General features: G+C 38.9%; 1 protein-coding gene and 1 pseudogene across 1 annotated transcript; one reads left to right on the top strand and one right to left on the bottom strand.

Annotated features, from left to right (window-relative positions):
- Window positions 1-419: 419 nt before the first annotated feature.
- Window positions 420-69214, bottom strand: LOC100619432 (DNA (cytosine-5)-methyltransferase 1-like). Its single transcript, XM_056821001.1, is given in 28 exon segments — window positions 420-608; window positions 920-1036; window positions 2385-2548; window positions 4004-4199; window positions 4509-4686; window positions 6962-7128; window positions 19131-19272; window positions 22184-22466; window positions 23289-23494; window positions 39903-40109; window positions 40745-40754; window positions 41857-42023; window positions 42878-42911; window positions 42914-43003; window positions 43115-43329; window positions 46451-46563; window positions 47794-47944; window positions 48932-49028; window positions 51291-51435; window positions 54597-54811; window positions 57775-57807; window positions 57810-57866; window positions 59295-59413; window positions 61515-61624; window positions 61716-61799; window positions 63914-63953; window positions 65441-65506; window positions 69141-69214. Coding segments are annotated over 28 exon segments (3594 nt in total). The 3' UTR covers window positions 420-494.
- A 3250-nt stretch (window positions 69215-72464) lies between these two features.
- On the top strand, window positions 72465-75223 carry LOC130458071 (DNA (cytosine-5)-methyltransferase 1-like; annotated as a pseudogene).
- Window positions 75224-121896: the final 46673 nt, after the last annotated feature.

Below are 121896 nucleotides of genomic sequence, written 5' to 3'. Positions count from 1 at the left end.
AAAGGTCTGCATTAAACTCAAGATTTAATTATCTGAGAAAATGGCCTTTAACAGACATGTGCAAAAAAAGGACAGCCCAGGTCAAACTTGAGTCACCATTGGCACATGTGAGAAGAAGGAAGTGAGGTGGAGAACAGCCTCTGGAGTTCTCATGACTTCCTGTGGAGAGGGCTAGAGTTCAGTTCGATCCTGGAGCTTGAGCTTGGAGGAACCCCTCAGACAGCTTTCCTTCAGACCGGTCATGTGAGTGATAAGGACTGACCCCTTTCTCTGCCTTGATTTTCCAAGACCTTAATGCCCACTGTGGCTCAGTCTGAGCCAGAGTGGTTCCTAGTTAAACTCCTTTCCTTCTCTCCCTCTCTCTCTCTCTCCCCCGCTAATATTTTCTTCCTCCTGTTGTAATTAAATCACCATAAAAATTTGGCAGCTGACTTGGGTATTTTATTATTTGAGATTTCCCTTGGCGACCATTTAAATTTAGATTTTTTTCAGTCTTAACCATAATATTCACCCTTTACAGCCAACACACAGAGCTTGATCTCCAGGCCTATGGCTTTGGCGAGGGGTGGAGACACTGCATTCCCACCTGCACAGAAGGAAGAAGAGACCTTGGTTTTGTGCAATAGGGTCCTGTGAACACCTGGACTTTCCAGCACACTCTCAGAGGACTTGAATCAGGGTCCTATTCTACCCGAAAGGAGAATTTTCATTCTATTCCCTAGGCTGCTTCTGAATGGATCTTAGAGACTTCACAGCAGCTCAGGCTCTTCTAGTGGGAAAGCCAAATGCAATTTATATCAGGTATTCATTTGGCAAGAGGATACTTTGTTGGTCAAGGGTCAACTGCACTAAATAATGATTGATAGTTCCTGATGCAGAGCCTTCGGGCAGCCTCAGAAGAATGGAGGTTTACTCTGACCTGTCTGTGTTTATCTAGGATGTTGCCAAACAATCTGTAGAAATCTGGGAATCCTTGGGACCGGGCACACTCCCGTACGCTTACTACTCGGTGCTGTTCTGGGTGAAGTACTCGACCCTGTGGACAGAAGAACCCATGCTATTGTAAACCTCAAAATTCCTTAGACTTATAAATGTTGGAAATTTCACCATTGGGATATTTCATACTTGGAAAATTTCTTACTGATAGTCTATTGGAATGGGAACCCCATTGGCATGGGAGGTTCCTCCTCTTCCCTTCTTAAGATTACTTTAGGACAGAAACCCTTTGCTGAACAATGGAAAGGACTTTGACCTATGCTTAAGCATAGAACAGGAATTTCTTTGAGTCTTGATTGATTTTAGAATTGATACAATGGAGATACTTGGAATAAATCTCCACCCTATTCAGTCCTAATAGGATTGAGTAAGGGCTGCAGCCTAGATCAAAATTTAATTATTCCAATCTCTACCCTACTCAAGTTAACAGGATTTAGAAAGGGCTGTAGCAAAGGAGTAAAGATTTAATCATTTGAAAATATGACCTTCAACAGACATGTGCAAAAGCCAGAAACCTCTGGGCGGTCCTGGGTTAAGCTAGAGCCTCCATTGGCACAGGGAAATTGATGAAGAGTGATTGGTAGATGGGAGAACTGAGGGGAGGAACTTGGAGGGTTTTCCTTAAAGATAGGGGGTCTGAAGACGCCAGGGAAGGTAGTGGAGAGTTGGTCGGTGTGGTTCCTGTGTCTCTGAGAAGGCTTGCTCTGAAGGAAGCTGAAGGTGGGGGCCTCTGAGACTGTTTCTCCATTTTGGTCATGTGAGTAATAGGGACTGATCTCTTTTCTTTGCCCCAGCTATCTAAGGGCTTGGGCCTTTTGGCCCAGCCTAAACAGAAGGGGTATTTAAGCCCTATTCCCATCTCTCCCTTTTTCTCTCTCTCTATCTCTAATTCCCTTCTTACTCCTATTGTAATTAAACTCCAAAAAAGGCTGACGGCTGACTTGAGTTTTTCATTTAGGAATTACATAGCTGATTCCTTGGCGACCTTAAATTAATATATATCAGTCTTTTAAAGTGATTCCCTTGTCACACTATCAGCCCCCAAGTTTTCCTTTCAACAGAAAGGATATTGGGGGAAATGAAACCACTGACAATTCTCATTCCTGTAACACAATGGCCAAAAAGCAGGATCACTGCTTCACTGAAATAAAGCTTTGGGAGAAGTAACAGAGATGCCCCACTGGAAGATGGATTATTGGAGCGTGTATGAATATAAGTAGCGATGAAAACAATACTCTGAACTGAATGGCCACCCAGGTAATGACAGCTGGGCCTCAAAATGTAACTTGTGTAGAGCAGCTCTGCAAGAAATTGTGACTACCAACATTGTTAAGTTCCACGAGTGGGAAAATTAGTGAATTCCACTTTCTCCCACCATATGTTCTCACCTGCGTGCCCATAGGTTCTGGATCTGTCACTGTGGTGCTGAAGAAGCCATCCCATTCCAACCTTCCATAGAGTCCTGCCCAGTGGTTGTGCCTGTTCCCAGTGTGGGGCAGGCACCATGGAATCAAGGTGTTGAACTGTCTATCTGCAGGATCACAAGGTTTACCTGAGTGGAAGAAGAACCAAGCAGAGGTAAATGCCTATTTGGTATTGTTTATTATGAAAAAGGGAATGTTGGGCTTGGAACAGCACCTTTTTGCCAAAGACCAAATTAAAGCTTCAAATGACTATGCAATCTAAATGGAAAAGGTCACATCATAAGGATAATTAGAAGGAAGGACATACTTTTCACAAGCATATCAAGGTAGAGAAAATTTGATTTTTAAAAATAATTTAAGATTTTTTTGTTTTAGCAAAACCTACCTTTTTCAACGTATCCCTCTCTACCTCTCTGAGGCAGAGAATTCTTAATCAAAAATGGATAGATGCAACCATAAAATAGAAATTAGACAATTATAAAAACTGAAAAACTTTTTAACCAAAAAAAAATGCAGCTAGAATAAGATAAAAGTATTTGAATAAGAAAAAAAAACTTTACCTAAAATATTTTTAATAGAAAGCTTGTTATCCAAGACATATATGTGTGTATGTGTTTATATATATATGTATGTCTATGGAATTTACTAGAGAAAAATCACTAAGCTGCTCATACCTTTTGGTCCAGTGATCCCCCTGCAGAACACATAGGAGGAGAAGGTCAATGATAGAAAGAAAAGGTCAGAGGATCATAAGACCATAAACTCAGAGTTTGAAGGGACTTGAATTATTTATCTCATCCAACATCCTCACTTTATAGATGAGGAAACTGAGGCCCCAGGAACAGAAGCAGCCCAGGGTCCCAGACCTTGGGAGTGTCTAAGGCAGAATTAGAACAAAGTATTCACAGCATCATGGCAGCAAAAACAGGAAACAAAATGAATGCCTACAAATTGGGGAAAATGTGCCCAAAAATGTGCCCTAAAAAGTGACAGATGAGGAATCTGGAGCATTGGCTCAAGATATGAAGAGTGACAAAAGTGGAACCAAGAAAACAAAACAAAAAAATATATATATAAATATATATATGATGATCGTGACAATGGAAATAACACTTAAGGGCTGCTGAATTCTGAAGGCAAGTTGTAATGAATAATCTTGATCTTGAAGAACCAAAGAAGCTTTCCTCTCAGTTAGGGACTACAGACTACATATGATACATATTGTCTTTGTCGGTTTGACTTAAATGTTTCTGTTACAAGGAAGGGCTTAGTAAGAGGATCGTATGGACCAAGGGGAAATATGATGGAATATCAAAAGCAACAAAAAATTTTAAAATGAAAACATGTGGTAGGGAACAAGGTCTGAAAAAGCCAGTTAAACTTGCTTATTATCTTTCAAGTATTGAAATAGGAAGCCTCCCCAAATAATTTCTAGGAAATATTTCACTGCCCTCTTCTATCACCTAGTGATCCATGTGTAAATAGGTAATATGAAGACCATTTAGAATTAATGAAAGACAAGACATGAACTTAACTCTCATTCCTTTTGAGAGAGCAGGTCCAGGAGAAGGAAAGGCCCCTACCTTCTGCACAGGAGCAGACACCTCTGAGTGCTCCAGTGTTACTGCGTCCATTCTTTTTCTCATGATGTGTGTATCTCAATTTTCTGGTTGTAGTGCCATCTGAGAGACGGACCTCAATGTTAGGCAGGTCACGCCAGTCTGATCCTGGGGCCAAGGGGATGTGTCTCATTCGGCCAGCTACCAACGCACTCATATCCTGCAACCAAAATCACCATTTCCTTTCCATGTTGCATCCAAACCCTCTTCCCACCCAGGGCTATGAGACATGAATAGATCAGATTCTAAAAAGTATTTTAGAACTTAAAATAGCAATAACTTGAGAACATTTATCTCATGAAAGTGAGGTGGTAAAGTAATTTTCCTTAAGAGAATACCATTATTCATGGAGAAGAACAAAATATCTAAAGGATGTAAGTATCTAAAACCAGCTACCAAAATAGATGAATGGGGGAAAAAGTGAAACTTGCTAAGAAGAGACAGTGGCTTTCCTTACAATAAGTCTTACCTTGCAGATATGATCCCTGAGGATGGGCTGATACTGTGAGCCCCTCATTTGCCTTTGGAACCAGGACTGAGGTTCTCCATTGTAGGAGATATCCAGGGCAGAAGCACCATTCCTAATCTCAGGGAGGTCTGACATTGTGTCACGTACAGTGATGGTCCGGAATGGAGCAGAATTCATTCTGAAATACAGTGCAACCACCAGTAGAAACTTAGATTCTGAAAGCTCTTTTTATCATATATCATCAATCACAATGCAGAAGAAGGGAAATGCTGCTTTGGTAGTCATTCTATTACAGAATCTCTTCTTTTCCCCTCCAAACTTCTCCTGGTTCTCCTCCTATTTGACCATTTCTTCTCAATCTCCTTGGCTGGACCATCATCATTCATGCCCCACACCCTCGACAAGGGTGTACCCCCAGGCCTTTGTGCTGGGTTCTCTTCTCTTTCTACACTGTCTCTTGGGGAATCTCATTACTTTCCACAGGTTCAACTAACATCTCTAAGTAGAAGACTTCCAAATATATATACATATATAAAACCAGCTTCTACTTCTTTTCTAAGCTCCAAGCCCAAATCACCTACAGCTTGATGTACATTTTCCCCTACTGTAAAGTTAAAATTATGGTTGAGACTGAAAACCTAAATTTAAGTGGTCGCCAGGGGAAATCCCAAATAATGAAATACCCAAGTCAGCTGGAATATTTTATGGTGATTTAACTGATAGTGGAAGAAAGTAAGGAGAAGGAAGAAGGAAAAGGAGTAGGTTTTCTCCACCCTGCCTGGCTATCATGGAGATCAGGAGATAAGGAAGTAAAGTTTTGGATTATGAAGGAGGAAGGAGTCAGCCTGAACTCCAGAGAAAGAAGGGCTAAATGCAGATGCCTGAACCTGAATCAGCTCAAGGCAAATTCACCACCACCACTCCAAGATGTCAGAAAGCCTAGCACACTGCCAGCTAGAGTCATCTCTCCAGGGGGAAAAAAGGAAGAGAGAGGAAGTGACATGCCTTATATAGATGGTTTTATGTCACTTTCCTGCATCTCATCTGTACCAATGATCACTTCGCTTGACTTAGGACAGCCCAAGGGTCTGTATGCTTTTTTCTGCACATGTCTGTTGCTTTTTTTTCTCAGATACTTAATCCGTGAGATTGGCGCAGATCTTCCTAATCTTGTTAAATTAAGGAGGATGGAGAAAATATGGACTTTCCAAGACCTGATTCTGTTATTCTAAGTATCTCTATTGTTATTGATCAGGAAATAGCTAAATCAAATCTTCTAAAGTACAATCTGATTAGGGTGGAGTAATTTTAAAATTTGCACTACTCAGGTGTCCCATAAACATTACAAATTTTAACATGTCAATTTCCCTCCCCAAACTCCACCCTATTTTTAAAACTTTCTTATTTCAATGCTGGGCACCACCTAGAAACCTCAGAGTCCTCTTCCATTCTTCATCCTCCCTAACCTCCATATTTCATCAGTTGCTACGGCCTGTTTATTCTACCTCCAAAAACTTTCTTGAATCTGACCTCTTCTCTCTTTTCATACAACCACCATCTTGGTTCAGGCCTCTATGACTGCTCAACTAAACTTATATATTAACCTGCAAATTGGTCTCCCTATTTCCTCTCTCTCCCCATTCTACTCCTCACACAACTGTCAAATGTGTGCTTTATTCCTAAAGCACAGGTCTAACTCGTGATGTCACTTCTCTACTTAAGAAGTCTCATGGTTTCCTCCATTGTCTCTAGGAAATAATTCTTTTGGCACTTAGAGCCAACTTCCTAATCTGGCCCCAGGCTATCTGTGCAAATTTATTCCACATTTCTCCCCCCACATACTTCATGTTCTGGCCAAAATGGCCTCTTCCTTTGCCCCCTGACATTCTAATTCATGTCTCCATGCCCTCATCGGGCTGTCTTGCTCTCTACATCGCAGGATCTCTGCTTCCCTTGGGTCTCATCTGAAGAGGCCTCTCCTGATCTCCTTTTCTCTGGGTTCTCTCCTGACCCTGAAATCACTTTGTTTCTATTGTATATCTATTTATCTGTGAATGTGTTGCTTCTCCCTCAAAAAAAAAATAAGCTCCTTGAAGACAAGAGCTGTTTCCTTTTTCTTTTTCTATCCCTCAGGGCCTAGCACAATGCCTGGAACACAAGAAGCACTTAAGTCAGAGCTGAATACTTTACAAATGAGTGTATAAAACAAACACTACCAAGTCAGACAACACTAAGCACAGAGAGGCTACCAAGCAAGGAGGAGCATTCCACTACTCTGTACTGTACACACCTCCTCTCTCCTTCTTTCTTTTATTCCTACCTAGGACCTAAGGCCAGCAATGACACCTGGAGACAATTAGCTCTGAGGATTTTATAGAAGGTTAAAGAGCTTGCTGACACCTGCAATAGGGATTATTTCCTAGGATAAATGGAATACTTCTGCATTCCTTTACCTTGTTATATTACTAACAAATTTTTTGTCATCTACCACTACACTGAGCTGGCAGGCTCGGGGTGCGAATACATGCAGGGGCTCCGGAAACATGGGGAGTTTCTCGCCTGGGGCTGCAGCCAGGATGATGGCCCTTCTTCGAGTTTGAGCCACACCATACTGACCAGCCTGGACACAGAAGACAAAGCATAAATTCTACAAAGTTAGCCCAACACACTAGACATTATTTAAAAGTAAAGGTTATCTATTTCTGGATTCTAGATCTACCTGTTAAATGAAAAACTGCAGATATGCATACCAAGGGAGATTTTGGCTTAGGAACAAAAATTATATCTATTGAATTTTTATTACTTAAATCAACCACACAGCTTTAAAGTTGATGCTGAAGTCATGCTAATTTATCTAACCATATTAAAGTCCCTCACCATAGTAGATCATTCTAGATCATCTCTTTATGGCACTACCCAGAAGCTCTCTTTTTTAAGATTCAGTTTTGTCAATGTCTTTTGTTTTTGTTATTTCTGTATAAACCTTACCCGACCCCCTCAAGAATTGAACCCTCCCTTGTAGCAAAGAAAATAAATTAACCCAAAACACTGATAGAGACCTCAGTTGTCAATCAGTGTATGCATCATTCTGCCCTAGAAGTACCCCATCTCTCTGCCAAGGGAAGGATAGTAACGTTCATTTTCTATTCTTGGGGACTATTATTGATTTTCCATTAATTAATCATACCACCAACCATCATCTCTTAAAGTGCCTGATATTCAAAACAGAATAACTCATCAATTGCAAACTGAATATCTGGTCTTTAATTAATTTCATCATTAACTACCTAACCCTCTAACATGAGGCAAAAGCCTGACTTCTATGTCATCAGTAATATTCATACCCCATGGAAATTAAACAAGATCTTATATGACACACCACAATAAGCTCAAAAAAAGATAAGTGACATCAATATTAAAGTCATAACCAAAAAAAAAAATTAGAAGAAAGCCCCTTCAAGGACCTTTCAGAGCCAAAGCTAGGGGTGATTCTTAATGAAACAAGGAGATTAACAACTAACACAAATAATTTCAATTACATCAAACTGAAGAGCTTTGGTGTAAGCAAAATTAACACAATTAGGATAAGTGAAAGCAACCAATTGGGGAAAAGATTTTTTAATAAATACCTCTGATATGGATCTAATATCTATGATATTAGTGAGGCAATGAACAAAAATATTTAGGATCAAAAGCTATTCCCCAGAAGGCAAATAGAGGATATGAACAAATAGTTCTCAGAAAAGAATTGCAAATTATTAACAAGCATAAAAAACACTGCTCCAAATTACTCATTTTAAAAATGCCAACAAAACAATGCTGTCGTTTTCTCTTATACGTGGCAAATTGGCAAGGATGAGAAAAGATGTGAATAGACAAAATTAGAGAGATTTTGCCAAGTGTGATAGAGACATGAAGAGAGAGGTTTTGCAAGACTTGTGGACCAAGATGCTACATCCCTGTGTAGTGGCATCTCCCAGCATCAATTTTGTTCTACCTCTATTAACAATGAGCAGGTTAAGGTTCTCTCAGCAGTTCTCTCTAGTCACAGCCAGCCAGAGAACAGCAGCCATTGCTGAAGTAACAGGTTCCCCTCAGTTTACCCTCACTACTTCAATCAGTAAGAGTTTCCACTCAGTTTACTTCTTTATTACAATTGGCACCCCAGTAGTTTGACCATACCCAACAATCCCACAGGCAGGAAAGACAGTAAAGATGTTCAAACAGGTAGTTTTTGGTGTGGTGGTTTTGGCAGCCATTGCATGCTTTTGGGTTTATCATATTCTTTACAGCAAACTGACTCAAATGATAGTAGAGACTGTGGATTATGTAGGAAACTTGACAATGACTGCGTTACAATTACCTTTCCAAAATGAATTAATTCTATGGCAAGTCCTGGCACAAGTATATATACTATTCATGGCTATGTTGCAGACCATAACCCAAGTGAGGAAAGTGTTTAGATTCATGATTCCTCTGAAGGCAGAGAACGTTATGGCCATTGACAATGACTTAAACAAAATGATTAAGGCAGTGTTTGAACAACTCATTAAGGAAAAGAGTTTAGATCTAGTTATGGGCAAGGACAATGGGCAATCAGAGGATGCACTTCAGGAAAATGAGGGTAGCAATGAAAATGAGAACCAGGCTGCTAGTGCCTCTGAGAAAATCTGTCCATTTAAGGAAGTCACCAAGCTAACAACTAATGCTGGTACTATTCACACTAAGGCCCATAGACAGTTCACTCCACAGGAACTTGAGTCCGTTAAACATTGATTTCCAAAATTTGTGGACAATCCTTTTAAAGCCCATAAGGAGCTTAAACAGGCATTCATGATCTTTGATCCTGATTTTGAAGATATTGATTTCCTCTTAACAGAATTATTCAGTTCCCATGAAAAAAGGAAGTTTGTGGAGACGACTAGATCTGAGACAAATTTAACAAGCTGCTCTACTCCAGATCAAAGAATTGATTTAGATTTCGCCAATCCGACCTATATGTCTTACCTTAAATGATGCAGGGAGGATTTGCTCCAAGCAATTAAGCAATGCTGTTCTAAACCTGGTGCATGGTCCAAATTTGATAAGATCAGGCAGGAAAAAGGGGAACATCCTGCCACATACATAGACTGTCTGTCAGAAATGGCAGAGGCAATCTTAGGTTTAGAAACAGACAATGAAGAGACAGCTGGCCATGTACGTAGACAGTTTCTGAGGGGTTGCACACCAAATTTGAGGACATTCTTTAAAAACTATTTCCCAAAGTATAATTCAGTTTCCCTAATTGAATTAAGAGAGGCTGCAGGTTACCTATTTGAAAATAGTTGAGATACAAGGAAGTTCAAGACCTTAAGGAAAAGTTAGAGAGGACTGAAAAGGATTTGAAGCAAAAGGAAATAGAAGAAATTAAAAATCTAAACACAGTAAATACTTCCACAAAACCTGTTTCACAGAAACCTAGTTACCAGGCAAAATCAACGCAAAAGGAAACTAGGGAGTGTTTCTTTTGTCACCAGAAAGGGCACTTGATTAGAGACTGTTTCTTGAAGAAGAAACAGGATAGTAATAACAGAGACAAACATAATTAAGTAACTAGGTACAAGAAATCCACTTGCTACTCACACTGCAAGTTGAAGTCATCACAAGCAGCTACTGCTTTGAGGGAAATGCAAAAGGCAATAGAAACAGGAGCTAAGCCAAAGTAATCAGAGATGGTTATAAGGGAATTATGAAGCCAGGCACTTGGAGATAGAAGAAGAAATTGTGAGCAAGAGGCTACAGTAAAAATAATAGTAAAACGTTGGGAAATAGTGCAAAAATGATGCAAGAAAGTGTTTCTGTGAATGAAATAACATCTCAAATTGCAAATGAGATGAAAGAATTTGATAAGACTTATATAGTAACTACACAGGAAAAGTCTGTAAATAAAATAATTTCTTGAAAACTTTTTCCAGTGTAGAGTGGATAATGGGATTGAATTATGCAAAAGGAAGAGTAAGAAAGAGTCACAAGAACTCAAGAAAAAATTAGTGACAGATTCAAAGACACTTAATTTCAATTCCCTAAAGGTTACTGTTTGTGAATTTTAAAAGTCTCCATCTTGGTCTAGCACCCAAAAATTGTGCACACCCACACTACAGGGGCATGTGCTAGTCAATGACAAATCAGAAATAACTAACTGCCCACCTGGGCTGTCCTAAGCCAAGCTAGAGCCAACCATTGGCATTTGTGAGACACAGGAAGTGAGGTAGGGAACAGCCTCTGGAATTCGCTCACTTTCTGTGGAGAGAGCGAGACGGGAGTTGGTGTTAGGAGCTTGGACAGGAAGGACGCCCGCAGACAGCTTTCCTTCAGAGCGGTCACGTGAGTTAAGGACTGATTCTTTCCACCTTGGCCCTTTGGGCCTAAAACTCTCTCTGCCTTGGTCAGAGGTTGAGTAGCCTCTTTCCCTTTTCTCTTCTCTCCTTCTCTCCCTCTCCTTTCCCTACTCCCAGTGTGATTAAACCTCCATAAACTTCATTCTGACTTGAGTGTTTCATTTTAGGAATTTCATAAGTAAATTCCTTGGCGGCCATTGTTCAATATTACATAAATCCTGTAGCCACATTTGTAACCATTACAATATTATAACCTCTCCCAGAACCCTAAAATTTCTACCATTACATGTTGATAAAGATAACAAGGCTCTAGAAACATTCACAGAAGTCCCACCTAATGCAGTTAATTCTGTCAATAACTTTATGGCAGAGGTACCCTTTGTAAATGCATCTAGTTTGAATCTAGAAGCTAGTACCTCCCATCCAGCAATGAGTGATTTAGATAAGGGAAAACTAACTGAAAATGGAGCTGACATTACTTTTGAACACAAAGATTATCATATTCAAAGTAGTGGAGGTGACATATCAGTTAAATTTGAATCTGGAATGGCCAACTTAGTAACAACCAAGGATTCAGTTAGTGCCAACGTTCTATGGGGCATGGGGGTATCTAGCCAGAGCAACTGCCATGGTTTTAGTTTCATGTTCCATTGAAGATTTCATTGGGAATGAATTAAATCAAGAAGAATTAACTGGGTTACATAAGCACCTAGAAGAGGGTAGCAAAGGCATAGACAACCAATCATTAATTATGAACACCTTGGCTACTAAACCAGAAACAGATACATGTTGTTCTGGGGGGCAACATGAAGACACACATCCTATTACTGATGGTGCAGGGGGAAATGCAGAAGTACAATCTTTATTCCCAGAACAAATTACTGAAATAGAGGGAAAGATTCCTATCTCTACACAGTTAAGAGGGAAAGAAGATAAACATAAACCCCAGACTAGTGTTAGAGTAGGATCTGTGATTATTCACAGTGAAGTAGATCTGCATAACCTCATATCATCTAGTTTACCAATTCAAAATGATATTCAAAAGCTTAGCAGTGAGAAACAAAAAGAAATTGATTTGAGTAACACAGAAGCTGGTGACAAAGTAGATCAATACACAAAGCCAGAGTTACCAACATCTGACAAGAGTTCACATGGCATTGAGCAAGATCCAAATACCATAGCAATTGGATTTAGTGATTCAGATTTAGACACTGAATCTGAAGATATACCAGAAGGTGTAATTATAATGAATGAAGATGATGTAGAACAAATGCCATATCAGTTTTATAAGCTTTATGAAGAGGTAGACGAAGAAGGGGATGTGTGGGATGCAAGTGAAAAGACAGAATACCTAGAACCAGTACAAACAAACTCATACCAATACAATGACGAAGAATTATTCTTTGGGCACAGAACAAACTGCATACTATTGGAAAAGATTTATGCAAGCTTAAAGGTTGATAATGAAGAAGATTTTATAGAGAAGTTGAATTACGTGGCTTATATTGATACAGATTCTGAATGGGAAGGTGAATATTAAGAAACATGTTGAGAAATGGAGGAGGGGACATAGATACAAAATTTCATTTCTAGTCTCTAACTTCAAACACATGACAAGTACTATTCGTGCTTTAATAGTGAAACCAAGATTAGTTGGAGTTCCATAGGGTAACATTCTACACTAAACCTTATGTAAATGAAGACTAGTCTTGGGGTAGCAAAGGAAATAAGTTATTCCAGCAAAAGAAGAACAAGTAATTCAACAGCTTGAACACTCCTAAACTTGTAGCAATATTCCAACTTCATAACTAGGACAGACACAAACATCTAGAATGCTGGAGAAGCATGGATTCACATTGGTTGAATCTGTTGTAACATGACTTTAACAGCAAGATATAGTTAAGAACTGAAAAGAAAAAAAGGGTTAACCATATCTCTCAACCTTCTTCCTAAAACAGTCTTTACCGGGGGAAGGAAGGGAGAGAGGATATACCAGGAAGATATAATTTCAGAGTTTCAGATATCTCACATGTGATCAGCTCATTAGTGACGATACATATACTGATGACATCTGAGAAAAAACAAGTCCTAGTCATGAACTGCAACACGAAAAGCCCAAGAGGAAAGCAATATCAAGCCTGGTGAATGTAAGCCTACTGAGAACAAAGGAAAGCACTGGAGAATACTACCACTAGAATTCAGTACAGAGAGCCCTGCACAAATTGGACTGTTTAAAGTATAGCAAAGCACCTTTAAAGCTGAAGTATATAGTAGAGTCTCTGAAGATACAGTCATTAACACAGAATACAAAAAGAAAACCTTGCATTTGAAAGAGTAGCAGCCATAATTATCTGCCTGAAATAGTAACAAATCAAAAACAACTATCTCCAAGTAATTCAAACAATAACCATTCAAAAACCACATATAGTAACCATATGATAGACCTCCTTGATGATGAAAAAAGAAAAAATTGAAAAATATACTCTTAGACATAACGAATACACACATGCAAGAAGAGAAACACAAGTTAACCTAACCTGCAAGCATGAAGAGGTACAAATGCATAATGCTTACCCACATGCATGAAGAAGATTGATAAATTCTGGCATGCACGAAGATTTCATCACACTTCCATGCAAAAGTAACTTTTCACACATACTTGCACACACACGTAAAAAACCTAACTTACACACATGTTCGTGGTTTGTTCGTGTGTTCCTGGGTTCCTGATTGTTGCAGCGGATCCTGATTTGAAGGACACGAGTCTTCAATCAAGTCTGGACGATGGCGAATGGCATGCAGATGAGACGAAGGATCAGAGTGTAAAGGAAGAGAATTTCTACAGGCAACATGACTGGACATGGAAGGACTTTGGAACTTTGAAATTTGGAACTTTTGGCCATGAAGGTTATGTAAGGTAGTGTCGTACATGTGAACATCACATATATTTGCATGCACATCCTACATAGCAAAGTAACATAATTCCATGGATTGGGTAAGTATACAACATGCACAACAACAAATGAACACACTGACAAAACTTTCTGTGGGAAATTCAAATGGAAAAAGATTTTCTTTTCTATATGAGTTTGCACAGAAATCAACAAGGATGTACATATGTAAAGTTGTACTAAGTTACTAATTGACTAACGAGCTAACTTTTAGAGTAAGTTCACTAATAGTCTAACTGCTAACAGTAATAATAGCCTAGTGAATTGTAAGTAAGTAAGGCTTGGGAAATAGAAACATAGAAGTTCTATAGTAGAGAAGTTAGATTGTATTATGATTGTAGGTTAGCATTTGTTATTTAGGAAATTTTCTTAGTAAATTTATAGACATTAGGATAAGTCATTTGCATGTTCACGATGTTATTGAAATTGTAATGATTTGAAAAATTGTTACTTGTTTAGTTATGGAAACTATATTCATGTAATTCCCCTAACTAAACCATTTTCCTATGACCCATTCTTAGCTTACCATTTAGATAGATAGAACAGCTAAGATGAGTTTAGGAATTTGTTATTGGGGAGGAGGGTAAGAGTATATTTCAAATAGCAAAGAGTTAAGAGAATTGGTATTGAGGTATCATAGAAAAGAAAATGCAAGTTGCGTTTGTTTTTGCCTAATAAAGGGGGGGGGGAGGGAATTGTGATAGAGACATGAAGAGAGAGGTTTTGCAGGACTTGTGGACCAAGATGCAAAAGCCAGGATTCCAATGGAATGTCGGGGGGGTGGGGGGGGGAGGGAGACAGTTGGAGGTTGGCTGGCAACACTCTGAGAAGAGAAACTTGGTTTTTTGAACTTTGTCTCTGACTGGGACACACACATCTCTCTCTCTGGAGGTTTGAAGTTGGCTGAGAGATTTTTATGAGGCTGACTTGGCTTTTGGACTTTGTCTCTGGCTCTGAGCAGTGGACTCTGAACAGGGCAGAAGCTTTTGAGTTGGTGGTCTATATGAGAGTTGAGAAGACCAGGAGAAAAGGAGAGACTTTGAACTTTGTTTCTTTCTCAGTTTAAGCTGAGAAATCTGGCTGATTTGTGAAGATTTTGAACTGCTTTTGTCCTCCATCTTTCTAACTGTCTAAGAGTCACATTTGTGACTCCTCAAACCCTCAATTTTATCTCATTTAGATTAGGGAAATTCCTCATCCCTCTTACCTCATGTGAATTTTAAAAGTCTCCATCTTGGTATAGCACCCAAAAATTGTGCACACCCACACTACACAGGCATGTGCTAGTCAATGACAAATCAGAAATAACTAACTGCCCACCTGGGCTGTCCTAAGCCAAGCTAGAGCCAACCATTGGCACTTGTGAGACACAGGAAGTGCGGTAGGGAACAGCCTCTGGAATTCGCTCACTTCCTGTGGAGAGAGCTAGACGCCAGTTGGTGTTAGGAGCTTGGACAAGGAGGACGCCCGCAGACAGCTTTCCTTCAGAGCGGTCACGTGAGTTAAGGACTGATTCTTTCCACCTTGGCCCTTTGGGCCTAAAACTCCCTCTGCCTTGGTCAGAGGTTGAGTAGCTCCTTTCCCTTTTCTCTTCTCTCCTTCTCCTTTTCCCTACTCCCATTGTGATTAAACCTCCATAAACTCCATTCTGACTTGAGTGTTTCATTTAGGAATTTCATAAGTAAATTCCTTGGCGGCCATTGTTCAATATTACATCAATCTTAAAAGGTGAAATTTCCACCATTACAGTTGGCGTAACCACTTTGGGAAAAAGAACTACATCAATCTTCTGATCTTCCTTTCTGATCTCCATACTAATCACCTGGGAGAGGTCCCACCCCGGCTACCCCCTCTGGCTCTTGGCCCTGCTTTAGTGCTTCGAAGATTTCTAGAACCTCAATAAATTTCCTGAATTTTCTTGCCCTTTCACCCCACTTATTACTCACTCCGTCAGTCCTTTTACCAAATACCTTGGCTTAAAGACACAGCTGCCAGAACAGGTGAGTATAAAATACCTTTTCTCTCTTCCCTTTTCTCCTTAAGTTAAATTGGGGTCAACAGGATTTTTTTTCCTTCTCCCTTTTGTCTCTCATTTCTGTCTCCTTTTGCTTTAAGGAGGTGGCTCAGTGGATTGAGAGGCAGGCCAGGCTTACCTAATCAACTGATTAGCAATGAGGAACCTCAGGAGAAGGAGCTCTTAGGAGCTCCTAGCCCGCAAAAAAAAAAAAAACCAACAACAAAAAACACAGCTGAATACAGCTAGGAGCACAGAGATAACCTGGATAATGACAAAAGAACTCACAGGTCTAAAAATGAAAGACCAATCCAGGTAGGATTAATGCATTTCTAAGCCAATACTAAGGACTTGAACCTAGTGTGAGACTCGGGGTTGCGACACTTGGACAGACGTTAAGATGTAGGCCTTCCTTGTATCCACACTCTTCGTGAAAATACCTACAGACAAGTACCAAAGGTTGGCTACCATCCTGGCTCCCTCCATCCCTGAGAACGAAGGTAAAATCAGACGAGGGAATAACACTTCCCTAGATATAAAATAAAAATCTGGTCCTCTTTTTTCTCTCCTATAGTATGGCAACTTCCTGTAGCCTTGGCTGCAAATGGGGAAGTAAAATATGCTGCAATCTGTCCTACAGACTTGTGGGATTAGAAATTACTACTACCATCAGCAATCAGGAGGGATCAGTAGTAAAAATTTTTTTTCTTGCTTTCTCAAATTTTGTATACATAGATTTTTTTTGATTTTTTGATACTGATTTTGAATTCTTCTTTAATATAAATTTATGCATATATAAAGGGTCTATATTTTTCCCTTAATTTTTTCCCTTTTTCTTCTTTTGATTTTTTATTTTATTTTCATTTTGTTTTGTTTTCCTTTTGGATTAACTCACACACCCCCTCAACTAAAACTTGAATCCTCAGCTGGACTCAGTGTTTTTTCAACACTTTCTTCAGGGGGGATTGTATTTCATCAAATCTAAGATTTAAATTTTGTTCGAGATAAATCTTCAGAGAAGAAGCTTGCTAACTAACTGAATCCAGAGAATGAACTGTTTGCAGAAAGATATCTAAACCTTTTCACTACAGGAAAATCCAGAATGAACCTTGGGGTGTGGTTGATTGAACATTTTTTGAATGTACACTCTTATGCCAAAGGGGACTGCCCCCTAATTGGCTTTTGTCAATGCGCCCAGCAAAACATTGGTTTGCTGTCTTTCTCTCTCCTCTATTTCCCCATATTTACAACTATTATAATTTTCCTCTTAGTGGGTAAAAATTTTTGTATACACTTACAGTTAGAAATTTTTGGGGTACAGTATGCTTATGTTTAGTGATCAATTGGGGAGACTAGTCTCCCAATCATCATCAGGGGGGATTGTGAATTTTAAAAGTCTCCATCTTGGTATAGCACCCAAAAATTGTGCACACCCACACTACACGGGCATGTGCTAGTCAATGACAAATCAGAAATAACTAACTGCCCACCTGGGCTGTCCTAAGCCAAGCTAGAGCCAACCATTGGCACTTGTGAGGTAGGGGAACAGCCTCTGGAATTCGCTCACTTCCTGTGGAGAGCTAGACTCCAGTTGGTGTTAGGAGCTTGGACAGGGAGGATGCCCGCAGACAGCTTTCCTTCAGATCACTCACGTGAGTTAAGGACTGATTCTTTCCACCTTGGCCCTTTGGGCCTAAAACTCCCTCTACCTTGGTCAGAGGTTGAGTAGCCCCTTTTTCTTCTCTCCTTTTCCCTACTCCCATTGTGATTAAACCTCCATAAACTCCATTCTGACTTGAGTGTTTCATTTAGGAATTTCATAAGTAAATTCCTTGGCGGCCATTGTTCAATATTACATCAATCTTAAAAGGTGAAATTTCCACCATTACACTCAGTTTCTCATCCTGTTATCCTAATAAACCCCTTGACTGAGAAAGCAACTAAAGTATCATTGTAGTTCAACTGAGGAGGGAGGGAAGGAGCCAAAGGCTTCAAGGAAGACTGGGGAGGTTAGGGAGGAAGGAGGTTAGGAAGTAGATTGATCCATCAGTAATCAGGAGGGATCAGTAGACAAACCCCAGAGTAAACCCCAGGGCAGTCCCTTATAAGTAGTGTCCCCTGTGTACCAGCATCCCTCAGCATCAATTTTGTTCCACCTCCATTAACAATAAGCAGGTTAAGCTTCCCTCAGCAGTTCTCTCTAGACACAGTCAAGCCAGAGAACAACAGTCATTCTTGCAGTAATAGTTTCTTTCAGTTTATTCTTTATTACACAAGTCAGGTGTGTAAATGCATCACTGATGAAGCAGTGAATCTGAACAAAGCAATGCAAAAGCTGGCTAATGTCCACGAATGCTCCAAGGAGGCAAAGGATTTAAAAAAAAAAAGCCCCATATATTCCAAAATATTTACAATAGCATTTTTGGTAATGGATTCTCACAAACTGAGGAACAAGTTGGAGTACCTGACTGTGATAGGCTATTACTCGGTACAATAAGAAAAGATGTTTATGATGGACATAGAAGTAGGAGAAAACATTTGAACTGATAGAACATGAAGTAAGCAGACCTAAGAAAGCAACAAACATGCCTACAAAAGTGTAAATGGAAAGAACAACAAAACAATCATATTGTTCAAATATTGATTTATTTATAATGATCATGCTTGAACCCAAAAAAGATATGAGAATGCATGTTCTTTGTGAAGGTGGGAGGACTATGGATGAGACACTGTATACGATGCCATTCTTTTTTGACGTGTGTTAGTTTTGTTAACTTTTTTTGGGTGATCTTTCTTATAAGAGACAACTCTATGGCACAGTGTCCTTGTAAATATAAGTGACATAAAAACAAACGATATCCATATGAACTTTCTTTTTTAAGGAAGACTCATGTACGGGTTAGAGGCACAGCTAACCAGTTGGACAAACATGGAACATCTTTCATCTAAAAGAGAATAGGTATTAGAACTTATTAAAAGTATCACTGAATAAACTTCATTTCTTCTTTTAAAAACCCAATTAGCTGAAGAAAACAGGATGTGAGAAAGGATACTGGTTGAGAAAAAATAAAGCTACAATTTTATTTCACTTTAGGAGACAAATGATTTGAAATGCTAACAATAACTAGAGTCCATTCTAACACACACTGATAGAAACCATGAAAAGCAGATACAGTAGTAACAAGTATAACACACTCAAGACCAAAGACACAGAGGTGCCAATTCCATCAGCATCAAATTCCTCAGTTACCTTTCTCTCTCCTGTAAAATCTGAGCCTACCTGTAATACTCCAAACGTGCAATGATATCCCATTCGAACTAGACATCGCAGAGTCAGCTTCAGGACCATGGAACGTTTGAATGACACAAAGTTTCTTACATTCTCTAGTAGGAAAAACCGGGGTCTGTAGTAATCACAGTAGCTGCAGGAGAACGGAGAGGAGTCAAATAAGAATCTTTGCAGAAAGGAAGAATGACACCAACAATCTATTGATAACTTTATTGCTGGGTAAGAGTTGATTGAGCTCGTTAGAAGAGATATTCAAAGTGGCTCAGTGAACACAGAACCAAGCCTAGAGACAAGAAGTCCTGGGTTCAGATTTGGCCTCAGACACTTCCTAGCTGTGTGACCCTGGACAATTCACTTAACCCTCACTGCCTAGCCCTTTTCACTCTTCTACCTTAGAAATGATACTCAGAACCAATTCTAAGGCAGAAGGAATGGACTAAAAAGAGACACTCAATCATCTATCAGAACCGCATGGTATAAGTGAACCTCCCCTTCAATAGCACTTCTAGATCTTGAAATAGAAAATATATTGTAAAGGAGCAATCATCAAAACCATCTCATATTGGTTTAAAAATAGAGAGACAGGTCGATGGAACAGAACAGATAAATAGAGAAATAGAAACGATGAAACTCAATAAAGCAGAAAGCAGAAATTACTGAGGAAAGAAGTCCCTAAAAACTGCTGGGAAAGCTAGAAAGTAGAATGGCAGAAATCAGACTTAGACCAACATGTTATACCATATTCCACAATACATTCTAAATGGATAGATGACCTTAATATTCAAGATCATACTATAAAAAGTTAGAATAGAAACAGACCATATACCTTTCACATCAATAAGTGGATGATATATTTTTAAATAACAAGGAAAAGAAGCAATTACAAATGTTACAAAGTAGCTGATTTTGATTACAAGAAATTGAAATGCTACACAGTACAGCAATATTGTATAATGATCAACTGTGAAAATTTGGCTACTCTTAAGCGATGCAATAGATCTGGGACAATTCTAAAGGACTTATGCCAGGGTATGCTATCCTCCTCCAGAGAAAGAGTTGAAATGCAAATTATAGCATCCTCTCTTTCACATCAGTTTATTTACAGTTTAATTTTGAGGTTTTAGTTTTGTATGAGTGTTTTCTTTCAACAATGGCCAATATGGAAGTGTGTTTCGCATGATAATGTATGCATAGGTCAGAACAAATTGTTTACCATCTCCAGGTGTAGGATGGGAAGGGAAGGAGACAATTTGAATCTTATAATTGTGGAAGACACATGTTGAAAATTATTAGTGCATGTAATTAAGAAAACAGAATGTCTTTGAGTGAAAAAAAAAAGGAAATGAAAAGCTTCTGTAGACAAAATTAAAGTATCTAGGACACAGGGAAGAATGAAGGAAATAATTTAGTGAAGAGTGAAGGAACATTTATATAGAGAGCCTACTATGTTCCAGACACTATTCTAAGCATTTCACAATTTCATTTGATTCTCACAACAATCCTGAATAGATGCTGTTATTATCCCCATTTTGAAACTGAGGCAAACAGAGGTTAAGTGACTTGCTATAGGAACACATAGCCAATAAGTGTCTGAGTGAGGCCAGATAGGAGCTCAAGTCTCCCTGGCCCCCAAGCCCAGAACTTTATCCACATCACCAATTGCCCCTAGCTGCCTCTAATCAAGAAGGTATAACAGTTAAAATTAATTTCTCTGATAAAAGTATTATATTCTATGAGGTTTATTAAGGATTAAGAACTTAAGAAAATACAAGTAAGAAAAGCATGTGTCTAGGCCCAGAGAGCCCATTCACAACCACTTACATTTTGCCTGCGGAAAGGGGGTTGGGGGGTGGGGGGCTGGAGACTCTTTATATAATTTGTTCTTGGCCCAGGTGAGAATTCAGTGAGGTTACAAAGCATCCTGGGAAGTGGAGCAAGGACTTCTGGGGATTGGAGTCCTAGGTTCAAATCTCCATTTTTACAAAGGAAAATGGTTAAACAGGAAAAAAATCTTTGTATCAAATTTCTAATAATGACTTGGTATCTTAAGACAAATAATTAACAAATATAAGAACAAAAGTCATTCCCCAAAGGATAGGAATAAACAGTTCTTGAAAGAAATCACAAACTATAAATGACATGGAAGAAATGACAGACTAAGAATAAAAGAAATGCAAATTGAAATAATTCCAAGATTTGATTTCCTACCCTGCAAACAAATAGGAGAAAAAAAACAACAGTAATTGTCAGTACTGGATGAGTTGGGGAAAGATAGGCACACTGATGAACTGTAGATCTGTGAATTAGCACAACCATTCTGGAAGGCAATTTGGAATTATTAAGCAAACAAAGAAACTAAAACCAATGTCCTCTCACCTAGAGATTTCATCATGGGGCTCTTACCCTAAAAGGAAATCTGATATGAAAGTCCCCATATATTTAAAAATATCTATAGCAACACTTTTTGTGAAAGCAAACAACTGGAAACAAAGTAGATGCCCATCAGACAAGGAATGGCTAACCAATTTGTGCCACAAAAACACAATGCAATATTACTGTGCTATTAGAAATGAGTGTGATGAATATGGAGAAGCACGAAAAGAGCTATGTCAACAGATACACAGAGTGAAATAGAGCCATGAAAATGATATACGTAATGGGTACAATATAAATGAAAAAGAAAAGTACAAAAAAATGGAATATCCTATGATCTTTTTGTCTTTATCAAATACTTATGTGGGGTAGCTCTCTGAAAGGGGATAGGAAAAGGCTACTGAGGGAAACTATGATGATATGTAAAACAAGAGACATCAATAAAAACTTATTTAAAAAAAATCAAGTTTGTCTTTTTGCAAGCAAGTCGCTCTGTAGCAAATTTGCACACAGGAGAACGGAAAGGCTAAGCCCTTGCACTCCTCGAGGCTGAAGTAGTGACTCTACTCTACGGCAAGGCCATCCTCACTAGGAATGTGAGGACTGCCTAGACTTGTCACCTCCACAAGCTCCACAAGATAAGGGGATGGTTATCCCCCAGCACCATTCACCTGGGGAAGGAGACTACTAGGGAATTCTTGAACTTGGAATAAGCGCGTGAGTTGAAGTGGTTCATGCCGCTAAATCTTTGATAGGGTGGGCCACCACACAGCATTTCTACATCTCCTTTCTGAGGCAGCTTCTGGCCCAGGGAGTTGGTCTTCTCCCCAGACATAACCAGCTTCAGGAGAACCTTACATTCTTCTGTAAACACAGTGGTCTCCGGATTATTCAGACGAAATGCCTGGGCCGCAGGCTCCCACATTTCAATGGCCCACAATGTTTCAGATATTTCTAGAAGGAAAAAAAATGAGAAGAAAAAGGAAAAAAAAGGTTTCAGGCATCGTTTAAGGAAGATGTGATACTACACTATCCTATGGGATTCCCCCTTTAACTATTCCATCACTTTAAAATGTGGTGTCCAGAATTGAAGACAATACATATGCAATGGGAACTGGGCAAATTACAACAGAACAATCATCTCACTCATTTAAGGTACAGATTTTATCAACATAGCTGAAGATTAAATTGGTTTGTGTTGTTTTTTTTTTTTTTTGTTAAGCTGCTAAGTCTTCATTAAGATATAAATGCTCTAAAATGCACAAGTCTTTTTCATGAACTATTGGCTATCTATGCTAAACTTGGGGTAAAAAAACAATTCAAGTTCTACACTCTAACAATTTCTCCTTTAATTCGGTCTCATTATTTCAGTTTGCTGAGATCTTTTAACGTGTTGATTCTTTCATCCAATGTATTAGCTCCCTCCTAATTTTGTGACCTCTGTAAACCTGATATGCCTTCCTAACACACAAATCAATTCAGAAGGATGTTGACTGGACCAGAACCAAGGATACATACTGGGGACACTATACTAGCCTCCCCACCCTACCCCCCCCCAAAAAACCTCTTACATTCTATCTTAGGACCAATACTAGATAACAGGTTCCAAGGCAGAAGAACTGCAAGAGCTAGGCACCTAGGGCTGTAACTTGCCTAGGATCTAATCCAGTCAAGACATGTCTGGAGCCACACTTGAACCAAGGTTCTCCCATCTCCAGGCCTGGCTCTTGACTCAATGATCTACCTAGCTTCTCCTACTTCTAAGAAAACACCAACTTATAGTCATCACCTCAAGGAAATAGAAGCGATCTGAGCTGCCAGCAGAATAATCCTGAATACATTCTGTTAAGTCTTCCCCATACTCTATGACACAGTGGCCTTGCACAGCCTTGAAATCCACAATCGCTTCCTCATCACTCCAGTAGAGCAGATTAATATCTGCATGATGACTTGCTTTCATTGATTTGTGGGTATTTTCTGATCTATAAGAGAAGAAATTGGTTGTAAAATACAATTCTAGAAAGGGTTTATTTAGAGGGATATCACAAAACCCAATTTACTCCCCAAACCTCCACTACTGGCCAAGCATGTAGCCTTCATCCCCTATCATCCATCAAGTGTCATGGGAAAGGAATTCATCAAAGGTACCCCAGTTTAAACAGACATAACCTGGAGGAGATAATGTTCTTAAGCCATTAGCCAAGAAAGTGGTGTTGTGTGAGCTGATTGGTGCCCAATAGTGATTAGAACCCTAAAGGAATAGTATGCTGGACAGAGAAGTTGGGGTAAAATAAGGCTATGACAAAAAAAGGTTAGTGGCTGTAAAAGGCCACAAAGCATAGGACTGAGTGGTACAAAGGCAGTGCTAAGCAGTTGTAAAAAAAAGATTCAAGATACTACAAACTGCTCTAAACAATCACTCTAGGGCAAATATGAATAGTATGGAAATAGGTCTTGATCAATGACACATGTAAAACCTAGTGGAATTGCTCGTTGGCTAAGGGAAGGGGAGGGGAAGAGGGAAGGGAAAGAACATGATTCATGTATTCAGGAAAAAATTATTCTAAATCAATTAATTAAATGAAAATTTTCAAATCTAGGCCGTAGATGCCTTCTGAATTTCAATTGTAAAGGTACAAGCAATCTATAAAAATTAACAAGAAAACAGAAGGATTGGGGAAGAGTCCATTTACTGGGTTAATCAGTGTATCCTACTAGGAATTGGGAGGGTCTGCCATCTTACTGGGTGGCAGCCCAGTAGGATAATCAAATCTACACTTTCATGGTTACTAAAAACAGTGTCAATTAACTTCCCCACTGCTTCAAACACTAACCTTGTAACTTCTTAGAACAAAATACATCTATATAAAGGCACATATGTTACCACTGTCCTATATGTGTGGTCTCCCCCATGAGACGAGGAGCACCTTAAGAATAAGACCTATATATCCCTGTTGAACTTTTATCTTCAGTGCTTGGTCCATTCGGTAAAAGCTTTCTCATTCACTAAGACAAAAAGTCTGTCTAACTCACATAAGGAAAAGTTGGGAAGGAATAAGGAGAACAGCAGAGCCCACCTTGAATTTCTTGCCGTCGTCTTCTACCTTATATTCGGTGATGGTTTTGATGTGATGGTTTTGATGTTCCCGTTGATGACTTCCTTGGGGGCAGGGAGAGGAGCTAAGGAAGAAACAGCCAAGGAAAAAGACGGATGGAGACCCAGAACAACAAAACACGCTCTCCCTCCTGGGACACAAATACAGCTGGGACACTCACCACCGGGCAGTAGCTCTGGCTCATTGTTGGGCTCTCCTGTGGCCAATGGAATCCCCTTGAGGAGCTCACTGGTGACACACTTGTCTGCGGGGAAGGGACAGAGGTCAGGCTAGACTCGGAAAGGAGGCTGGAGAGGAGGAAGAGAAAGGCCAGACCAGAAGGGGCATGGGGGGGGGGGGAATAGGAGGGGGTTAGTTTTGGGGGTTTGCGAGCGCCGAACCAGACTCACCATCATCTCCTTCTTCCTCCACCTGGTCCGCCCAACTGGGCTTCGAGCTGCGGGAGAAAAGAGTCTTTCAGGGACGACCAGAAACTGAAGCCCCGGGATCCTCTACCCTGCTCTGCCTGCTCCCGGTTTCTGTCCAGGCCTTGGCTCCGGCCCAGGAGGCTAGGGCACCGCCAGCTCCCCGCTCCTGTTCCCAGCCCCCGTCTAGGGGTCCCCTCCGCCCTGTCGCCCCTAACCTAGGCACCCAGGACCCCAGCCCCACGAACCCAGCCCAGCTTTCTCACTCAAAGTCTCCGGTCGGCATCGTCCGGGATCTTCCACGCAGCCTGAGCCCGGGCCAAAGACAGGAAACGGAAATGGATTCTGAAATCCACTTCCGCCGTCTTGGCTGAGGCATCGCTCGGCTCTTCCGTTGTCACGGCGTCCCCTGCTGGAGGAGGCTGCCTGGTGCAAGCGAGAATTCGGCTCTGAGCTGTCGGAGAGCAACAAGTATCACTTCTCTCTTCTCTCATCCCCTTTTTGCTCCATCCCAACCCTGTACTCCCTTCCCCCCAAACCCTTCCCCGAAATTCCTCCTCTGGCCCCAGCACTCTCCAGCCCTCTTCCCCTCATTCCCATCTCTGCCTCAGCCTTCCCTACCCTATTCTGTGCCCCAACCCTCCACGTTTGCTTTCTCCCAAGCCCCACATATTTCCCCTCTCAACCCCCAGCATCTCCCTTTCTGCTCCAGCCCCCCATTCTTCCGTCCCCCCTTCCCCTAAACTCCCAGTCTCTGTCCCCAGCCTTCCCTGCTCCCCTTCCTTTCCCCCATCCTACTTTTTGCTCCCTTACAAAAAGGAACAGATTTGGTCCAAAGTATTGTGGAGCTTTATGGTAAACCCGAAAGACAAAAGGAGGAGCCCTTCACTCTCTCGATTTTCAGTAGTGTCCGACTTTTCATGACCTCATTTGGGGATTTATAGGCAAGTATGACTGGTTTGCCATTTTCTTCTCCAGCTTATTTTACAGATGAACAGACCAGATTTGAATTGAGGAAGACATATCAGAAAGACTCCAAGGTCCAGCTGCGGTTCTATTGTACTGTACTACTTATATGCTTCCTACACTGGTGAAACTTGGCTACCAATCTCCCCTGCAGAGCAATCCCACAGCCATACTCCCGATTTCCTCTAGATAAAATAAGGATATTTTAGGGGACCATTTCTGCAGTAGGAAAGACATAAATAACTAGGGGTCAGATAATGGGAAGAAAAGTAGTATATTTACTAAAATTTGAACGATGAAATAGGAATATAACTGATTCAGAAGCTATGACCTTAAAGGAAAGAAAGAAGCATTTATTAAGTGCCTACTATGTGCCAGACACTGGAATAAGTGATGTGCAAATATTTGATCATCATAACCATGGGAAGTAGGTGCTTAGTAGCATAACTTTAGTTTGTTTTTTAAAACCCTCACTTATTTTACTATCAATTCAAAGACTGAAGAGCAGCAAGGGCTACCAGTGATGGTGAACCTTTTAGAGACTAAGTGCCCAAACTGTACCTTCACAGTACATGTGAGCCTCTCCCTTACCCCAGACAGGGAAGGGAGGAAATGTTGGGAAGGGCAGGTGTTGTGAAAAATGTCCTCAGGCTCAGTGGTGAGAGGGAAAGGAACAGCCCCTTCCAGCACTTATGCCATAGGTTCCCTAACATGGGGCTAAGCAATTAGAGTTAAGTAACTTGCCCAGAATCAAATAGATAGGAAATATCTGAGAGCAGATTTGATCCCAAGTGCTCCCATATCCAGACCTGATACTATCTATCTACCTTCCCTCATTTTACAGTTGAAGAAACTGAGTCAAACAGGACAAGCAAGCAGTTTACTCCAGGTCAAAACATATCAGAGACCAGATTTGAACATAAGTCTTCCTGACTCCATGTCTAGACTCCTATTTATTACATCACCTAGCTGCCTTTATAAACCTATTTAATCTGAGAGATATAGTGAAAATAGTATGTATTAACGTGAAAAAGATCTGAAGTTTGGATCCCAGATCTGCCCCTTACATTCAGAGGTCAAGTAACTTGCCTAAACTCATCCTCTTACTAGTTCTCTGTCATTCATAAAATGAGTGTTTTGGAGTAGATGATTAAGTTTCCTTATAGATTGTGATCTTAAGCAAGAAAAAGACCTTATGAGCACAATGACAGTCCCTGAACACATAGGAGAGGATCTGTGCTTAGCCATGTTAACATTTCTGTCAGACTTGGATAATGGCATTGATGGCACGCTCAACCAATTTTTTGGTGATCCAAAGCTGTAACAATACACCAAAACACTCAATGACAGTGTCAACATGGAAATCTAGAGATCCCCAGTTTATTTAGTTTGAGTATAGAAACCCTAGGTTTTGACCTTGTCACAGGAGAGGTTTCCCCCTGAGGGAAGGTCTCTTTTCACCAGATAGTGAACTTCCTGGTAGTCTGGGTGGGAACAGCTAATCCCATCCAATATTGAACATCTCTTTTGTCCCAATGGTTTCTTCCCCCTAGGCTATGGTCCATGACCAAGGTGACCCAGCCCTAGGCTGAGTCTTTCCCTTTTGTGTCCTTTGTGGGGCATCAGCCCCTCACTATTATTCCTGTCTGGAACTCTTCATTTTCCTTTCTTACCATTGTAAAGTCAATCCACTGTTCCTCTAATCCTAACCCCCCAGGTCATCTAGAGTGGTATATAGGTTCCCCAAATTCTTTTGTTCCTCCATCCTGATTAAAGAGTGATTTTTGACTATTTAATAGTTCTGTGTTTTTTCTAGTTGACAACAGCCAAAATTCAAAATAAGCTTTAATTGGCTTTATTTTGGCTAAATTTAATATTTAATTCAGTGGATAAATGTAAAGTCTTACATTAGGGTTTAAGAAGTCAACTTCACAAGTGCAGAATTGGGAATCAGGGTTAGATGCAATTTATCCAGATGTGGGGCTTCAGTGGACTATAAGCTTTCTGTGAGTCGGCAAGTGAGGCAGCAGCCCAAAAGAGCTTGTGATGGTGAAGGGACTCGAGTTCATGACATGACACGGAATTGGAAGGTGGGGAGTTCCTCATCATTGAGTTATCACTATCTTTTTGCTAGGCATGGATGCACCATAACAATATTGGTACACCATACGCCTGGCACCTAGTAGACATGGGACAAATGTCTCTTGGATTGAGTATTCTTTATTGCGGCAGGAAGAATCCCTTTACAGTAGTACTATAGCCAATGACTATGTATGCAATGCATATTTTCATATGCTGCATGGTTAGATGCTGTCAACTAGAAAAAACGCAGAACGAGTCAAAAATCACTCTTTAATCAAGGGAAAAGGGGTTAGCGCTACTAATAGGACAACAGAGCTGCTTCCCAAGACTGCACAGAGTCAAGATGCCCTGGTCACTAGCCCCTGGGAGTGCCACCAACTCAGGATGGACTCTGGGGAACAAAAGAACTTGGGGAACTTCTATATACCCTTTGGAAATCCAGGGGCAGGGAAAGATGATTGACATCACTATGGCTACAAGGAAAATGGGAGTGTTCAAACTATACTGACAAGATACAATCAAGCTAGAAGCTAGGGTGCAAGAGAAGGGGCTGCTTACAAAGTTACTAAAGGATGGTTCCTGCCCAGGTGTGGATCTTCCTAGGAAAGATTCTAATACAATAGGGGATGCAACCTAAAACAAAGAATGTCCTTAGCATATGCTTATCTCACCCAACCAGAATTATCATTTCCCTTCAGGGTAGATTCCATGGGAACAGGGAACAAGGACAAGCTTTTGGGGTCTCCAATCTACAAGCTAAATCAAAAATTGGGGTTCATCAGATCTCACTAGGTAACAAGTTTGGGATTCCTAAATTCCATGTTGACAATGCATTGCTGGAGATCACTTCCAATTGGATTTAGATGTTAATGCATGAAAAAAATAATTATGATAGTGTTGTGTCCTTCAAAACTCATTATCATCAACATCAGCACTCCTGTACTTTCTGTCCAGATTCATGATATCTGAGGCCAGGTTTGACCCCAGGACCTCCGGTCTCTAAGCCTGACTCTCCACTGAGCAACCTAGTGGCCCCTCTCCCTGTCTACCATAAAGGTTATCTTCCCCCCACTCACCCCCCCCCCCACTAGAATGGATTCCCTCCTCACTTATACCTCTGAGAATCTTTAGCTGCCTTCAGGATTATTGGGTGCTGTTGATGGAAGTGTTCCTGATCTCTAGTCATTCACTCTCCCTCTTTTAGGCAGCTAGCACTTTTTTGAAAACAACACATTTACACCCTGCTCCCTTGGCCCACTACTCTCCCTCCCTTCCCTGCCCATGCCTTTGGGGAAGGTCTAGTTTCACTTTGTCTTAAATTAATTGCACCTTGACAGCCTGGCACTTACAAAGAATAGGCACTTAACAAATGCTTGTGGCTTGGTGGATAGAGCCAGGCTAGTTTCAAGTCTAAAATAGGTGGTAAAGGTAAAAAATAATAAAAAGAAATTAAAGGTAAAAATACAACCAAAAAAGACCACTTATAGGTAATTAAACTTGACATTAGGCACATCTTCCCAAACCTTCAGGCAACTTTCCTCATCTACAAGAGTTTTCAGAGGGTTCATGTTCTATAAGCCTTCAAGTATTAACTAAAACCCCTTCCCATCCCTATCAGAGATCTCTTAGCAGAAGCTGGAAAATGGCCCATGAATGCCACAGGCTAGATTTGTGCTGTGAAGGGTAAGAGGAAATGAAGTCCATCCTTTCTCACTCTGCAAATCGGACTGGAAGAATGTTCTTGGGAGTTCTGAGTGGTTCATGTGAATTATCATTGGAGTTTGTTTTCAATTACAACCTGGCCTGTTTATATATTTCATAAAATGGGAAACCAAAGCAAATTTGATTCTAAAAATGGACTGTCATTCGATGGCACTAAAGTTATTCAGACAGGGACTTAAACTTGTCAAGGATAATGATGAGAGGATCATTCATCAGTCAGGGTTAACCTACAATTTTCAAGGACCTTTCTAAATCTGTGATTCTAAATGACTTGCCTAAGATATGTGACAAGGAAATCACTTTAAAAGACTGATATATATTAATTTAAGGTCGCCAAGGAATTCAGCTATGTAATTCCTAAATGAAAACTCAAGTCAGCAGTCAACCTTTTATGGAGTTTTTAATTACAAACAAGAGGAAGAAAGGTATGAGAGAGAGAGAGAGAGAAAGACTGAGAGAGAGAGAGAGAGAGAGAGAGAGAGAGAGAGAGAGAGAGAGAGAGAGAGAAAGGGGAGAGAAGGGAATAGGGCTTAAATACCCCCTCTGTTTAGGCTGGGCCAAAGAAAAGAGATCAGTCTCTATCACTCACGTGACCAAAATGGAAAAACAGTCTCAGGGGCCTCCACCTCCAGCCTCCTTCAGAGCAAGCTTCTCAGAGCACAACCTCTCAGAGCAAAACCTCTCCAAAAACTTCCCTAGTCCTCAGACCCCACTAGCTTTAAGGAAACCATCCAAGTTCCCTCCCCTCAGTTCTCACATCTACCAATCACTGTCCATGTCTTCCCTGTGCCAATGGTGGCTCTAGCTTAACCCAGGACCGCCCAGAGGTCTGTGGCTTTGCACATGTCTGTTGAAGGTCATATTCTCAAATAATTAAATCTTGATCCTTTGCTGCAGCCCTTCCTAAATCCTGTTACCCTGAGTAGGGTAGAGATTGGAATAATTAAATTTTGATCTATGCTGCAGCCCTTCCTAAATCCTGTTAGGACTGAGTAGGGTGGAGATTGTAATTTCCAAGACCTGGTTCTGTCATTCCAAGTATCTCTATTGTATCAATTCTAAAATCAATCATAACTCAAAGAACTTCCTGTTCTATGCTTAAGCATAGGTCAAAGCCCTTTCCATTATTCAGCAAAAGGTTTCTGTCCTAAAGAAATCTTAAGTAGGGAGCAGAATGACCCTCCCATGCCAAGGGGGTTCACATTCCAATAGACTATCAGTAGGAAATTTTTCAAGTATGAAATTTCCCAATGGTGAAATTTCCAACATTTATAAGTCTAAGAAAGTTTAAGGTTTACAGATATTGATAATAATTAGCAGATAAAGATCTAGTCAGGGGGCAATTGAAGGAGACCAAGATATCAAATGCAGGAATGAGAGGAAAATACCCCAAAACTATGCTTCCTCACAATCATTTCATAGCAGCTAGAGAAAAAAAAATCATTTCCTTTGAGGATCAAAAGTCAATCAAATGAGCAAAGCTAGAAATAACTTTTAGTACCACAGGAAACAGGAATGATACAGGATAATTTATAGGAGAGATTTATTTGAAGAAATATGACATTAAAAACTACATAAAGTATTGATTTCCACTTGCATAAGTGGTAGATTATTTAATACAATGCATAATAAAAACATTTAAAAATCCAGAATGCACAAAGGGCACTGCACAGTTTGATCAACTAATAATCATTTACTGATCTGAACATCACAAAACAGCTCAATGTCAGCCAAGGAGATAAACACTGTTCACAAGGACAGCTGAACAAAAACAGATTTCAGCATGTTCAAAAAAACAAGTCAGTGCATGTTGGAGATCCTGGTACCAGAAAGGAAGATGATGGGAGATGCAAAGGCTAATCCGTGGACTCAAAATTTTCTTGTTTGATTTTTTCTGAAGAGAAACAAGTTGAAGACATATTTGAATAGAAATGGACAGCACAGTATTGTAACTGCCAAATGTGACAACTGAGTTGAACTGTCTGGAATTAGTAACAATCCTTTAAATCTGTGGAAATTCTAATAGAGAGAGCAAATAAGTTGGTAATGATCTCTCCCTCTCCCTCCCTCTCTTTCTCTCAAATAGAGCCAAGAGCCCTCTATTGTAGCTGCTCTTAGACACAGCAGAGTGTTGGAATCCTCAATCTTTACTTAGCACCTGACACCCAATTAAGGAAGCCCACCCAGAAGAGGGACTCTCCCAAGTGATTTCCCACCAATCACCTACAGTCTGAGTTTAGGCTCATTGAGAAATAGGGAGAGAAAAAGACAACTGAGCCACCACACACTATCCTAAAACATAACAGCACATAACCATCTCACACACCAGAAAGCCTTCTTGCCATACTGAGACCTACCTGTGGCATTCTCTTTCAGTTTGGCCAACACACAGAGCTTGATCTCCAGGCCTATGGCTTTGGGGAGGGGTGGAGGCACTGCATTACTCACCTGCACAGAAGGAAGAAGAGACCTTGGTTTTGTGCAATAGGGTCCTGTGAACACCTGGACTTTCAGCACACTCTCAGAGGACTTGAATCAGGGTGCTATTCCACCCCAAAGGAGAATTTTCATTCCATTCCCTAGGTTGCTTTTGAATGGATCTTAAGAGACTTCACAGCAGCTCAGGCTCTTCTAGTGGGAAAGGCAAATGCAATTTATATCAGGTATTCATTTGGCAAGAGAGCATTTTATGTTGGTCAAGGGTCAACTGCACTAAGTAATAACATAGTTCCTAATGAAAAGCTGTCTGATAATTTCAGAAATATGTTCTCCATCCAATAAAAAAGCCATAGGAAGCTAATACTGACCTGTTTATGTTTATCGGAAATATAACCACACAATCTGTAGGAATCTGGGAATCCTTGGGACTGGGCACACTCCCGTATGCTCACTGTTTAGTGCTGTTCTGGGTGAAATACTCAACCCTGTGGACAGAGGTACCCATGCTATCAGCCCCCCAAGTTTTTCTTTCATTAGAAAGCATGAAAGGACAATCGGGAAAAATAAGACTCCCAATAACTCTTCCTATAACACAATGACCAAAAAGCAGAATCAGCATTTAACTACTACAAAGCTTTTGGAGAAGATACTCTGTGACAGGGATTTCCATTGGGACAAAGATCATAATATTCTATAAAGACAAAAGGATGAAATTTTGGCCAGTGTCAGTGTGGAACTTCCTTTACTAAAGGCCATCAAAACTAGTCTGACTTCGCTTGCCAGGGAAGCTGCCTGAGATAGGTGCTATGGCTAGGATTATGACCAATAAGCTTCAGAATGAGGGAAATTTGACCCTGGATCTTCAAGACCTCCAAGTTGTTCTGTTTTTGTAGGTGAAGGAAAGCTGAGATCAGCTCAGACTGGTGATAGTGAACACAGGTGCCCAAGATGGTATGCAGAGCACTCTCTGTGGGTACACCACCACCACCCACATCAGATTTCATTACTAGAAAGACAGAGGGACTCCCCTCTCCCCCTCCTCAGCATGTCTGATTTTTTCACACATATATCCCCACCCAGCAGCCCAATGGGAGCACACTGGGGATAAGGTGGGTGGCTCACATGCCACATTGCAAGGAGTGGGGGCAGAGAGCTTGGGCCACTCCCTTCCCCCTCTCTACACTTGCTGGGAACATTCCTCACTTCTCTGGTACAGCAGCCTAATGGGAACACTTCCTCCCTCCCCTGTGTGGGGTAAGGGGAGGCCAGGGTATGCCCAGTACTTGGTGGGAGGGAGGGGCATGGTACTCTGTGGGGGGGCTGGAGGGGGGCGGGATATGGGGAGGAACAGGGCCCAGCATTCCATCTGAACCCAAATTGGCACTCTATCCCAGGGGGCTAATGTAAAAAATATTATTGTAAATTGCAAAGTTTAAATTCTTTTTGAGAAGAATTTTAGGTAAAGAAGATGCTACCTCTCTGAATCCAGAACTGAACTGTTGGAGAAGCCACCATGAAGAAGCCTCCAGACCACAAGCTGCACAAGATCAAATTGAACTTTGGGTGTGGTTGATTGAACATTTATTTGTATGTATACTTTCATGCCAAAGGGGACTGCCCCCTAAAGGGCTTTTTGTCAATGCGTTCAGCAATTATTGTTTTTATTCTTTTTTTTCTCTTATCCTCACATTATTGTAATCTTTTAAGTTGATTATGTATTTATGATCCTTTTGGGGAAAAATTAATTTTTTCCAAAATGATTACATGGAGAAATGTAAAAAATAGACTCGAATACAGGACTACAATCCCCACAATTCCTTGCTCTACTTCCCCAGAATGCCTTGTAATCTCACCTGGGCTGAGATCGAGAAGGTATTTAAGCTGATTCAAAGGCTTTTGAGGGCTCTTGGCTCTTGGACTTCCATTTTGGGGCAGGCGTAGTTTTTTTTTTTTTCATAATGGAGGGGAGGTTGTGTCTAGGCCACTCTATGGCCTGGACACGTGTTTCTTATCCTGTATTTTCTTTAATCCTTAACCTTTAATAAACCTCTAAAAAATATAATACTCCTTGCAGAGAGAAACTAATTTCTATCTGCCTCAGATGCCTCAGTCTCCCCTAAATTTTAATCTTTACACTACCTGGCTGTTCCCACAGAAGGATGTTTTTAAACGCATAGAATAAAATACATAGGATTAAAGGAAATACATTCAATGGAAATAAAGATGTCATTTTACCCCCATCCAGGTCCATGGATCCCCAGGTGAAGAATCCCTGCTCCAGGGGTTATTTTTTCAAGTATGACTTAGGTTGGAGGATTGGTGAGATCTTCTCCAAATTTGACTCTGAATCTAACTAGATGGCCAAAGAAGCCAGTCAATATATTGGAAGATCATAAAGGACATGTTGAAGTCTAGCCACTGACCTGGATTGTGAGGCCACATGAAAGAGTCCCATGAGATCACATGACCTTACACACGTGGTCCCCGACGATAAACTGATCTTTGGGGCCCCTTATCTGTCTCTGGAACCAACACTTGGGCTCCCCCTCCTAAGCCATCTCTTCTTCTGAGGCATCATTCTTGATATCTGGAAGGTCTGACATTGCGTCATACACAGTAAGTTTGAAATGGAGCAGAACATTGCCTGAAAGAAAGGGAACCACTTCAGGGCTGGTTCGGCCTTTAGGTCGTAAGATCCTTGAAGAGACTCTCCCCTCCTTTTGGTATCCCTCACACTTCATCGAGTGCCCATCACCTAGTAGACACTTAATCAATTATTATTCATTTGATACGTGTGCCAAGAAGTATCAGAGCCAAAATAACAGTTAAAATGTGCTCAGCGCAGTGTTAAACACTTTACAAAGATGAGATCTGAACAGTCCTGAGAGGTAAACACAATCATCCCCATTTCACAGATGAGGAAACTGAAGAAAAGGTTAAACGACTTGCCCAGGGTCACACTTCAGGTGGAACAATCCACTACCATACCTAGTTACTCTCCATTGTTACAGTGTGGCCCTTATAAACATTCTAGATTTTTTCCTTCGCTTTCCAAGGCTTCAACTAAGAATTGAAGACAAATGCTACCAAATCAGACTGGTTCCAGCTAACTTTAGAGCAAAGGACTTCTACTTTTGTAGCGTGCATAGCAGTGTTTAGTGTCTTTCTACCATTCTAGATCATGTCTAACTCTCCTCTCTCCATCCCCAAACCCTTGGCTACTTTTTTGCTAGGACTTCCAATCTACCCCCCCTGACAACTGTCCACCCGGCAAGGCTCAAACTTGAAGAACTTTTCACCCTTAGTTTGGGAAATTCATTCCTAGAGGGAAGAGGCATTAGTTCTGATTGCCTTTACCTTGTGATATTGCTAACGAATCTCTTCTTATTCACCAATACAGTGAGCGGGCAGGCTCGGGTGCAAATCTATGCAGGGGCTCCGGAAACTTGGGGAGTTTCTTGCCTGGGGCTGCAGCCAGTATGATGGCTCTCCTTGTCCGAGCAATGCCACACTGGCCGGTCTGGGCACAGAAGACAAAGAAATGCACCATTTCTACCAAATTGACCAAATAAGAGAGAGTAACAAGTCAAGATCAATAAGGACACCAAAAATTAATGCCAGCCTGGGAGTTAAGGAGATCTAGGTATGGGGGCAGCTGGGTGGCTCAGTGGATTGAGAGTCAGGCCCAGAGATGGGAGGTCCTGGGCTCAAATCTGGCCTCAGACACTTCCCAGCTGTGTGACCCTGGGCAAGTCACTTGACCCCCATTTCTTAGCCCTTATCACTCTCGTCTTGGAACCAATACACAGTATTGATTCCAAGATGGAAGGTCAGGGTTTAAAAAAAAAAAAAGATCTAGGTATGAGCTTTGCTCTTACCTCAATTCCTGATGAGTTGTAGCTCTGTATTGGTACAGCAAACTTCTATTTAGGAAATTCACCATTCCTATGAATTCTCAAGCCTAGATTCTACCCCCTCATAAAAATCAGTTTCTTGTATTTTTAGACCTTACATTTATTGGAGTAGGAAAATTGAAGATCTATGTCTAGAGAAATGTTTGGTCAGTAACCAAAAAGTGGTTCCTGACAAAAGGATCTTCTTTACATGAAACGAGGGTATGTGTCTTAAGAAAGAATACCTATCAGATCTCAAACTGTACTATAGAGCAGCAATCATCAGAGCAATCTGATACTGGCTAAGGAATAGAATGGTAGATTGATGGAGGAGATGAGATATACCACGTGCAGGGGTCAATGACCTTAGCAACCTAGACTTTGATATTCCTAAATCTGGGGTCTTTGGATTTAAGAACTCACCCTAACAAGAACTACTGGGAAAACTGGAAAACAGTATGATAGAAGCTGGGTTTGGACAACTATCTCACACCCTATACCAAGATAGGGTCAGAATGGATATATGACTTAGATATGAAGAATATAACCATAACTAGGTTAAGGAACACAGACTACTTTACTTGGCAGATCTTCAGAGAAGGAAAGAATTTTTGACCAAACAAAAAGATAGAGAGATGAGATGAGAGATAGATGAGATGCAAAGTGAATAATTTTGATTATATTAAAAAGGCTTTTGTACAAACAAAACTAATGCAAGCAGGATTAGTGAAAAAATTGTTTTATAACAAATGTCACTGATAAAGGTCTAATTTCTCAAATTTATAGAGAACTAAGTCAAATTTATAAGAATACAAGCTATTCCCCAATTGACAAATGGTCAAAGGATATGAACAAGCAATTTTCAGATGAATAAATCAAAGCTATTAATAATCATATAAAAATATTCTGTCACTCTTAGAGAAATGCAAATTTAAAAAGTGCTGAGGTACTACCTCTCACCTATTAGACTGGCCAATATGGCACTAAAGTGGTAAATGTTGGTGGGAATATGGCAAAATAGGGACACTGATGCATTGTTGGTGGAGTTGTGAACTAATCCAGTGATTCTAGAAGGAATTTTGGAACTATGCCCAAGAGATAAAACAATTCATACCCTTTGATCCAGCAGTACCACAATTGGGTCTGTATACCAAAGAGATCATAAAAAAGGGGAAGGGATCTATTTGTGCAAAAATATTTATAGCAGTTCTTTTTGTGGTAACAAAGAAATTGGAAATGATGGGGATGTCAATTAAGGAATGGCTGAACAAATTAGGATATAAGTTGGTAATGGAATAATATTGTGCTATAAGAAATGATAAGCAGGATGATTTCAGAAAAAGTTGTAAAGATCTGCATGAACTGATGTAGAGCAAAATAAGCAGAACCAGAACATTTGTACACAATAACTGCAATATTGTACAATGATCAACTGTGAAGGACTTCACTATTCTCAGTAATACAATGATCTGAGACAATTTGAGAAAGTTGCTATCTGCTTCCAGAGAGAGAACTGTTAAGAGTCAGGTGCAGATCAAAGCATGCTATCTCCACATTAGTTTATTTATGGTTTTATTCTGGGGTTTTGGTTCTATGAGTATTCTCTTACAAAACCAATATGGAAGAATATCTTACATGGCAATCTATGTATAACCCAGACCAAATTGCTTACCATCTCTGAGATGCTGGGAGGAAAGGAGACAATTTGGATCTGATAATTTTGGAAAACTATGTTGACAATTATATGTAATTGGGAAAATAAAATATCTTTGAATTTAAAAAAGAAGAATGCCTATTATGTTGCCCTGGTGGCCACCCCAAACTGAGTTTCCTTCTGAGGAGAGTTTATTCTCTTCTGTGAATATTTGGAATTTATCCTATCTGTCTATGACTTCCTTAAGTCTTGTGCCTTCTATATTTTCTGTGAGGTGACAAGGTTTGTCTTTATTATGCATTTGTTTCCCTGAGACCTCATATAGGAACTGAGAACCCTGCTCATGTCACAGGAAAACAGGACATAAGCTATGAAAGGAATACAAATTGAAGCTGACCATTTTTCACTTTGAGTTTTTTTCTAATATAAATGATATGCCTTTCACAACATGATGAACATAGAAATACATACTGCATGGTAGCACATTGTATAATCTATATTATATTGCCTGCCTTCTCAGGGAGTGGGGAGAGGAAGCATGGGGAGAGAGAACACGGATAGCAAAATGTCAAAACAATTAAAAATTGTATCTACATATAATCTGGGAAAAGATAATATTATGAAGGATGAGGTTCAGAGCCTAGCCTCTGATAAATACCATGTGACCCAGGGCAAGTCTGCCTTGGTGCAGCTGTGCAGCCCGCCATCTTGTCCAGAGATAAATCTGAGAAGGTGCAGGACTTGCTGCTGTTAGACATCATTCCTTTTTTGCTTGGAACTGAAACTTCTGGTGGAGTTAGGACAGTTGTGCTCACATGCAATTACCACCATCTCCACCAAGAAGACAGACCTTTGCCCACATGCTCATGCAGATTTATGAAGGTGAGAATGCAATAAAAGTAAAGCAACTTTCTTGTCAAGTTTAATCTCCCAGATTGAAGTAGCATTTGACATTGATCCAAATGGCACCCTCAATGTTTCTGCTCCGGATAAAAGCACAGGTAAGGAGAGTAAATCCACCATCACCATGTCTGAGCAAAGACCACATTGAGTGAAGTTCAAGAGGCTGAAAAATTAAAAGCCTGAAGATGAGGAGTAGAGAGACAAAGTGTCTTCTGAGAATTCCCTTGAATCTTAAACATTCACCATGTAAATTTTAAAATTAATATCTGAAATACTCCAAGTATTAAATATAATAAGATTTATTAATAATACCTTGAATCAAAAAGGAAAATAAAAGGCTAGAGAAAGAGCTCACCCAACCTTGTCCATGGGAAAAAGAGAGGGAGGAGCTACACAATTATATACACATGTAACAAACGCAAACGTGAATGAAGGGAAAAGGAATTTTGGGACAAGGAAAGAATTCTGGGAGACGGAGTCCAAATTTTTCTAATTATACAACTATGAAAGGTCCTAGGGCAGCCAGATCACTCAAGGTATAGAGAAGCCAGGTCTGGAGGCAGGTTTTGGGTTCAAAATCTGGCTCCAGACACTTCCTAGCTGTGTAACCCTGGACAAGTCATTTAACCCCAATTGCCTAACCCATACCATTCTTCTGCCTTGGAACCAATATTTGGTAATGATTCTAAGACAGATAGGGTTTAGTTAAAAAAAACCAACATGAATGCTACTGTACTGGATGAGAAACTTCAAGGCAAAATTGAGGAAAAAGACAAACAGAATGTCCTTGACAAATATAATAAAATAATCAACTGGCAGGATCAACTAGACTGCTTAGAAGGAAGAATTTGTACATCAGAATTAGAGGGTTTCAACCCATGGTGACAAAGCTGTACCAGAGTCCATCTGGAGGTGCTTCTTCTGGACCTACCATTGGAAGAGATCAACTAAACAATACAAAGAAAGTATATTCCACACAGATTTCCAGAAATTGAAGGATTCAAATTTGTGGCCAAGACAGTAGCAGTTTAAAAGTAACATTTAAATCTGGCCATTCAAAATACTTTAATGTGTGCAAAGGGAGAAAAATGAGCAATATCATACTTTATCAATACTGGAGAAGAATAGATATTTTACTGTTGGAGAATAAAATTCTGGAAAATAAAATCTATTTAGAATTGGAGAAGGAAAGATTGATAGCTACTGCCTACTGGTAGAATTTGTTAATTCTGAGTTTGATGTCTTCTCCATTGCTTTTTTTGTCACAGAATATTTCTTTGATGCTGCCAATGCAATATGGCTTGGGAGCATTCTGGTTGCTGCCTTTAGCGTATTCTGACTATTTCTGATCGAACTCTGGATATTGTTCCTCATTCACCGTCTCTTTCAATCTCTTGGCTAGAGGTGGAGGTTTGAAGCTGCAGAGAATAAGAAAGTTTTATCTAGCATGATTAAAATAAAATACTGTCCTTTTCTAAAACCTTTACCTTCTGTCTTAGACAGAATACTAAACTTTAATTCCAAGGCAGAGGCAATTGGGATTAAGTGACTGATCTGCCCAAGGTCTCACAGCTGGGCTATTTTATTAGACAGACTTAATTATTTATACTCCATGCACTGACGTCATTGTCTAGTTTCAAGGCAATGGTCAGAATAGCTTATTAGTGCTTTCCCAGGGTAGAGGCCTAGCAGTGACTGTTTGCCCCTCTTCAGAGACTTGGCCTTGATTGTACTGACTTGGCCAAGGTCCATCAGCCAAGCCAGGCCATTTTCTGAATTTTGGAGGTAATCCTCATAGAGGGAACTTTGCTGATCTCTCCACTCAGACTGGACTCAGTGGCACAAATGTCAACTTAACTCAGAATTTTTAAAATTCCTAAGTAGTCTCCCTACTTGAGGAACTCGTTAAGACTTCACACAACCTGTTTAGCTGGTCAGTCAATGAGCATTTTATTAAGCAGTGCTAAGGATGTAAAATACAAAGAGGCAGATAAAAGACAAACTGCCCTCAAAGAACTGATGATGTATTGATAGAATAAACCTTTCATCTTACTTAAAAGAAACTCATTTCCTTTAGGTTTCAAAGACAATCTATCTCAGCAAGAATTTACTGGGTCTCAAGACAGCTGGGTGGCTCCGTGGATTAAGAGCCCAGCCTAGAGAGGGAAGGTCCTGGGTTCAAATATGGCCTCAGACACTTCCCAGCTGTGTGACCCTGAGCAAGTCACTTGACCCCCATTGCCTAGCCCTTACCACTCTTCTGCATTGGAACCAACAGGCAGTATTGATTCTAAGATGGAAGGTAAGGCAGACACGTCCTTCCAGATAACCAAGAATGATTTAATTCATGTGTGTGAAAAACTGTTGCATGATAGCTAGTAGCTAATATATATATATGTAATATATTATATATATGTATATATATATATACACACACATCACTATGTGCTCAACACTGTGCTAATCACTTTACATTATCTCATTTGAGCTTCACAATCCTGGATAATAGATTATATTACTATATAATCAATAGAAAGGATTGAGATTTTCATCCTGCTGCTTAATTTTAAGGGGGTGGGGACCCCTAAGTCAGGCCCCAAATGGCATCGGCAGATTTATGGGGACTGGGCCCTGGTCATCAAGACATCCCTCCAATGAACAGCCATCAGGAGAAATTCCATTTGTTCCCACCTTCCCAGGGGTACCTATCCATCTCCTTAAGCCCATCCTAAGGGAGGGAGCAGAGGGACCTTGATTTCTTCTCTATAAAATGCTCCCCACCACTACTGGATCTCCACTTCTGCCCATGCCTCCCTGCTCACCCCGATAAAAGCTTTGCCCGAGATGAACAGATCTTGAGTGACATTTTTCTGAAGTAAGCCCAAGCTCTGAATACAACAATTTCACCATTGGTTTTTTGTACAAACTCTAATCAGAGCCACGTAGGATTGTCTAGTTCTTAAGAGCACCATAACTGCTCAAGTTTATCTTTGACTACATGTTGTAGCTAAAACTATTTGATAAGAGCTGCCCAAGATACGGAAAGATGAGCTATGCTACGTCCCAAAATGATCCCCAATAGGAGATAAGTACTACGACCCACTGTTCTCCCATCATCTGTCACAGAGGCACCCAATCAGATCAACTGAATAAGTGAATACCTACAGAAATCCTTAGGAAATAAGAAAACTCCATCTCCTGTCCTGTACTGCACCCCACTTTTTATTGCCAGGCCATAGACTATCCTATCTTCTAGCTCTTCCAAAAGCTCCATCACTCTGGGGATTTCCCTTTCTTCCATTTCAGACAGATGGACACAGCTTGCACAGAGCCTGGAAGAGAGGAGAAAGACATTCTGACAGGTTAAGCAAAGGATTCTGACTAAGGATCCAAATATCTTTTGGGAAGAATTGCTTCTCATATCTTCCAACTCCAATGAAGGTCACTAACAGAAATGCCCATACTTTTTTTGTTTGTTTTTAACCTTTACCTTCTGTCTTAGAATCAAAATAGAGTATTGATTCTAAGGCAGAAGAGTAGTAAGGGCGAAGCAATGGGAGTTAAGTGACTTGTCCAGGGACATACAACTGGCAAGTATTTGAGGCCATATTTGAACCCAGGACCTCCTGTCTCCTTTTTCTACTGAGCCACCTAGCTGCCTCTATCCTTTTATGAGGGGAGAATGCCTCTAATTGCTGAATTAAAAGTATAAACAATTCTTAGATACTTCTATTGAAATGACCGAAAGGAATGACTAGAAATGACTAGAAAGGAATTATATGTAAATAGGTATGACACGGAGAAGCATCTTGTGGTTGTGTGAAGAGAAATTAATCTCTCCTTATGGGGCTTGGATAAGACAGCACGTAGATTGGAGTCAGAAATTCCAACAGAAAGCCAACCTATTTGTTGGACAAGCCTCTGAGTGGGAATTGCTCGGTGGGGTTACTTATGGAAGAGTATGCTAGATTTTAGGGAATTTTTTTTTTAGTTTTTAAAACATTATTTTGTTTGGTCATTTTCATACATTATTCATTGGAAATATCATTTTCTTTTCCTCCCCCCCCCCCCGCCACCCCTTCCCTAGCCGCCGCGTGATTCATCTGGGTATCACATCTGTTTTAGGGAATTTTTGAAAATAAAAATTGCTCTGATTAGACATCAACATGAATGTCCATCCACTCACTTGTATTTTTCACGCTTTGCAGGTTCGACCTTCAGGGCGTCATAAATCTTGCAAACTCTGGATCATACCACATCTGGTAGAAATAGGTTTTGCCATTGTCTTCGATCATTTTGAGCTCCATATCTGATCCCCCCGTTTTGGAGATTAAGGAAGAAAAAGTTGAGGGTGTTTTTCCATGCATTGAGTTAGACTTTTTTAAATGTCATACTTGGATAGAGAGCCTAAGCTAAGTCACAAGGTTCGTGCCTACCTCCATGGACCAGTTTTCTGAGGGAGCTTTATAAATCACATTCACTTTGCCATGGATGTAAGAGAGCTGCATATCTTCACACTCATCTACCAGGAAGAGCTCCAGAGGATCTGATGTTGCCCCAAGGACAGTATCTATCCCAGCACAGAACCAGTGAGCATGAAACATCTGTCCACTGCTATCTTCCCACAATGCAGTGATTCTAGAATCAGAAAAAGAGTCCAACCTGTAATTATCATACCATGTTATACCAAAGTAAGGGCTCTTCCTTTCCCACTTAACTAATAGTTCTTGAATGTAAGTGATAGCTATGAGAAATAGACCAAAGGCATAAATATAGGCAAAGAAGAGAAAATCATCCCTAATTGCTCATGTGATTTACTTAGGTACCATTCCAAATCAGCTAAGAGACTAAAAATAGCAGCTTTAACAGCAACTACCAATGCCCACATACAGTATTTCAACATAGCAATCACAGAATCCAGGAGAAAGTGATAGAAAAGAATTGGAAAAAAAGAAGCCTGTCAGCTGGGGAATGGCTAAAAAAAATATGGTACATGAATGCAATAAGAAATGATGTTGGGGCAGCTGGGTTGCTCAGTGGATTGAGAGCCAGGCCTAGAGACGGGAGGTCCTAGGTTCAAATCTGGCCTCAGACACTTCCCAGCTGTGTGACCCTGGGCAAGTCACTTGACCCCCATTGCCTAGCCCTTACCACTCTTCTGCCTTGGAGCCAATACACAGTATTGACTCCACGACGGAAGGTAAGGTTTAAAAAAAAAAAGAAATGATGTTGGGGCAGCTGGGTTGCTCAGTGGATAGAGCCAGAGCTGGAGATGGGAGGTCCTGGGTTAAAATCTGGTTTCAGATATTTCCTACCTGTCCCTGAGCGAGCCACTTTAATCCCCCATTGCCTAGTCCTTACCACTCCTTCTGCCTTGAAACCTATATGTAGTATTAATTCTAAGGAAGGTGTTATTAAAAAGAAATGATATATGATGAATACAGAGAAACATAGAATGATTTACATGAACTGATACAGAGTGAAGTAAGGAGAGACAAGCAAACACAATAATTAGAACAATATAAATAGAACAACCCCCCCCCCAAAGAATCAAAAGTTAATGTAAAAAATTATAAAGATTTGAATGACTTAAGTATGAGAGAACATCCTCAACTCATCCCTTCATAGAAGTCCACAGGTGTTCATTGAACATGTTTTGAGGATTTTTCAATATATTGATCAATTGTGCCAATTTTTTTCCTCTTTTTTGTTTTTAATTGTTATTTCAGATAGCTAGGAAGAGATTCTGGGAATAACTATAATGTAAAAAAAAAGTCAATAAAACATTTTTTAAAAATAAGTAAAAGACATGACTCAGAGGCATAATCATTGCTCATAGTTGGATGGTGTCAATTGTGACAAGGAAATCACTTTAAAAGACTGATATATATTAATTTAAGGTCGCCAAGGAATTCAGCTATGTAATTCCTAAATGAAAACTCAAGTCAGCAGTCAACCTTTTATGGAGTTTAATTACAAACAGGAGGAAGAAAGGTATTAGAGATAGAGAGAGGGAGAAAGAAAGGGGAGAGAAGGGAATAGGGCTTAAATACCCCTTCTGTTTAGGCTGGGCCAAAAGGCCCAAGCCCTTAGATAGCTGAGGCAAAGAAAAGAGATCAGTCCCTATCACTCACGTGACCAAAATGGAGAAACAGTCTCAGGGCCTCCACCTCCAGCTTCCTTCAGAGCAAACTTCTCAAAGCACCACCTCTCAGAGCAAAAAACTCTCCAACCAACCACCCCTCAGTCCTCAGACCCCCCCCCCCCTATCTTTAAGGAAACCATCCAAGTTCCTTCCCCTCAGTTCTCACATCTACCAATCACTGTCCATGTCTTCCCTGTGCCAATGGTGGCTCTAGCTTAACCCAGGACTGCCCAGAGGTCTGTGGCTTTGCACATGTCTGTTGAAGGTCATATTCTCAAATAATTAAATCTTGATCCTTTGCTGCAGCCCTTCCTAAATCCTGTTAGGACTGAGTGGGGTGAAAATTGTATTTTCCAAGACCTGGTTCTGTCATTCCAAGTATCTCTATTGTATCAATTCTAAAATCAATCATGACTCAAAGAACTTCCTGTTCTATGCTTACGTATAGGTCAAAGCCCTTTCCATTGTTCAGCAAAATGTTTCTGTCCTAAAGTAATCTTAAGAAGGGAAGAGGAGGAACCTCCCATGCCAATGGGGTTCACATTCCAATAGTCAAGACCCACTATCAATAGGGAATTTTTCAAGTATGAAATTTCCCAATGGTGAAATTTCCAACATTTATAAGTCTAAGAAATTTTAAGGTTTACACAATGTACTACAAATGATCATACTACACAGGTTTACAGATTAAGTCATATGCTCAACTACCACCATTCTTCTGTTAGAAAAAAAATCATTACTCTAATATCCAGAAAAATAATAGGGGCTGTAGGAAGTTGGAAGCAGTAAACTTTTTGGCATCAGTTTTAAAAACTCAAAAATAGTTTGGACAAAAAACCTAAACAAGGAAGAATCAATCCAACTCAATCTAGTCTTCAACAAGCCCAGGAACATCATTTGGGGAAGAACTTCTTAATTAAAAGTATTGTCAAAACTAAAAAGCAATGTGACAAAAGTTATGCTTAAGTAACACCTTATATCACAATTAAAAAATACAGTATATGAACATTGAAAAGTTGTAACATGAAATGGTTAAGATAGCAAGAACAGGATCCTTTCCTAGTTATGCCTGTGGGAAGGGTTCTTAACTAGACAACTATTAAGGTAGAGATATTTGAGATATGAAATTGAAAAAACTTCTGTACCAATAAAGACAAAACAACTAGGAGGAGAGAGGAATAAGTAATATCTTTTTAATCATGTGTTTGATATCCAAGAAATGTAGGGATGCAAAAAAAATATAAAACCCAAGAGCCATTCCACAAAGAATGATAGGTCAAAATATGATAATTTTTTAAAAAGTGGGCTGATCAAGTGGATTGAAAGCCAGGTATAGAGATGGGGAGGTCCTAGGTTCAAATTTGGCCTCAGACACTTCCTAGCTGTGTGACCCTGGGCAAGTCACTTGACCCCCATTGCCTAGTCCTTACCACTCTTCTGCCTTGGAGCCAATACACAGTATTGACTCCAAGACGGAAGGTAAGGGTTTTATTAAAAAAAAAAGTGGGCTGATCAAGTGCTTTCTTGCCCCTGAGAAATGTCTAAACACATTGGTATGGACAGTACCCAGAAGGGGGAGAAAAACATCATTAGAGATGAAGCAAAGACACAAACCTGGCTAGGCATAGCGTTTTGGTGGGGTCATCAGGACTGATGGATACACAGTCTCCTACTTGGTATATTTCATGATTAATGTAGATTATCTGATAGTAATTTCTTGCTCCATCCTGTAAACAATATCACAAGATGAACAATTCCGTATTAATTCAGTAGAGAGTTTTGAGAACTCTGCTTATCATCCCATGAGCTAGACGATCCTTCCCCATCTTCTACACAAATTGTAAATTTATAGCCATCCTTTCCAATTTAAAAGACTCCTCATGGAAATTGTCAGATGCCAAAAAGCTACAAGGACTCATTTCTGAAATGAATTAGATTGATGTTTGAGAAAAGGCAAGTACTTTGCCTCCTCAATTGCATACATCATATGGGAGAAAGCCTTGTTCTCTCTCCACCAAAAAAAGGCATACTTTTTCAGGTAACCTTATTAAACAAATGGTCCTGTCCAAAGGATGACAGGTATTAGGCCAAGTGCCTTAATGAGGCAAACAATCCAAATGTCAGCTATGATGCAAATGATCCAAAGTTAAGGAAAGGAAGAGTTCATGTTTTAGGAAATTGGAAAACAAAACCTTTGCTTTAAAAATAATCATTTGATGGGGACAGCTGGGTAACTCAGTGGATTGAGAGCCAGGCCTAGAGACAGGAGGTCCGGGGATCAAATCTGACCTCAGACACTTCCCAGCTGTGTGACCCTGGGCAAGTCACTTAACCCTCCTCCCCAATTGCCTAGCCCTTACCACTCTTCTGCCTTGGAACCAATACATAGCATTGATTCCAAGACAGAAGGTAAGGGTTTTTAAAAAATAAAATAAAATAAAAATCTCATTTGGCTACTCAGAAAAAACATCATTAAAGCCATCTATTTCTATTTCTGCGGTTATTCATTTTGTCTTAAACAGAAGAAACTCTGTTTGTAAAAAGGTGTCAATAATAAATTGAGCCCTTGCTGCAAACTGCTCTCCCTATCATTTATATGTGCCAACAGAAAGTTTGGAAAGCATTTTCCTTACAACAGTCCTATGAGGTACGTAGTTCAAGGATTATCCCCCTTTTTGTTAGTCTAGGTATACTGGCAAGCCAAGTGACAGCATTTTGAAAGAGGGTGGATAGGCCATTGGCCAGCACTGTTTTAATGGCAGAGGAGCTATGAAGATACTACTTAGCAGTTCTACTATTGTAGGATGAAAGGAATGGGTTAAATTAAGTGTGACCTATTTATCCACTAGCCACCACTGTGTGCTTGTTAGAATGGCAATTTTCCCCCTACGATACAAGATAATTTCCCCCATGATACAAGATAATAAATAATAATTTATATTAAATTTTCTAAGTACTACCCTGATTGGATTTCCAAGCCAGTTGATCTCAGTCCTGTTTTGTTTCTTTTCCTTCTTTTCAAGGATTTTCTTAGGTGATACCGACTAAGAAATATCCTCTTTAAGCGCTTCATCCTCTTCTGCTTCCCTCACAGCCAAATTTGGGCACCTAGAAGGTTATTAATACTCAGGTTTGGTTTGGGGGGGATCTCTGGAATTTGTGACCTCTTATCAATACACTGACTAGTTCTTTTTTCTTTGAAGTCTTTATACAAATAAAAAGACACAACTTGGCTAAAGAGCTGGGCAGCTGACCTCAAAGCTAGAAGCACCTGGGTTTAAATCTTGCCTCTCTCACCAAATCAGGACTCTGGGCAAGTCCTTCTCAGTTCCCTAGACAATTCTGTAAGATTATTTGCTGAAAAAGTAACATCACAGGTTTAGTACCCTTTTAAAAAAAATCAAAGTGTTAGTGGAGAAACTCATACTGATCTCATTCCCTTCTTGGGATGTGCCAGGGTTCCAGGTTTTCAAAACTTCTGCCAGCAGAGTAAGGAAAAGCACTGGCAAGACCTACCACATTGGACAGCCTTCAATCAGAGGCCCAAAGATGGGCTGCAAATTGGTTGTCTATAAAGCCAGCCTAGTTAGGTTGAGTGGATCGCCACCACCATGTTTGTCCATAGGATTAAGTCTTTTTCCAAACAGCAGTTCTTGAAGACTCTAGAACCATAGCGTTAGAACTGGAAAGGACATTATTAAAAGGTCATATAATCCAACCCCCTCATTTTATGAAAAAGGAAATTGAAACCCAGAAAGGCTAAGATTTGTTTGCAGGTCATGGAGTAAATGCTTTGGACAGTCCTTGAACCCAGGTCTGCCTAAATCAGAGTCTAAAATTACATTTTCTACATTCTACTATTTGCTAAGGCATAGAAGGGTTACCAGCTGAATTGGTGAAAGGAATATCGGTAGAAATTATCCTTCAAGTCTAAGATCTAGAAGTTGTCATGCCAGTAGAATGGAGAGGGAAGTCTTTGAAAAGGCAGGGGCCCTACCAGAGGACCTGCCTCATAAATCTGTGCTTTGTAACAGGACCTACTTCTAAAGAAGTATAAGGAGAACACAATGTAGGTCTAGATTGTTAGAAACTTACCTCCTCCGTAGACAAGCCTGCTTGGAGCGCCCACTGCCCCCAAATTTAACCATATCCTTACAGGCTTTACATGCTCCACACTCAGGCTGTTGGCAAAAAATGTCTGCATTCAATGGCCATCCCTAATTAAATCTCTATTAGAAATTTAAAATCCCCAGTAACTTAAAGCTAAGTATCATAGGTGCTATGTAATATATTTCTCTCTTGTCTCTATGTGTAAAAACTAGTGCCTTTCTTGGTCTAGAGTGGCAACATCAACTTGGGGAATAGTATTCTGAGACTCATTCTCTAAAGGAATGGATTGGTCTTGTTCTCCACAGCAGAAGGTATTCACTTTTTGTGTCTGGAACTTTGTCAGTCTGATAAAGCCCATATGCCTCTTCTCAGAAAAATGATTTTGACTATGGAGTATATAGAATTTTTTAAGAAAGCCAATTATATTAAAATAAAGATGTAATTTCCCCCCATCCACATTCTCCTGAAATCTATAGACTCTTTTCAAACTATGGTTCTATATAACCCAGTCTCTCATTCCTTCGAGGAAAGGAAAAGCCATGAAGAATATCCATCAAATACAAAGTTATGAACCTCAGGTTAAGAACTCTGCTCTAAATCACCGTTAGGTCTGTTTCCCAAAGGATCAGTGAAAAAGGAAAGGAACCTGTATGTTCTAATATAGGTCTAATATAGTCATTCTTTGTAGTGGCAAAGAACTGGAAATTGAAGAGATGTCCATTGATTGGGGAATGGCTGAGCAAGTTATGATATGTGTTTGGGATGTGTAGCATCCTTGCACTCTACTTTGCACCTTCCCTTGCTACAGATAGCATACTATTGTGCTATAAGAAATGATAAGCAGGTTAATTTTAATAAAATTGATTAGTAACAATTTTAATTAAAAATTTTTATTAATCAGGGATAGACCTACATGAAATTATGAAAAGTGAAATGAGTAGAACTAAGGTTATATACAGCAACAAAATATTATTTGAAGAATAACTTATAAATGTACACCTCCAGAAAAAGAACCAATAGACATATGCAAGACAGTTTTATATAAACATTTTTTTAGTCAGTTGATACCTTTACTGGGACAGGGAGGGGAGGGAGATACCTGATAATGTTAATATTGCTGTGGGGGTCCAGCCTCCCACAGAGGATGGGGTCTTGGAGGTGGGACGATGTCAGCAGAATGATGAATTGGACACAGCTTTCATATTCAACCTGAAGCACAGGTTTCACAGGATAAACTGCTCCACCTTGACTGAGGTTTGGCTTTATTTTATAACCTCATGGTCATATATCTACTTGGCACACAGTTTCATTTTCAACATACATGTTTCCAAAGTTCCTAACAGATATGAAGCCTAAGGGGATAGTCAACAAAAACACTGTTGCCAAGTGTGGGGTCAGAGGGTAGATTCAACATGACCCAGATTTAGGTTGGGGAATTCTGAGCACAAATTTGCCAGAAGTTTTATGCCTAGAAAAGAGGGTCCTATCTAAGTGGGTACATGAGAATTCTTAGGTTTAATTTTGTGAGTGGGATCTCCTGGTGATATTCTGGGGGGACAGAGTGGGGCATCTGTATTAACCCTGCAAGCATGTTGCTTTCATTTTTCCTGGGGCTAAGAATAGTAATCACAGCAATTCCAATAATAAAGGGATGTTAATAAGGAAAGTCACTCAGAGGGGTTGAATGGGTGTCTCATCTTTCCTGGGGGCTGCTTTGCAGTCCCTAGTTTCCACATGTGACCGAGTCAAACAGTGTGGTCTTTGATAGCTCCCGCATATTACCAATAAGCAAATTAATTTTTTTTAAAGAATTCTGCTCTAGACCATATTATAAATCTTTTTTACTTACAGTTTACAGCTGGTATGATATTGTTACTCAAGAATAAAAGTATTAACAGATAAAGTCACTTACCTACCACCATCTGGCCCATTATTGGGCACTAGGATGCCCAAACTCTTCTGCCTTGGAACCAATATTCAGTATTGATTCTAAGACAGAATATAAGGGTTAAGAAAAAGATACAATTCATGAAAAAGGAAAAAGTGGCAATCAATGCAGTGCAAAATAAGCAGAACTCAGAACATGTAACACATAATGTAAACAAATGTTAAGGCAGCCAAACTTTTAGGGATTGGATTGACCAAATTCTGGATCCCTTAGAAAAGGTAGAGGTGATTCCACAGATAAAATGTCATACTTTGTAATGCAGTTACTAAAGCCAATTGATTGACCATAACCATGGTGTCATAATAGAAAATTCAATGGGTGACAATAAAAAAAAAGTGAGTATAAAATCCTAGAAAGGTTTGGGACAGAAGGATTCTCTCTCTTAGCCAAGTGTTATCTCACAGATACCACAGCACGGACGTCTCATGAAGCTTTCCTTTTCTTCTTCTCTTCCTTGCTTGTCAATTTGCTCTGAGAAGAGGGAATCAAAGATCTGGTAGACAAGCTTGGTGGTGGTGACTTTAGTTGGTGGTTTAATCTTCTGTTTTTTGGTATGTTTGATGGTTTGTCACCTTGCAGCTCATTTTGAAAGAGACACAGAAGTCTTGTTAACACAATCAGGAGTATGTATTGGTCCGCATGTAACAGAGTCAATATGCTAACAATATTCAAAGAACAAAATAGAACACAATGAGGTAGAGATAGGAGAAAGAGGGCCTACGCTTTTGGATAGTTGGGCTTCTTCTTCAATGAAAAGATAAGAAATTTCATTTCATCCCAGCCTTAATCCAGCCAAAAAGATGACCTTGAACCAAATCCTATCCAAGAAAGAGTTATAGAAGGATTAGGTTTCCTCCAATATGCCAAGAATAGGGAAGTGAACACAAAAACTTCTATCTTCCCCCAGAACAAGGATTCTCAATCTTATTGTATCATGGACCCTTTCATCAGTCTGGTAAAACCCATAGACCCCTGATCAGAATAAGAATTTTCCCCCTAAAATTTCATAATTGAAGGAAATGTTCAATTTAAATTAAAGGTTAGTGAAAATCAAGATGTAAAAATTTTCCCAGTTCAGATTTCCCTGAAATCTATGTACCACTTAGGGAGTCCCAATTAAAGCTTGTTTGATCAGATTTATTCCCATGCTGAGAGCTACCCTACTTAAAACTAAAAACTATGATTGGAAAATTATGCACTGAGACCCATTTAAAATGGCCTGAAATTCTCCCTTTGGCCCTATTTTATCTTAGAAGTAGGCCTAGAGGAGACTTACATATTTCACCATTTGAGATGCTTTTTGGACATCCGCCTATACAGGCTAAGCCTTTCTCCCCGGCTTATACATCGCTATTAGGGGGAGATATTACTATTGCTTCCTATATACAGGAGTTACAGCACAAACTGCGTGAGCTACATGAATCCGGAGCTGCAGTACAAGCTGGACCGCTAGACTTTTCACTTCACGCCTGAACCCAGGAGACAACGTGTATATAAAGAACTTCCAGCGTACAGGAGCAACCCAACCTTCCTGGGAAGGACCATTCCAAATATTGTTAACTACTCCAACATCTATAAAGGTTGGAGAAAAGGACTCTTGGATTCACTGTTCTCATGTAAAGAGAGCATCTTCTGTTGAGACTGATTGACTGTATCCTATACATGCATTGGAGATAACTACCCATTGACAAGTGGAACTGTTTTATTCTGCTTTTGACACATTGAATTCCTAAATTTAATTTTTTTTCCTTTTTTCCTTTTTTTTCTCTTTTCCTTATTTTATTATTATTAATCATTTTTACATTATTTTATTTTTTCCCTTTTTCTCATTTCTATGTACTTAAGGTACATATGATCAATATTAATTTTATTCTACAATATTAGTTTAAATATATATACTTGCTGTTATTATTAATACACACCCAAACAGCTTTAGACTATGGGAACCTGCCATTTATTGATAATTGTTGTGGGACTATGATTAATGTTTGTGTCTGATTCTAGGAACGAGATCAAACAAGGTGCACAGAGATAACCTGGATAATGCCAAAAGAGCTCACAGGTCTAAAAATCAAAAGACCAATCCAGGTAGGATTAATGCATTTCTAAGCCAATACTAAGGACTTGAACCTAGTGTGAGACTCGGGGTTGCGACACTTGGACAGACGTTAAGATGTAGGCCTTCCTTGTATCCACACTCTTCGTGAAAATACCTACAGACAAGTACCAAAGGTTGGCTACCATCCTGGCTCCCTCCATCCCTGAGAACGAAGGTAAAATCAGACGAGGGGATGACACTTCCCTAGATATAAAATAAAAATCTGGTCCTCTTTTTTCTCTCCTATAGTATGGCAACTTCCTGTAGCCTTGGCTGCAAATGGGGAAGTAAAATATGCTGCATTCTGTCCTACAGACTTGTGGGATTAGAAATTACTTAACTGGACCCTAATACAGGGGCCTGTGGAAAAAAAATTTTTTTTTATTCTTGCTTTCTCAAATTTTGTATACATAGATTTTTTTTGAATTTTGATACTGATTTTGAATTCTTCTCTAATATAAATATGCATATATAAAGGGTTTATATTTTTTCCCTTAATTTTTTCCCTTTTTCTTCTTTTGATTTTATTTTCATCTTGTTTTGTTGTTTTTCTTTTGAATTAACTCACACACCCCCACAACTAAAACTTGAATCCTCAGCTGGACTCAGTGTTTTTTTTCAACACTTTCTTCAGGGGGGATTGTATTTCATCAAATCCAAGATTTAAATTTTGTTCGAGAGAGAAATCTTCAGAGAAGAAGCTTGCTAACTAACTGAATCCAGAGAATGAACTGTTTGCAGAAAGATATCTAAACCTTTTCACTACAGGAAGATCCAGAATGAATCTTGGGGTGTGGTTGATTGAACATTTTTTTGAATGTACACTCTTATGCCAAAGGGGACTGCCCCCTAATTGGCTTTTGTCAATGCGCCCAGCAAAACATTGGTTTGCTGTCTTTCTCTCTCCTCTGTTTCCCCATATTTACAACTATTATAATTTTCCTCTTAGTGGGTAAAAAATTTTTGTATACACTTATAGTTAGAAATTTTTGGGGTACAGTATGCTTATGTTTAGTGATCAATTGGGGAGACTAATCTCCCAATCATCATCAGGGGGGATTGTGAATTTTAAAAGTCTCCATCTTGGTCTAGCACCCAAAAATTGTGCACACCCACACTACAGGGGCATGTGCTAGTCAATGACAAATCAGAAATAACTAACTGCCCACCTGGGCTGTCCTAAGCCAAGCTAGAGCCAACCATTGGCATTTGTGAGACACAGGAAGTGAGGTAGGGAACAGCCTCTGGAATTCGCTCACTTCCTGTGGAGAGAGCGAGACGGGAGTTGGTGTTAGGAGCTTGGACAGGGAGGACGCCCGCAGACAGCTTTCCTTCAGATCACTCACGTGAGTTAAGGACTGATTCTTTCCACCTTGGCCCTTTGGGCCTAAAACTCCCTCTGCCTTGGTCAGAGGTTGAGTAGCCCCTTTCCCTTTTCTCTTCTCTCCTTCTCTCCCTCTCCTTTCCCTACTCCCAGTGTGATTAAACCTCCATAAACTCCATTCTGACTTGAGTGTTTCATTTTAGGAATTTCATAAGTAAATTCCTTGGCGGCCATTGTTCAATATTACATAAATCCTGTAGCCACAATTTTAACCAATTACAGTGCTCATAACCTCTCCCAGAAGCCTAAAATTTCTACCATTACAAGGCCTTGGGATAGTCACTTCTATTTGATGAATGAGTTCTTCATAAGTGGCTTCAGTATTTGTCTGTAAAAATTCCACAACAGTTTTACTCAAGTACATCTTCTCATGCATCAGCGCAAAAATGGGAGCATGTTCCTCATTAGGTTCTACCGGAATATAGTCAGAAAAAGCTAGAAAAGCAGAATTTGGGGGAGAGGGAGTGAGAAATGATGTTAAATACTCACAGTATTAGAATTCATATCAAATTGGTCCCAGAGGGCCTTGATAACACCTTTGTAGTTGGAAGGTGATAGAACACAGATCCAAATTAGGTAAACTATCCAATATGGTGGTCGTGTTTGTTGGCTTGGTTTAACTGTTTTGGCTAAAAGGAGTTCTAACTAGGGAGATAGATGAGGTTTATTGGGGAGTAGATACTGACATTAAAATGTGAAGAGAATATTTTGGTGGATAATGCCTAAAAGGTTGAATTTTTTGGTTCTTCTTATCTCTCCCAGGATGGAAGTACAATAGCCACTCCAGTACCCAATCCCTGGAATCAGCATGGAAACTTTAACCTATTCCATTTTTCTAAAAATGGCCTCAGGCCTGGAATGAAAAGATTCCTCTTCCCAGAATTCAAATCCATCCCCACTTATTAGCTGTGTGACCCTGGGAAAGTCACTAAACCCTGTTTGCCTCAGTTTCCTCATCTGTAAAATGAGTTAGAAAAGGAAATGGCAAACCATTCTCTAGTATCTTTGCCCAAAAAAAGTCAAATGAGGTCAAAGAATCAGGCACAACTGAATAAACAATTTTTCTAAAATGAGCAAGTTGGGAAATATAATGGCCTTCTAATCTTGAGGGAACCAACATATTTGTATCCAGATTTAGTACAGACATCCAGTCAACTTGAGCCCTACTGCAACTCATAATTCCTAAACTCAAGAGATCCACTAGCCTCAATCTCCCCAGGGAGACTACAGATGTGCATAATCACTCTTGGCTCTAAAATGTTTTTAAGCTTGATTTTTTTAAATCCACAAGGGGGTTTGTGGGAAAGAAGTTAATGGGGTTCAGGGTTGTCCTTTAAGCAAATTAAAGTAAATATTAAAATGGCAGAATTTTAGAAACTCAGGATCAATATTTGAAACTTTTTGATTTCTACTGTCATGTAATTGGGCAAAATAACTCTTAATAGCTTTAATTTCCTCTTCATTAGAGGTGAAATCACCCTTTTCATTTTTGATACTGGTAATTTGAAAATCAAATTACCCAATAATGTTTTGTTGAGGTTTTTTTAATAGAACCAGTTCCTAGACTTAGTTATTAGTTCAATGACTTTTGCTTTCAATTTGATTAATTTCTCCTTTAATCTTTAATATTTCCAACTTAGTCCTTAAATGAGGATTTTTCATTTGTTCTTTTTCTAGTTTTTTTTTTAGTTATATTTAAAATAGTGAAGCCATAAATTGTGGCTTTTAAAAGAGTGGATGCCATAATCTGTAATAGTTAAAATGGTTGAAGATATAAATTGTGACAGATATAAGAGTGGGTGAGTAAATTGTGACCGCAGAAAATATGTTTCACCACAGTGTTTTGTTTTAAATCAAATATAAGGTGGTCACCAGGAAAATATTCCCAATTATGAATATACCCAAGTCAACTGGGTTTTATAGAGATTTTAATTAATAATACAATGAGGAATCAAAGAAAGAGAGAGAGAGAATAAGAAAGGAATAAGTATGAAGGGCCTTAAGCCAACATAGCCTAGACCTGAGTCTTTAGAGAGAGATCAGTCAGTTCCTTATCACTCACCACAAGATCTGTCCAAGCAAAGATTCTGGGGGACAGAGTCTCCCCAGAGGGAGTTCCAGCCAGAGTCAGCCTCCCTTGAGAGACCTCCTTAGAGATTGTCCTTCAAGAGATTCTTCTCAAAGGACCCTCCTTAGAGCCTGTCTCTCAAGAGCTTTTTCTCAAGAGATGATTTTTCTTATATAGGGGGTTTTCTCCTATTCTCCTCTAAGTTCTTCCATCTACCAATCACAATAGACGTTTTCCAAAGGACAGCCCATTCTGAATTCACAGCTGAGTCGACTAATCCTTTTAGTAAGTTTGAACCAGAAAAAACTTCTGAATAAGTTTTCACCTCTTTGCTCCTTATAAATTCACAAGTTACCTGACCTTTATAGGTACTTAGCACCCTATTGTATTAATTCTAAAAATAGGCATGGCTTAAAGACATTTTTGCCTCATTATAAGTATGGGTTTAAGTACTTTCATTGTTTTGCAAGGAATTTTCTCCTCTAAAGCAGTCTTAAGTACCAGTGGAGTAGAGGTCTTCCCATTTCTGATCTAAGTAGAGTTCTCACATTTTAGATCTAAGTAGCTTCACTGTTTAAAATGGGGAATAGTCCCATGTAAGTTTACAAGTCTGAGAAATTTCAAGATTCACAGCCCAAGTCATTGATCTGCTTTCTCTCTATTTTATTAATAGAAATATTCAGGGATATAAATTTTCTGGTGACTATTGCTTTAACTGGATCCAATAATTTTTATATGCTGTCTCCTCATTGTCATTCTCTTCAATGAAATCAGTGATTGTTTCTATGATTTGTCCTTTTGACCCATTTTGAAGAATTAGATTTAGTTTCCAATTAATTTTCAATTTGCCTCTCCGTGAATCCTTACTGATTATAATTTGTTGCATTAAGATCAGAAAAAGTTGCATTTGTTATTTCTGCTTTTCTGCATTTAACTGAACTTTTTATACTCTAGTACATGGCTAATTTTTTTAACTTATATCATGTCTAAAGAAATGCTCAAGAACCTGCTAAACTTCAAGGACATTCTTGAAGGGCTTATGGGAAAGAATTGAGAGAAAGAACTATGGAAGTAGAAATGCAAAAGGAGAACATATGACCTCACTTATCACATGTATAGATGGATATGTGATTTGGGGTTTAGGCTTTTTAAAAATTACACTTTAGCAAAAATGATAATATGGAAATAGGTATCAAGTGATAATATTTGTGCAATCCAGTGGAATTCCTTGTCGGCTCTGGGAGGGAGGGAAGGAAGGGGAGAGGCAAAGAAAATGAATCATATTAATGAAAATGTAAAAGAAAATGAACCATAAAGTCTTTCAAGATACCTGTTGTGAAGCCAATGAAAGCTTTATCTCCCCTTCATAACCAGTAATCCACCATCTTTGTATATGACCAAGCCTTTCAGCTCTGATACCACCTAAAGAAAAAACCAAAAGGCAGATTTAACTCATTTTTCTCTTTTAATAAAGAAAATATTTTAAGCCTTGCCTGACTTGAGCCATAAGTGAAATGGTCTGTTTCTAAATGGTAGGTAGTAAGAGCTGCTACTAAAATCCAACTGGAATTTTGCACTCTGGCACTACAATAACTCTGAAACAGCTGGTGCCTAGATCAGAAGAAGCCCAACCAAGCAGGAACAATTTCTAGCATCGGCACCATATAGCGTGCCAAAGGCCAGAGCTTGGAAGGTTTGTCCCTAAAGGATTGGGAGGGAGCAGAATACAAATGATTCCTGAGGATAATATAAGACATGTAGTGGCTATGATCTATATCAACCAAAGGAGCATCCACATTGGATAAATCAGTTCTTTGATTAAGAGGTAAGCATTTCACAATATTCAGTGGGTGAGAAAACATTAGGAGAGTGCTCTGCTGTGATCTCATGAAACCAAATAGCCACCAAGAAAAAAAAAAGGCAAGTCTCAGTCTAACCTCAAAGGCATTTTGGTAAGCTAGTCAATAAAGCACAACATCTCCACACTGATGAATCCCAAGGATTTAAAACTTCAGTTAAACATTCTATATAAAAAGGCACATGCCTAAAGTATGCCATATTATCATAAGAAAGATTGTTACTCACAATGGTAAGGACTAAGCACTTTCCATATATCCAAGTATAAAAGGTTTTCAAAAAAAAATTTAGTATAACTAGGTAGGATTAAGAGCCAGGATGACAGACCAGGTTCAAATATGGCCTCAGATACTTCCTAGATATGGACCCTGATAGAGAGAAAGAGGGGAAAGGGGGCAAGGAGGAGGAAGGGGGAAAAGGGGAGAGGAAGGGGAAAGGGGGAGAGGATGGGGAAAGGGGGAGAGGAAGAGGAAAGGGGGAGAGGATGGGGAAAGGGGGAGAGAAAGGGGAAAGGGGGAGAGGATGGGGAAAGGGGGAGAGGATGGGGAAAGGGGGAGAGGATGGGGAAAGGGGGAGAGAAAGGGGAAAAGGCATGAGGAGGAGAGAGTTTTATAGTTTCTCTTGAGGCAAGAGCAAAAAACTGAAGTTTTACATGCAATGATTGGCATATTACATAGAAATATAACTAGTACAACAAATGACAAACAATGAGAAAATAAATAATGAAGTTGTATAGAATCAATTTGGTGTTGTTATATATATCCATTGGCTACAGATACCACCACCAGCAGGAACCAAATCCAAAGAGACATCAATCGACTCCACAAGGACCCAGAAGTAAACATGACATTTGTTATTAATAGTCCAGAATTAGTATAGTAAACAATTGCACTTCATTCGGAGTTATTGTTTTGCCTGATTTGGGGAGTTGATTTATAGTTCATGTTTGCATTTATTGAATAATTTAAATTACTAGGAAACATGCATCCTTACCCTCCGGGCCTGGGTTTTCATCGTAGATTGGTTTCACTATTCCACTGAAGTAGAGTTTTATATTCTTCTCAACCAGGCCTGTATCAAATGGGCACAGATGGCCCTTTGAGTCATACACACTAGCAAGTAGATTAAAAAAAGAGACAACGCCCCAAGGTTTTTAATAAATATCTTATAAACTTAAATCAGATTATTTGCCCTTAATCTTTAAGATGCCCCTATCAAGTCTTGAGCTTAGAAACCATTGGTTAAAATTTAGATTCCTCTAACTATCCTATTATGCACAAATAACCGTCCACCATGGGCTTCAAAAGCATAATGTGAAATGTATAGAAAAATAAACTTGCAGGTTCAATCTAAGGAAGGGTAGGAAAGAATAATCCCTAGAAGTTCACCAAGTTATGCCAGTCCTTCCTCGGAGGACTATCCTTTTCTGGTTGTCTTGCTTAGCCTCTCAAAATCCTCTCCAGCATTGCTCAAGTGTCATCTCTGACACCTTCCCCGAATTCCTTCCTTCAATGAGAGGCATTATCTCTCTCTCTCCTTCTCAGCTCCCACGGAACTTTAATAACAATGTCACATTCATCTTGTGAAAAAGTACTGTGCCAAGGCAGAAAGACTTGCAAGGCATGGCAGAAAACCCATGATTCTGCCCCAACTAGACTATTAACCTATGTGTTCACCATGGACAAGCTCCTATTTCCCAAGCCTCAGTTTCTTCACCTGTGACTAGGGTCCACACGGATTCTTTCCATCTCATGAGGTTGTTGAGAGACTCCAAGGAAAAGGTACAAAAAGCACTCTATTCCCATGAAATGCTATCCATGGAAAAAGCAAATCATTCTCTCTCTTACTAGATTATAAAGTCCCTGAAAGCAGGTATTGTCTTTTCTTACTGCTTATAGGATCTGACTTGATATTTTGCCTAATATTTCTCTGTTCTCATGTTTTTGATGAAGAATTCCTAGCTTTGACAAAGAGAAAGCAACCTCTAGTCTATAGAGATGGATTTGGCTCTCAGTTCCATATTCCTTAGGCTTCCTCGGCAGGAGCCAAAGATGATATTCTCTTCCACAGCAATTTTTACCAGAGAGAATTGAGTATAATGACATTATCCTTTAAAAATCTACAATATAGATGGCAACTAGATGGCTCAGTGGATAGAGAGCCAGACCCAGAGATAGGAGGTCCTGGGTTCAAATCTGGTACTTCCTAGCTGTGGAACTCTGAGAAAGTCACTTAACCCCCATTGCCCAGCCCTTACCACTCTTCTGGCTTGGAGCCAATGCTTAGTATTGATTCTAAGATAGTAGGTAAGGATTTTTAAAAAATCTACAGTGATAGAATATTTTTGTGCCATAAGGAATGAGGAATAGGATTATTTCAGAAAAAAATGGAAAGATCTACGTGAACTGGTGCAAAGTGAAATAAGCAGAACCAGGAGATCATTATACATAGTAACAGCAATATTGTGGAATGCTCAAATGTGATAAACTTTGCTTCTAAGAGCAATGCAATGATCCAGGACAATTCGGAGGGACTTATGGGAAAGGAGGCTATCCACATCCAGAGAAAGAACTGTGGGAGCATAAATGCAGATGAAAATATATGATTTGTCATTTGTTTGTTTGGGTATAGAATTGGGGGTTTTGATCTTATAAGATTATTTGCTTACAAAAATGAATATAGAAGTATATTTTGTTGGATAATACATATATAACCCAGATTGAATTGCTTTCCAACTCTGGGAGGAGGGGAGGGAAGGGAGGAAGAGACAACATAAATCTTACAACTTTGGAAAACTTATGTGGAAATTTGTTATTAAAATAAAATAAAGAAAAAATTTAAATCTATTATAAGGGTAACGGGGTAGTATTCAATCCAAGTCTTTTGGGGGAAATGTCCCTTTTCGTTTCTCATTTTTAAGTTACAACTTGGAGTTATTTTATAGTTTATGCTTGCCTTTGTTGAATATTTTAAATGAGCATGAGCTTACGTAAATAGACAGTTGGAGAAAAGAACCCAACTTTCAGCTTGGAGCCCTACAGGTACCACTACCTCCTTTCTTCCCTGAGTTAAATAACCTTTAGTAGGAAAGGAAAAGAAGATCCCACTTCATGTTCAGCTGGTTGTTTGCAGATGTCTTGAATGTGCAGAACTAGTCAACCCAAGCATCAAAGAACAAGCTACCTTCCCTTCTGCCTCCAACTCCCATGTTACCTGAAACACGTTATTTTATGCTGCGGGGAATAGTCATAGTTCTCAAAACCTTTTTCATTGGCTTCAAAAATGCACAACTGTTTGTCAGCCAACATTTCTGGCTCTTTCATCTGAGAGATATTTCAGAGTTAGAAAGAGGAAAGGATGAAAGGGAAGATCAAGGAAGATATCCCTCCCTGCAAAACTCCCAACCAAGCTTACAGCATCATCCGGATCTCCTATGAAATATTTTAGATCAGGATCATCCTGAAACCGCAGGCAGTTCAGACATTGAAGTGAAGGAGCCTGCTGAGAAAGATCAACCAGATTTTAGAAAATCAAGTCACTATTCTCCCACTCCAAGAACTGGAAACTGGTGCCCAAGTTCAGTTAAACCCTCCTGATGTAGTTAAAGTTGCTCCCAGACAATTGTGTGTAGGGAGTAGGCTGACCTCACATTTAAAGTATAGGAAAGGGAACATTTTTAACAAATAGTAGATCTTTTCACAGATAGTAGATCTTTTTACAAAGAAAAAGAAACACTCTCCAAGTTACGTTGTGTTCCAATCTCTCCCCACCCTTTTATAATAATTTGTTTTGTTATGGAACCAATTCAGAAAACGGAGGAAAAATAATTTCTTAACACTGACCACTTAGTCTTCCTTTTTAAAGGGTGTGTGTAAGGAGAGAGGGGTAGAGGGAACATAAGTTAAGGCTTGGAGGAGCTGTCTGGACCAAATTTCTGATGTTCTTGTATATAGATTACTAGCTCAAGGCACCAAAATCCTCCTAGGATAGGTACTGTTAGAGGTTACCCCTACTTGCTACAGGTTCAGATATTTACAGTGAGAAGAGAGAATATCTAACATTTATGTAGGTTTTAGGTTTTCAAAGTCCTTTACACGTATTATCTCATTTGAAGCCTGTAACAACCCTGTGAAGTGGGTGCTATTATCCCTATTTTACACTTGAAGAAACTGAGGTACAAATAGTTAAGTTACTTACTCAGGGTCACCCAGCTCACAGGTATCTGAGGCAGGTTCCACGATACCATCTAGCTGCCTCTTTCGTGTTGACACTTTTCCCCATTCCCCTTAATGGTCTTGAGAACTGATGCCCAAATCACGTACCCTGTGTTCCTTTATCGTTGCTTTCTATGTGGTTTAAGGGCTGGAAAGGGGAAGACTAGAGAGACAGTCTCAGAACGTCTACTCTGGGCAGCCCCATTCTTCACTGGACAAAGAAACATTTCTTCCTCCTTCCTTATACCTACCATTCCCCAGGGTATTATATCCCCCCAAAATAGCATGAACCTTTCTCAAGTATAGACACATACTTGTGTGGTAGGAGAGCTTCAAGTTTGTTTTTTTTTGTTCCAGGTTCTGCTTCCTAATGTAAAATTCTAACATTCTCTTCCTTTACTATACTATATACTATAGAGTTAGTTGGAAGGATGGGATTAAGAAGGAGTTCTAGAACTAGGCTAGATATTAATCCAATCTCATTTTCTAGGGAGAGAAACTATTCCACCTCCAGATGTTAAGTGACTTGCCCAAGATCACATAGATAGTAGAAAAACAGAACCATTTGAAGAGCCAAAGGTTAGACTCTGGGATTTAGCATAATAGAGACCATTTATAGTGTTTTAAAGTTTTTGAGACACTTAAAAGAACTTATTTTATTTGATATTTACTATTTTGGAAAGTACATGCTATTATTAGTCTATTTCATAGATAGAAAAATGGAAATCTGGTCCTTCTAAATTCATTATCATCAATCCTGAGGACTTACGAGAAAGAATGCTATCCACATTGAGAGAAAGAACTGTGGGGGTAGAAACACAGAAGAAAAACATGATTTGTCACTTGTTTATATGGGTATAGGATTAGGGTTTTTTAATTTGGAAATTTTTATTTAATTAATTTGGAATATATTTCCATGGTTACGAGGTTCATGTTCTTTCCCTCCTTTCCTCCCACCACACCTTTCTGTAGCTGATGCACAATTTCACTGGATTTTACATGTGTCATTGATCAAGACTTATTTCCATAGTATTAATATTTGCACTGGGGTGATTGTTTAGAGTCTACATCCCCAGTCATGTCCCCATCGAACCATGTGCTCAAGTAGTTGTTTTTCTTCTGCATTTCTAATAGGATTGGTTTTTTAAAGATTACTCTATTACAAAAATGAATAATATGGAAATAGGTATTGAGTGATAATACATGTATAATCCAGTGGAATTGCTAGTCGGCTCCAGGAGGGGGGGAGGAAAAAGGGGAGGGATAGAAAATGAATCATATAACCATGGAGAAATACTTAAAAATAAATAAATAATTTTAAAAGTCAAATCAAACAAATCTGCCTTTATCAAATGTAAAAAAAAAATTTACTGTCATCCAAACAAGAAAGATCCTCACCTCTTCAGTGTTAGTCAAGGTAGGCTCTGTGGAAGGAGGTCTGGGAAGAAAAACTCAAGATCAGTGCTGAGGATACAATAGTTTGTCTGAGGAGCTACTTTCATTGGTCAAATCTTTAAAAACAAACAAACATCCACCTTATTTTTGATCTTAGAATCAATACCAAGTATTGCTTCCAAAGCAAAAGAACACTAAGGTCTAGGCAACAGGGGTTAAGTAAATTGCCCAGGACGATAAAGCTATTAAGTGTGAGGTTGAATTTGAACCCAGGACCTCCTATCTCCAGGCCTGGCCTTCTACCCCCTGAGCCACCTAGTCTCTCTGAATGGGCAAGCCTTTTCCAGGGTTAGTCTACATTCTTGGTGACTTGCAAATCTATTTCTATGCTTCAGAGTCAAGCAGTTGAGGAGTCTTTATTAAATGCTTTACTATGTGCCACTTCCCTGTGCTTCAGAGACCTGGTACATTTTAGGAAATTTGAGGGTTTGGTGTTTTAGAAGAAGTCACCTAACAAGTCTGGAGAAAATGAAAAGTCCCATTTTGGAGCATTATCCTTGCCTAATAGATGGAACCCTGGTTCTCAAAGATCTCAATTAACTCTGGAGTCATGCTCTACACAAAGCAACCAAGCACGAACTCCAGCAGGTCTTGGAAAGATTTTGAACCTGGGTCCAACCAGAGAACCTGGGGGCTGAGTGAGGGGTTTTCATGGATAGGGGAAATTCCTTAGGTCCATAAGCATTCTGGATCATGGGAAATAGCTTTGGCTCTCCTAGAGCTAGGACAATGAAATAATGAAGTTAAAATGATCACCCTGGGAAGAACCCTGATAATAGCTAGAATTTACATAACCCTGTAAAGTTTGCAAAGCACTTAACATATGTCCTTTGGCTGGGTCTTAATAACCCTGTGAAGTAGGTGTTGTTATTATCCCCATTTTACAGATAAGGAAGTGGAGGCACCCAGAATCACACCGCTAAACCATCAGGGGCAGGATTTTAAACCCAGTTCTTCCTGGCTACAAGTCTAGCTCCCATTCAGCTGCCAATAAGTCTGACCAAAGGAAGGGAGAAGCCCAGAATCTGCCACAACTTCACTACTCTCCCAAATGGTCTGGCTCCAGATCAGGTCTGAACTCCTCTGACTTCGTTTCTGAGGAAGGCAGTTTTAACATGCTCAGAATGATACACAAGCCAAGAACACGTTCACAGTTCTTAAGGAATAGTTACATAACACCTTCTTAGCTTATTAATACTTCAAAGTCTCTATCTGCCCTTTGCCTTTTCTGACTTCAATTGGGAAAGAATAAATCAATTGGTCAGAAACCACAACGGTTCCCCATGCATAATAAACCTTGGATAACATCTTCTCTTTTAGCTGGTTCCCTTAACTATCTTTAATGAAACCATGCAAGCCTTACACTCTTAGGAATTCGGGTACATTTTCCCTTCCCCAAAGCACCAGGTGTTAAGAAAACCAGAAGATGTGACTGAGAAATAAAAGATGCTTGGACAGCAAGTTGCTCACCTTCGAAGCTTCTTCCTTGGTGTGAGAAGTATCTTCAGAAGACCATGTTGACTCCGTTTAATGGATCTGTTGTCCAAAAGGAAGTCTTTTTGAAAGGGGGCATTCTCCTCATGGTCACCACCATAAAGACCATTCCTCTCCGCTACTAATTGCTGCTGGATACCTTTTTACCTAGATCCTTTTCCATACTAAACTCAACCAACTCAGAGAGGCATGGTGACATTTGCCTCTTCCCACCAACCAAGCCTCACTTTCCTCTCAAAAATAAAACAACAAGAGCACTCAAAACTCTAGTCCCACAAAGCTCAGACATTAGCCAGCTCACATAATATGTTTAAATGTGGTCTTTGCAAGCAGACAATCAACATGCTTCGTAGCAGTGAAGGTGAAGGGCCAGGTAAAAACCCTTAACAATAAAACCTAAAGGAGAAGGGGAGTGGAAACTGATACTAGATACCTCAGAAGTTGTCAAAATAACAAATTCTCTAGATTTTCCAACCAATATTCTAACCAAAATATGATTTAAGTTGATGCCTAGGTAAGGCAGAGCATTATTAATAAACTCACCCTGACAGAGATTTCCTTTGCTTACTAGATTCCTTGGCCTTGGCAGCTAGACACGGTCATCCTCCTGTTTAAAGAAGGCAACCCAAAGTTTGTTGTTGTTGGCCAGGGATGAGGGTGGAAGGTGGTTAGAGGCAGAAGATGAAGGACAGTGGCCTAGATGTCCAGTGGAGAGTCCAGTGGTTTTGTGAATCCGAGGATTTTGGACCAAGCTCTTAAGAATTGAACTAGATGGCCTCTAAGATCTCTTCCCGCTCTAAAGCTGTCAACCTATCAATCTAAATATATTGAATCATAACAAGTGAATAAAAAGGAGATATCTCTGTGAGCTGGGAAGGAAAGTTGCTAGGAGGACTTTGGGGAAGAGAAAGGAAGGATAATTGGTATTCTCCCTCTCACCTTTACTTTCTGTCTTGGGAACAATTCCAAGACAGAAGGGCAAGAGCTAGGCAATCAGGATTGAATGACTTGCCCAGAGTCACACAGCTAGGAAGTGTCTAAGATCCTCATGACTCCAGGACTAGTACTCCATCCATTGTGTCATTTAACTGCTCCCAATTGGTATATTCTTTAGGTAATGCCTTTCTTTGCCCAGGTTAGTACTTCTCCTATGAGCAGGACAATATGGTGCAAGGGAAAGATTCTCCTAACCATCTTAGCCTCTTACAATTTTCCAAGGTACTGCTACTCCCTTGATAAGAGAGGATTGCCTGCATGCACTTTATAATCCATTAAGACCTGTCCTCTTTCAAAAAACAAATAGATTGGCTTATATCATTCTATACTTAAAATATGCTGAGTAACAACTGTTGGCATTCTTGCCATGTAAGAGTTTAAGGGGGAAATAAAGACTTGAGTACTAAATAGCAGAATTTATATATCCTAAAAGAACATTTAGACCCATTTTTTACATTTGTATAGTCCTGTGAACACTTCCCAAATATGATTAACTTACTCTGTTCTAGGAACCTTGCACATCCTACCAGAAAGCAGGCTTTATGCGGAGGAGCCATACTCTCTGCAGGGCAACTAAGGCTTAGCCCTAGGGCACCAAGAGCACTAGTCATCTCTCAGAAGCTTTGAAAGAAGTTTTTGGACCAAGTTGGCAAGATTCATTACATGGGAAACTAAGTGCTTGACTTTTTTCTCCCCCCATCCTATCATTCCAATGAAGGCATTTGTGCTGGGTGCTGTTCATGGTGCTTAACCCAAGTATAATAAGTCTTGATCAATGGCACATAAAACCCAGTGAAATTACTCATTGGCTACAGGATAGGGGGGAAGAGGGGAGGAAAAGCATATGAATCATGTAACCATGGAAAAATATTCTAAATCAATTAATTAAATAAAAATGTTCAATTCCAAGTAGAAGACATGCTTTCACCCAATACCTAGCAAAAGTTCTGCCCCAGGAACCTGGGTCACAAAAGCACCAAGTATTTACTTATTTATACTAAGAATAAAGAGGGGAAATGAGTTCTTACTAGAATGAACACTGGAGATGGAACTATGGCAATCTAGACAACATTGTCCCATTTGGTCGAAAGCTAAAAGTTCTCTCCCCTTCCAAACAGGTGTCACATAAATGGTCCTGTATGTCAGATACACCAATGTTTAAGCGGCATTATCTTTCATCTCACTTACTTCTAGGCTTTGTGAATTCTGGTACAGGGTTCATTACAACAGCTTGTCCCATCTCCTCTTCAGAGTTTGAAGTGTAAATCATTGTGGTACTCTTTTTCCTAAGCAGTCAGTTGCTGATGAAGACTAACTTTTCTCCAAGACCAATTCTTTACTTGATGGTTCAAGTAAAATTACCAGTTATCCTCTCCTGGAGCAGGGTAGAGAACATTTAAAGAGTAGTTAGTATAGGAAAGCCTAGACATTTTCCCTACTATGGGAAAGCTATGATAAAGTCTACACATTTTACTTCGACATTAAAAGGAAGAGGGAGCTACATACTAAGCTGGACAATAAGGAAGACTCCAGTTTCTCTTGATCATTTCCTAACTAGCTACTTTCCTGGACCTCATATCCAGAAACTCATTACTCAACAAGATGAAATCAACTCAAAACTCATACTTCCTCAGTACATCTTGCCCTCCAAATGGATGCCTGCCTCCTTCCCTCTACCTGGAAAGAGGTTAGACATCACAAACTCCTTCACTATTTAAGGAAGAAAGGCAGGATAAGATAAGACAACCAAAATACTCTAATAATATCCTACCTAGTAAATCAGTATGTTTTTTTAAGTCAAAGGGAAGCCCAAGGTATATCTTCCAATCAGCACAAATGAAGCTTAGGTAGACCCTCATCAGGATTTTATCTGACCAGAGAAGTTTGGCAAAGGGAACCTCCTTAAGTTGGTTAAGAAGATAATCCATTCAATATCAAGGAAGAGGCATTGGACTGTCAGTCCTTTATGAGCCATATGGGGTATGTAGTGCTTCCAAAAACCTTGGCAACTTATTGGCCATAAGTAAAACCAATTGGGGGGGGGGGGAAGAGCAGCATTTCCCCAATGCTTTTAAACTTCTAACACCTGCTGGCCAAATTATTCAAGAGCTGTGCTACCTCACATGCTACGGAACTCACCTGAAAGGTTAGGCTAGCATCACTATGTTCTTGTCAGCACAGTTGGCCAACTCTTGGGGATAGCAGAGGGTATATAGAGTAGATAACTTACTGGTTGAGTAATGGTGACATCAAAAACCAAGAACAAGAGACAATTGCCTAAACCAATTTCATTGCTGTGCTACATCAAAAGTCCCTGCTGTTGACAAATAGGTGAATTTATTCTTTATTATGTAAATCTCCCTGTTCTCCAGACTCAGTAGCAGTACAGTAATATTTGGTATTCATTGTTATATTTTCAAAATCCATCTGTTGTCCCTCTCATCTGTTTTGATTAACTAAGATGGGAAGTTTTCAACGAGCCAGGAACTATGGGAGGATAGAAGAACAAGGTTTTCTGTCTTAATTACGAAGCTCTCAAAAATGTACTGGCCCACAAATAGCAGGAAAGATCCCTTGCCTTCCCTTCTGAGTGCCTCAGAACAAATGAAGAAGATGCATACATGCTACTAAGGAGAAAAAAAGTCAGCCAAATGGCACCTCTAACCTAATCTAGGCTTACTCTAGATAAGGTACACATCGCAGCAGCATCCTCTGCACATCGAAGCCTACCATCATGTCATAAAGTTGTTCCATGCCCCTGAAATCATCAAGGAGCCTGAGGAAGGGGAAGGGAGAGTGGGCTATGTACATGCAAAGGAAAGCAACTAGACCTCAATGGAAATACCAACAGTAACAACATCATCCTACACAGAGGAAATTAAGGATGAAAATGAAGCTCCCTGAAACTTCATGGAACGTGCTTTGTAAACGTAGAGGACTATTTAAATGCTAGCTATTATTATTACAGTTAGTCATAAGTAGATGAACTAGAATGATTATTGCCAGAAATCTTAGCTTGGTATGATTTGAGATTCAGATGCAGCTGCTAGTCTTTGAAGAATATATTCAGCAGTAACTCTTCAGATTTTTGTCTAGTGTTTGAAAGGTTGAATATTGTGTATTCTTGCCAGTGTTTAGGATGTACAGAACATTCTTAACTTCAGCACTGAGCTAACAGAATCCCATAGCAGGGCTACAGCCTATCAACCACTAGAACAAAACTCTGAAGATGCAAATGTTACAAAATTGTGGAGTGTTTTTACACTGATCTTTTGCTAATGCAATTAGCAGTATGTTTTTACACTTATAACTTCATACATCCCTGAATCACAAAACTACAACAAAACCCCCCTCTATTTTTATTTTCCTTTCCTACTTGTCTTCTAAAAATGCTATTTGTTACATTGGTTGACTTTTGGGGAGGGATAGGGATAATGAAGGAATTTATGATGTTAAAAAAAATTTAAAATACATTATTAAGCTTATTTTTTTAAACTACACAGCTGTTGGAAAAGCACTCTGTAAAACAAAAACAAAAACAAAACCCCAAAACTATACAGTTACTTTTTTTAATGGCCACAAAACTTTAATGTGTCCCCACTTTAAAATGGTTAAGGTTTGACTGTGGGATTAAATCGGGAGTATTTTTTTCCTTTTATAGGTTATGTCCTGTTTTCCTGTGACATGAGCAGGGTTCTCAGTTCCTATATGAGGTCTTAGGGAAACAAATGCATAATAAAGACAAACCTTGTCACCTCACAGAAAATATAGAAGGCACAAGACTTAAGGAAGTCATAGACAGATAGGATAAATTCCAAATATTCACAGAAGAGAATAAACTCTCCTCAGAAGGAAACTCAGTTTGGGGTGGCCACCAGGGCAACATAATAGGCATTCTTCTTTTTTAAATTCAAAGATATTTTATTTTCCCAATTACATATAATTGTCAACATAGTTTTCCAAAATTATCAGATCCAAATTGTCTCCTTTCCTCCCAGCATCTCAGAGATGGTAAGCAATTTGGTCTGGGTTATACATAGATTGCCATGTAAGATATTCTTCCATGTTGGTTTTGTAAGAGAATACTCACAGAACCAAAACCCCAGAATGAAACCATAAATAAACTAATGTGGAGATAGCATGCTTTGATCTGCACCTGACTCTTAACAGTTCTCTCTCTGGAAGCAGATAGCAACTTTCTCAAATTGTCTCAGATCATTGTATTACTGAGAATGGCGAAGTCCTTCACAGTCAATCATTGTACAATATTGCAGTTATTGTGTACAAATGTTCTGGTTCTGCTTATTTTGCTCTACATCAGTTCATGCAGATCTTTACAACTTTTTCTGAAATCATCCTGCTTATCATTTCTTAGAGCACAATATTATTCCATTACCAACTTATATCCTAATTTGTTCAGCCATTCCTTAATTGACATCCCCATCATTTCCAATTTCTTTGTTACCACAAAAAGAACTGCTATAAATATTTTTGCACAAATAGATCCCTTCCCCTTTTTTATGATCTCTTTGGTATACAGACCCAATTGTGGTACTGCTGGATCAAAGGGTATGAATTGTTTTATCTCTTGGGCATTGTTCCAAAATTCCTTCTAGAATCACTGGATTAGTTCACAACTCCACCAACAATGCATCAGTGTCCCTATTTTGCCATATTCCCACCAACATTTACCACTTTAGTGCCATATTGGCCAGTCTGATAGGTGAGAGGTAGTACCTCAGCACTTTTTAAATTTGCATTTCTCTAAGAGTGACAGAATATTTTTATATGATTACCAATAGCTTTGATTTATTCATCTGAAAATTGCTTGTTCATATCCTTTGACCATTTGTCAATTGGGGAATAGCTTGTATTCTTATAAATTTGACTTAGTTCTCTATAAATTTGAGAAGTTAGACCTTTATCAGTGACATTTGTTATAAAACAATTTTTTCACTAATCCTGCTTGCATTAGTTTTGTTTGTACAAAAGCCTTTTTAATATAATCAAAATTATTCACTTTGCATCTCATAATGCTCTCTATCTTTTTGTTTGGTCAAAAATTCTTTCCTTCTCTGAAGATCTGCCAAGTAAAGTAGTCTGTGTTCCTTAACCTAGTTATGGTTATATTCTTCATATCTAAGTCATATATCCATTCTGACCCTATCTTGGTATAGGGTGTGAGATAGTTGTCCAAACCCAGCTTCTATCATACTGTTTTCCAATTTTCCCAGTAGTACTTGTTAGGGTGAGTTCTTAAATCCAAAGTCCCCAGATTTAGGAATATCAAAGTCTAGGTTGCTAAGGTCATTGACCCCTGCACGTGGTATATCTCATCTCCTCCATCAATCTACCATTCTATTCCTTAGCCAGTATCAGATTGCTCTGATGATTGCTGCTCTATAGTACAGTTTGAGATCTGATAGGTATTCTTTCTTAAGACACATACCCTCGTTTCATGTAAAGAAGATCCTTTTGTCAGGAACCACTTTTTGGTTACTGACCAAACATTTCTCTAGACATAGATCTTCAATTTTCCTACTCCAATAAATGTAAGGTCTAAAAATACAAGAAACTGATTTTTATGAGGGGTTAGAATCTAGGCTTGAGAATTCATAGGAATGGTGAACTTCCTAAATAGAAGTTTGCTGTACCAATACAGAGCTACAACTCATCAGGAATTGAGGTAAGAGCAAAGCTCATACCTAGATCTTTTTTTTTTTTAAACCCTGACCTTCCATCTTGGAATCAATACTGTGTATTGGTTCCAAGACGAGAGTGATAAGGGCTAAGAAATGGGGGTCAAGTGACTTGCCCAGGGTCACACAGCTGGGAAGTGTCTGAGGCCAGATTTGAGCCCAGGACCTCCCATCTCTGGGCCTGACTCTCAATCCACTGAGCCACCCAGCTGCCCCCATACCTAGATCTCCTTAACTCCCAGGCTGGCATTAATTTTTGGTGTCCTTATTGATCTTGACTCTCTTATTTGGTCAATTTGGTAGAAATGGTGCATTTCTTTGTCTTCTGTGCCCAGACCGGCCAGTGTGGCATTGCTCGGACAAGGAGGGCCATCATCCTGGCTGCAGCCTCAGGCAAGAAACTCCCCAAGTTTCCGGAGCCCCTGCATAGATTTGCACCCGAGCCTGCCCGCTCACTGTATTGGTGAATAAGAAGAGATTCGTTAGCAATATCACAAGGTAAAGGCAATCAGAACTAATGCCTCTTCCCTCTAGGAATGAATTTCCCAAACTAAGGGTGAAAAGTTCTTCAAGTTTGAGCCTTGCCGGGTGGACAGTTGTCAGGGGGGGTAGATTGGAAGTCCTAGCAAAAAAGTAGCCAAGGGTTTGGGGATGGAGAGAGGAGAGTTAGACATGATCTAGAATGGTAGAAAGACACTAAACACTGCTATGCACGCTACAAAAGTAGACGTCTTTTGCTCTAAAGTTAGCTGGAACCAGTCTGATTTGGTAGCATTTGTCTTCAATTCTTAGTTGAAGCCTTGGAAAGCGAAGGGAAAAATCTAGAATGTTTATAAGGGCCACACTGTAACAATAGAGAGTAACTAGGTATGGTAGTGGATTGTTCCACCTGAAGTGTGACCCTGGGCAAGTCGTTTAACCTTTTCTTCAGTTTCCTCATCTGTGAAATGGGGATGATTGTGTTTACCTCTCAGGACTGTTCAGATCTCATCTTTGTAAAGTGTTTAACACCGCGCTGAGCACATTTTAACTGTTATTTTGGCTCTGATACTTCTTGGCACACGTATCAAATGAATAATAATTGATTAAGTGTCTACTAGGTGATGGGCACTCGATGAAGTGTGAGGGATACCAAAAGGAGGGGAGAGTCTCTTCAAGGATCTTACGACCTAAAGGCCGAACCAGCCCTGAAGTGGTTCCCTTTCTTTCAGGCAATGTTCTGCTCCATTTCAAACTTACTGTGTATGACGCAATGTCAGACCTTCCAGATATCAAGAATGATGCCTCAGAAGAAGAGATGGCTTAGGAGGGGGAGCCCAAGTGTTGGTTCCAGAGACAGATAAGGGGCCCCAAAGATCAGTTTATCGTCGGGGACCACGTGTGTAAGGTCATGTGATCTCATGGGACTCTTTCATGTGGCCTCACAATCCAGGTCAGTGGCTAGACTTCAACATGTCCTTTATGATCTTCCAATATATTGACTGGCTTCTTTGGCCATCTAGTTAGATTCAGAGTCAAATTTGGAGAAGATCTCACCAATCCTCCAACCTAAGTCATACTTGCAAAAATAACCCCTGGAGCAGGGATTCTTCACCTGGGGATCCATGGACTTGGATGGGGGCAAAATGACATCTTTATTTCCATTGAATGTATTTCCTTTAATCCTATGTATTTTATTCCATGCGTTTAAAAACATCCTTCTGTGGGAGCAGCCAGGTAGCTCCCTGGGATAGAGTGCCAATTTGGGTTCAGATCTGGCCTCAGACCATTCCTCTACCTGTGCTACCCTGGGCAAGACAACTTCCTGTGCCTGGCCCTTTCCCTTGTGTTTTAGAGGTCTTACTAAGTAAGAGTTTTGAAAGCAAAACAAAAAAAATCACATCCTTCTGAGAAAGGAGTCTTTCAACAGCTTTAGCAAGCTTGCTGCCAAAGAGATCCATGACACAAATGGGAACAAACCCCAGCCTAGAGTGATGCCGGAAAGCAAAGGCTTCAGTTCTAAAACAGCAAGATTTGTGTCCAGTAAAGTCAGAAGGATTCCTGCCAGGGCCTGTCTGGGAAGGGTTTGGGGAGACACAATCAAAGGGCTAACTTTGACATGAATGCTATGGTGATGGCTCATATACAACGGATTCCCCTGGCCCCTGAGTCAGATTGGCTAACATCCAAGTGCCTATCTCAGACGGTGCTGTGACCAAGAAACTCCACTATACTCACCATGATGAGTAGAATGGCCATAGTAGTACTGGAGCTCTCAGAGGGCTCTGCATCTGTGCAGAAGGCTCTGCATCTTCTCTAGAATCAGTTCACATCTAAGTCTTTCCTTGATTCTAAGCTTTTTCGTTTTGCTGTGCTGCCCAGAGATCACTGAGGGAGGGGAATAAAAGGTTTCCCAGCAGTGGAGAATCTTCCAATCTTGTTTTCATACAGCATGAGTAAATTTGACTAGCATTTTCCAACCTTCCTTTAAGCTCCATTGTATGTTCCTGCTAGTAGGGAGAAGAAAATGAGAAGAAACTCTTCCTGCCTTCAAGGAACATATATTCTACTTGGAGCAAACAGCAAATGTTAACAAATTAACACAATTATTACAAACAGCAGAGGAATTTCCCTCAAGGATTCTAGCAACTGAGACATCAAGATCAGCCCTTTTGTAGAAGGTAATGCCTGAGGTGAGTAATGGAGGGAGGAGGAAGTGTATTCCAAGAATGGGGAAAGCCTATGTATGAGTAACAGTAAGGAGGCTAGACCTTTACTCCCTCTTATTTTATTCAACTGACCAAAAAGAATTCCTTTTGGAATTTCAACCTGGCTCTCCTATTTAGGTAAACAATGCAATCCTGCACATAGACAGTTCAACACCTTGATTCCATGGTGCCTGCCCCACACTGGGAATAGGTACAACCACTGGGCAGGGCTCTATGGAAGGTTGGAATGGGATGGCTTCTTCAGCACCACAGTGACAGATCCAGAACCCATGGGCAAGCAGGTGAGAATATGCCAGTGGGAGAAAGTGGAGCTTCCCCATTTTCCCACCTTTTTGGAAATTAAAAAAAAATGTTGATAGCCATATCAACCATGAACCTATAAACTAAGGCTTAACCATCACTGGCACATGGCCCTTAAAAGATGGTCTAAGCCAGCAATGGCCAACCTTTTAGAGATGGAGTGCTGGGCCCTGTTCCTCAGCATATCCTGCCCCCCCAAACAGAGTGCCCCTCCCTCCCACCAAGTACTGGGCATACCCTGGCCTCCCCTTACCCCACACAGGGGAGAGAGGAAGTGTTCCCATTAGGCTGCTGTACCAGAGAAGTGAGGAATGTTCCCAGCAAGTGTGGAGAGAGGGGAAGGGAGTGGCCCAAGCTCTCTGCCCCCACTCCTTGCAATGTGGCATGTGAGCCACCCACCTTATCCCAAGTGTGCTCCCATTGGGCTGCTGGGTGGGGATATATTTGTGAAAAAATCAGACACGCTGAGGAGGGGGAGGGGAGAGTCCCTCTGTCTTTCTAGTAATGAACTCTGGTGTGGGTGGTGGTGATGTGCCCACAGAGTGCTCTGCGTACCATCTTGGGCACCTGTGCCATAAGTTCACTATCACCAGTCTGAGCTGATCTCAGCTTTGCTTCACCTACAAAAACAGAACAACTTGGAGGTCTTGAAGATCCAGGGTCAAATTTCTCTCATTCTGAAGCTTATTGGTCATAATCCTAGCCATAGCACCTATCTCAGGCAGCTTCTCTGGCAAGAGAAATCAGACTAGTTTTGATGGCCTTTAGTAAAGGAAGTTCCACACTGACACTGGCCAAAATTTCATCCTTCTGTCTTTATAGAATAGTATGATCTTTGTCCCAGTGGAGATCCCTGTCACAGAGTATCTTCTCCAAAAGCTTTGTAGTAGTTAAATGCTGATCCTGCTTTTTGGTCATTGTGTTATAGGAAGAGAGTTATTGGGAGTCTTATTTTTCCTGATTATCCTTTTGACATGGGCATTGTACCCCCAGAAACTCAGGCAAACTAGTATCAGGGAAATTTCCTTGCCCCCTTACATCCTCGTGACTCTGAGCCTAAAAACATCCAATGATTGTCCTCCTTTGATCGTCTTTTAGATTTAAGATGGACAGGGAGATGCACCTCCAGGCCACACCTCGATCCTATCAGGCTACATCTCAGACATCTGTCTGTTCCCTAAAACTAAGGAATCTTTATGTCTCCAGGCAGATCCCAGTCAGATGATCACCTCACCCCACCAAATGCCTGAGTGACTACCACTCTCTGTTGTAAAAAGTATAAAATCCCCAGAACTGATGTCGTCTGGGGGAACAGCTTTTCCATCCATGCTGTCCTCCCAAAGAACTGCTCCCCATCTTACAGTTCCACCTTGCTATCCTCCTGGCCATTCTCAACATTACTCTCTAAATTAATAAATTTCTCATTGTTTTTAAGCTAAGTTTTGGAGTCTTGCATTCTTACAAAAGGTATCCTTCCCAAACCCCAGGGGTACACCTCTGCACCCCCACAGCATCTGATGCCTAACATTTTTGGCTCTCCTGAAAACTATTCCTATACCCTGGATCATCCATGAGGACACAGCTTCTCAGGTAGGAAGGGGCCTTTTCTTTGAGTCCTGAAACTCCCATCTTTTGGGTGATATCTTTGTGGGAACTCTTTCGTGCTCTCTCTCCCATCAGCCCCAGAGATCATTCTGGCCACTGGATTTGGGATCTATCAGCTTCCTCTTCTGATACTGGAAGACATTCTGGTATGTGGGAAGTCTCGCCTCAGTGTTAAACTGAATGCTCTTGGTCGGGCAACCTCCTTGGACACAGTTATTGACCCTCCAGTGTGGAATTTGCAATTCTGCATCTACATGGGACAGAGACAGAGCATACCCCGAGATTCCCCTTTGGGGTGTATACTTAAAAATTGGAAAAAAAATTGGCACTAAACAGCTTAAAGAAAAAGCAACTAATTTCTTTTTGTAATGTTGACTGGCCATGTTACATCCTTGGTAATCAAGAGACATGTCCTATCCATGGCACCTTAAAATTGTAATACCATCCTCTACTTACAATTGAAATTTTTTTTCAGCCTGAGGTCAAGCCAGATAGGGACTAGCCAACCCAATTAAGACAAAGGGAGAAGCATGCCTGTAGGCCTCTCCTGTTGGGAAGAGATCAAGTCTAAGCAACACGAGTGAAGAATTCAGTTGGATTTTTGTTTGTTTTCTCTCATGTTAAATAGCTGAGCAATAGCAAGGGAAATAAAATGGGGAAATTGGCTTTTTGTTACCCTAAATTCTAACACCAGGTGGCAATTAGACATATTTTATGGACAGAAGCCCCTTACCTTTTAGCTTTTATCCCCTCACTAGGCTCCCAGTTCTCCAAACTCTACTCTTTACTTGGATTTTAAGGCAAGGGCCTGCCAAGAAATCCAGGCAGAGATGGGGAAAAGGAAACTGGAAAGCTATCAGTTCACTGATCAGATCTGCCTTCCTTCTCTTCTGCAGGGAGGAAGAGGGTTGATTCTGAACAGAAAGACAACTGGTGAGACACCTCTATTTTGGGGATTTTTAAATGTCTTATACTTTTAAAACCAAGGGTTTTTTTCAACTTGTAGAACAAACCTATTAATTATCTTCTGTTTTGAGGTAAACAGGGAGAGATAAGAAGACCTGATAAATCTCCTTTTCCTGTCTGCTAGCCAGAAGGAAGTAATGCTTAAATCTGTCTTGTTACAATTAAAATAGTGTTTGGCATATACTGTGACCACAGAAATATGGTTTCAAGACAGCATCTTGAGTTAAATCAAATATAAAGTGGTCGCCAGGGAAAAATTCCCAAATATGAAATATACCCAAGTCAGCTGGGTTTTATAGAGATTTTAATTAATACAAATTAAGGAATTAATGAAAGGGAGAGAGAGAGTAAGAGGAAATAATGAGAAAAGAGCTAGACCAGCCTAGGCTGAAGCTCTAAGAGAGAGATCAGTCAGTCTTTAATCACTCACCACAAGATTTGTCCCAAGCAAGATTCTAGTGTTCAGAGAGACACCAGTTCAGCTTTGGCCCACTCAATCTTCTTTGAGACCTCTTTTGAGCTCCTTTTAAAGAGAATTTTCTCCTATGTCACCTCCCCTAAGTTCTCACATCTACCAATCACAGTAGACGTTTTCCAAAGGACTGACCATTCTTAATTTATACCTGAGTAGACTAAACTTTTGAGTAATTCACACCTGAGTAGACTAAACTTTTCTGGGAGGACTAAAACTTCTGAGTAAGTTCACACCTCTTTGCAACTTGCAAGTTTGCAAGTTGCCTGACCTTCATGGATACTTAGCACCTTCCTAAAAATAGACTTAGCTTAAGTGCTTGGCCTCACTATAAGTATGGGTTAAGTACTTTTCATTGTTCAGTAAAGAGTTTACAACTTTATCTTCCCCTAAAGTATGCTTAAGTATGGGTGGAGTAGAGTTCTCACATTCCTAACTAAGTCCCTTCATTGTTTAAAATGGGGAATGGTCTTGACCAAGTGTTCTGAAGTGGGGTCTGAGAATTTTTAAGATGCACACTCTATTAGAGTTATTTATTGGTATTTTATTTCAAAATTGTGATCATGTATATATGTGGGTTTAGAAATAATATCCTAATTTTAATTTCGTCAGGCAATGAAATTTCAGTCTGTATAGTGTAACAAGGGAATCACTTTAAAAGACTGATATATATTAATTTAAGGTCGCCAAGGAATCAGCTATGTAATTCCTAAATGAAAAACTCAAGTCAGCCGTCAGCCTTTTTTGGAGTTTAATTACAATAGGAGTAAGAAAGGAATTAGAGATAGAGAGAGAGAAAAAGGGAGAGAAGGGAATAGGGCTTAAATACCCCTTCTGTTTAGGCTGGGCCAAAAGGCCCAAGCCCTTAGATAGCTGGGGCAAAGGAAAGAGATCAGTCCCTATTACTCACGTGTCCAAAATGGAGAAACAGTCTCAGAGGCCCCCACCTTCAGCTTCCTTCAGAGCAAGCCTTCTCAGAGCCCAGGAACCACACCGACCAAAACCTCAACCACCTCCCTCCGAGTCTTCAGACCCCCTATCTTTAAGGAAACCCTCCAAGTTGCCTCCCTCAGTCCTCACATCTACCAATCACTGTTCATCAATTTCCCTGTCAATGGAGGCTCTAGCTTAACCCAGGACCGCCCAGAGGTTTCTGGCTTTTGCACATGTCTGTTGAAGGTCATATTTTCAAATGATTAAATCTTTGCTCCTTTGCTACAGCCCTTTCTAAATCCTGTTAACCTGAGTAGGGTAGATATTGGAATAATTAAATTTTGATCTAGGCTGCAGCCCTTACTCAATCCTATTAGGACTGAATAGGGTGGAGATTTATTCCAAGTATCTCCATTGTATCAATTCTAAAATCAATCAAGACTCAAAGAAATTCCTGTTCTATGCTTAAGCATAGGTCAAAGTCCTTTCCATTGTTCAGCAAAGGGTTTCTGTCCTAAAGTAATCTTAAGAAGGGAAGAGAAGGAAGCTCCCATGCCAATGGGGTTCCCATTCCAATAGACTATCAGTAAGAAATTTTCCAAGTATGAAATATCCCAATGGTGAAATTTCCAACATTTATAAGTCTAAGGAAATTTGAGGTTTACAATCCCCCCTGATGATCATTGGGAGACTAGTCTCCCCATTGATCATTTAACATAATCATTTTGTAGTTCTAAATTCACTTCTAACTAAAGATATACACAATATTCAATTTTCTAGGAGAAATTAGAATAGTGAGAGAGGAAATAGAAAAGAAAAGAAAGCAAAACCAATGTTTGCTAGGCGCATTGACAGAAAGCCAAATTAGGGGCAGTCCATTTTGGCATAAATGTTACAATAAATGTTCAATCAAAAGTTCAGTCCAATCAATCACATCCAAAGTTCATTCTTGATCTTCTTGATGAAGTGTAGGTTTTTGGCATCTTTCTGCAACAGTTCATTCTCTGGATATAAAAGTTTCAAGCTTCTTTCTTGAAGATCTTTTCTCGAACAAAATCAAAATCTTTGAATTTTTTTATAAAAGTAAAATCTTAAACAAAAGTCTTGGATTTTTATAAAAATACAATCTCAAACAAAAAAATTCAAAAACTCTTAGATTTTAAATTAAAATACAATCCCCCCTGAAGTAAGTATTAAAAAAAATCAAGTTTAGCTCAGAATGCAATGTTCAGTTATGGGGGTGCATGTGTCAATTATCAAAAGAATAGAAAAATAATCAAAAACATAAGAAAAATTCAAAATAGACCTTGTATAGGTCCAGTTTAAAGTAATTTCTATCCCACAAGTATGTAGGACAGAATGCAGTAATATTTCACTTAGCCATTTGTAGCCAAGACTACAGGAAGTTGCCATAATATAAGAAGAAAAGAATTAGAATTCTATTTTGAAGGGGAAATGTCATTCCCTTGTCTGATTTTTTCCTCAGGGATATAGGGAGCCAGCATGATAGTCAAGCTTTGTACTTGTTTGAGTATTTCGAAAAGAGTGTAGATACAAGGAAGTCCTACGACTTAAACATAAGTTAAGCATCGCAACCTCGAGTCTCACTTTAATATTTCTTGTGTGCTCTATTGGCACTATTCAGGTTTAGTCTGTGCTCCTTGTTTTTATCCCTTTTCCTGGAATCAGACACAAACATTAATCACAGTCCTATAATATTTTATCAATAAATGGCAGGTTCCCATAGTTTAAAGCTTTTAGGCATATATTGATATTATAGCAATAGTATATATATATTAACTTGTATTACTGCAGGGAAAAAATATTAATATTAATTATGTGTACCTTCAGTACAAAAAATCAAATATTCTGATAAAAAATAAAAGAAAAGAAATAAGAAAAAATAAGAAAAAAATCAGTAATTAAATATATTCTTGAAAAAAAAACAGCATCCATTTGTCTATGGATTATTATCTCCAATTCATATGATAAGATAGAGTCACAATTCATATGATAGGATAGAGTCAATCAGTCTCAGCAGAAGATGCTTTCTTCACATGTGAGCAGTGAATCCAAGAGTCTCTTTCTCCAATCTTTATAGATGTTGGAGTAGTTAATAATATTTGGAATGGTCCTTCCCATGAAGGTTCAGTTGCTCCAGTTCGCTTGAAATTCTTGATATAAACTTTATCTCCTGGGTTCAGGTCATGCAGAGAAAAGTCTAATGATCCAGCTTGTACTGCAACTCCGGATTCATGAAGTTCACTTAGTTTGTGCTGTAACTCCTGTATATAGGAAGCAATAGTAATATCTCCCCCTAATAGCGATGTATAAGCCGGGGAGAAAGGCTTAGCCTGTATAGGCGGATGTCCAAAAAGCATCTCAAATGGTGAAATATGTAAGTCTCCTCTAGGCCTGCTTCTAAGATAAAATAGGGCCAGAGGGAGAATTTCAGGCCATTTTAAATGGGTCTCAGTGCATAATTTGCCAATCATAGTCTTAAGTTCTTTATTCATCCTCTCCACTTGGCCTGAGCTCTGGGGGTGATATGGAACATGGAATTTTGGAGTTATCCCCAAGCAAGAATATATTTGATTTAAGACAGAATCGGTAAAATGACTCCCTCTATCGGAATCAATACGTGCTGGTAGGCCTAAACGAGGAATAATTTCTTTTAAAAGTATCTTTGCAACAAAATCTGCTGTGGCTCAGGTCGTAGGAAATGCTTCCGGCCATCTGGTTAGTTGATCTACAATTACTAGACAAAATTTGTAACGTCCAGCCTTTGGCATTGTTATGAAATCTATCTGTAGGTGTTCAAAAGGTGTGTAAGCCAGAGGACGTCCCCCAAAGGCTTTTCCACGATATGCATGTTGGTTATATGCCTGGCAGATAGGGCAGGCTGAACATACTTTAGAGGCTACAGTAGTTATACCAGGGGCTATCCATACTCTCTTGACAGAGTCCACGATGCCCTGGGTGCCAAAATGACCATTTTTATGAATAGATTGGCAAATTTGGTTATAGAAACTTCTAGGGAGCAGGGGTTTTCCTTCAGATGACACCCATACTCCATTAATTTGTTTTGCTTTAAATTTTTGTTTCCATTTTTCCACTTCCTTTTCATTATAGGAGAGTGATAAATTTAAATTATCAGTGGTTGTTAATGTTAAAATTAATCCAGGTCCTTCTATGGCTGCTAGTTTTGCAGCGGCATCTGCTCTGTCATTTCCTCTAGAGACAGGGTCAGAGCCACCTGTATGGGCAGAGCAATGAACTACAGCTAGGGCTTTAGGCAGTTTGAGAGCAGAAAGAACTTCATTAATAATTTCTGCATTAGCTATGGATTTTCCAGCTGAGGTTAAAAATCCTCTTTGGAGCCATAGCATCCCAACTGAGTGACAAATGCCGAAAGCATATCTAGAATCCGTATAAATTGTTGCCTTTTTATCCTTGGCAATTATACAAGCTTGTTTTAGAGCTATGAGTTCTGCTCCTTGAGCGCTAATGTTAGAAGGTAGTGAAGCTGACCATTCAGTGGCAAATTCTGAGACTACGGCAGCTCCAGTGTAACGTATGCCATCCCTCATAAAAGAGGAACCATCGGTAAATAAAATCAGATCTGCATTGTCTAAGGGAGTGTCCAAGAGATTATCTCGAGGCTTTTCTGCCATGGACACTAATGTTTCACAGTTATGTAGTGGTTCTCCTGAAGTGGGTAAATCTGGAAGCAAGGTGGCAGGGTTAAGAGTTGAACAGCGTTTCAAGGTAATATTTTCACTATTTAATAAGGTTATTTCATACCTTGTAATTCTCTGATCCAAGAATGCCTGTGTTCTATGTTTTACCAATAATGCTTCAATCTCATGTGGGCACATTATTGTTAATGGACATCCCAATACTAAATCAACGGTTTTTGTTACTAGTAAGGCTGTAGCAGCTACTCCTCTAAGGCATGGTGGTGCTCCTGCTGCTACTGGGTCTAGTAGGGCAGAATAATAAGCAATTGGGCGCTGAGAAGGTCCCAAAGTCTGAGTTAACACACCAGAGGCTACTCCTCTTCGCTCATGCACATATAAAGTAAATGGCTTGTTGTAATCTGGGATGCCTAGAGCAGGGGCAGACATGATAGCCTTTTTTAAATCTGATAGAGCTGACAAGTGTTCAGGCTCTAATTTGAGGGGTTCAGGAACCGAATCCTTTGTTAATGCTATAAGGGGTTTAGTGATTTCCCCACAGCACGGAATCCATTGTCTACAAAACCCTGTTGCTCCTAAAATTGCTCTCAGCTGTTTCTTAGTGGTAGGAGCACTCAATTTTTGAATGTTCTCAATTCGTTTTGGAGAAATATAACGAGCACCCGCAGTCAAGATGAATCCCAAATATTCTACTTTTTGGAGACACCATTGAACTTTATCCTTAGAGATTTTATGTCCTCTTTTGTGCAATTCTAAAAGAAGGTGTTTGCTATCTTCTTGACATGTTTTTGCATCTGTTGAAGCCAAGAGTAGATCATCTACATATTTGATTAATTTGCTATTTTTAAATGTTATATTGTCTGTGTCTTGGCTCAAAATTTGCTCAAATAAGCTCGGACTTTCGACATAACCCTGTGGCAGCCGACACCAGGTATATTGTGAGCCCTTCCAGGTGAAAGCAAAAATATGCCTGGAGTTTTCATGTATTGGTATGGAAAAGAAAGCTGAACACAAGTCTACTACTGTAAAGTATGTAGCTGTACTAGGAATAGATGAAATAATAGTATGTATGTTAGAAACTACAGAGTGTCTCTTTATAACGTGATTATTCACTGCCCTTAGATCCTGTACGAATCTATAGATGTGCTTGCCATCGGGCCCTTTTTTTGGTTTTTTAATTGGCAGGATGGGCGTGTTGTATTCAGATTTGCAAGGGATTATTATTCCCTGTTCTATTAATGAGTTAATAACTGGTGTAATACCCTCAATTGCCTCCTTTGAGAGGGGATACTGAGGGATAGAAGGAGGTGGGCTAGATTTAGTTTTTATCTGCACAGGAACAGCAGATTTAAGTAAGCCTACATCAGAAGAAGATGTGGCCCAAAGAGACTCCGGTATATCTTTAGGTATTTCAAAAATGGAAGGTTCTTTTGCCTCCTGGTTTTCCGAGAGAAGTACAGGGAGTAAATTTAAAGATTCCTCTGGTACTTCTAATGATAATGAGCCATCTGGGGAGCAGGTTATTGTGGCTCTGAGTTTGCATAGAAGGTCCCTCCCCAGCAAATTTAAAGGGGAGTCAGGCATCAAAAGGAAGGAGTGTTGTACCTCTAGGGGTCCTACAGACACCATTCTAGGAGGAAGTCTTTTAACTCTTTGGGTTATTCCTGATACTCCCATTACATTCTCTGAGCCAATAGAATAACATTGTAAATCAGGTGTTCTCTTTAATACAGACCAGGAAGCTCCGGTGTCTAATAGACAATCATAATAGGTGTTACCCACCTTTAAGGTAACATGGGGTTCATTAGTATGGGGAGGGCAGTGGATAGGGACAACGGGTAGTAGGACATCAGGGTCTGGGAAATCAAAGGTTGTATCCTCTGATTCCTGTGCCCCAGCCCCCCCCGGGCACCATCATTGTGTTTGGGATATTCCTTGGGCACCCCCCTGAAGGGCACCTCTCTGAGGGTCATTAGTACCTCGAGTAATTTTTGGACGAGCGCCATTTCTCATATATTGTTGAGTATTATCGTTAAAATTTTCTTCAATTTGAGCATTGTCATTAATTTCCCAATTCCTATTTCTATAATTCTGGTTTCTAAAGTTCTTATTTCTATATTCATTATAGTTATTTCCATAGTCATTATTATAATTTCTAGAATTCTGGTTTCCATAACCATTATCATAATTTCTATAGTTATTATTTCTAAAACTATTATTAAACTGTGTATTCCTTCCAAACATCTTAAGAAAGGTTCTACATTCCATCATTTTGTGGCCCTTCTTCTCACAGAAGTGGCAAGTAATGGATTGATAATTGGATTTCTGGAGAGGGGCAATTGTCGTTGGTTCATTATCATGCCCACTTTCTAATTTAGTTATCCTATCTATTAAATATCTTATTTTTTTCTTCATTTCCTCCATGTCATCTTTATTTTCTTCCTCATTTTTCTTGTTTCCCTTTAAAACATATATAGCTGTTTTTTGCAATTCTTCAAGGTCCATATCTGACCATCTTGGGCATTGTGTTTTAAAATAATTTTTAATTACTTTGCAAGAATTGTTTACAAAGATTCTTCTAACTTGTCTTAAACTATTCTCTTTAGTTAAGTCCCAATCTAAGTATCTGTCCCCAAACTCGATAATTCTGTCCATAAATCTGGAGGGGGTTTCGTCTTCCTTTTGCTTAATTTTTTCCAGTTCCATCCACTTATCTGTACTGTCTGCACATTCCTTCATGGCCGTGAGGATGGCCTCTCTACAAGGGTATAGTTGTAGATAGTCCTCAGGATTGTTATAGTCCCATTTGGGATCCTGAGATGGCCAATGTGCTGCATTACGCCCCCGGGTTTTGTTGACATGAGCAATTATTTTATTTTTTTCACGTTCACTTAAAAAAGCCTGAAGTAAGCTCTCAACGTCCTTGTAAGACGGATTATACTGAAAAAATATGTCTCCCATCTTTTTTGTTACTAGAAAAGGATCTTGTTCATATGTGGGGATATTTCGTGTAAATTCATTTATTTCTTGGGGAGTAAACGGTATCCTATGTCTTAAAGTCACCACATCCCCATTTCGTCCTATTTCAGGTACTTCTCTTAGAGGAAACAGGCCTCTAGTTGAATTTTGCACCTGTGGGTCAGTTTGACAAGGACAGGTTTCTCTAGGAGGACAAGATCTCCCTTGCATTGGAATTTGGTTTTCTGTAGGAGAAGGAACATGAGAAGCTGGGATTGCAGGGGAAGGGTTTTGGGGATTAAATTCAGACAAGATTTGCACTACACGAGAGAAGCAGTCTGTTAACTGGGCTATAGGGAAGGTGTTTTCCATCTCTATTTCAGGGAAGGAAATTTCCTCATTCAAAGGTTCAGAAACAGGTCTGTTTCTGGTAGAATGGTTGTTTGCCAATTGATCCTGTAAGAAACTTTTTAGATCTTCTAATTGGGCTTGCATTTTATCCTCAATTTTTCCTATTTTATCTTCCATATTTCCCATTTTATCCTCAATATTTCCTATTTTATCCTCAATATTTTCTATTTTATCCTCATTTTTTTCTATTTTATCCTCAACATTTTCTATTTTATCCTCAATATTTTCTATTTTATCCTCATTTTGTTTTATTTTATCCTCAATATTTTTTATTTTTTCATCTCTAAATATAGTATTAAGGAGTACAAAAATGACAGTACCTATTAATATAAAAATTTGGAGGTATCCTTCATTCCTCAATGCCCCTACTTCTTCAGCTGCCATATAATTGTCAAAGAATGTAGTACTCATTTTTATATATATATTTTGTAATTTCACAAAATACATGGGGAGCAGGGCAAAGCAACAAACTTTCCACAGGATTTTTTTTTTTAAATGCAGGAAGTTGTTCCTTAAGGGAAAGGATATTTAGAAACAGCTCTTTCAGCCAAGACTTTAGAGTCCTGTTGCTGAGATCTAAAACAGCTGTTTTCTGTCTATCAGAGTCACACAGCTGGGAAGTATCTGAGGTCCGATTTGAACCCAGGACCTTCTGTCTCTAGGCCTGGCTCTCAATCCGCTGAGCTACCCAGCTGTCCCTTAAGATTAAAGGGAAGAAAAAGAAAAAACTGCTGATTCCAATTTAACTTAAGGAGAAAGAGAAAAAGTTTTTTATACTCACGTGTTCTAGCAGCTGTGTCTTTAAGGCAAGTTTTTTGTTAAAAAAAAAAAGGACTAAGTGGTGAGATGGTATAGTAAAAAGGCAAGGAATTTCAAAAGTTTTATTGAGAGGATTCTTTAGACTCCCGTGTGGTCAGCCACAATGTAACAAGGGAATCACTTTAAAAGACTGATATATATTAATTTAAGGTCGCCAAGGAATCAGCTATGTAATTCCTAAATGAAAAACTCAAGTCAGCCGTCAGCCTTTTTTGGAGTTTAATTACAATAGGAGTAAGAAAGGAATTAGAGATAGAGAGAGAGAAAAAGGGAGAGAAGGGAATAGGGCTTAAATACCCCTTCTGTTTAGGCTGGGCCAAAAGGCCCAAGCCCTTAGATAGCTGGGGCAAAGGAAAGAGATCAGTCCCTATTACTCACGTGTCCAAAATGGAGAAACAGTCTCAGAGGCCCCCACCTTCAGCTTCCTTCAGAGCAAGCCTTCTCAGAGCCCAGGAACCACACCGACCAAAACCTCAACCACCTCCCTCCGAGTCTTCAGACCCCCTATCTTTAAGGAAACCCTCCAAGTTGCCTCCCTCAGTCCTCACATCTACCAATCACTGTTCATCAATTTCCCTGTCAATGGAGGCTCTAGCTTAACCCAGGACCGCCCAGAGGTTTCTGGCTTTTGCACATGTCTGTTGAAGGTCATATTTTCAAATGATGAAATCTTTGCTCCTTTGCTACAGCCCTTTCTAAATCCTGTTAACCTGAGTAGGGTAGATATTGGAATAATTAAATTTTGATCTAGGCTGCAGCCCTTACTCAATCCTATTAGGACTGAATAGGGTGGAGATTTATTCCAAGTATCTCCATTGTATCAATTCTAAAATCAATCAAGACTCAAAGAAATTCCTGTTCTATGCTTAAGCATAGGTCAAAGTCCTTTCCATTGTTCAGCAAAGGGTTTCTGTCCTAAAGTAATCTTAAGAAGGGAAGAGAAGGAAGCTCCCATGCCAATGGGGTTCCCATTCCAATAGACTATCAGTAAGAAATTTTCCAAGTATGAAATATCCCAATGGTGAAATTTCCAACATTTATAAGTCTAAGGAAATTTGAGGTTTACAATAGAAAAGCCAGGGATAAGTTTTGTAAAACAGGGTTTTTTTTAGCAGTATAGCCTCAAGAAGACTGAGTTCCATCCTTATCTACCTTTCCATCATAAGAGTTTTAAAGGAAAAAATGGGTTTAAGTGTTCAAACTTACCAAAAATGTGTTTTTGTATAAAATTATCAAATGGTTTTCTTCTCAATGGTTTTCATCCCAGTGTATTAAAGTTGGACTAACTTTATTATTATGTTTAACTTTTTGGTCTTGAAAATAGATAATCAGCCTGCTTGTCAAAAGGCTTGCTTTAAGATGTATTGTCCTTAAAAGGTTTCAAATCTCTAAATTTAAAATAGATCCTGTAATACTAAATGCTTTATGAATTTTTTTTTTGAAATATGTTATGTGAGTTGTTGCTGAAACATGTATTTTAAATATTGTTTGGATGCAAACAAAAGCTCATTGTAAACCTGACTCTACCATAGATTTTTGTTCAATACTCAGTGGTTACCTCAGTTTACCAATTTGTACTATGAACTGAAATTTATAACTGATGATTATTATGCTAAAGATAGTGTTTCAATGATGTAATCCTTTAAATCAGAATTCTTTTGGGTTACTGATTAGCAATTGAAGTGATACCAATGGAATGTTTGTTTGACTTATGATGGTAAAAGCAAATCAGAGAAGGTGGAGAAGGTATGTTGGGTTTGAAATCAGAAGAAAGAGGGACTTTGATCTAAAGTCCATAAAGCTTGAGTATGCAGCTTTGTGAGGGAAGATTGGAAATTGTATTCTGCTTTTTAAGCAGAGGGTTTTGAAGAAAGAGAGAGAGAGAGAGAGAGAGAGAGAGAGAGAGAGAGAGAGAGAGAGAGAGAGAGAGAGAGAGAGAGAGAGAGAGAGAGAGAAGGTGAAAGAGAACAGATAGATAGATGTTCTGTTCTCATAATTGGATCTTTTAACTTAGGGATAATTTCTAGAATTGATGTATGTGGAAAATCACAAATAATTGATGTATGTGGAAAATCACAAATAATTCTGGAATTCCTCTGAAAATTCCTTAGAGAGATTCCTGACTGATCTTGTCTTAGTTCCTTCACATGACCTAAGGCCAGGATATGATCTAGCCCTGATTTGTATTTACTGTAGAGCTAATGAATTCAACATTCCTATTCAGGTTTTGTGATTAAATTGTGATTAATTATTGCCAAAATATGTAAGAATAATTGCTATAATGTAGACTCATATGCTTTAAGGAATCCTTAGAGAGGGCAAAAGGTCAGAAAAGCTTGTTTGAGGGTATGAAAATTTGTTTCTTGACTGCTGGTAAGCAGAATTTCTCTGAGCTATAATGGGTGAGACATGTCTTTTAAGGAAAAAGAAGGCTTCTGGGATCTAATGGTGACAAAGTACACAAAGGACAGAGAACATCCTGGGATGGTTACAGAGGCACATTCTGAGCTCACTTGGGAATAGACCTCTTCTGACCATCTAGGCTGCTAATCCTTGAGTGAAACAATAATGGCATGAGCCAGTGACAGCCTTGGTTTGTACCCAAAGCCACTCACTGTGCCCTTTGTGACTTGAGGAAATATTTTTTGTTGGGCCTTTCCCTTTGTGACAAATGCTCATAATCAGCACATAATGCAAATTGTAAAAATTGAAGTTTCCATTTCCCCAAACAATCTATTAGGTTAATAATTGAAAATTCTCAAATTGTTAGGGAACATACTTTGAGAAGTAGGTGAAGTTTATTAATTGATGGCTTGTATTTGTAGCCTTAATTTACCACAGTTGAAGTTTGGATCTTGAGCTTGGAATAGCTCAAAGCTTTCTTGAATTTTCCCCAGAATCTGGAGTAAAGAAAATCATCTGTAAAATATTGTTTCTCAAGTGTTTATAGATGTTATAGATAATGTGTACTTTGCAAAAGGATATTCTTTAACAGAAACATCACACACCAACTCTGCAAACAACTCAGGAATCTGATTCCCTCACGGGATCTATTCTTGTCAGAAGATGATTTCTGAAGATGAAGTCTGTTGGCTAAGATACCCAAATGTAAATGTGTAATGCCAATTGCTATTGTTCTAATTTTCTCTGTTTATATCTGTTGTTCTAGTGTTTGCCCCAGTCCTGGTTTCTACACTTCTATCTTAGGGGCTGACTCTCCCCCTTGTGGCCTGTCTGCCAATCAGGGGAAGCAGTCACTGGACAAATCCTTCACATCTCCAAGCAGGTTTCCAGCTACCTAGGACCTAGGCATTCACTTAGGACATGTCTTTAAGACCCTGTGCCTACAGCCTTTCCCTCCCTGTTATCTTAACCCCTTTTACTTTAGCTCTTAACTACCTGACCATAACTATTTCTTTCCTTAAATTTTGGATCTTCTCCTATGTTTTAAATCATGCATCCCAGCCTGAAGCCCTGTACAATTGCCTACAGTCAATACCTCTCTCCCCTAATGTTAGGCAGGAACAACTCTATGCCCATTCTCAGCTCTGAAGAAGTTACAGAATACTGAGACCATCTTCCCATTTCCCTTACATATTTGGAGAGGGGGGAGATGACATGGGCATTGTACCCCCAGAAACTCAGGCAAACTATTATGGACAGAGAGATGTACCTCCAGGCTACACCTGGATTCTATCAGGCTTTATCTCTTAAGATATCTGTTTGTTAAAGAATCTTTATGCCTCCAGGCAGACCCCAGTCAGATGACCACCTCACTCCACCAATTGCCTGAGTGATTAGCACTCTAGGTCACATCCACACCGTGACACAGCATCTGTTGTAAAGAGTATAGAATCCCCAGAACTGATGTCATCTGGGGGACAGCCTTTCCATTCATGCTGTCCTCCCAAGGAACTGCTCCCCATCTTGCTGTTCCACCTTGCTATCCTCCTGGCCATTCTCAACATTACTTTCTAAATTAATAAATTTCTCTTTTTGTTTTTAAGCTATGTTTTGGAGTCTTGCATTCTTTCAAAAGGTATCCTTCCCGAACCCCAAGGATACACATCTGTACCCCCATAACACTAGGAGAGAGAAGCAATACTGTAAGAGTTCTTGCACTCTTATCTTTTCCCTCAGCCCCTAACCTGGACTTGGCTTAGAGACCACCCCCTCCTCCACATCTTAGTCTACTATTCATCCTTTTCTCTAAACGTAAAATAGAACAGCCACATGATTTTTCCTTTAGCACATGCAACTAGCATCAGTCTTGGTGGGGCATTTCCTAGTTAGTTTCTTCTTTACTTAAATCATCCAGGAAAAAATACATGACTATTGAATGCCTAGTTAGATCCTTGGAATTGAAGTGTTACACTTCACAAATGAGTTCAAACACCTAGAATTTCAATTATTGGAACCACAATTTATTAATAAAAGAGAGAAATAAAGAATCTACCAGCTGGGACAAAATTCCCTAATAGAAAACTGCGCCATTTGACATTAAGGAACAGATTGTATAGGGTTACAGGATACAAGTTATTTCTCTTCACATACAGGTTCTAATCTGACAACAAACAAACTTTAATATAGGAATGCGAGGTTGGATGAGAAGACGATCCTTAGATCTACTGGGGCTGTTATCAAAGGAGTGTTTATCTTAGCCAAATGTTAGTTCGCTGACCCTTTGATATTCCTGAAATTCCTCTTTGTCTCTTGCCCCCCAAGCTAAGTAGAGACTAGTTTGTTATCTGCATAAACAGCTTGACCTCCTGGGGGAAGGAAGTCAGGTCTGATCCCTAAAAATGCTGACAGGGGCCTATCTGATTTATCTCCTTTTAATTTTCCCATCTTTAGCCCTTTTGGGGCTACTTCAGGATCAAGAATTTTTTTAAATAATTTCCTTGATTGCCCTATTGTATTTCACTGTAGACCCCTAACCTCCTCTTCCTTGCCTTCTCAGCAACCTTATAAAGAAAATAAAGTTTCCTAAGAATAGAGAAGAATCAGAATCAAGTATTGGAAAGACCACTTGGGAAAGGAGATAGTCAGGAGAACAGAATAAGTGAGAAAGAAAAGGAAGTCAACAAATGTGGACTTCTCCCAAACAAATCTTTACTAGGACTATCTCAGATCATCCTAGGTAAAGCTCCTATCCTGAAAGCACTTTCTTCTAGAAGGTTGACTCAGCAGAGACTAAAGTCACTCAACCTTTAAAAAGCTCAAAGATTAAGTTGCAGAGTTACAAGTAGGAGGTAAATGCTCTCAAGCAACCAAGTCCTGTTGAAAGAGTGCCTCCTTGGCTCAAATTTATATACCTTTCCTAGCCCCCCCCCCAATGGAATTACTTTCATCTGGAGCCAATAAAATGATCTCTTTTCTCAAATCCCTTCTCCACCTCTTCACATCTTTTGGTTCAAGGCAGACAACCAGAGCCTTTCCTCTATTTAGGAGAGCTTTTTTTTAACCCTTACCTTGCTAATTAGGTGAGAGTACCTCCAAAAGTCATTTCAAGAGTTCAGATGATTTCATTTTAATGAAAGAATTTGGTGAAACAGAATGGTAGGGGCAAAAAAGCATGAAAAGCCATTTGTAACAGCTGTGGTGAGCCCAAAGCATTTCTCTTTTCTCCAAGTACTAGAGATGGGATAGAATAGATTTAAGAAAGTAAGGCAGAAATTTCATTTGTTGTGGTAATAGTGTGTGTTTGTGTGTGTGCTACAGAGAGAGAAAGCCTTATTCAGTGGAAAGATTTCTAGAACTGGAGTCAGATGTCTTGCACTTTAATCATGGTTTTCAGCCCTAATCAATGTGTAATCTTAGAAAAGTAGTTTCCCCTCTGTCTGTCTCAGTTTCTTCATCTGTAAGATTGGTTAATTTGACAAAAGAGGAAAATGACAAGTATTGGATGGGATAAATAATAACAACTATACTAGCCTACTGTTGGTTAAGCTGTGGGAAATGGTCTTTATATATAAAAATATTTACAGCAACTCTTTTCATGAAGGCCAATGAAAAATAAGATGGTATCTTCCTCTTATGGAATAGTTAAACAAAATTATAGTATATGAATATAATGGAATACTATTATGCTATAAAAATGATGAAATGGGCAGCTTCAGAGGAAATATCTGTGAACTATGGCAGAGTAAAGAGGCTAGAACTAGGAGAACAAATTATATAATGATAAAAGAGAGACAAAATTTTATTTTGCTAGATTGCAACTATATACTCTCTTTTTCTCTTTTAATTTGTTGACTTGGAAGGGGGAGGAGAACAAGAAAGGGGAAATGACGGATTAATAAATATTTTAAACAGATAAAAGGGAATAATTATAGTATAAAAAGGAAACATAAAATTTTAAAATAAAAAAAATACTTGAAGCAAGGCCAATGCACTTGGGATTATAAGAAGACAGGATAATAGATCTAGAATGGGAAGGGAGGGACCATAGACAACATCTAGTGTAAGGATACTTTGACTAGGATCCATGAATGTTTAAAAAATATTTTGATAACTGTGCTTCAGTATAATTGGTTTCCTTTGTGGGACGCGAGATGGTGTAGTATAAAGAGCACCAGGCTTGGAGTAGAGAAAACCTAAGTTCAAATGTGGCCTCATATATTTACCAGCTGTGTGACCCTGGTCAAGTCACTTAAACTCTTTTTGTCTGTTTTTTTATCTGTAAAATGGGGATAAATGATAAATATAATACCTATCTCTCAGGGTAGTTGTGAGAAACTAGTGAGATAATATTTGCACAGTTCCTACTACATTTTTGTTTAATAATTTCACTCATCTCTAACTCTTTGTGATCCTCTTTGGGGATTTCTTGGAAAAGATACTGGACTGGTTTGCCATTTCCTCCTTCATCTCATTTTATAGATGAGAAACTGAGGCAAAAAGAGACAAATTACTTGCCTAAGGTCACTCAGCTAGTAAATGTCTGAGGCCAAATTTGAACTCAAGAAGATAGGTCTTTCTGACTCTAAGCCTAACATTCTATCCACTGTACCATCTAGTTCCCCACTTGGCACATAGTAGGAGCTATATAAATTTTGCTATTATAATCTTGTGTATTTTATTTTATGCATTTAAACACATGCAAGAGAGGGTCTACTGTATTGGGGAAAAACAGGTTAAGCTCTCTGATCTTGCCAGACCCCTTAATTTTACAGATGAAGAAACTAAAACCCAGAGATGTTAGGTGACCGCCCTAAATCACAATGCAGTAAGCATGAAAGCCACAAATAGCATAGGAGGTGCTTACCACGTGTTAAAGAGTGAAATTCTGTGCAACTTATTAGGGAAGGGGACTAAATAAAGGCCAGAGCAAAGTTATTAAATATCTTCAATAGATCATGTGCTTAATGACGGATTACATGATTTAACTGACTAATCTTCCTGGCATTGTAAATAATAATAGGACTCCCAAATTTTACATTTGAAAATGCCTTTAGAGAGACTAAAGAGAATGTCTAGTCCAATAGCCTTCTTTTCTCTGATATTTTATAGTTCATAAAGAACTTTGCTAACAGCCAACAAATAAGATAAGGAATACCCCTGTTATTCTGTTTCTTGCTTCAACTATATTTCTTATTTGAAATTTTTATGTCTTTTTATTCAGTAATCATTCTCTTTTTTACTTTTACAAATATTAATCTGTTACTCCCCTATTTTTTCTCATCCTCTCCCTGCACTGAGAAAATTTAAAAAGTAAAAAGAAAGTCCTTTATAGTCTGTTAAAAAAAAAAACAACAAACCACAAACCCTCCCATGTAGCCATGTCTGAAAATGGATTTCTCTTTCTGCATTTGAAGTTCCTTACCTCTCAGGAAGTAAGTGATGTATTTCCCATGTTTTCTTTAGGATTCATGGCTTATTATTGTGTCATTCCAAGTTCTAACATGTTTCAAAGTGGTTTTTCTTTTATTCTCATTTGACTTCTGAACAAAACTGAGGCTTCAGGAATTTGAGTAACTTGTCTCCAGTAACATAGATATAAAAGTGGGAAATCGAGACCTGAATGGACTTTTTGACTGAGTCCAATACACTACTAAAAGTCTATGGTCACATGCATATAGATGGATGGATGGACGGATGGATGCTACATGCTCCTATGGATATTATTTTTATCTGTGTCATGTCTTTCTATTCAATTGTAAACTCCTCGAAAGCACCAATAGCTTTCCTAGTGCCCTGTAGAAAAGAGGTACTCATTACATTTATAGTATAGAATAGAAAAACAAGAGTTTTCTGTGATTTTCTAGTTTCAATCAAGCGATATGTACAGATGAGGGAACTGGAAGTCAGAGATGGGAGGGGACTTTTGCAAAGTTAAGGAATGAATTAATAACAGAACCAGAATTAGAGCAAAGTCTCTCATGATTCCCAGGTCATTTCTATTGAACTACACCAGTAGATGTTGGTAGTATGAAATGGATTTTGAACTGGTCTTTTAAAATGTTTTGCTTTGCATTTTGGGGCTGATTTACATGGGTTCTTTGTCTACTGAGTTGCAACACAGGAAAATTGCTTTCAGTTAGTCACTTTACTGCAAAGGGATTGCCTTATCTTTAGATAATGACTTTTCTCTTCTTTCCCTGCTCCCCTCCCCCAATAATATTGCCAGTACTAGAGGAACTAATATAGGTTGCTGATCTAATGTTTGTAAAGTGCTAGGAACTCATTACAGAAAGGTTATGCAAATGTAAATGATATTAGTGGGCATTAATTAGGTTCCTGAGAATTTTCCTAAAATGCACATTAATCTTAACGTAGAAGTTCATAGAAGGAATCTTAAAATATAAAGTCAGAATTTGAAGGGATATCAGAGAAGAGAATTTTAGGACTTTTAGGAAGACTAGAAAGCCTAATATTAGAATATATTATGCATAGACCATTACTAACTGGGAAGGATTTTAGAAATCAATTTTTTTATTGGTTATATGATGACATATATGTGGGTATTTCCTCCAAAAATGTGAATTGCAATATATGCTTGAATTTTTCCACTCTGTTCCCCTTCTTTTAAGGTTTGGTTGCTGTTTGTTGCTTTTATGTCAAGATCATTTCAAAGATAGATACTCTTCCCCATATATTCCCACTCAATGAATTTTCCCTTATGACAAAAAATTGGTTAAGCAAAACTGATGGGTTTAGTTCCTCTGCTAGAATATATCATATTCTGCTCCATTGACCTCCATCTATCTTGATGTCTTTCAAGTCAAGATTGGTCATCACATTTGCCTAGGAGCTGGCTTTGTTTTAGTATTCTTTTCATTTACATCAGAGATATAACTAGATATCTTTCCTGGCTCTTTTTACTTTTGACCAATTTACACAACTTAATTCTTAATTTTTATTATTTTTTTATGGCTCAAAAACATTGCACTGAATTCAAATATTTTACCCAATTAATAGGTGCCAACTTGGTCCACACCCCTTTCGACTTTTCTTTTACTACCTACAAGTTAAAAAAATAATACCCCTGCTATTTTGATGATATAATAATCTTTCTTATGTAAGTTTTGCCAATGCTATCTTATGAAATCTGCACAGAGGATCCAACCAACATGAGGGAGGCCTTATTTTATATCTCTTGATGATATAAGGATCTTTGTGGAACAAATGGATCTCCAATATTTCTCTTTTACTTTCATTTACATGACTAGTCTACTTCCTCTTATAGTTTGGAACCTCTCTGATGACATCCTTTAGACTGTTCATATCCTGTTTCTCTTGATTGCCCTTTGAGTGATCTAAAGCTTAATTTTTCAAAGAGATTGTTAAATTCCATAGCTTGTAACCAGATAGCATCACTGGGATATATTTTTATTTAAAATATTGGCCTTCATTTCTAGTAGAAATATGCGGTCAGAAAGAGCACAGCAAAATATTTGAGAAAAAATAGGTTCTTTCTATGTAGCCTGTTTAATTCTTGTACCAATTTACTGCTCTTTTTCAATAACATAACAGATATGAATTGATGGACCAGTTCATGGATTGCTCATTCAATTCCTTATCATAATCTGTAGAGTAGGCATTTTTCATCTCCTGGAGTTTTCCCTGTGTGAATAGCTAGATTAAATTCCTTTGAGTGACCAGAGATCTCAGAGGATTGGAATGAATGTCTTCAATGAGTAGGATTTATCTGGAGGACCTTAGCATGTAAAGAGAAACCCTATCCTATTCTGACTGCTGGATATCCTCCATGACAGTAGCAAACACCTTTGGCAGACTTATGTCTTTCTACTTTATGCATCATTTGATATAATTAATCAAAGAATTAAGAAACAATTTCCTGTTGTTATATCTTTCAAGGAATTTATATTTGATATGTTCATAAAAGGCACCTTGTTTTAGATACATTTAAAGCAGAATTTTGCTCTACAGAATAAAGTGGCTCTGATTGTTTTTAGTCAATAAATAATATCTACATAGGGGCCTTGATTTCTTTGCTCCTTTTAGTCAATGGTAACATTAAGGTTATACTCCATAGTTGCAAACACCTCTCTCATTAAAAATATTCTCATTACGTATATTTATTATTCTTACAAAAGTTTTGGAGAGCTGGGAAAGTGATAATATATGTGAATAATTATTGATATTCCTGCTAACCACTTCTCCTTTAAAATGTTAAGGTACTTGGGGGCAGCTGGGTAGCTCAATGGATTGAGAGTCAGGCCTAGAGACGGGAAGTCCTAGGTTCAAATCTGGCCTTAGACACTTCCCAGCTGTGTGACCCTGGGCAAGTCACTTAACCCCCATTGCCTAGCCCTTACCACTCTTCTGCCTTGGAGCCAATACACAGTATTGACTCTAAGATGGAAGATAAGGGTTTAAAAAAAAAACATAAAATGTTAAGGTACTAAATTTTTTTCTGTGTAAATTTTCATCTTTTTTCAGATGGCTTAAGAATCAATCATACTCTTTAGGGACCCCCAAATTAGGTAAGTCGTTTGTCATACAGTATGTGCTATGAAATTCATCTTTGTGTTTCCTCAATTAGTGCCATTTCCACTTTCTGATGTAGACCTTTGAAGACTGTTTTAGTCCAAGTGTGGTTGCCCCAATGTAACTCTTGTAGAAGAGAGTTTATTATAAAAATCTTTACAGATTTTTTTTATTTTTATCTTTTTGTTTGCTCCCAGTGTCATAACTATGAATTAATGCTGGATATCTTGCCAAACTTAAAAAAAGTTATATTTTATTTGAGTGATTCTCCTTGTTTTGTTAGGATAAATAGAGCTGCTCATAATTTTCCTACTTGTTCCTCCTTTAAATTTAAGAAATGAATTATTTTTTAAACTTTTATTTATTTTGGCTATCACATCCATCCAATTGGCAAAGAAATCTAACACTGTTTGGGGCACTTCCTAGGATTCCTTGGTTTCTTCCTTATGGTGGTAAATTTATATTTATTCATATTGTTAAGATGTAGTGATGCTTTGTATAGATGTCTGTTCTTTTTTATTTCTAACTTAGGGATGTCAATAAATTTCTTAAATAGGTCAAGTTTGATTGTTTAGTCTTCAATCTTGATATTGATTTGTCTTGCATACACAGCTGACACTGAAGTGAGTTCTGTTTTAGTAATAAGTCATTTCTTGCCTGATAAAATATAATCAGTTTAATTTTTTGTGTTATTAATTTGCATTCTTCACATCCAATACCTCTTTATTCTTTTGTTTGAAAATATATTCTTGATATCAAGATATGAGGATTCTTGGAGGCTATACATCTTTCAGCTCTCATATATTTCACCACATTTTACAACATATTTTTTTTGGTATTTCCCTATGTATATCTTTTTAATGAAGAGACTCATCATTAAGTATATGTTATTTTATTTTGGAAAATCTTATCAAGTTGTGCATAGACCTTCTCTGTCCCTTTACTCACTAAAATAGGCATTGATACAATTATTTTTAAAATGATATTTTTACTTGTCACAAGCATTTCAATAGGAGATGGCCAAATGTCCCTTGACATTTAGAATAGAGATGATATTTCCAGTTATCTTTGGATTCATGATAAAATTAGCTCTGCAAATCCTTTATTTGCCTCTCCTAAAAGAACCTGTTGACATCTTGTTACAAGAAAGTCTTAAACAGTCTGAAGATACGGCATTTAGAGCAGAATAACATTTTATATTCCTTGCATAATCAAATTTGGTTTTTTAAATTATATATAGTAAGTAAAATCATTCTGTCAGATTTATGTGAAATATGTACTATTATTTTTGTCTGCAGCCTCATTGTTACTATTTCTTCTATCTCCAAGTACCTGGCTTCATAATTCCCTTCTAACCATATCCGAATATTTTGGCTTAGCTCCAGTTTCTATTGCCTTTTGCATTTCCCTCAAATCTGGAGCTTGCTGTGAGGACTTCAACTTGCAGTGTGAGCAGCAAGTGGATTTCTTGTACCTAGTTCCTGCATTATGGATTTCTCTGTTATTACTCTCCTGTTTCTTCTTTAAGAAACACTCTCTAATCAAGTGCCCTTTTTGGTGGCAAAAGAAGCACTCCCTAGTTTCTTTTTGCACTGATCTTGCCTGGTAACTAGGTTTTTGATAAAATTTTGTGTATGTCTTAACTGTGTTCAAATTTTTTATTTCCTCAATTTCCTTCTTTTTCAAATCCTTTTCAGTCCTCTCTAGCTTTTCCTTAAGATCTTTAACTTCCTTGCTCTGATCTGAACTATTTTCAAATAGGTAACCTGCAGCCTCTCTCAATTCAATTAGGGAAACTGAGTCATATCTAGGGAAATAGTTCTTTTAAAATGTCCTTAAATTTGGTGTGTATCCCCTAAGAAATTGCCTATGTATATGGCCAGCTGTCTCTTCATTATCTGCTTCTAACCTAAGATTGTGTCTACCATTTCTGACAGATGGTCTATGTATGTGGCAGGATGTTCCCTTTTTTCCTGACTGACCTTTTCAAATTTGGACCATGCACTAGGTTTGGAATAGCATTGCTTAATCACTTGAAGCAAATACTCTCTGCATAGTTTAAGATATGACATGCAGATTGTATTGGCAAAATCCATATCCTTTCTTTGATATGGAGTGGGCCAGCTGGTCAAATTGGTCTCAGACCTTGTTTTTTCCACAAAATGCCTTTTTTCATGGGAACTGAATAATTCTGATAAAAGAAAATCAATATCTTCGAAGTCTGGATCAAAGATTCAAAATGCCCGTTTAAGCTCCTTATGGGCTTTAAAAGGATTGTCCACAAATTTTGGAAAACAACATTTAATGGACTCAAGTTCCTGAGGAGTGAACTGTCTAAGGGCCTTTGAGTGAATAACACCAGCATTAGTTGTTAGCTTTGTGACCTCCTTCAATGAACATATTTTCTCAGGGGCACTAGCAGCCTGGTTCTCATTTTCATTGCTACCTTCAGGTGCATTCTCTGATTGCCTATTGTCCTTGCCCATAACTAGATCTAGACTCTTTTCCTTAACGAGTTGTTCAAATACTGCCTTAATCATCTTGTCCAAGTTGTTGTCAATGGTCATAACCTTCTCTGCCTTCAGGGGAATCATAAATCTGAAAACCTTCCTCACTTGGGTTAAAGTCTGCAACACAGCCATGAAGAGTACATATACTTGTGCCAGGACTTGCCATAGAATTAGTTCATTTTGGAATGGTATTCGTAACACAGTCATTGTCAAGTTTCCTACATAATCTACACTTTCCACTACTATTTGAGTCAGTTTGCTGTATAGAATGTGGTAAACCTAAAAGCAAGCGATGACTGCCAAAATCACCACACCAAAAACTACTTGTTTGAACATATTTACTATCTTTCCTGCCTGTGGAATTGTTGGGTACTGTCAGACTGAGGGTGCCAATTGAAATAGAAGAAAAGTAAATGGATTTGAAACTGTTACTTCTTGAGATAGTGAAGGTAAACTGATGGGGAAACTGTTTCTTTTGCAATAACTGTTGTCCTCTGGCTGGCTGTGACTAGAGAGAGCTGCTACAGGAACCTAAACCTGCTTATTTGTAATGGATTGTAGAAATAAGAAATGCTGAGGGATGCCACCACACAGGAATGCTGGTACATTGAGGACTGCTCTGGGATTTACTCTGGGGTCTGCCTAATGATCCCTTCTGATTGCTGATGGATCAATCTATTTCCTAACCTCCTCCCCCCTTCACTCCCTCCCTTTACCAACCCTTTCCACCCAGTTCTTCTTGAAGCCTTTGGCTCCTTCCCTCCCGCCTGAGTGATCTATAAAGATACTCTAGTTGTTTTCTCAGTCAAGGGGTTTATTGGGATAACAGGATGGGAAACTGAGGTAAGAGAGATGAAGATTTCCCTAAACTACAGGGATAATTTTAGAAAGGTTTGAGGAAGTATTCCAGTCACAAACTGTGATTCTGAGACAGTTAGGGAGATGGAGAACAACAGCAGTTCAAAATCTTCTTTCTTCTTCACAAATCAGCCAGGTCTCTCAGCTTAACCTCAGAAAGAGACAATGTTCAAAGTCTCTAAGTTTTCTTTTGGCCAGCTCAACTCTCAAATAGACCACCAACTCAAAAGCTTCTCCCCTGATCAAGCTTCCACTGTTCAGAGCCAGAGAAACAGAGACCCAGTCCCAAAAGCTTTCTCTCCTCAGTGTCAACTTCAACTGCTCAGAGCCAAAGTCCAAAAACCCAGTTTCTCCTCTCAGTGTGGCCAGCAAAAGCCCCCAACTGCCATTCCTGGGAACATTCCATTGGAATCCTGATTCTTGCATCTTAGTCCACAAGTCCTGCAAAACCTCTCTCTCTTCATGTCTCTATCACAGTACCTCAGAATATTTGGGAGCGAATCAGTGCTAGGGAACTTAAAGAACACCAGATAGGAACAAAAGACCTGGACCAGTCAAGTTAATTTACCTGGTTGTTTTGGACCAGGAGTTGTGCTAAACACTGGGATAAAAAGAAAGGAAAAAAATCATTACCTGCCCTAAAGAAGCACATATTCAAAGTATGAAAGACAATAAATAAATAATGGATACATAATGACTATATATAAATAGATGTGTTTTATATAAATATAGATACATCTAATATATATGCATAAAGTACTTTGTTTAAAATACTTGTAAGATAGGATTTTCCTCCACAGAAGTAAGTATATTTTATCATTTTTATCCTAAAAAAACAATAAGCACATAGGGACCTTGAGTTTTTCTTTTCTTTTTTTGTCAATTTTTTTGATGAAAGACTTCTGTTTGCAAACAAATGTCTCAAAATTTCATTAAGGGTATCCTCATTGCATGTTATTCTCATAAAATATACACCATGTAAACATATATACATACATGCACATATATGCATACATAGACATGTAGATTAAGGTAATCTGAAAGGAGAGGTATTAGTATTTGTGAGGATCAGGAATGTAGAATTTGAACTGCAATTTGAAGGAAACCTGGAAAACTATATTTTGATATTAGAGGGGAAAGCATTCTAGACATGGGATGCTGCAAGTGCATGTAGCAAGGGGAAAGTTAACAGAGATGAGAAGTCAGAGGAACTGTATTTGAGGCATAAACTGTGTTTGAGGAATAAACTGTGTTTGAGTAACTGCAAGTAGATCAACCTTGAAGGACTTTTCATGTATGTGGTGGAGAATAAGAGCTAAAACAACCAGAAAGAAAGAAAGGGGCCAGGTTATGAAGATCCTTTCATTTCAAAAGACTTTATATTCAATTTTGGAGTTAACGGGAAGCTACTGAAGCTCATTAAGTGTGAGAATGATAAAGTCGGTTTTAAAGTGTAGATTTTTCTATGCTTAAAAAAAATTTTGGTGATCAAATGGAGAATGGATTGGAATAAGGAAAAATGGATGCAAGTGGATCATTTATAAAGCTATTAAAGTTGTCTGAGTGAGAAATGAGGATCAGAACTAGGGTTCTGACCATATAAAGGCCACATAAATGGAAAGAAGGGGGCATAAGATAATAAAGGGGAATAATAAGATGTGGCAATGGATATATAAGGTGATCAGTTTAGAGTAAGACCAATTTTGTGAGGCTGGGTGAACAGAAGAGTGATGATACCTCAGTTTATAATGGGAAAATTCAGAATGGGTAGTTTGTGGAAAATGTGTCTTTTGTGTGTGTGTGTATTGGGTTTGAGATACCTAAAGATAATCTAGCTCAAGATGTCCAGAGGTCATTGGAGATATATGACTTTATTTTAGGAGAGATATTCCAGGGTTGGCTATTGGGTAAAAAATTGAACAAATAAAGATCTTGGAATCCTCTGTAAAGAGATAACAATTGATCGCCTAGGAGCTAATGAGATCAGTAATTAAGGTAGTTATCAAAGAATGGAACTCAAAGTAGGGGGAAAGGAATAAAGACTTGGGACTATCTAACTATGGTTAGAGAGCATGAGTTGGGTGGAGAAATCAGATAATCAGACTGAGAAGTGGTCATATAGATAGGAGACATTGTCAATAAAAACCAAAGAGTATGAAGGGGAAGATTATAAATGGTGTCAAATGCTGCAGAGAGGTCTAGGAGGATCAGGTTTGAAAAAAGGTCATTGGACTTGGCAGTTGAGAGTAATTTTGGAGTGGATTTGAAGAAGCTAAATTGCAGAAAATTTAGAAGATTCAAAATGAGAGAATGTGAAGTATTGAATACAGATGGTTCCCTCAAAGGGCTTAGCAATGAAGGGAAGGAAATAGAATGATGTTCTAGTGGATATTAGATAAAGTGAGTATATTTTTAAAACGGAAGAGGCAGGAACATATTGGTAGGCAGTAGAAAAAGAACAAGTATATGGGAGAAATCAAAGACACTAAAGGGAGTGGAGATGATAGCTGGTTCAATTTGCTTGAGAAGCTGGAACTGACTGGGATCAAAGGCTCTTGTAGATGGTTTCAAAAAAGAGAAGGGAATGTCTTCATCTGAGAATAGGTTGAAGGAAGAAATAGTGGAGGAAGTTCTTTGAGTGATGTGAGATGAAGAAAAGAAGATCTTAAAAATTGGTCTTATTTTTTTCCGTGAAATATGGATTGAGATCCTTGACTTAGAGGGTAGGTGGGGGTGGGGGGCTACATTGGGAGACTTAAGGAAAGTAGAGAAAGTTTTAAATAGCAGGTATGGAGACTAAGGCAGAGAATCAATTAGGGAAAATAGAATGTTTGCCTTGAATCAGTGAGGGCACTTCTGAGATTAGGTAATATACATTTTCAGTTGACCCAATCATCACAGTTAGACTATTTTCTCTACTTCTGATCAGCAGCATGTAAATCAGAATAAAGGCATTGGATGATGGTAGTAATCTAGGGTTAGGATTTAACAAATTATGGTTGACCATAGAATGAATCTACAGGGGAATGGGGGATAGTGTAGAGTGGAATTAATTTGTCAAAGGTTAAATTTTTGGCTCTAAAACTTGCTAGCTGTATAATCTTAAGCAAGTAATTTCATGTCTCTGAGCCCCAGATTACTAATTTACAAAATAAAATGACATCTACTTTAGAGGGTTATTTTGAGGAGAATGTTTTTAAACATTACAGCTCTCTATAAATATGAGTTACTATTATAGAGACTAAATTACCAATTTTTGCTATAGAAATTAACTTTCCCAAGTTTGTTTGGTCCCCATTAAAGGAATGAAAAGTTGGTTTGGTTTTTTAGATTCTTTAGAGTAGAAATATAAAAGAAAGATAAGAGTTTACAGGTTATCAGAAAAGGATCTTTTTTAAAAGTGGATAGGACTGAAAATGAAATTAAAAACTTAGTGTATTTTTCTGTTGGTTTAGGATCAGGGGAGGGGAGATTATGCGATAATGGGAAGAGTATGGTCTTTGGAATCAGAAGGCCCAAAGTGATGTGCTGACTTTATTATTTACTACTCTTTATGTCAGCAGTTCCCCCATCCATTAATAGAGACAGCATTAATAGCCATGACAGTTGTACTATCTGCCTCATAGGATTGAATCCAATGAAACAATGTATAAAAAGACTTTAAAATGTGCTAAATGAATTTAATTATTATTATTATTTAAACTAGTTCTGGCTTTTTCAAAGACAATTGTTAAAATAGAAATATTGTTTAACTCAGTTAATTTTTATTTTAAAAATAAAAATTATTTTTAGATTCACTGTTATTTCAATAAAAATGTGTTCATTATTATTTTAGGTTTTGGTCAGATATTGGATTATATAATATTGTATTGATTTAAGGCATTTTAATTTCTGGCATATACCAAGATAAAGGAATAATAAACTCTTGGTCAGGAATGGTGTCCATGTAATATAACTAGGTGGCATAGTGGATAGAAAACCGTCAGGAAGATCTGAGTTTAAATCCTGCCTCAGATACTTATTAGGCATATGACCCTACACAAGTCACTTAAGTTTAGTAAGCCTCAGTTTCCTCATCTGTAAAATGAGATAATTAATTTGTTTTTGAAGGACCATCCCCTCTAGCTCTAAATGTATGATCATTTTATCCTCTGATTATACTCTGTATGTACCTAAAAAGAGGAATGCTAAAAAATAGACATATATGCCAATATATATATATGTATTTAGATCAGATTTGTCAATTATATCAAAAGAGAAGAAGAAAACTGCATATATATATATACATATATATATATGTATATTATATATATATATCTTTAAATCATGTTCTACGGACAAAAACTTATAAATGATACAAAGGGGGCTGATATAATATCAGCGGAGAGTGCCAGTGATTTATACAAAATAATATCCAAGAAATCATTAATGATAAAAACTAATAGCCTCAGATAGCTGTACACAAATATACAGATATCCCTTCTACATCCTGGCATTAGGTGCTGGTGCAGGGAATTGGGCTGTGATCTGGAAAATATGCATAAAATTGTTTGGCCCTCCATTCCAACCAGGGAAGAAATATGAAATTTTTCTTTTTATTTTATGGGTGTTTATAGTACCCTATTATAAAAGCCAGGTTGCATATTTGGCCATAGGCTATATGTAGGTCAATGTGAAGTAAAAATACTATATGAAAAAGAAAACTTTAAATAAGTATGAAAATTCTAAAAGTGAAATAAAATATGTAGATATGCTATTCATATATTTTATTCATTTTGGAGTTTCCAAACTTTTTCTGTTTCCTCTTCTGGCTTTCACCTATCATTTGCAGATTTCCCATTTAATTTCTTATGCTGAGGAAACCATGGTGGGGAAAGTTGCCAGGTGAAAGGGATACCTGTATACATTATGCAAAAGAAAAATGGTATTTTAGCTAACAAAAAGAGGTCAATTCAACTAAATAGGTATCTCTGACCCTTGGCAGAATGGGATTCATAACTGGAATATGGATATGCAAGGAAAGACCACATAAAAAGAACTAAATAATTTAAAAGGGACAATTAAAAATCTATATATGCAGAAGAGATTTAAGTGGAAAAATCTCTTTCATGCACAAGTATCTTTGTGCACACTCATCTATCCTAACCCCGTCCACCCTCTTCAAGACCTGCGGCAATGGGGGAGTGACGACGCAACAGGTGGAGGTGACCACTGGCAGTTGTAGTCACGATCCTGCACATAGGTGGCCCACGGACCAGTGGTCGCTCGGCCCTGTGGGCAGCAGGGACATTCGGCAGCATCCTGGGCCTCTCTAGGACAGCACTGCTCACACTAATCAAGGGAGGGGACTAGAAAAGGTGTCCCAAACATTGCCTGCCCTACAAACACCCGGTCAGCACACCGCGGCTGGCGGGTCATCCCCTTTAAGCGGTCGAAATCAAATTAAAAATACAAAGAAACTCCTACTAGGAGCATGGAACATCAGAACACTACTTGATAGAGAGAATACCCCAAGACCTGAGAGAAGAACAGCTCTAATCAGTAAAGAACTGGCACAATATAACATCGACATTGCAGCCTTAAGCGAAACATGCTTACCAGAAGAGGGATCACTCAGCGAACCCACCACTGGATACACCTTCTTCTGGAAAGGTAGAGCCACAAATGAAGACAGAATCCACAGTGTTGGCCTGGCCATCAAGACCAGTTTGCTCAAACAGCTGCCAGACTTGCCTGTGGGCATCAGTGAGAGGCTCGTGAAGATCCATTTGCCTCTCAGCAAAGACCGGTATGCCACAATCATCAGCGCATATGCCCCAACACTGACCAGCACAGAGGAGACCATCGAGCAGTTCTACTCTGACCTGAGTGACGTCCTGCACTCAGTGCCCACAAATGACAAGCTGATACTACTGGGAGACTTCAACGCCTGCGTTGGCCAGGACCATGAAAGATGGAAAGGAGTGCTCGGTAAACACGCCGTGGGCAAAATGAACAACAACGGCTTACTGTTACTCAGCAAATGCTCAGAGTTTGAACTCACCATCACGAACACTGTGTTCAGAATGGCGAACAAATATAAAACAACGTGGATGCACCCAAGATCAAAACAGTGGCATCTCATCGACTACATCATTGTACGCCGGCGAGACATCCAGGATGTAAAGATCACCAGAGCCATGAGAGGAGCCGAATGCTGGACAGACCACCGATTGGTTAGAGAGACTCTTCAAATGCGCATTGCGCCTCACCATCCAAAACGTGCCCAGACAGTTCGCATATTTTACAATGTGAGTCATCTTAGAGATCCATCTTATTTGCAAACATTCCAGTCCTGCCTGGACGACAAGCTGTCTGCCAAGGAACCACTCACTGGAAACTCAACCGAGAAATGGAACCAGTTCAGAGATGCAGTGAAGGGAAACATCAAAGGCAGTCCTAGGCCCCAAACAACGCAACCACCAGGACTGGTTCGATGAGAACAACACTGCTATTGAAGACCTATTGAGCAAAAAGAACAAAGCCTTTATGGAGTGGCAAAATAACCCAAACTCTGCTCCTAAAAAGGACAGATTCAAGTCTCTCCAAGCCACAGCGCAGCGTGAGATCAGGAAGTTGCAAGACCGATGGTGGGAAAAAAAGGCAGAAGAAATCCAGCGTTTTGCTGATATGAAAAACTACAAACAATTTTTCAGTGCCCTCAAGACTGTCTATGGACCATCAAAACCCACCACCACTCCCTTGCTATCCTCTGACAGTGACACTCTCATAAAAGATAAAAAAGGCATCAGCAACAGGTGGAAAGAACACTTCAGTCAGCTTCTCAACCGACCCTCTTCAGTCGACCAAAGCGCCCTTGACCAGATCCCCCAAAACCACTCCATTGAACAACTTGACGTCCCTCCTTCAATAGAGGAAGTCCAAAAAGCCATTAAACAAATGAGTGCAGGTAAGGCACCCGGTAAAGATGGGATCCCAATCGAGGTGTACAAGGCCTTAAATGGAAAGTACTGACCAGCATATGGGAAGAGGAAGACATGCCCCCAGAACTCAGAGATGCCTCCATTGTAGCCCTATACAAGAACAAAGGCTCACGAGCAGCCTGTGACAACTACAGAGGCATCTCACTACTCTCCACTGCCGGAAAGATCCTCGCCCGTGTTATACTCAACAGACTCCTGTCATCTGTTTCAGAGCAGAATCTGCCTGAATCACAATGTGGCTTCCAACCAGATCACAGCACTATCGACATGGTCTTCACGGTGAGGCAAATGCAGGAAAAATGCCTTGAGCAGAACCTGAGTCTCTAAGTTGTCTTCATAGACCTGACAAAGGCATTCGACACAGTGAACAGGGACGCATTGTGGGTGATCCTCAGCAAGCTTGGTTGCCCAGCAAAATTTGTCAAACTGATGCAGCTCTTTCATGTCGACATGACAGGGGAAGTCCTATCTGGTGGAGAGACTTCCGATCGCTTCAACATCTCCAATGGCGTGAAACAAGGCTGTGTCCTTGCTCCGGTACTATTCAACCTATTTTTCACCCAAATATTACGACATGCTGTGATGGATCTAGATCTGGGTGTCTACATCAAATACCGACTGGATGGCTCACTATTTGACCTTCGCCGCCTGACTGCAAAAACAAAGACAACAGAGAGACTCATCCTGGAAGCTCTCTTTGCAGATGACTGTGCTCTCATGACCCACCAAGAAAATCATCTCCAAACCATTGTGGACAGGTTCTCCACCGCAACAAAACTGTTTGGCCTGACTATCAGCCTCAGCAAAACAGAGGTGCTGTTCCAACCTGCACCAAGGAGGTCAACGAACCAGCCGTGCATTACAATCGATGGCACGCAGCTTTCTAACGTCAACACCTTCAAGTACCTGGGCAGCACCATCGCCAACGATAGGTCCCTAGACCACAAGATTAATGCCAGGATCCAAAAGGCCAGCCAGGCACTTGGGTGGTTGTGCTGCAAAGTCCTCCAACACAGTGGTATAAGCACTGCGACGAAGCTCAAAGTGTATAACGCAGTGGTCCTCAGCTCACTCCTGTATGGTTGTGAGACATGGACACTGTACCGGAAGCACATGAAACAGCTGGAGCAATTCCACCAACTCTCCCTCCGGTCAATCATGAGTATCCGATGGCAGGACCGAATCACCAATCAGGAAGTCCTTGACAGAGCCAACTCCACCAGCATCGAAGTCATGGTCCTCAAAACCCAGCTACGATGGTCTGGACACGTCATCCACATGGACCCACAGCGAATACCAAGACAGGTATTCTATGGTGAACTGTCAGCTGGACTCAGGAAACAAGGCCGACCAAAGAAAAGATTCAAGGATCAGCTAACGTCAAACTTGAAGTGGGCTGGCATGACACCAAAGCAACTAGAACTCGCTGCCTTTGCCAGAAGCAGTTGGCGAACCCACATTCACCATGCCGCCACTGGCCTCCACCAGGCCACACCCGCACCTCCCATAACAACTGGCGTCCCATGCCCCATGTGCCACAAACTCTGTGCCTCAGTCTTTGGACTCCAAAGCCACATGAGGGTACACCGTAGATGAAACTGCACAAAGACAATGTCATTCTCGATCACCGAGAGACTACTATATATGCAGAAGATACATTTATATGAAAAAAGTACATAATGAATCAGAGCAGGGAAGGATGAATATTACTACAACGAATATTACAGAAGAAATGAATTTAACTCTGCATTGATTAAGGTCTGGTTGGGTCACTCTTTTAAAAATACACATATTTTTTATTGTGAATTTCTAATCACTGAGAAATTCCCAGGGAAGAAAGGGAAAATAGTCAAAGCATTTTTAATAAAAATGCAGAGTACCTAGGATACATTTCTTAAAACATTTTTTCTCCAAGCAGACTTAAAAGCAGATCTTATGTAGTCACACCTCTTCAGTTTCCTCAATACTTCTAACTGGAAGGCTAGAGGCTGGAGCAAAGAAATCTACCTGAAGCCTCCATTAGAAGGGGGTTCATAGACCAATCAACTCCATTTTCCACCCACTCAGCACCTTGGTCTGGACTCCTTCAAGCACCTAGGTTACTTGTAAGCTCCTTGAGGGCAGAGGGTATCTCTTGTTTGTATCTCTGGGGTTTAGCATTCCACTTGACATATTCATATGTCATATATAAATATATATATATATAAATATAAATGCTTAATAGATGTTTGAATATCAACTAGCCTTTTGTGAAGACAAAAAAACAATTGAGAGTAGTAGAGAATTAGGTCAGCAAAACACACTGATCAAGTGGCAGACCAGCTATCCTGGGACCAAGCAATATGTTAACAATTCCTCAGAAATCTTTAGCCCATTAGGTTCAATTGCCACTTAGTAATTCCTCTTTGGTCTTTCTTTATTACTCATACCAAATGTTTCACTGGCTTGTTCTTGCTATTTAAGACTGTTTATCTTATAAGAGTTATATGTGTGTAATTTTATGTGGCTTCTAGGGGTTTCCCTACACAGCATTTAGAAGAACAACAATGAGACATCAGAAACTAGATTTGTTTTGGTACTACTTTGGTGAATGGATGATCCTATGAATTCTCCCTAGATTTTTTGGGAAGAGAGGACCCAGGGCCAGAGAAGAATTTAAAAAAGGGGACCTACCACATGGATTATACTTGAGTATTTCTGCTACTATTGGCTTCAAGCTATCACTTTTAATCTCTTCTAGCTCTTGGATGTTATGATCTATTTTTTAATATTCATAATATAATATAATATGTAAAATATATATTATAATTTAATATAATATTATAATTTAATATTCTGTACAGTTCTAGCATTTTATACTCTAATAGTTCTAGCTGTGACATTCTATGTCAAAACCTTTCCAATACCACCAACATTCTACATTCTAACTTCTTTATAGCACTGGAGTCCTAGGTTCTAAGACCTTTCTCTGCTTTTTTGTTCCCCAGGTCCCTTTCAACTCTAACACGTTATGTGTTAGTATTCTGTCCTTTCAGTATTCTTAATTTTTTAAACTTATTCAAGGTTACAGAGACATTGATTTTATCTGTTCGTTTAATTTTTTAATTCAGATGTTAAAAACCAATTAAAGTGAGCATCCATTTGCATATTAGAATGAAAAACAGAATTATATATGAAATTGTGAATATTAAGCATAACTTTTTTCTTTGAATAAACATAACAAATTCCTTTCAAAACTATCCTACTTGTAGTGATTTTCTGGACTTCCTTCTGCTTTTCCCTACTAATTAAAAATGCTTCAATGATCCTCTCCTCTCTCTTCTTTCCTTCCTTCCTTCCTACTCTCTCTTAAGTGGGAAAAAATCAAACCAAAACAAAGCACTTTTAACAATTATGCATAGTTAAAACAAATTCCCATTTTGGCTGTGTCTGAAAAACAAGTTCTCATTGTGTGGTTGGTGGTAACTCCTGAGGGGCACTGTGGTTGGAGATGGAATTATGGTTTCTCTTTCTTGATTTTAGGTAGCTGCTTTTTTGAATGTTCTCTTCCATTCATCATGGTTTTCCAGCATTTTGGCTTTTCTCCAGGTAAGAAATGTGTTCTTTAAAAGATGAATATAATCGGGACTTTTTTTGGGTATCTGGTGGATAGGGATAAATATATATGCCTAATGATGCTGATAAGTGATATGACAAAAACAATAAAAACGAGCCACAAACATTATTATTTTGCTCTTCAGATACAATTAATTTCTTGAGGCCTCTAGAATAAGAATGTGTATGAGGCTTTTAAGATCAACACAAATGTACAGGAAAGGAGATTAAATATAAACATCTTAAGGTGATTTAAACATAACCACTAACATTCTACCTTACCCTAAGGCACCATTTAGTTTTTAAAATTTCTATGTTATCTGTCAGATTTCAAACACTTCTTTTGGAGTCTCCCTTTTACTCATATACAGTGTGGTATGATGAAGTTATCTATTAAAATTACAAGTTGAGAGTTTTCAGTAAGGGATTATTGGGGCAGAGGGAATAGGAATCTAATTCAGTTCAGATATTAAGTACCTATTTTGTGCACATCTCCCAAAGAGTCTTATTCTAATGTATCATCATACTGTCATGGATTCTTGAGGCCAGTTGTAAAATGAAAGCTCTGTCAGAGTCTACCATATTAAGAAGCCTTCAAATAAGGTTTTGGTGGCAGAGAGAATCTAATTTCTAAGGTCCAATTTAAATAAATCCAAAGAATCTCATTATTTCTTCCTATTAGGTGGTGAATTCTTGATCCCAAGCCTTAGTACCTTAGTACCCGTCCTTCCAACTCTGGAGTGATGGTGTCAGAATACTAGGAGAGAAAGCAGAGGTTTTTATAAATTATAGTTATTAGATTATAAGTATGATATTCATTCTCTTAGCATTCTAAATTCTTGTCTAATGTTAATTAACTAACCTATTAGTGAGTTATGTAAATCTTTACATTCTTTCTAAAAATGAAACTAGAAAATATACAGATTTTATAGGTGCATGGAAATTTAAACGAGGTTCTTGGAAAAGTGAGTAAAAGTCAAAATAACTATTCCATGGAACATTTGGTCATCATGTCTTACAATGCACATGGTGAGAATAATAATAATAATATTAATAAAATAACACAATGAAGATGATTACAGCTTAGGTATTCACACTTTTGCAGAAAATAAAGAGGTAGAGAAATTCTATAAGGACTTCAGCAAGTTTCTCTGAGTTAAATAAATACTTTGCTATTCAATGACTTCAGTACAAGATGATATTAGTTGACAACAATTAGATAATATGGCACAGAATCAAGAAACAAAGAACAAGATTTATCATTTACACAGAAATCTTATAGCGAATATTTTGAAAAATCTTTAAATTATTTCATTGATATTTACCCATTAGTTGTAAAAAAATTAACAATCATTAAAAAAAATTAGTTCCAAATCCTCACCTTCACTTTTCTACCCTCTCTTTGAGAAGACAAGTCATTTGATATCATTTGAAACTGTGAAGTCATTCAAAACACATTTCCATTGTAAAAGAAACGCAAACTAAACCAATAAAGTAAAAAATATATGCCTCAATTTGCATTCAGTTCAATTCTTCTTTCTATGAAAATGTATAGAATTTTTCATCATGAGTCCTTTGTTATTGTCTTGTATCATTGTCTTAATCATAATACCCTAGTCTTTCACAATTGATCAGCCTTGCAACAGTGTTATTACTGTGTACAATATTCTCTTTGTCCTCACTTCACTTTGCATGAATTGATTATGAGGATTTTATTCCCTAATGCATAGTCATTTTTGAAGGTCCTATATGGATGAGAAAATATGTATTCTTTTCTATTCCCATTCATTTTTCTCCAGGAGCCTGCCACATCTAACTTTTCTAAGATTATACTAATCTATCCTTGACTTCTCTCTTATTTATTGAAATGGTAAAGTTGAGGTGCTCCCCTAGTATAGTTTTACTTTCTATTTCCTCTTGCAATTTATTTAACTTTTTAGGAATTTTGGATGCTATGCCATTTGCTGCATTTATGGTAGTCTTACTATTATTTCATTTTCTTTAGTTTCTTTTAGTAAGTTGTAGTTTCTTTGCCTATCCCTTTTAATTAGATCTAGTTCTGCTTTTGCTTTGTCTGAGATCATGATTGCTGTTCCCTTTTTTTTTTGCTTCAAGTGAAGCATAATAGATTTTGTTTGAGCTCCTTATTTTAACGCTGTGTGCATGTGTCTCTGTTTTAAGTATTTCTTTTAAACAATATATTGTGATTTTGGTTTTTAATCCATTCTACTAACCACTTTTGTTTTATTGGTGAATTCATCCTATTCACGTTCTCATTTATGAATGCTAAATATGAATTTCTATTCATCCTGTTTCCTTTTCTCTCTGTGTCTCTCTTGGTCTCTCCTGTTCCTTCTCTAAAGTGTTTTGTTTCCTTGATCTGCTGTTTTTGACTTTGGCTTTCAAGTAGCCCAATGATTCTTAGATTATCCCTCCCTAACCTACTTTCCAAGGTCAGTGAGATTTTTTCACATCTTTTCCCTATTTTCTCATTCTTTTGACTTTGTTTTTATTATTTCTTGATATCTCATGAATCCTTTAACTTCTACTCATCCAATTCTAAATTTTAAGGAATGATTCTCTTCAGTACTTTTTTATATTTGGCCAATTCTTTTTAAGTTATTTTCATCAGTGAATTTTTATGTATTTTTTTAATTTGGCCAATTATGTTTGTTAAGTCTGTTAAGGCTCAGAGTTATAATGTGATTCTTGTTGAGACTCAACCAGCTAGCCTTTGTTATTTTATAACTTTAAAGCAAAGTTAGGAATTATAAAGATAATAGTGATAGTTTTATTTAGAATAGTATAAATTTGGGAGTCTTGACTTCCGGGTAAGCATGGTGGCAGATTAGATGTGGCTCACTTCCCCTCCTCAGACCCAACGATACAAATGACCCCAAAAGACCCCCCAAAAAACATCCTCATAAGAACAGAGGGACTCTTCAGTAGGGCACAGTATGGAAGGTACTTGGGATTCGGGCATTTCCACATTATAAGGGAACGAAAAAGCTCCCACCCAAACTTGAGCTGACCTACCCTCCCCCACCACACCTAAGGCACCAGAGTTAAAGTCAGTGCATGCCAGAACCAACGAAAGAGGAAGGGGCACACCAGGAGTGTTCAACGGGCAGCCCCAGGTCTTGGGAGCTGACTAATACCACCAAGGACTTGCCCCTGAGAGCAGTAACACCCAAAACCCCAGTAGGCAGGCAAGGGGAGCTCAGAACTCAGGCGCTCAGAACCAGCAAGCCATAATCAACTAGTGTGCAAAGGGCACCCCTGAAGTGAGCAAGAGGAACCTATAGGTATTGGGAGTTGACTAAGACCACCAAGGATTTACCCCAAAGAGCAGTAACACCCAAAACACCAGCAGGCAGGGGAGGGCAGACCTCGAGCTCCCCCGGGAAGATAGCCCAGCTGCGGAGAATCGAGAGCTTGCCCAAGGCAAAAAGTCTTGATCATTAGACCCATACACAGAGAGCCAGCCCTCTTCACTCAGATTTCTGACTGCAAAGGAAAGGAAAAACCATAGAGATGGCAAACAGTGCCCAGGAACAACATCCCAACACCAAGAAAAGCAAGAAGAAGGGGTTGACTTTGGATAGTTTTTATGGAGGAAAAATACAGACTACAGAGGAAACAGCAGAACAAATAAATGCTCCAAAACCTTCCAAAATAAATGGAAATTGTCCACAAGCTCTTGAAGAATTTAAATTGGAGGTTATAAAAAAAATAGAGGCCTTCTGGCAGGAAAACTGGGAAATAATGAAAAGAGAATGCAACAATCTGAGGGACAATAACTCCCAATTGGAGAAACATCTGGAAGCCTCAAAAAAAGCAGGATAGACCAAACTGAAAAGGAAAACCAGTCTTTAAAGACCAGAATTAGGCAATTGGAAGACTGATCTTGCAAAACAGCAAGAATTAATAAAGCAAAGTCAAAAGACTAAGAAATTAGAAGAAAACATAAACTATCTCACTGACAAGGTGATAGATCAGGAAAACAGGAAGGAGAGACAATCTGAGAATAATTGGTCTACCTGAAAACCCAGAAATAAACAGGAATCTTGACATCATAATACAAGATATCATCCAAGAAAACTGCCCTGAGGTTCGAGAACAAGGGGGAAAAATAGAAATTGAAAGGGTTCATAGAAACACACTCTATACTAAATCCCCAAAAGACAACTCCCAGGAATATAATTGCCAAATTCAAGAGCTTCCAAGCTAAGGAGAAAATCCTGCAAGAAGCCAAAAAGAAACAATTCAGATACAACGGAGCACCAATCAGGATCACACAAGACCCTGAAGCTTCCACACTGAATGACCACAAGGCCTGGAACACAATTTTCAGAAAGGCAAGAGAACTGGGTCTTTAACCAAGAATCAACTATCCATCAAAACCGACTATATACTTCCAGGGGGAAAGTATGGGCATTCAACAAAATAGAAGATTTCCAAGTATTTGTAAAGAAAAGTCCAGAACTCAGTGGAAATTTTGATATCCAAACACAAATAGCAAGAGAAACATGAAAAGGTAAATATGAAAGAAAGGGAAAAGGGAGAAAAATGTTTTTTTCTTTTATTCAAACTCTCATCTATAAGCACTACATTTAGATCAAATTATATATATTAATATGTGGGGAAAATGTTATGAGTTACTCTCAAAAATTGTATGCATTATTACAGTAATTGGAAGAATCACTCATAGGGAAAGATTGGGGCATTAAGATGATATGGAAAAAGGGGGGGGGAGAAAGAAAATCGGGGGGAATCGATGATGGTACCAAGATATACTTGAAGAAATAGAAATAAATTAAATAGAATAATGTTTGTCACAGAAAGATACACATGGGAAGGGGAGGGGAAGAATTGTGGAAAGGAAACTAGACTAATAATTTGTGTGGGGGAAGGGCCAACTGGGAGTGGCAGTTGGGTCTTGTGACTAGCACTTCCTTCCTGCTGGGGGGAGGGGTGGACTGGGATCCTGGTGTTGGAGGAGAGAGGAGCTTGTTCAGCCCAGTCTGGAGTGGCATGCTCTTCTTGGTTCAGCCCAAAGACACAGGCTTCTAAAGCTTAGAATTGTTCTTGTTTGCTTTCTGTGTACTGCTAAGATTCTGAATTAGAACAACGAGAGTAGATGGGAGTGGGACAAACTCTCCGCCAGCCTCTGGGGCCTGGCCTCAGGTCTGAAGCTGAGAAAAACTCCAATCCTAACTAGTTATTAAACTTTATGTTATTTGAATTTGCAGTCAGATAAGTGGACTATCTTTTCTGGTCATAGAGGGAGCTGAACTTCAGTTCAGTCATCAAGGCAATAAAAAACCTTATCGAACCCCTGCTGTTTCCTCTCAGCAGGGGGCATCTCCCTCCCCTGCTTTACCAAACAGTGTTCCCTCTCTCCCCTTAACTCCTCCTTACCCCTATACAAACCTCCCATTATCCCCCTTGTTTTCCAATCTTCCTATTTCCTTTCCCAATAAATATTACAGAATTCTCTTATAAGAAAGAGAGGAAAAGAGAGCTAATTGGTATTACTTAAACCTTACTCTCAGTGAAATCAACTCTGGGAGGGAAGAGCATCTAGATCCATAGGGATCTTGAATTCTATCTTATCCAACAGGGTAAGAGAGAAGGGGAAATTAAGGGGGGGTAGGGGAGAGGGAGTACAAAAAGGGAGGGAAGGAGAGGGGGGATGGAAATTAACAGACCCCCCAAAAAAACAAGAAGGGAACAAAAAGGGAGGGGCTAAAAAGGGAAACATATCAAGGGAGGGGACTAGGGGGAAGGATTTAAAGTAAAACACTGGTTTAAAAGGTTATAGCAAAAGAAGAAAGGTCAGAATTAGGAGAAGAGATCAAAATGCCAGGGAATTCACAAGTGACAATCATAACTTTGAACGTGAATGGGATGAACTCACCCATAAAATGTAGACGAATGGCAGAATGGATTAGAATCCAAAACCCTACCATATGTTGTCTTCAAGAAATACACATGAGGTGGATAGATACTCACAGGGTCAGAATTAAAGGATGGAGTAAGACCTATTGGGCCCCAACTCACAGAAAGAAGTCAGGAGTTGCAATCATGATATCTGACAAAGCCAAAGCAAAAATAGACCTGATTAAAAGGGAAAGAGATGGTAAATACACCCTGATAAAAGGGAGTATAGACAACAAGGAAATATCACTAATAAACATGTATGCACCAAATGGTATAGCATCCAAATTTCTAATGGAGAGACTAGGAGAACTGAAGGAGGAAATAGATAGTAAAACTATACTAGTGAGAGATCTGAACCAACCACTATCAAATTTAGATAAATCAAATAAAAAAATAAATAAGAGGTAAAAGATGTGAATGAAATCTTAGAAAAATGAGAGTTAATAGATATATGGAGAAAAATTAATAGGGACAAAAATGAATACACCTTCTTTTCAGCAGCACATGGCACATTCACAAAGATTGACCATACACTAGGTCATGAAAACATGGCATACAAATGCAGAAAAGCAAAAATACTAAATGCAAACTATTCAGATCATAAGGCAATAAAAATTATGATAAGTAAGGGTACATGGAGAGCAAAATTAAAAATCAATTGGAAATTAAATAATATGATACTCCAAAATCGGTTAGTTAGAGAACAAATCATAGAAACAATAATTTCATTGAAGAAAATGACAATGGTGAGACATCCTTTCAAACCTTATGGGATGCAGTCAAAGGAGTATTCAGAAGAAGATTCATATCCATGAGTGCATATATTAACAAATTAGGGAGGGCAGAGATCAATTAATTGGACATGCAAATCAAAAAACTTGAAAGCGAACAAATTAAAAACCCCCAGAAGAAAACCAAATTAGAAATCCTAAAAATTTAGGGAGAAATTAATAAAATCGAAAGTGATAGAACTATTAAACTAATAAATAAAACTAGAGACTGGTACTTTCAAAAAACAAACAAAATAGACAAAGTACTGGTCAATCTAATTTAAAAAAGGAAAGAAGAAAAGCAAATCAACAGTATCATAGATGAAAAGGGGGACCTTACCTCCAATGAAGAGGAAATTAAGACAATCATTAAAAACTTCTTTGCCCAACTATATGGCAATAAATATGCCAATCTAGGTGATATGGATGAATATTTACAAAAATACAAATTGCCTAGACTAACAGAAGAAGAAATAGAATTCCTAAATGATCCCATATAAGAAAAAAAAATCCAACAGTCCATCAAAGAACTCCCAAAGAAAAAATCCCTAGGACCTGATGGATTCACAAGTGAATTCTATCAAACATTCAAAGAACAGCTAATCCCAATACTATACAAACTATTTGACATAATAAGCAAAGAGGGAGTTCTACCACATTCCTTTTATGACACAAATATGGTACTGATCCCAAAGCCAGGCAGGTCAAAAACTGAGAAAGAAAACTACAGACCAATCTCAATGAACATAGATGCAAAAATCTTAAATAGGATACTAGCAAAAAGACTCTAGCAAGTCATCACGAGGGTTATTCACTTTAATCAGGTGCGATTTATACCAGGAATGCAAGGCTGGTTCAATATTAGGAAAACCATCCACATAATTGACCATATCAACAAGCAAACCAACAAAAATCACATGATTATCTCAATAGAAGCAAAAAAAAGCCTTTGACAAAATACAACACCCATTCCTATTGAAAACACTAGAAAGTATAGGAATAGAAGGGTCTTTCCTAAAAATAAAATCTATCTAAAACAGTATCTATCTAAAACCATCAGCCAACATCATCTGCAATGGGGATAAACTAGATGCATTCCCAATAAGATCAGGAGTGAAACAAGGATGTCCGTTATCACCTCTATTATTTAACATTGTACTAGAAACACTAGCAGTAGCAATTAGAGAAGAAAAAGAAATTGAGGGTATTAAAATTGGCAATGAGGAGACCAAGCTATCACTCTTTGCAGATGACATGATGGTCTACTTAAAGAATCCTAGAGAATCAACTAAAAAGCTAGTGGAAATAATCAACAACTTCAGTAAAGTTGGAAGATACAAAATAAATCCACATAAGTCATCAGCATTTCTATATTTCTCCAACACATCTCAGAAGCAGGAATTAGAAAGAGAAATCCCATTTAAAATCACCCTAGACAATATAAAATACTTAAGAATCTATCTGCCAAGACAAACACAGGAACTATAGGAATACAACTACAAAACACTTTCCACATAACTAAAACTAGATTTGAGCAATTGGAAAAACATTAACTAGGACGAGCTAATATAATAAAAATGACCATGCTACCCAAACTTATCTACCTATTTAGTGCCATACCCATTGAACTTCCAAAAAATTTTTTTACTGAACTAGAAAAAACTATAACAAAGTTCATTTGGAAGAACAAAAGATCAAGGATATCCAGGGAAATAATGGAAAAAAAATACAAATATTATAAAACAGTGGTCATCAAAACAATTTTGTACTGGCTAAGAGACAGAAAGGAGGATCAGTGGAATAGACTTGGGGTAAGTGACCTCAGCAAGACAGTCTATGACAAACCCAAAGACCCCAGCTTTTGGGACAAAAATCCACTATTTGACAAAAACTGCTGGGAAAACTGGAAGACAATGTGGGAGAGATTAGGTTTGGATCAACACCTCACACCCTACACCAAGATAAACTCAGAATGGGTGAATGACTTGAACATAAAGAAGGAAACTATAAGTAAATTAGGTGAACACAGAATAATATACATATCAGATCTTTGGGAAGGGAAAGATTTTAAAACCAAGCAAGACTTAGAGTCACAAAATGTAAAATAAATTTTTTTGACTACATCAAACTAAAAAGTTTTTGTACAAACAAAACCAATGTAACTAAAATCAGAAGGGAAGCAACAAATTGGGAAACAATCTTCATAAAAACCTCTGACAAAGGTTTAATTACTCAAATTTACAAAGAGCTAAATCAATTGTACAAAAAATCAAGCCATTCTCCAATTGATAAATGGGCAAGGGACATGAACAGGCAGTTCTCAGCCAAAGAAATCAAAACTACTAATAAGCACATGAAAAAGTGTTCTAAATCTCTTATAATCAGAGAGATGCAAATCAAAACAACCCTGAGGTATCACCTCACACCTAGCAGATTGGCTAACATAACAGCAAAAGAAAGTAATGAATGCTGGAGGGAATGTGGCAAAGTAGGGATATTAATGCATTGCTGGTGGAGTTGTGAATTGATCCAACCATTCTGGAGGGCAATTTGGAACTATGCCCAAAGGGCGATAAAAGACTGTCTGCCCCTTGATCCAGCCATAGCACTGCTGGGTTTGTACCCCAAAGAGATAATGGACAAAAAGACTTGTACAAGAATATTCATAGCTGCGCTCTTTGTGGTGGCCAAAAATTGGAAAATGAGGGGTTGCCTTTCAATTGGGGAATGGCTGAACAAATTGTGGTATATGTTGGTGATGGAATACTATTGTGCTAAAAGGAATAATAAAGTGGAGGAATTCCATGGAGACTGGAACGACCTCCAGGAAGTGATGCAGAGTCAGAGGAGCAGAACCAGGAGAACATTGTACACAGAGACTGATAGACTGTGGTACAATCGAAGGTAATGGACTTCTCCATTAGTGGCAATGCAGTGTCCCTGAACAATCTGCAGGGATCTAAAAAACACTATCCACAAGCAGAAGATAAACTGTGGGAGTAAAAACACTGAAGAAAAGCAACTGCTTGACTACAGGGGCCGAGGGGATGTGATTGGGAATGTAGACTCTTAATGAACATCCTAGCGCAAATACCAACAACATGGAAATGGGTTTGGATCAAGGATACATGTGATACCCAGTGGAATCGTGAGTTGGCTTTGGAAGGGGTGGCAGGAGGGGAGGGAGGAAAAGAAAATGATTTTTGTATTCAATGAATAATGTTTGAAATTGACCAAATAAAAATAATGTTTAAAA

The sequence above is a fragment of the Monodelphis domestica genome, chromosome 3 (assembly GCF_027887165.1).
Source record: "Monodelphis domestica isolate mMonDom1 chromosome 3, mMonDom1.pri, whole genome shotgun sequence".
In the NCBI taxonomy this organism is placed as follows: domain Eukaryota; kingdom Metazoa; phylum Chordata; class Mammalia; order Didelphimorphia; family Didelphidae; genus Monodelphis; species Monodelphis domestica.
The sequence above is the reverse complement of the archived record's forward strand: the minus strand, read 5'-3'. Positions and strand labels throughout refer to the sequence as shown.